The sequence below is a fragment of the Heteronotia binoei genome, chromosome 2, assembly GCF_032191835.1.
Source record: "Heteronotia binoei isolate CCM8104 ecotype False Entrance Well chromosome 2, APGP_CSIRO_Hbin_v1, whole genome shotgun sequence".
Taxonomy (NCBI): domain Eukaryota; kingdom Metazoa; phylum Chordata; class Lepidosauria; order Squamata; family Gekkonidae; genus Heteronotia; species Heteronotia binoei.
In genome coordinates, this window is record NC_083224.1 from 42561973 (window position 1) to 42678321 (window position 116349).

At 44.5% G+C, this 116349-nt stretch overlaps 1 protein-coding gene across 2 annotated transcripts; it reads left to right on the forward strand.

Annotated features, from left to right (window-relative positions):
- Positions 1–3365: 3365 nt before the first annotated feature.
- HNF4A (hepatocyte nuclear factor 4 alpha) lies at positions 3366–93421 on the forward strand. Of its 2 annotated transcripts, none has more exons than XM_060230874.1 (10): positions 3366–3762; positions 71481–71655; positions 77025–77119; positions 82843–82949; positions 86731–86886; positions 89410–89497; positions 90138–90293; positions 91222–91458; positions 91975–92100; positions 92899–93421. In XM_060230874.1, exons 1-10 carry the CDS (start codon positions 3714–3716, stop codon positions 93039–93041), a joined length of 1332 nt encoding a protein of 443 aa, XP_060086857.1. In that variant the 5' UTR covers positions 3366–3713; the 3' UTR covers positions 93042–93421. The 2 variants fall into 2 exon arrangements, with proteins under 2 accessions (XP_060086857.1, XP_060086856.1); XM_060230873.1 differs by lacking the exon at positions 3366–3762 and adding an exon at positions 61014–61261 and having other exon boundaries at positions 92899–93420.
- Positions 93422–116349: the final 22928 nt, after the last annotated feature.

Consider the following 116349-nt stretch of genomic DNA (forward strand, 5'->3'; position numbering starts at 1 on the left):
GATGTTCACTATGGACCTGTCAGGCCTGTCAAACAGACATTACCCTTGCTAGGTACAAAAGGTTCTCACAAAAACTTATTGGGAAGAAACCAGTTCACACTCTTGGGAATCCATTCAAGAAGTACATAGTGTCTGCCCAGCAATACTGGAAGAACTGGCTTCTGAGTTCCGACGTGTATCACTGAGGCATTAGGAACATACAAATATCCACCAGGGACATTTCAAATGGATGCTATCATAACACCTATTTGTTTGAAAGCCGGGAATGTTCCTTTTGCCCTGAGGCCCAAGATCGATGAAGAACTTGATTGGCTCATTGCACAAGGAGTTATAGAGCCAGCAACTCACACAGTCTGGGCCACCCCTATTGTTCCTGCCTTGAATAAAACCAATAAATGATTAGCAATAAAACCCAAATGGCAACATACATATTTGTGGGGATTACAAATGCACTGAAAATAAGGCACTCAAGCAAGATCCATTTTGTTTTGGTTATCCAATGCCTGCCGTAAACTAGTTGTTGTCTGTCCTAGCAGGAGGAAAGGTTTTTGCTAAACTGGACCTTGCTCGAGCCTATCAGCAACTGATAATGGATGACAAGGCTGCAGATACCCCAACCATTATTGCATGCAGAGAGGCTTTTTGTGTGAAATGCCTTCAATTTGGAATCTCAGTGGCAGCAGGGATCTTTCAGTGCTTCATGGACACTTCATTAGCAGGCATTCCTGGGGTTGTGCCTTACTTTGATGGTATGTTAACTGTGGCTTCCTCTAAGGAGCAACTCATGAATTGACTCAAAAAGGTTCTGCAGGTTCTCTCAGGCATCACAGTTAAGAAAGAGAAATGCCAGCTGGGAGTTTCCTGTAAGACATTCTGTAAGACAATTCCAGATTGATGCAGCTGATACCCCCCCCCTCCCCCACACACACACAAAGATAAAATAAAGGCAATACACAATGCCCCTAGACCAAAATGTGTGGAAGATCTGGAGCTCCTAAATATTTATAATGTTTTCTTAAAAAACAAAGCCACTATCGCAGAACTTCTTCATTGCCTGTTGGATAAAGGTGCTCAATGGAAGTGGACTCACAAATAATGAAGAATCTTTTCTGGCCATAAAGCAGTTGTTGATCTCTAGCTCTGCACTACGATGAACAGAGACCTTTGTCTGTTACACGTGATGCCTCACCATTTGTAGTTGGGGCAGTCTTCAGTCACATACTACCAGATGGTACAGAAGGACCAGTTGCTTTTTATTTTAGAAAAGTGACAAAGGGGTGCCAGGTTCCCTCATTGATCTGTTGAGGGGATTTGGGGAGCATTCTGGGGATGAACAGGGATGTCATGTGACATGCTTATGTCACCCAGAAGTGACATCATCACATTGGTGATGCTGGGGTGATGCTCTGGTTTGGGGGCAAAACTCTACAATAAATTTGCCCTCAAACCATAGAATTTGCCCCAAACCCAGAGTGTCTTTGTGTGACATCCCTGTTTAGGGGTGGGGTTTCCCCTGCTGACCAGCTGGTCCATGGTAGGGAGAAGGCCTCAAAATCAGGGGATTCCCTGCTCAGACCTGAAGACTGGCAACTCTACCAGTGACCTGAAGAGCAAGGTATTATGCTATAAGAAGGCATTGGCAGGAGTTTAATAATGTAATAATTATGTACGGTATATGATCATCCTTTTGAAATCTGAACAAACCACAAGCCACTTCTTGGAATTTTTACCAAAGACAACTAACACTTCCCATTTTATCTCACTGTATGCAATGTTGGAGTGATGTTGAATGTTTATGATTATAATCTCAGGCCGGGGAGATTATAGGGAAAGAAATTGCAAACAAAGATGCTGTAAACCATCTACTTCTGCAGATACCCGACTGTGCCATTCCTCCACCAGTGTAATTCCTTATTCTGCCATAACTCCCTCTCCTGTCTGCACAGACTGCTAGAATGACATCAGAAGGTCCCATCTTGGCACATGTTCTTAACTAGGCATGGAGCAGCCTGCAGGAAAACAGGGCCTACTAAGAATCTGCAGAATCAGGCCAGGACAACCCTGGCCTAGAGCTCTAGAGACAGCTTAAGCTAAGTATTATTATTCGTTATTCCATTTGTCAAGTTACCTGCCCTACAGTTGCTGTAAATAAAGAGGCCTTCAGCCAAATGGAACTGGATGCTTGTTTGCTGTACAACAGAAAGTGCCATCAAATTGCAGCCAATTTATGGAAGCCCCATAGGGCTTTCAAGGCAAGAGACCTTTAGAGGTGGTTTGCCATTGCCTGCCTCTGCATAGCAGCTCTGGACTTCTTTGCTAGCCTCCCATCCAAGTACTAACCAGGGCTGACCCGGCTTAGCTTCTGAGATCTGATATCAGGCTAACAGGTCAGGGTACGTATTAGATGCCAAAGAAGGCTTTTGAGGGCAACTGAATGACGTGTAGGAAGTTGAATATATGCAACAGAGAAGTCAGGGCTTCTTTTTCCTGTCTTTTTAACATTTGACATTAAATGGTGGTGGAAAGTGCCATAAAGTTGCAGATGACTTATGGCAACCCCGTAGGGTCTTCAAAGCAAGAGACATTCAGAAGTGGTTTACCGTTGCCTGCCTCTGCATCGTGACCCTGGAGTTTCTTGGTGGTCTCCCATGGTTGATCCTGCTTAACTTCCAAGATCTGACAAGATCGAGCTAGCCTGAGCTATCCAGGTAATAGCATATTATGTTTTATATGTGTATTTTTAGCTCTGACTGCAAATTGTTTCCATGGCACGTTTTTATTGTGCTGTTTTCATTGTCAGAAGTGTGGTGGCTCTGATCAAACGGAAAGACAGGATAGAAATGTTGTAAACAAATGTGCACACACCATACGGCTCCAGTGCCTGCATGGCTAAATGGAACCATAGAGAGTTACTGCTCCATTCCTTCCACCAGCAATCTGGGTAGGAAGACGCCCCATAGGTCCCTGCAACAGAGCAGTAGTTTGATCTGTCTATAAACATGGACAAAGACACACACACACTGGCATTAATGCTCAGAAATGCCCATTCACAAACACACACCCTTGTAGATTTATTTACACTGCCTCCGGTACTGATTCACACACAACTGTGTGCATTTTTTTAAAAAAATAAATAATCATCTCTTCCTGTAGGTATATATGCACACCGCATCAACAAGCAGGGTTCACAGGGCCTCCTGCGTGCATGCACAGACACAAAGCCTTTGTTCTCTGTGTTTGTTTGGTGAGAGCAATAAAATGTCCTCTGTCTCAGCAGCTGTGAAACTGACCTAGTTCACACCTCTCCTTTGGGAGTCCTCCATCTGCTGGGCTCTGGGGCAAATTCCCTTCAGCTTCTGCATCAAGGCGAAATAGGAAGGAAGGCAATCTCCTGGCTCTGGGGTCACCCTGGGCTTGAAACCAGGTGTCAATGGAAGCCCCCTTCAGAAAGTCTTCCATAAAAGTCCTGTTTGGATTTCAAGCTTGGGAGCAGTTGCTATAGCTACTGTGGCAGACGGCACCTTGCAGGTTGGTTTCCATACAAGCTTGGTTACTATTTAACATCTCCACCCACATTAGGTCTGATTAAGTGAATCAATAAGATAACAGGCAAGGCAGGGCTCCTCACCCGAACTCCCTCCCTCCTCCGCCCAGCTTCTTTTCTTGTCATTTCACACTTTCTCAGTTTTCCTCTAGATTTATGCCGATGAGAAATGGTCAATGTCACCCCACAGCTAAGTGCTAAAATGGAGGCTCCTTATGGTGAGTACGCAGGTTAATCCTTCTCCCTTCTCTTCATGTGGCTGATAAGGAACTGTGTACAAGAGGCTTAGGAACTATGGGCTGGACTATTGCGGCATGGTAGCTTATGCCCACATCTAGAAAATCTTACACCTGGATCCAAAACGCATTATTAAAGTGTCCATTTTTCATGGATTTCTGTGTAACTTTTTTCCACCCATTGTGCTGAAGAGGCAAGCGCTATTGATGTGGGCTTTGTTCAAAGATTTGCCTTCCTAAAAACTGAGTCTGCCCATTAAGAATGCCATGTGAGCAAAGTCTGGGGGAATTAAATGTCAGGATTCAGGAAGCCAGCCTGGGTATGTTTAGGACCATCAAATATGCCGCAGGGGATTTTTTGAAAGTTCTTTGTGCACTAGCATGATTGGAAAAGTGAGCATTTTGAGACAGATGTTTTAAACAGTAGTGAATTTAAGGATCTTGTGGAGATGCATCCCTCCCAGTTATTTAAGAAACCAAACATAGTAATGCTAACAGAAATCTCAGTGGACATGAATTTATTTCATTCTGGGTTCGGTGAACAGGAAGCAAAGCTATATTTTTGCAGAAATCTTGTGTGGATTGTGATGTCACATTAGGGACACTTATTGTTTATGTAGTTGAAGTGGTATAAGTTTTTCTCAAGGGCCCAGCCCATTTTTACATTTTCAGTACTATTTCGTGGACATGAGTAGGTTATTCCTGTTCTTTTGTGGACGGAATGAGTTTGTTCAGAATGAATTTTAAACACCCACCGAATTCAGGCATGTATCAATAAACTTAAACATCATCTTTCAAAGTAGGGCTGCCAGCCTCCAGGAGAGACCTGGGGATCCCCTCAAATGACAGCTCATCTCCAGACTACACGGATCAGTTCAATGGATGCTTTGGAGGGTGGACCCTCTGGCACTTGAGCCCACTGAGGTTCCTGTCCTCTCCAGGCTCCACCCCCAAATCTTCACAGGTTTCTTGAAGCTGGCAACCATATACCCCCTGCTGGATTTTTTTCTTTAGCAGGAACTCCTTTGCATATTAGGTCACACACGCCTGATGTAGCCAATCCTCCAAGAGCTTACAGGGTTCTTAGTACAGGACTTATTGTAAGCTCCAGGAGGATTTGCTACATTAGGGTTGTGTGGCCTAATATGCAAAGGAGGCACAAAAAAAGCCCTGCCCCCAACTTGGCAATTCTACTTTGAATTTGGGTGCTCCCAGGCTTGCTCTGAACTCAAGATGCGCATAATACATTTTTGCAATTTGTACAGATACTATCCTATACAGCACGCAGGAAATGATAACTTATGATTCATTTTATCAGCTGAATAGAAATAATTTGGATTGCAAACAGTGATGTAGGTTTTGTTTGCAAATGTGTCCTATATTTCACAATAATGGTTGCCTATAAGGCATGAGTGGCCCCGTGGCGCAGAGTGGTAACGCAGCAGTACTGTGGTCTGAACTCTCTGCTCATGACCTGGGTCCGATTCCGGCAGAAGCTGGATTCAGGTAGCTGGCCCAAGGCTCATTCAGCCTTCCATCCTTCCGAGGTCGGTAAAATGAGTACCCAGCTTGCTGGGGGGAAAGCGTAGATGACTGGGGAAGGCAATGACAAACCACCCCGTAAAAAAGTCTGCCGTGAAAATGTTGTGAAAGCAACGTCACCCCAGAGTCGGAAACAACTGGTGCTTGCACAGGGGACCTTTCCTTTCCTTTCCTTTCCTTTCCTTTCCTTTCCTTTCCTTTCCTTTCTAGAGTCATAGATTTAGAAGACCTTCAGCAAGGGAGAACCTACCAACCCCCCCAAAGTAATAACTTTCATTGTTGAACTGCTGTTACCTTTAAGACACAGCCCTTCAGGTATTTTAATAACAGACGCATTACTATACCGGTAGTTATTTTTATATACAGACAATCAAGTGGTGTCCTGTATATCATGAGATATTTTCAATGTAAGGCAAGGGGCAGAAAATCATGAACTTCATCTTTCTATTCTGACTTGTCGTGATACTGCATTTCTACAAACACAGCAGGAACAGTAGGACTGATGCTGCTTTCATATGGTGACAATCCTCCATGCAGTTCTTGTTGCTGCTGAAAATGGTGAAGCATTCATAGTGGCAACGGAACATCCACAGAGATGTCCCTGCAGTTTCCTTGACTCTGTGCCACTCCCCCAGCAGCCATCTCCCACCACCGGTGGAGGACTCTGGGGGCTCTTTAAAAAAACCCTGGAAATGGTAGGTATTTCTAGTGTAGTAACTTTATCATTATCTATTGCACTGAATTCCCAGCATTTGTTTTAAAAAAGATAGGCCACTAAGCCTTTTCATAGCTTTCGTAGGAGTTGTCCTTGAAAGGGCAGCTTCTGTGAAAGTTCTCTCAGCCCCACCCACCTCGCGGTGTCTGTTGTGGGGGAAGAAGATAAAGGAGATTGTAAGCCACTCTTGAGTCTCTGATTCAGAGAGAAGGGCAGGCTATAAATCTGCAATTCTTCTTCATTGTAGAGATACAGGTGCAGCTTTCTTGCAATGTTTTCACAACAAAAAATCTAGAGACTTTTTGAAAAATGAAATCTTAGAATCCAGCGGAACCAACAAATTGTGACAATAGATCGTTATAATGCTATTGTACTCTAATGATTTAGCATTTGCCATTTTGTTTTAAAAGCCTGAAAAAAACCTTCGGGTTGCATGGGAAAATTGGCAGTCACAGTGGGGTGAGACAGGGGAAATTTCATCAGAATATGGGAAGCCCACAAAAACACAAAGCTTCCCATCCTCATGATGTTCTAACTTCCATCTGTTCTAAAAGACTGCATCAAATCAGGTCAGGGGAAAGATCACATCAAAAGAGGGGAAAACATGGAAAGTGGATAGTTAGAGGACAATGTCATGTGGAAGCTTTAAAAAACCCTTTCAGTTTAGATGCTAAACTGGAACAAAACATTTGTGCAGAAGCAACCCAACATACTTTCATATTTTATCTCATTTCAGTGCTGTTTCTATTACAGATTTTTGTGTTTCCAGTGCAGTCCCTTTAGGAATTTCTGGCTGGAATGCATTAATGTTTCTGTGTGACCAGTAGATTCTGGGGATTTTGCTATGTTTTGCTCTTGCATTGCTGGATGGCTTTCTGGAGTTTTGGATTTTTCAGGAAGAAAGGAAGTCACACTTTAAGTAGCAAAATGACAAGTGCTTAAATTTCACAGCAGTCCCTAGTTATTTTTGCAATATCGAATGATACACAGAAAAAGCTTACCAGTGTCTACAAAGTGCATCATTGCTTTCTTATTTGGATATCAGTACAAAGTAGTTTTGGTTTCTGTGCTGTCTTTAGTTGCCAGTGGTAGCATGTTGGACTGGGATTTGGGAGCCCCATGTTCAAATCAAAGTTGGTGACCTTGGGACAGTGACATACACTCAGCCTCACACTCACACCCCCTCATAAAGTTGTTAGGAGGATAAAGTGGGAGAGGGGAAAATGATGTAAGCTGTTTGGGTGCCCACTGGGGAGTAAGGTGAGGTATAAGTGAAGTAGCTAAATAATGAAATAATTACCAGAGTGGATGATTTACTGATGCCAAAGAAAATTATAAGCAACATCTGAAATGAACTTTATGCTGCCTTTTACTGAACTTGCTGAAAAGGTATAGTAGGAAGACCAACTTTCAAACTTGGCAAACTTCCTTCTTGGTCTTTTGAATTCTGACTCAATGTGGTAGGCACAACAACAAAATGTTGGGAGGCGGAGCCAATCACGATATGTCAGGGAGCATAGTAATTATTCAATATATAAGGCAGAAACTCTGTTTAACTAATTGCTACTGATATTAAAAGTCTTCTGTGTGTGTTTAAGTGCCATCAAGTCTCTTTCAACTTATGGAAACCCTATGAATCAATGTTCTTTGGAGCATCCTATTGTTAACAGCCTTACTCAAATCTTGCAAACTGAGGGCCACAGTGACTTCCTTGACTGAGTCAATCCATCTCATATTGGGGCTTCCTCATTTCTTGCTGCCTTCAACTTTTCCAGTGACTCTTGAATTCTCATAACATAATCAAAATATGACAGCTTCAGTCTAGATGTTTGAGCATCTAGGGAGAATTCAGGCTTGATTTGATCTAGTATCCACTAACTTGTCTTTTTGGCAGCCCACAGTATCCATAAAACTCTCCTCCAGCACCAAATTTCAAATGAATCAACTTTCTTCACATCAGTTTTCATCATTGTCCTGCTTTCACACCCATATATAGTAAATGGGAATACCATGGCATGAAATAACTCTATCTTGAGTGCCAGCAACACATCCTAAGAATCTTTTCTAGCTCCTTCATGGCTGCTGTTCCCAGTCTCAGTCTGATTTCTTGGTTACAGCCTCCTTTGGGCTGATGATGGAGTCAAGGAATACAAAATCTTGAACAATTTCCATTTCTTCATTTGCAACCTTGAAATTGTGTAATTCCCCAGTAGCCATTACTTGTGTCATTTTGATGTTCAACTGTAATCTTGCTTTGGCACTTCCTGCTTTAACTGTCAGCAGTGTCATTTTACATCTTCTAGCTTTAGTTATATGAAGAGCTGCCTGTTAAAATGCAGTCCTATGCCCTGAAATTCATGTCCCATAGGACTGCACTGTAAAAAGTAGACTGGGATGGTGATTTTGCACCAGGAAAATGGCACAAGAGCAAAGTAACCCTTCTCTTACAGCATTGTCTCCCCCTTTAAATCCCACCCCCAGAAACTGCATTTGCTTAAAAATAATTGTCAAGTAAAATAACCACAGCACTATATGCAATGTACGGTTCTGCCCTTTAAAAAGGTAGTTACCTGTGCAAGGATCAGTCATTTCCAACTCTGGGGTGACGTTGCATCACAATGTTTTCACAGCAGACTTTTTACGGGATGGTTTGTCATTGCCTTCCCCACTTACCATCAGTAAAATTCCCCCTGAAAAAGAGCACTCCTGCCTTCCTTCCAGGAACTAAGAAGCAAAGTTGGCTTTTGCATCCATTCCGGTAGGCCATTCCATACTAACACACACACACACCCTACACAAAATGCCCTCTGTGATTACCTCAATTGCCAAGTGACAAAGGTTGTGCATTATGTCCCTGTATCCTGTCCCATCACTGAGTAATGGGAGGAGGAAGTGAGAGGGAGATGCTTTAAGGAAATACTGTAAGAATGTTAAGCATGTTTGTATTTTGAGTAAAAACATAATACTATTAATTGGGCTTGCCTGTTTCCTTTATAAAGTTTATATCTCCTGTAGCTGGCATTACATTTTATGGCTCACATGACCCAGCCCAACAAAGTGACATTTATGTCAGATCTGGCCCTTGTAACAAATGAGTTCAACACCTCTGATTTAAAGTATTCAAATGCCACATTTTTCCTCACACCCAAGGCAGCTTACACAGGCAACATGTTGCATTAGAATAAAAATAATGTACAAAGGTTATCGCCTGAAATGTACACCAGTTTGGTGTAGTGGTTAAGTGTGTGGACTCTTATCTGGGAGAACCGGGTTTGATTCCCCACTCCTCCACTTACAGCTGCTGGAACGGCCTTGGGTTAGCCATAGCTATCGCAGGAGTTGTCCTTAAAAGGGCAGCTGCTGTGAGAGCCCTCTCAGCCCCACCCACCTCACAGGGTGTCTGTTGTGGGCGGAGAAGATATAGGAGATTGTAAGCTGCTCTGAGTCTCTGATTCAGAGAGAAGGATGAGGTATAAATCGGTGGTCGTCGTCTTCTCCTACATTGAAACAGAACCTTCTCCAAATAATGAGCTGCATCCTACTAGCATTTCCACTTGATATTGCTTCAGTTCCCCTACTTACTACAACCTCCATCCTGTATTGCTTTTGTCCACATGGCTCCCATGATCCCATAAGGATTTCAATCATCAAAAAGGGTTTATCCTCCATTCACCAGCAGTAGAGCTTGTAGGGTGAAACCCACTGACTAGGGTTGCCAGCTTTGGGTTGGGAAATGGCTGGGGAGTATGGAGTTGGACAGAGTACAAGAAGCTCAGCCCATATGTAATGCCATGAAGTCCACACTCTGAAGCTGCTATTTCTTTCCAGAGGGACTGATCTCTGTAGTCTGGAGGCAAGTTGAAATGCTAGGAGAATTCTAAACCCCACCTAGACTTAGAACAGATAAAAGGAATTACTTTTTCATCCAAAGAGTAATTAACATGTAGAATTCACTGCCACAGGAACTGGTGGCAGCTACAAGAGGCGATAAGCATATGGAGCAGAGGTCCATCAGTCACAGCCACAAGGTATAGAGGGAATATGTCTAGGGCAGGGATACTCTGTATTCTTGGTGCTTGAGGGCAACAGTGTTCTGGAGTTCTAGCCCCACTGATGGACCTCCTGATGACACCTGGGTTTTGGTCACTGTGTGACACAGAGCGTTGGACCAGATGGCCTGATCCAACATGTGTTCTCTTATGTTCTTAACTATGTTCCACCAAATATGATGTTGAAGATGCGACAACAACCTCATTAACTGCTGGTAGGATGAGTTCTTCATCAATTGTTACATGGCTTTCCAGATTTAGAAATCATCAATGAAATGGTGTATGATACATGCAAACCATTAGTGTTTTGTTGTGAAGCATCATAATACATATTTGACAGTGTTGGCCACTTTGGAAATTTGTCATGAAGTGACCGAAAATGTTCTTATCTGCATTGTTAGGATATGCCTTCTTCAAATGTTCAGTCTGGAAGGCTTCACTGCCTCATTAGCATCCCCCCCATATTTACATTTATTTTTACCTCGTTATATTTTCAAATCTTCCTCTTATTATCCGAATTTTTATTATCCACACCCCCAATTTCTCCTCAATTAACCACATTTTCCTTCTGTCCCCTAAGTTTTTTCTTTACAAACTTTTCATATTTCAGCAGAATGACCATATCCACCAGGGGACCAGGCAGTGAAACTTTGCTTTATAGGTTCTGTCCCTCCTGTTCTCTTAGGTAAGGAAGGAATTAACTAGGTATATATAAACAGGCAGGCTGCTGAGGTACTTTGCGACCTTTGCGTCATCAAGACAAGGAGGAAGTTGAAGTGGTTGAATAAGGTTTCCTGGTCACTACTGGCCGCCAGCAGGGGTGGAAGGTAGGGTTGCCAATTTCAGGTTAGGAAACTCCTGGAAATTTGAGGGTGGAGCCTAGGGAGGACAGGGACCTCAAGGGGGTACAATACCACAGGGTCCACCCTCCACAGCAGCCATTTTCTCCAGGGGGACACTAATCTCTGTAGTCTGGAGGTCAGCTGTAATTCTGAGGGATACTCAGGTCCCACCTGAAGGAAAGTTAACTTAGGGTTAAAGATCCAGAAGCACATGACCTCTGTAGATCACATTAACTGTGTCGAATCCCTGTGTAGACAGTCATCAGACTCGGTTTTAGACCCATTTGGCAGCTGCTACTGTGCAGCTGTGAAAGGATTTATCATAAGATCATGATGGCCAGTTTGATCTGGCTTTAAAGGAAGCAGCTTTCACTAGCCTTTGATACAGAGATGATTTACTGGAACTGAGGTACATTTTATGACTAGCTTTAGAACTGGATCACAGCTGAAGATGAGCTGGCCAGTGGAGCAGAGAAATCGGCTACCATGAGCTGATTTACATCGTTTTCAGACAGTACTGCACACTGGGACCCTGCCAACTGCATGCACATTTTCACAATATCTGTGGTTGGCCTGTGGCCTGAACAGGGAAAACGAGCACATTTTCAGCTTCGGTAACGTTGGACTATGCAACGTCTGGTGTGCAAGAGGAGAAAAAGTTCTAGCAGGAGACTGCTAGTCAGACAGGAATGTGTGTCTGTGTCTCTGCCCTCTATTTAGTGGCATTTCCTTACATGTCCACAGAATGCTAGGCTAGAACGGGGTTTGATTCCCCACTCCTCCGCATGCACCTGTTGGTATGACCTTGGGTCAGTCCTAACACTGTCAGAGCTGTTCCCTCAAGAGCAGTTTCTGTCACAGCTCTCTCAGCCCTGTGTCTGTTGTGGGAAAGAGGAAAAAGATTGTAAATCATTCTGAGACTTTGAGTGAAGGGCAGCGTATAAATCCAATCTCTTCTTCTTCTTAAAATTTCCTCCTGTCCTGGAAAAAAAAAACACCTGAGTTCCATGTAGCAAATACAGAGGCTTCACACACATGCAGTGTATGTGTGTTGCCTCTACTTACACAGCATTCCAGCCAGCCCCAGCAGGAGGACTGAGAGTAGCGTGTAGTGTGTGTTCCCACTGAGAGTAGCGTGTAGCGTGTGCTCCCAAAATGTGCAGTTGGCTGGCTCCTGTTATGCACAAACATATCTCAAATGGTGTGGTATGCCTTTAGTTCAGTTTGCTTTATTACGGTCCATGACCAATGGTGTGGTATGCCTTTAAAAGGTGTTGGATGGAAAAAGGGTTGGCAGGTGCAACTTTTTCTCTTGTACCTGGCCAGGGTAAGGGAAACTGAAATTATCCCTTTGGCACACCTCTTAAAGGCATGTCCACTGAATCTGGTGATCCACAATGGGGACATGTTCTGTCCAAGAGACTGCTGGTATAACTGCTGCTGTAGTGCGTTTAGAGACAATGCTTTCCTTTTGTGGGTCACATCTTCCCATCTGTTTTAAGCAGTTAAAAAAAATGAGAGCTCTCCCCAGACTCTTGTTGTTTAAGTGTCTGTCTTGAGAAAAGCTTGCCAAGTTTAGCTGAGTCTGAAGACTTGGAGTGAGGGAAAAACAGAGGGGGTGCTCCCAGACCAAAGGCAGAAGAGCAGCTGAATATTGGCTGGAAGAGGGCAGTCCTTCTAAATAGTTAGGTTAGAAAGTTATCTAAACATTGGAAGAAGGAAAGTTGGGTTAAAACAGAGCATGGATTCAAGGCATCCATAAGGTCTAATGCCAAGTGGAATTTGGAAAAGGATTAAGGAGTCTCTGTTCTGCACAAATTAATGTCAGGCTGAACTCTTTCGAATAGTATTTATTTGAAAGAAGAGAGAAGCAGACAGATTGCTGAACAGTTTTACCGTAAGCGGCAATAATGAATTCAGAATGTGAGAAAGCAGCGACAAAGAGCCAGAGGTTTCAAATGACCGCCACCCCAACTTAATACTCAAATCTGAGATGTTGCCTGCACAAAGACTGCTCTTCGCACATTCCTACCCACCTCCATTCTCTCATAGCTAATTCACACAACCAGACTGCCATCTTAGGGACATCTGCATGACATCACATTGGGGACGCTGTGCAGGAATGTAGAATTGATCTTCCCTACTACACAGATGCAATAGCCCACTCAAGACAAGGAAATGAAATGTAGTTACTGCATAATTGCAAAGCTGCTTGATAGACATACAGGGTGGTCAACTGACAAGCAAATAGATCAGTCATTCATGGGATTGCCAGGCATCCCACTATAGTGGGCGGCTTCCCACCAGCGTACTAGTTTGCCCACTGCCTTTCCAAGTGGCAGAAAGATAATTTAGAAAAACCCTCCAATATTGACTACGTCGCACTATCACTTTGGGGGGAAACTCTGAAGTGACTTGAGGTAGCTCTAGAAACGATTGGAAACTCTATGGCAAAAACTTTAGAGTGTCTGATTATTGTCTATTTGACTGTGATCTGCTTAATGTGGAAAGAGATAGTTGGATAAAATCTTATAGGTCGTTTTCGCACTTAGCGTTTGCTACCCATATTCCGCGGAGCAATTATGTCCGGATCATTTTCCTCGTTTTCGCACATTGCCTCTTTTGTGGAGTCGCTTTCCATGAAGCCCCGGCTCAAATCATTTTCGCACTAGCATCGACTTCAGTTCGATGCCCTGTCAATCATTTTTTTTTTTAAGCGCATGTCTGGTTGCGTTACTACGTAACAACGTAACAATGAGCGGTCACAGCTGTTCCTTCCCCTTCTTTTCGTGGGCAAACCACATCACGTGTGCTGCTTCTGCTTATGGATTGGCTGCAGCTGTAGCATCCTCCACAGCCCTTTATGTATTGACAGAAGCATTCACAGTGGAGAATCTGGATAACGAGACTATGGCATGTCTTTATTCCAGAGTGGAGGTTTTGCTTTTGTGTCTGTACGCCGGACGCCAACTGATTAATGCATATGCAAGGAGTCTCACTTCCATGAGAAGCCTCCCAGCACTAGATTTCCCCCCCCCCCAACACTTATGTCCGCAGGGATCGACCCTGATTCCGTAGTTCCGTATGACCAAATTCCGAAGTTGCGAAATATCGCAATAACGCTGACAGCCTGAAGAGAGAGAAAGAGAGGGGGGGTGTTTGTGTGTGTGTGTGTTGCAGCTTCTTCCCTTCCCAGCCTCGCTCCCTCCCGGCCTTTCCACAGTGCTGGATGCGAAGGTTGGGCTTGGAGAACCCTCTTTGGCTCCCCCTTTCCCCATCCCGGTCTCAGAGACGTCATGGGAGGGATGTATAAAATTTCAAGGCAGAGGAGTAGAGAGAGGCAGTGTGTGCTGTGAGCCAGCGATTAGGAGCTGGGCAGCAGGAGTGGCAGCGGAGCCCAGGCAAGCGAGCAGGGGGCCAGGGTCCGCCTCGAGCTGCGCGACCGCGGAGCACGGGGCTCTCTCGTCTTGTCCCGTCCCGTCTCTCCATGAAGCCGAGGCGTAGCTCTTGAGGGGCGAGTCCACTCGGGCGCTGCTGCCGCCGCCTCAGCGAAATAACGCAACTAAAATGATTAATAATAAAAAAAAAATCTAAGAAATAACGAAACCGCCTTAAAAATGGATTTGGATTACTCAGCATAAAACTACAGGAGCAGCGTAAAACTACAGGAACAGTGAAGTGGCAATTGAGGCTATTCCAGGGGTTTTTTTTAAATTATTATTTGTTTATTTCGAAATATCGCTATTACGCAAGAAAAAATGAAGTTTAAAAAAAAAATGGTCGTGCGGGCACTTTTGGGAAGCGCCGCGAACGGCTGATGATTGGCCAAGGGGGTGGATGGAGTGGGAGGATGGAAAGGCAGAGGGTGCCGCCCACAAAGCAGTCGATGCGGGGTGGATCCGCAAGTGGATGGATTTCCCACAGCAAACTCCGCGGAGTGGATCCACAGGTTTTCGGAAACTCCGGAAGCATGTGCATCAAGATACTCCGGCGTGAAACCCCTGAAGCCCCGGAGCAAACCGCAGCCCCGGAGCAACATGTGGAAAATCCAGGAAAAGATCCGGAGGTAAACGGGATGCCACACCGGAGTAAACGCTAGTGCGAAAACGACCATAGTGAAGACTCGAGGTGTGAATTGGATAATTTGAGACTTCTTTTAGTGGGGTTGGATTTTTAGTTCTTTTCTCAGTCAATTAAGATTAAAAGCTATTACGTAAATCTCTATATTAATAGCTTTTAATCTTAATTGACTGAGAAAAGAACTAAAAATCCAACCCCACTAAGAGAAGTCTCAAATTTATGTATTAATACATTTTCTTTTTAATTTCCATCTTAGTGTGACACTGTTCAGAGCCCTGGCTGTACAAGCGGTATCATTCAAGTAAAGTATCTCCAGTTTCTTCCACAGTCTTTCTAAATTGCTATAAGCAGGACTATACTGGAAGGATAGCTGTTTGCTGGACCAGGAACAACACAGTGGCCTTTATGGAGTTCCTATAAAACTGCACAATCTTGTAAGCCCTTGTTTCCTCTTGGGTTCAAGGCTATGTCAGCCAAGTCACTATACATTTGAAAGCCGTTCTCAATCACTCATGATAGCACGTTATGTGTTTGCCAGCTGGCCAAGGAATGTGAAATAAAATTCACTAATTTTTTCACACTGTACTTCTGAGAAGTTGGGATGATGCTAGAAGCACGAAAGAAACGCTATCCAACAATTCATGGTGGACAGGTCATTGAGCGAAGGTGTTGCACTTCCACCGCCTCAGAGATAAGGCCACCACAGGGCATAATAAGTTCACTTTCCATCCCTGCAAAGGCCTCAGACTCTGACAGGAAGCGGTTGAATCTTCGCCCTAGTCTACTCCATCCTTTCAGGACACTCCCTTCATACTCCTGCCATTCTCTCTGAGGCAGCTCTGTGGAGAAAGGAGCAGCCACGACTATGCCCTCCATGGCTCTATGCTGGAGGAGCCTGAATAGATGCTCACAATCCCTGGGAATCTCTTCCCCTTCTTCCAGGTATTGCCTCCAATCTCTTGAACACATGAAGCTGCTGTATACTGAATCAGTACTGTCTACTGAGACTTGGTAGGCAGAAGGTCTCAGGATCAGTCCCTGCCTGGCATCCCCAGGTAAAGGACCTGGCAGCAGGTGATATGAAAGACCTCTGCTCAAGATCCTGGAGAGCAACTGGCATTTTGAAAAGTTGAAAATAAAGCTCTAAAATGGTGCCATGACTCCATGGCGGGCTTGGGGGCATGGCCTCATCTAAATTGGCCCTAAGGCAGAGCAGCATATATGACTGCTATAATGGTTGCAGGTTCTCTTTTGTTTTGGCGATTTTTAAGCATGGTGCATTGATGGTGTGTACACAGTGTAAGCATTTCAAAGAAATTACAAGGACTGCTGCAATTTGAAGCCACTGCCATTAAGAAGACTGATGTTCTGCCATGTGTTAATTCTTGTTGGGGCTCTAGACAAGTCAGTTGATATCTACTGGAGCTGGTTTGAGCGCTCCGGTGTTTTTTTTAACAATTTGATCATGTTTTACTTTATAAAATGACTTCAGCAGGACTCTGGAGGTGATGGTGGCATATATATTTGCTAAAGAAATAAAGGCACAAGTGGTACAGTCCTTTCATTGATCCATACGACGTCGTAATCCATAAACAGGATTGCTTGTTTCAATGAGCACTTACGTCCAATGGTATAATCCTCATCAGAGTTATACCAATGATATTAACAGATTTACAAGGGTATGTCTCTGCTTAGAATTGCAATGCAAATTTTAGACATGGGGTTACGTTCAAACAAGTGTGCTGTCAAGTGTTATACATTCCCAGGAGATGACTGTACCATGTACACAGTTGTTTGAGCACTGGAAGTGTTTAGAAATTCCAACTACATACAGCTACCAACTCCAGGCTGGAAAGCTCCTGGAGTCTTGGAAGGGCAGGGTTGGGAAGGGGAGGTCATTCGGCAGAGTTTAGCCCTAGATCCCACCCTCTGCAACAGCCATTTTCTCCAGGGGGACTGATTTCTGTAGTCTGGAGATCAGTTCTAATTCCGGGAGATCTGCAACCTGGATCTCCTTCCTGGAGGCTGGGATGCCTACAACTGCCTTCACAGGTTGTATGAAAAGCTCTACCCCTTTTGGATCTGCCACAATCCCTACTTTATTGTGTTTTACTTCAGGATCCACTTTAACCTCACCGACCTGTGTCTTACTACACTGAAAGGACTGTGCTCATCTGACTTAGGCGAACTTTTCATTTTATGAGTCATCAATTCATTAAGCAGATCAATAATCGCTTTCCTCTCTGAGGAATAGAGTACCTGAGGCTAGGAGTGGGGAAAATGCCATTAGGAGTATGGAGAAGCAGAGAGCTGTCCTGGAGGCCGCCTCACGTTCTGCTTCCTGAAGTGCCATTGACACACACCACTTAGCACAGCCAATGTCAACAGCAAACCTGAGGGAATAAGACAAAACCAAACACATTGGCACTCCTCAGAACAAGAGTCATAAAACCTGCACAAACCTGAATAAGTGGCACAACAGCCTCTTTATGCTGTCCAGATCAGTAGCTGGCCTTGCTGAGGATGTTTGCTGACAAAGAAATAACACACACCACAGATTTGTTCACCCAGTTTATGACTCAAAGCCTGGAGGTTCTAATGAGGAGATCTGCTGGGGCCTAGTAAGTTACCTCTCAAGCATTGCTCACTAACCAGCCATTAATATCTGTTTACATTCTTTAAGAAACATTACTTCCACATAGGGTTGCCAGGTCTGACTCAGGAAATGTCTGGGGACTTTGGGGATGGAGCCAGGAGCCAGGTGTGACAAGCACGATTGTGAACTCCAAAGAGAGTACTGACCATCACATTTAAGACAACCACACTCTTTTTAAATGCCTTCCTTCCACTGGAAATAATGGAGGATAGGGACACCTTCTTTGGGGGCTCATAGATTTGGAACCCCTGGTCCAATCTTTTTGAAACCAGGTGAATTTTTTGAGAAGAGAAACCAGATTATGCTAAAAATTGGGTACCTATACCTAAAAAAGCCCCAGTTCCTCCAGAGCCCCAGATACCCACAGATTGATTCTCCATTATACTTTATGGAGACCAGTCTCCATAGGGAATAATGGAGTGCCCAGTGGACATTTCCTCCCCCCCGCTTTCTGATAATCCTGAAAGGGGGAGAGGGCCTCCAACCTGGGGGATCCCCTGCCCCCAGCTGGGGATTGGCAACCCTGCTTCCACAACAGTGGATTTGTAAGCTCCAATCGCCTCGTATCCACAGCAAGTATGATATCCCTGGCCTAGCCTGTTGGTGAGGGGCAGGATTTGAAAATGCAGGACTGGTTAAGCAGAAGAATAATCAGAGGTTCTCTACAAACTTTCCTTATCCATTCACTAAAAATTGCTTTCCTAGTTCAGGTCACAGAAGAACAAAATGGTGGATGCATCATATTCAGCAGGGAGGTTTGTTCCTTACTGTATTTCATGTTACCGTAATGAAAATGAAGAGAACAATATTACAGACCTTCCCTTCACCCCCTTCGTTCTCTCTATCTTCCTTCACCTACCACCATTAAACTGCAAGCCTAAATGCAGTTATAGCCTTCAAAATCCACTGATGTCCATGGTCTTGTAACACTGTTTAGGATTAGGGATGCCAGCTCTGGAGAGTTTGGGAGTGGAGCCTGAAGAGGGTAGGGTTTTGGGAAGGAAGGGATCCATGGGGTATAATGCCATAGAGTCCACCTTCCAAAGCCATTTTCTCCAGGTGAACTAATCTGTCACCTGGAGATCAGATGTAATAGCAAGAGATTGTCAGCGACCACCTGGAGATTGTTTTGTGTATATTCTGGCAGCGACTCCCACTGCTTCCTCCAGTGCTGCTAGTGACCTGGCAAGTAGGCGCTTCGTCACCAGGGCAGAGGAGAAGAAACAGGACACTCCTAAACAGAGTTATAGTCTTCTAAGCTCATTGGTGTACAAACAAACAAAAGCCTGGGCAGACACACTGAACAGAGTGCTCCCTTCAAATGGCCAATAATTTTCAGTTTCTGAAACAAATCTATAGACTTCAGCAAGGAGAAAAACAAACAACCCACTCCAGTAATCAGTGTAGATGACAGCAACACAAACTGCTGAGATTCACAATAAAACTGCATAAAAGTGAATAAAACATGCCAGGAAACAAAGGTGCCTCCAGGTGGAAGGAGAAATAGGCTGAACCAGAGAATGCACTACCTTTCTGATACAAATGTTGAATTCAGGGATAAACAGACTGCAGGGTGTCTTGCAGCAGCAGGACCAGTGCCAATCTTTGTGCAGTATTACTCAGAAACACTTGGTCTTTATGATGTGTTGGGGAGTCACCATCCTCTCTGAAATAACGTGTGTTGATACTTTCATATTATTGCTTTGAGTATATTAGAGTGCATCCCAGCATCCAAGGACTTCACTGAGCAAGACTTTCCCACTTCCTCCTCCAACTGCAGGGTCCCATTGAGCCTCTTAAATATTGTTCCTGGGGGCCAGCAGACCTCCCCCCCACGGACAGCACAGGGGGCAAGGGGGGAGTATGTATTGGGAGAGGTGAAGCATTCTAAAATGTGATTGTCCACATGCAGGCTCAAGTGGTACCATCTACTCAATCACTGCAGCAGTCCACCACCTCATCCTCCCATGTGTGAGAATGATTCTACCTGCAAAATGCCTGTTCCCCAGCTCCATTTCACCTCCCCTCTATGCTCCAAAGACTGCCTTGTCTCCCCCCACCTGCCAGCTGTAGCTTGAAGGTCTCATCTTGCCCCCCCACCTGCCAAATACTCTGGCACACCTCTTCCAGCTTGCTTCATCCTATCCGTGCATCATTGGTTGCCAGCTCCAGCTCCTATTCCACCACTTCATTGCATTTACAAACAGCATCTGAGATTGCGATAGAAAGCCAAAATAACAGCTGACTGAATATTGTCCATGGGGAGGGGCCACGGCTCAGTGGTAGAGCACTCGGCATACAGAAGATTGCAAGTTCAGTTCCCAGCATCTCCAGTTAAAAGGATCAGGTAGTAGGTGATGTGAAAGACCTTTGCCTGAGTCCATGGAGACCACTGCCAGTCTGAGTAGACAATACTGATTTTGATAGACCAGTGGTCTGATTCAGTTCCTGCGCTCATTTGTGACCAGTCTGTGCAATCATAACAGCTGAGCGAACTGCTCTCGCAAGAGCAGTACAAAATGGATTCTCTAACGTTTTTATTATTACAATAAGTGGGACTTGAAGCCACTTTATAATAATTTTTGGTACTCACCCATAGATTTCCAAGTTCAATACTTCATTTGTAAAGGATACAAATGTGGAAGTAACAGCCTAAGAGTCCAACCTAATCTGATTTTGCTAGTTTGGAAGCTAAGCAGGATCTGTACTTGCATAGGAGTCCACTGAGGAAGATTGTGGCTGCTTTGCGGAGGAAGGCAATGAGAAACAACTTTTATAAATGTCTTGCCTTGAAAACTCCATGAGGTGGAACTTCATGGCATTGCCTTGAATCAGTTGCCCTGACCTGGATATATCAGGCTAATCAAAACTAAGAAGTGAAGCAGGGTCAGCTCCAGTTAGTCCTTGGATGGGAGACCACTAAGGAAGTCTATGATTGTTATGTAGAGGCAAGCAATAGCAAACCATCTCTGAATGTCTCTTGCCTTGAAAACCCTATGGGGTGCCATAAGTTGGTTGTGACTTGATGGCAAAACAAAACAAAACAATTGCATATAAAAACTTGATGCAGTTCCCATGAAGATGATGAACAGCAAGCAAGAGAGCACAAGGGACCTGTTTGCCTGTAGTTTTCTAAGAAACGCAGTAACTCCTGTATGTTTGCAACCTCAGTGCCAGATTAAACCTTGTGGAGGCCCCTAGGCAGTCAAAATCTTGAGGGCTCCCTCATAAATTATCTTAGAGTCTGAGTGCCTGCCCCACTGCCCACGGCCCCCACTGCAGCCTGCAGGCACCTTTTTAAAAGCCTCTTTTACTAAGCTGTGGGTAGAGGCAGAGAGAGGCAAACTTGGTGACAACACCAGCAGCTGCTCCAGGCAAGTCAGGCAAAGAGCAGCTCAGTTGCTGGCTGCACATGCAGGCTGGGAGAGCTGTGAGCAGGGGAAAATCAGGGGGGAAGCTGGCCTGGGGCCCTTAAAGGTGTGGGGGCCCATAGGCCAGTGCCTACTTGGCCTAATTGTTATTTCGGCTCTGTGCAACCTGCATAAATTACATGCCAAATATGTACAAAACATATAAGAGCACCCCCCCCCCCCGACACACACACACACTACATCCTGAAATCATCTTCATGCAAGGAGAGGGGTTGTGTGGATTTAGTGACTTCCCACTAGGTGGCAATGAGCAGTCTTCAAGAAAGAGAGGAAGCCCAGTGACAACTGTGTTTCATTTTAACTTAAATGAGTAACTGAAAACAGGCACATGGAATATATATTACCCTGGGTGTATCTGGAAGGTGTCATGCCTATTAATAGCCTCGAACTTTGTCACTGTAGCTCAGGCTGAAATCAGTGTGTGTGTAAATTTAAAATTCCTGTTTCACTGCCTTCTGATTCATGGATTCCTCTCTATAATAGAACACACACCCTAGCCACTTCAAAATCACCATATTCCAGTAGAGGTCGCTCACTCCTTTCTGCACTTTTAAGGGGAAACTAAGGAATTGCACAAAAATGGGTTTACTTTCAGGGACTGACTTTTGAGAGGTTAAAATGGCCCAGGAAAAAATTAAGCTGAACAGCTCCTGTTAATTTGCCAACCTCCAGGGTGGTGCCTTGAGATCTGGATTGACCACTGTTCTCCAGCCCACACAATTCAGTTCTTCTGCAGAAAATGGCTGGTTTGGAAGATGAGCTCTATGGCACTATATATGGTTCCTTCGCTCCCCAAACCCTCCTGTCCCCAATCACCACCCACAAATCTCCAGGAATTTGCCAATCCAGAACTGACAACCCCTTGCCCCAGTGGTTCTGGGTACCATTGCAGGGGATGATTGGCTCAGACATGGCTCCTGGCAATGCTGACAGCAAATGAAGATTTGCCCATCAGGGTGAGCTGATAGCCATCATCAGCACCACTGGCAGGTCCAAGGCTAGAGATGCCAAGTCTGTGTTGAAAATACCTGGAGAATTTAGGGGGTGGATCAGAAGGAGGGTGGGGTTTGGGCAGGCCTTGAATTCAGCAGGAGCTCACAGGAGCACAGCTCCTGAACCTTTTTGAGGGTTCCCCCTTTTCCTCCCCATCTATCTTGTCCATTGAATAGTAGGTACAGCTGCATAACAATCCCTGGATTAGGAGAGCGAGCAGCCAGCCACCACCAGGAGCCCTCATTAACCCCTGGAGAAGCCCATGCCAGCCTTTCTCCACTTCTTATGTGATTTTGGGCAGCGAGTGGCTTGCTGGCCTTTTGGCTGGGGGAGGGGTGGCCAAGAAGAGCTCCAGGTGAGCAAGGCCTGCTTAGAGTTGCCAAGTCTAATTAAAGAAAAATCTGGGGACTTTGGGGGCAGAGCCAGGAGACTTTGGGGTGGAGCCAGGAGACTTTGGGGGTGGAGCCAGGAACAAGGGTGTGACAAGCATAATTGAACTCCAAGGGAGTTCTGGCCATCACATTTAAAGGGACAGCACACCTTTTTAAATGCCTTTCTTCCATAGGAAATAATTAAGGATGGGGCACCATCTTTTGGGGCCCATAGAATTGGACCCTCTGGTCCAATCGTTTTGAAACTTGGGGGGTATTTTGGGGAGAGGCACTAGATGCTATACTAAAAGTTTGGTGCCGCTACCTCAAAAAATAGCCTCCCAGAGCCCCCAATACCTACGGATCAATTCCCAAGCAGGCCTTGCTTACCCAGGGCTCTCCTTTCTTGTGTTGGGCTGCTTTTGACTGCTGGGGGGGGCAGCATATGCTAATGAGTTATGCTAATGAGCTCCACCACCTATTTTTCTATAAAATGACCCCTGGGTTTGGGGAGGGGAGGAGCCTCAGCATGGTACAATGTCATAGAGTCCACCCTCCAGAGTGGCCATTTTCTCCAAGAGAGCTGATCTCTGCCTGCTAGAGATCAGTTGTAAAAGTGGGAGATCCCCAGGCCCCACCTGGAGGTTGGCAACCCCACTGGGGTCAGCTTGCCTGCTCCTGGCTGCCAGCAGCCCTCCAGGGAATCAGACTACTGGGAATTTCCCCAGCAAATTAAAGGGCCAGAGGTGGAGTGCATAAAGGTACGTCTGCAAACAAGTGTCTGGTTTGGGTAGCATGTTATCAAGCCAGCAACAAGCTTTCTCTAAGAGATAACTGAATTTTCCTTTCTGCTGTTAGCATTACTGTATATCATCAAAAATTGGGACATGTCCATGCCTGTGCCACAAGTCAAACTTTTCCCATTCTCACCAATAATATACAGCAGGGTTCTAATAGGCATCTCTGAGCAAGTGGCAATTTCTACCTTCCCTTAATGAAAACTTAGTCTCTGTTTTTCTGGTTTTAAGTCAGTTGAACGTTTTGGTTTAAAATCAGCTGAACTATTTTTACAAATTATGCTTCGTTTCTTTTCCTATCAGCATTTCCTGCATCTGTAATTTGTATTTAACACATATAAAGGCTAGATAGCTTTAAAGTGGCTCTTTCTGTTTTCTTAAAAGTGCATTCTGTTTTCACATTTTAAGAGCATTTTTATAGTGAAGGCTGTAAGGATCCTGTAAGGATCCTGTTCATATAGAAAAGAAAGTTGTGGGTAGGCATTTGTAATGCAACTGAGCATTCCAGCTCTGTTGATTTTTACTTTCACACCACAGTTCCTGACTGAAGCAAAAACAGGTTTAAGCTTTTTATGGACAATGTCTTTCCAGACAGAAAGGTATCTTTAGGGAGTAATGGCAAATTTTAAATGAATTGCAAAAATTGTGGCTATTTTCAACATGAGGCTCAAATCTTGATAAGGGTGGCCACTCCTGGTTTTGGAAATACCTGGAGATTTTAAGGTTGAGACTGGGAATGTGATGTATAAGGAAGGGAGGAATCTTGATAGGGTATCTTGTAGGGTTGCCATCCTCCCCACAGTGCCAGGGAAACCCCTGATTCTTGGGACTTCTGCCTGCTGTCTGCCACCCCCAAACAGGGATGTCACCACGCAGTTCCCCAATGTGATGACATCACCTGGAAGTGAAGTCCTCATGTGGGGATGTTCTGGTATCTGGGCCAACTCTATGGTTTTGAGGCTGAATAAAACCATAGAGTTTGCCCAAATACCAGAGTGTCCCTGTGTGACATCCCTGATATGATGATGAAACTTCTGGATGGCATCATTATGCTCGGGATGTTGCACAACATCTCTGCCCACCCTCAGAACGCCACCAAAGTCCCTCGCTCCAGCTAAGGCAAGACCTGGCAACCCTAATATAGTCATTCACTCCACCCTCCAAAGTAGCCATTTTCTCCAGGAGAAGTGGAAGAAATGTTTTATATAAATAAAAAACACATGATTGGTTGTAATTCCACGAGAGCCCAGCCACCACCTGGAGGTTGGCAGCCCTAGCTGCATGGCATATCATCGCCTCTTGCCCCCTGAAGTTGCCATTTCCTTCAAGGGAACTGATCTCTGTAGGCTGGAGATCACTTGTGATTTGAGGAGAAATCCAGGTCCAACCTGGAGGCTGCTAACTCTGATCCTGACTGAGCATTTGTCATGCTGTTTATTTTTATGTAGATTGTGGTTTATGCATGAAAGGCATTTGTAATATGAATAAGTATTTCAGACAACGTAAGCGTTGCACATTACAAACCTGGCAGCAAATAGAACTGCTTTTAAAGCTTCGTTTGTAAAAACACACTGAAAGCAGCTCGCAAGATGAGCAGGAGTAAAAATACTCCCACAAGTCCTTTGGCTTTATTTGATAACGTCTCCTGTTAAACACTGGTAATATTTGGCCAGCATATATTTACTGACTCCAATTATCACACTGTTAGCAAAGCAGCAATGTAGTAGTTGTCATCGTCAGATATAGTGGAATAAGCAGTACTTACTAGGCCAAAGCTTTCAAGATTGAGACTTTACTACAAGCTCAGTAGAAGTAGAAGAAGAAGAAGAAGATATTGGATTTATATCCCGCCCTCCACTCCGAAGAGTCTCAGAGCGGCTCACAATCTCCTTTACCTTCCTCCCCCACAACAGACACCCTGTGAGGTGGGTGGGGCTGGAGAGGGCTCTCACAGCAGCTGCCCTTTCAAGGACAACCTCTGCCAGAGCTATGGCTGACCCAAGGCCATTTCAGCAGGTGCAAGTGGAGGAGTGGGGAATCAAACCCGGTTCTCCCAGATAAGAGTCCGCACACTTAACCACTACACCAAACTGGCTCTAGTACCACCTGCCCTCCAAAGTACCTTCTGGCCACCCCTATATGGACCTTCTTGGGCCATTAAATTTCCTTTGAATTAAAGGTAAGCCTGGGATCAGCTTTAACTTTTTCATTTGCCCAGAAGTGGCCTGTGGCATTCAAAACCTGAACCTTGGAACCCTGTGCCCAACAAAAGCTGATTCAGCTCAGTCCTGTCTTGCCCAGACCACCTCTCATTCCCTGGAAGGAACTTTGCAAAAAACAGCTCCACACTGTACTGTCTCTTCTTTGGCACACATAATTTTGTCCTTGTCCAGAAAGATATGTCACACTCCCTTCTCCACCCATCCACACGCATCCTGTGCCGGGAAGAGTTGCACAGCTTGCCCTTTTCTCTCTCTCCATCTGGGTTCAGGCCAGTCCAGGGAGAAGCTGCCAGGTTGGAAACAGCAATGACGTTTTGGCTCTAGAAAGGCACAGAAAGATCAGCAGAGGACATGAGCCCCTAGCTGCCCAAAGGAAGTCTGGCAATGGCTCTTTCAAGCTTCCTTCAGCTTTGCTGTTTACTGCTCTAGATAGCCACCTAGTGGCAAAATTCTTCTCTTTAACCTGAATGGTTAAAGCCAGTAAATTAGGCAGATCATGAGAGCGAGGTCAGGAAGAGATGCATCAGTGCTTAGTTCTCATGTCCCTTTCTTACACACCCAGGAAAATGTTGATTGCCACTTTGAGGGCCAGGAAGCAATTTCCTCCAGGCCAGTTCTGGGCATAGAGCAGGTGTCACTAGGGGTGGGGAGTTTGTTGTGAGTTTCCAGCATTGTGCAGGGGGTTGGACTAGATGACCCCAGAGGTCCCTTCCAACTCTATGGGCGTTTTCGCACTGACCTTCAAGTGGCGCGACCACCCTCTTCACACCGGAGGATCTGCCCGGATTTCGCACAAGAAGCGCCGGCGCACCCAAAAGAGCCGGCTACTTCCGTCGCGAAACCCGCTCAAACGTTTTCCTGCTTCTTGGCGGTTTCCGTTTGAGCGGGTTTCGCGACGGAAGTAGCCGGCTCTTTTGGGTGTGCCGGCGCTTCTTGTGCGAAATCCGGGCAGATCCTCCAGTGTGAAGAGGGTGGTCGTGCTACTTGAAGGTCAGTGCGAAAACGCCCTATGATTCTATGTTTCAATGACATGATGACATGCATCCTACTTTAGGCTGGAGAAAGTTTCTCCACCTTAAGGAGCCTTCCTCCTCCAACTTAAGTGGCTCTTCTGCTATAACCTTGGGATAGAAACTAGCTTCAAGCTTTGATCAATGAAATGGTAGGGTAGATACTGGTAGCACCTAAGTGCCACTGTGTGGCTACCTTACAAAACCTGCTCCAGCACTCTGCAAAACTCCTTAAAGCCTGTAACTCCAGTGTACAAATGTCCGCTTCCCATCAAATCTCATTGTGACTGGCATTAAGGGGATTAGCTTATGCCTGCAGCCCACACTTCAGCTGGCCTCTCTTTTGCTTAGTCAGACAGAACATGGCTCCTTGCTTACAATCCCTGGGCTGTTTGCTGGGCAGAAGTCCCTATCTGGGTATGAAGCTCCTCTAGCTCCTTTTTGGAGAAGCGGCAGGTCCTTCTGGAACATGAATGGCTGTGATTTGCTTCAGGAAACACCAGGTACTGAGTAACAAGACTTTAATGTGGACCATTTGGGGAGGAAAAGGTATTTTGAATCAAGCGTCACTGAAGATTAATCAGGTGAACTGAACAAACTGCTGTCCTACAACTATAGAGAGGCGGAGGGCATTTTCACACATAAAATGGAAATCTTTGGCATTTTTTTTAAACTCTGGAAAGTAGCCATTGTAGGTTGAGATTCAGTTTTGAAATGTCTCCCTTTCTACCTCACTTTAACAACATTTCCCACAAGCACAGTTATACCATGTCAGAGAACTCCAAAAAGTATGTGTGAAAATGTCCTTGTGGTTCTCCTGAATGCTGTCCCCCACACAATGAAAGAATAGGGCAGCACCAAGTGTTAAGTGGATTTGGAAACACATTAACATTAAGAGCCAAACTCGGTGCTGTTTTGTGAGGATAAGCACTTTGCATTTTCTGTCTGATTAGCAGGAAGTTTTCTGTGCTAGTTTATTGTCCGGTAATTTCTGGGCAAACATTCCCTGAAGACAACATATCACAATAGTCCCATGTGTGGCCTTCAGGTTTTTTCCAGATGTGTAAGGTTCCTGGAATTGTGGAGAAGAAACTCCATTTTGTATTTGTCTCCTCGAAACCCCCCAGGAATAGGTCCATATAACAAGCACCCCTATCATTGTTCCTCCAAAGTTAATGATGCTATTGCTGCCTGACATGGGAACTGCTCAACTGTTTAAAAGATTCTGTTAAGGGTTATAAGAATCACATGTGAGCAGAACCATTATTATTGCTTTTGTTAGGCAGCTACCCATACCCTAGTTCAGGGCTTAAGCAAGTATTTCTGGCAGGTATTAGGTGGGACCTATCTGCAGGGTTGGGCACAAACCAGCTCACAAACTAACTTGTAATGAATTATGGGCAGTTCATGGTTCATGAGCTGAAGTTTGTGGCAGGCCAACCAGCACAAACTTTCCACAAACTTTCAAGCAGTTCCTGTAGGTTTGTGTTCTTTGGTGAATGGTTACATTTCTAGACAGACTGCCTCTCAAACAAAATGTTTACCAAACTTCAAAGGGGGGACAGAATTCTTGAGCCTTGGAAACACTCTTGTTTTTTTTCATGCCTTTGCCCTGGTTCCTTTATGCTCACTTCCTACTTTCTTGCACAGAGCTTGCAAAATTCCACCCCCCTTGCTTGGATCTGTGACTCTCTTCTTTGAGATCAGGTCTTTTAAGCCTGCAACGCAAGTGGCACTGGATTCTGCTGGGCACTCTGTACAATATACTGGTTCTGCAGGGCTTGCAAAAATACTACCACCACCCCATTTGGATTGTGATTCTATGATTAACATCAGTCCTGTTAAGCTGGCATTGCCACATTGGCACTCAGTTCTGTTGGGCATTCTGTGATTGCACTGGTACTGCTGGGCACTCTGTACACTGTACTGGTTCTGTTGAGTTTGCAAAATTCTCCCCCCCACACTTGAATTGTGGTTGAGCTGGCACTGCCATATTGGCACTGAGTTCTGCTGGGCACTAGTACATTGCACTGGTTCTGCTGGGCATGCACACACACACACCTTCTTGGAGTGTGATTTTGTGATGGTTATCAGTCCATTGAGCTGGCATTACCATAATGGCACTGAATTCTGCTGGGGACTAGTACATTGCACTGGTTCTGCTGGACTTGCAAAAATGCCCCCCACCTTCAGTTTCTACTGCAGAGATTCTTTGGTTTGACCTTAGTATTATTGGGTTTGCACTGCCACAATGGCACTGATTCTGCTGGGCACATTGCACTGGTTCTGCTGGGCTTGCAGCACATTGTGCTGCTTCTGCTGGGCTTGGTGAGGGGTCTGAAGACCAAGTCCTATGAGGAAAGGTTGAAGGAGTTGGGCATGTTTAACCTGGAGAGGAGGTGGCTGAGAGGTGATATGATCACCATCTTCAAGTACTTGAAGGGCTGTCATATAGAGGATGGTGTGGAATTGTTTTCTGTGGCCCCAGATGGTAGGACCAGAACCAATGGGTTGAAATTAAATCAAAAGAGTTTCTGGCTCAACATTAGGAAGAACTTCCTGACAGTTAGGGCATTTCCTCAGTGGAACAGGCTTCCTCGGGAGGTGGTGGCCTTCCCTTCTTTGGAGGTTTTTAAACAGAGGCTGGATGGCCGTGTAACAGCAGTGCAGATCCTGTGAATTTAGGGGGAGGTATTTGTGAGTTTCCTGCACTGTGCAGGGGGTTGGACTAGATGACCCTGGAAGTCCCTTCCAACTCTATGATTCTGTGATCACAAACTGCATTTTACAAGTTTATGCCCATCCTTACCCACTTGCACACCCTTTATGTTGAAAGAATGATGTAAAAACTTAAAAATAAAAGTTGATATCTGATTACACTAGAAGCATCCCTTTGCCTGTAGTCCCCAGCCCCTCATCTAAACGGGCCATCCTAAAACGAGATAATCCTGAGAACCTTCTAAGTCTGTTGAAGTCAATAGGGTTCAATGGTGTAACTGAGCCTGCTTTCTCAGGGAGGGCAGGATATAAATTGAACAAACAAATAAATAAATAACTGTCTGTTTTGCGACTGCACAGATAATCTCTCCACCTTTAGTGGCTCTGCTATAATGTTCAGTTCAATGTGAAGGGAACATCCCTGAAGAAAGTAGGTAATATTTTTCTCAAAGGACAGTCCCCCATCCCTCAAAATTACATCATTAAACTGGCTATGAGAACTGCATAGCCCTTGCTGTTATCATCCTTTGTACTTGACACTATGAATGCATGATGTTCTCTTACACTGAATCAGGCCATTGGTCCATCAAGGTCTATAACGTCTACTCAGATTCTGAAAAGAATTCCACCCACCCATCCCTGCTTTGAGGTTTGGCAGCAGCTCTCTGGGGTCTTAGGTAGAGGTCTTTCATATCACCTACCACCTGATTCTTTTACCTGGTGGTACTGGAGATTGTACCTGGGAACTTCTAGATACTATGCAGATCCTCTACCAGTGAGCCACAGCTCCATGCCTCCACCCCATTTGATACACTCTGTGAGCACATTAAAATAAACTAAAATAAACTGAAAATCTTCTGACATGCTCTAAAATCTCATCTACACATTTAGAGACATTGTGTGATATAGCCCTGATCTTACTGTGCCATTCTGTATCGCATGGCAATTTTCCTGACCAGACATTTCTGAGAACAGTAGATTGGTAAGGTTTGAGATTCCTAGTCCTTCCTCACCCATGTAAATTTTCTGCAGTTTCCTAAATAAATGATATTAAGCAGCTTTAGGGCAACTGAGGACAATCAGCTCTCAGCCTCTGGCCAGCCAGCCGTGCTCACCCTCCACCATCTGCAAGCCACTGCAGTCATTCTTTTCCAAACATTTCTGAACATGGGATGAAGCACAGTCACACACATGGTGCAATGTTAAAGGATCATCCATCGGCATGTGCAGGATTCTCAAGTGTGTTTTCCAATTTTTTCTCACTACCAGCAGTTTTGTGGCTTTTGCTTTGTTCCACTGCCTACAGTTGCTGGATCCAGCATAGGATGGTGGTGAAAAGTGCCATCAAGTTGTAGCTAATTTATGGTGACCCATCATGGAGTTTTCGATGCAAAAGAGGTGGTTTGCCATTGACTTCCTCTGCATAGCAACCCTGGACTTCTGTGGTGGTCTCCCATCCATTGCTAACCAGAGCCAACCCTGCTTAGTTTTGAGATCTGATGAGATTGGGCTAGCTTGGGCCATCCAGCTCAGGGATTAGTATAGGATAAAGGTAAAGGTAGTCCCCTGTGCAAGCCTCAGTCGTTTTCGACTCTGGAGTGATGTTGCTTTCACAATGTTTTCACGGCAGACTTTTTACAGGGTGGTTTGCCATTGACTTCTCCAGTCATCTATACTTTCCCCCGAGTAAGCTGGGTACTCATTTTACCAACCTTGGAAGGATGGAAGGCGGAGTCAACCTGGAGCTGCCTACCTGAATACGGCCCCTTTAATAGGACAGAAATATTTCAGTATGTGCAGTTTTTCATTGGACCTTTCTCCTGAATTTGCCTCCATATGGTTTTTCACCAACTTACTTCTAATGTCATGTTCTGACACTACCAGAGTGGTGAGGGAGCCTGGTGCAGGATGGCTCCTTCACACACCACTTAAGTAACATCAGCAGTGCTTGACCCCATGAAGGCAGTACACAGTTCACAGGTTCTCCACGCTGGTGGTGCCCTACTTTTTGAAGGAGTGGAGGTGGAAGAAGGGACTGTGCCACTACTTCCTCCTCTATGACTTGGAACTTCTTAAGCCCCTTCAGTTGTGCAGGAGGAAGCTATCCTACAGTTCTCACAGGTAATGCCCAAATGGGCACTCAAAGTCATACAAAAGTCCATTTACAAAAGATTTGTTGGAAATCTCAGGACAATGTCTGACGCTTCCACTTCCATCTTTCAAAATAAGCTCTTCTTTCAGGTTTCTTTAAATACCAGCTAGGGTCATGCCCCATCAGCCATTCCCCCTCCCACATGCAATTAACTTACCCAATATCATCCATCTTCAGCATGATTCCAATGAAACCAGCTTTCGGGACACTGGCTCTGGGAGTTAATCATTGCATTGTTTATCTTGTTGACTGATTTATAAAAGTTCATGACTTCAGTGTCCATCATGTTCCAATTTGTTGAAATGCTTGATAGGCTTAAATTGTACATTTTTATGGTTATAATATAATTTAATTATTTTATGGCAGTTCAGGGCGTTAACTAATGGGGTTTGCTGGGAGAATCAAGTAGTGAAAATAATATTATTATACTAGTAACATGAAGCTCCGTAAAGAGAATCTTGGAAGTTGTTGATTACATGAAGGTTTTACTGCACAGATTGTTCAGACAGCACATTCTCATCTGAGTGATTATGAAGGATGTAACGATTTGGTGAGATAATCCATAACAAATTTAAAATTCCTGCAAGACCAGCAAAATTTACAGGAGGTGCAGATTTACATTGGAAGCTAGCAGGGGTCATTTTGTAGAAAAATAGGTTGTGAAGCTCATCCAGGGATTGTTATACAGTTGCACATACTATTCCGTGGAACTCTCAGAAGGAGGAGGCGGAACTCTCAGAAAAGTTCAGAAGCTGCACTCCTGTGAGCTCCCTCTGAATCCGAGGCCTGGAAGCTAGAGTGTTGACAATCAGGACCAAAGAGAGTCTGGGTTCAAATCCCCACACTGCCATGGAAGCTTGCTGCAGGAGACCTTGAGCCAACCACTCTCTCTTAGCTTAACTGACCTCACAGGGTTGTTGTGAGGATAAAATGGCAGAAAAAAGAACCACATATACTACTCTAAGCACCTTGGAGGAAGGGTGGAATAAAAATGTACGAGACAGAAGTGAGCAAACGTCTCCACATTTCCCTTATGGTAAATTGTCCATCTGTCCAAAAAAAAAAAAAAGCTATTGCAACTATCTCCAGGCAACAGAGATCAATTCCTCTGGAGAAAATGGCCACTTTGGAAGCTGGACCCTACAGCATTCTACTCCATTGAAGTCCCTCCTGTACCAAAATCCAGCCTTCTTCAGGCTCTGCACCCTAATTTTCTAGTTAGGACCCAAAATATGGTAAACTATGCCTGGGCAGGGTGAAGCCAGAGGAAACTCTGGTGGTCCTGCCATGCAAATTGGTCATCTGACCTGGGTATAAGGGAGAAAGACTAATCAAACCATCTCGCAGCTGGTTCCCTCTGATGTTTCCTTCAAGATAGTTGGAGCTCATTGGAACAGTATGTCTGGGACAGTGATGCTCTGTATTCTTGGTGCCTGAGGGTGACAGTGGGAGGGCTTTGGAGTTCTGACTCTGCTGGTGGACCTTCTGAAGGCACCTGATTTAGGTCACTGTGTGACACAGAGTGTTGGGACTATTTGGGCCTCTGGCCTAATCCAACATGGCTTCTTTTAGGTTCTTTTAGATACTCTCCTGATGTTGGTCCACATCCTAGACATTCACATTAAACTCCTTGTTTGGGGTCTTGTTTAGGGGAGCGATGGTGGCTCAGTGATAGAGCAGCTGCTTGGTAAGCAGACGGTCCCAGGTTCAACCCCTGACATCTCCAACTAAAAAGGGTCCAGGCAAGTTGGTATGAAAAACCTCAGCTTGAGACTCTGGAGATCTGCTGCCAGTCTGAGTAGACAATACTGACTTTGATGGACCCAGGGTCTGATTCAGTATAAGGCAGCTTCATATGTTCTTCTTCTTCATTCCTAGGGCTTCTTAATAGCTCTCAGACAGTAGGTGGGAAAAACTCTTCCGCTTGAATTGCTAGAGAATCATTGGCATGCAGAGAAGACACTGTCGAGCTTGATGGACCAGTGCTCTTATTCAGTATGAGGCAATTTCATATGTTCATGCCTGTGGAAATAGACAACCTCCTATTATGTAGTCAGAAACTGAAATGGTAGATCTTCATATTATCTCATGATGGTGGTACCAGCTAGGCACCTCTATGCCATTCAAAAAGTCTATGCCACATTTGTATAATGGCTTAGCAGTCTTTACTCCCCAATTTCAATCTCTCTCCCAGGAACATTGAAGATTTACTTCTGTGAGGAAGCTAAATATCTCTAACAGAATGGTCAGCACCATTAAAGATAACAATTTTCTATGTTCTGGAGCAAGGGTCAGGGGAGTCTAGAGCTGTCAAAGAACAATTATTTAAAAGTATGTTCCATGACAGAGAGGAGCCCCATGGTGCAGAGTGGTAAAGTTGAAGTACTGCAATCCGAGCTCTCTGCTCACGATCTAAGTTTGATCCCAGAGGAAGCTGGATTCAGGTAGCCAGCTCAAGGTTGACTCAGCCTTCCACCTTCCAAGTTCAGTAAAATGAGTATCCAGCTTGCTGGGAGGAAAGTGTAGATGACTGGGGAAGGCAATGGCAAACCACCTCATAAAACGTCTGCTGTGAAAATGTTGTGATGCGACGTCACCCCAGAGTTGGAAATGACTGGTGCTTGCCCAGGGGACTGCCTTTACCTTTTTCTGTGACAGAACCAGTATGCAGGTGGGAATGAAAGGAACTAGCATGAGGGTGGTGTTAAAAAGTGATATATTTTACCCATGTTTTCCCCATAACCTGCCAGATTTCATGCTTGCTCCTCCCTGAAGTGTCGTATGGTACCCTGGCTCGGCCGTGGTCCTAAAAATTCTACTTTTTCTCTCTCTGTTTTTACCAGAATTCACTCTGCCATGGCTTCACCTGTTGTGATTTCACCATATGATCTTGTCCAGGAATTAGCCGGACAGTGTTTTTGAAGACAAAACTTGAGAATACTAGGTGGAAGTCATGACACTTAAAATGGATTTAAAACTAGCTCAGGTCTGCAAAATAATTGACAGGAAAGATTGCTGAGACTGATGTGGTTACAGGGAAATAAACACCATACTCCCTGAGGTAAACAGGAACCTCCTGGAAAGAATTGGTCTAGACAGCCAAGGCTAGTTCAACAGATAATTCACAGGACCTTAACACTGAAACAAACAACTATGTCATGCTATAGTGACTAGTCATATGACACAGAGAACAAAAATAGTACATAAGGAGCCTGTACTCTTTTTTCCTATCACTTGCCTAGCCATTTCAGAAATAATTTCATTTTCTAGGCCTGATCCTTCCTGAAAATACCATAAGCTCTTTTTCATGTATATGGAGGAACTTGGTGACCAACACGGCCAAGTCACTGAGCTCACTTATGTCACTGTAAGATTTTTAATTCATGTAGTCTGAAATGGTTGAAAATGTACAATATCTTCAACGATTCCACATATCTCTCGCCCACAAGAAATCCCGGCAAACTGCTAGGTTAACAGAGCAATCCTAAGCAGGTCTACTCTGAATTCTTCTAAGGTCTATTCAATGGGGCTTACTCCCCAGGAAAGTGCTCTTAGGATTGAACTGTTAGTCTCTTTTGACTGGGATGCAAGGGGCCAAAGTGTGAAGACAGTGGGAGCAGCCCTGCTAACTCCCCAACCCCCAGTAAACAATATGAAGGTCATTTTAACTTCTGACTACATAATAGCGGGTTGTGTGGTGAACAGAAATATGTTGTGAGGAAAGGGCTACAGATGGTGCTACTAAGGTTCACTAATGAAATCCAGGGATAGATGGTAGGGATGAGACCAAATTGTGAAAGCTGTCAGGTTCAAGTTGAATATTCTAGTTTCTCTTTCATCATGCCAAAAATTTCCTCTCAAAATTAATGTTCTTTTCATTCTGTTTTCATCAGTTGTTTACAAAATCGGGTATATACAAGCCATGTAAAATGGCACTAAAATCAATCATCAATAAAAATCAGGCAACCAAAGCCAGTGTCAACATATAAAGCCAGTAATGCTTGAATTAGATTTGGCTTATGTTCTACTCACTGGTCATGAGAAAGGAGCTAATATTTTGGTGGGCTGTTCACAAGCAGCTTGAGCCTGTTTATTAATTTATATTTTGCTTATTCACCCAGGACAGGAGAGTACAATGCAACTGGCCATATTTAGGGTTACCAACAAACCTTCCAAAAATTCTGCTCCTTCAATAGAAGTTTAATGTGTGGAAATGGGGCAGAAGCTTATCAGGGCATGGAGGTAAAGAGCATTCTGTTAAGCTTCTATTAAAGGGACAGGACATTTTTTCCCTCCAAGCAACTTGGAGAAAGTTAAATTGCCATCTGTGGGTTGGAAAACTCATGAACATTTGGAGGTGGAACCTAAAGAAGGTGGGGTTTAGGGAGACAAGGGATATCAGGGGTGTGTGATACAATCTACCCTCCAGAACAGCTATTTTCTCCAGGTGAACTGATCTCTGTAGAATCTGGAGATCAGTTTTAATTCCAAGAGATCTCCAGGCCCCACCTTGAGGTTATCAAACCCATTGGCAGTCCTAGCAGTATTTCATGCATACATATCTTTACACAGCCGAATGGTTTCCTCCCATGCCCATAGCCTTGGTTTTGTTTTTTCTGCTTGCCACTTAGCTAGTTATATAAATGAAGCAAGCTACTTAATCAAACCATAGTGCCATCATAAGCATAAACCCGTCTACTAAGAATCCAGCTCAGGTCTATTTAATTGGGACTTGCTCCAGGACAGTGTTTTTGGGGTTGCACCATGACTATCAATCAAAACTGTATTTTTGAAGGGGAAAACGGCTTACTTTTGGGTTTCATTTGCATCTGGGTTATTGCTGAAGTCATTCTACGCATGTGTTTTTTTGTACAGGCATTTATGGCAGCTGTAGTACATTTCCTGCATCATTTAAATACTTGAGCTGACCATCCATAATCCGCGGGGGGGGGGGGGGAGAGATCTTTTCCATCTATTGCACAGATGCAAAAGCAGTTGTCAAAGCTGAAGGAAATGAAACTGAAACTATAGGAAACTGCGCAGCCGCAAAGTTGTATGGCAGGAGTTTGAGCCAGATGCTGGTGACACAAGGACATTATTGAGGCTCAGCTCATAAGTGAACATGGTTGTCCATCACAGTATGTTTGCCTGCCAAACCTATTAACTGCAAAGTCCATGGCATCTGGGGACATCCAGTCCACCCTGGGCCCTGGTGGGGCGGGGCTGAGGGGGAGTTCAGCATCCTTATTTCATATTGCCATATTATCTCACCCCTGATGGGAGGATTCAACATAAACTACCCACTTGCTAGTCTCTCATGATTCTGGGCCAGTTAACCATGACCCTAAACACTTCACTCTTTGTGGAAAGCAAAGTGGGATCAGCAAAGTGAGAGTTTCTGTTTGTGTCATCTTGCGTGTGTTCCTCCTGATCTGTGATGAACCTTCTTCGGTGTGTTCTAACCTGAGGAGTCTCCTCGTGTCTTCAGAAACCAATTACTGTTCCCTTCATCAGAAGTACCTTTGAACTTATCAGAAAGATACCTTGATAGTAGATACCTGATTATATATGCCAACTGGAGATCAAACCTGATAGTTAATCATTAGCATTCAAAAACAGCCTGCTTCTCTCCACCCCCCCAACCCCCACCAATAGCTTCTGAACCTTTAGCAAGGGCATGACAAGCATGACATTTACCAGGTGAAGTGACTCCTTATATGCAGATACAGAGAAGTTTCCCATGCAGAATTTCTGCTTGTCATGCAGTTGTTACAGATTCAGGAACCTTGCTAGATTAAATTCTGGTAACTTGGTAGAAGAGTCTCAAAATTATGCTTGTCAAGGGAATGCATTAATTTTTGGCCTCCTTAACTTTGTGCATATCTGGGTAATAGCTTCCAGAGTTCTTGGTCTGACTTTTTAGCCTTAGTCCAGCAGTGTATGAAAAATCCTGGGGAAAGGCAGGCCTGTCTTTGATAATTACATCCTGTACTGACTCCTGGGAGCCAGTCATGGAGAAAAGCACAGCCCATGCCAAGCTCACCGTGGCTTCTGTTGGCCATACACAGAGGCACAGACCAATACCAGCTGAAGCTACCACATGACTGGATTGTCTGAGCTTGTAAGTACATCAGTTGCACACACAGAGCAGTGTGGTTTAGTAGGACAGAGAGACCTGAGTTCAAATTCCCTTCTCTACCACAAAGCTCACTGGACCATCTTTCAATCTGAATTATCTTAGACGGTTGTTATGAGGATAACACAAAGGGTGGCAGGGGGAGAGGAGACAGTTGCATGCCCCTCTGATGAAGTATGGGATAGAAAAATATAAATAAAACATATTCAATACATACTTTCTTTTGAGCTGCAGTATAGATGTACCCAATATACATGCCTGCCAATTTTTCCATGAGTGAGTGAACCATAGATCCTCAGCCCCTTTCAGTCTGATTCAGCTGAATTCCTCAGGAGTGCTTATTAACATAGGAGGGGGTCTGCTCTGTAATTGTTTAAGAAATGAATCCAGGCAAAAGGCAACTGGGATTTGATAGTGTGGAAAGAAGATTCCTGTTTACTAAAGTCTGACAAAATAGAAGCCTTTGGTGGCTTTATCTCTTCTCACTTGGAAACAGCCAAAGAGTAAATATATACTCAGGTCACAGAAAGGGGGCAGGAACTAAATATTGACGGGGAGGGGGAGAATCATTCTTCATTTAATTTTTTTTTTTAACCTCAGTGCCCTAGATGTAGGATCTTGCACAAGGACTGAAAATCTTCCCTGGACAGTTTTCTTGTGTCATTTCTTGCGGTGATGAGCAGGTCAGGCAGTAAACTATCCTCTGTTAATTTTTTAATGCCAGATAAACAGGCCAAGAAATGATTAGCACAAAAGTAAGTCTGGCCTGATCTGGAGAGAATTGGAAAGGATGAGAGGGAGAAAAATTCTGCTGGAGTTATCTGTTAACCTCATCAAGAGTCTCCAGCTGGAGTTCTTTCATCCTATCTCTTCAACTTTTGGTCCCCTACCTTTTTACATTGTCTTCCTTTAAAAAACCAAAAAACATCTTAAGTCATGGCCTAAAATGATGGGTTCAAACACAATAGAAGATTCTATCCCTCTCCTTTGTAATACATGTTAGCAGGACACGCAGGTGACAAGAATCTTCCTACCTGGTCTGTTAGAGATGATCAATAGATATCTTCTTCCCCGTTTCTGACTCTGAAGTCATGCACACAAGTACAAAATAGTAAAAATCCATTATTTCAAGGTGTGTGGGTATTCTGGCAAGTAAAACTGGTTTGTGATCTTCTCAGCTTCAGGCGTTGAATGTCAGCGCCTGGGGAAAAGCATTACTAGATAGTTGCTTGAAATGGAGTTTGGTCAGTGGTCGGAGATCTATATTCTGAGATAGTTAGGACTTTGTCCACAAACTGGAATTTGAAATTTCAAAGGGGGGGAAGCAGAAGGGACGGTTTGAGAGATGATTGTGCTGGCATGATTCCCCTAGGACTTTAGTTCTTGGTCTTGTAACTCAGGGCAGTGCCTGAGCGAGGTTTACCTCATGGCCTGCTTTGATGAGGAAAACACCTATAAGACTTCAGATGGCATTTTCATGTATGGGCACTGCATTCCTGTGTACTTAATATCAGAGCTGCAACATTGCTTCTTTTCATCTCCACAAATTTGAAAAATCCAGGGCAGTGGGCCTTCAAGTGAGATGGCCTCTTTTGCTGGGGAGATCTTAGCTTTTCCCTCAGCTCCTCCCAAGTAGGATCTAAACACCAGGGAAAGAGGTCAGCAGGGGATCATTATTGACTTTGCTGTCTGCATGACAGACCCTCTATTATTAAAGTTAGAGACATTCCCCCCCCCCCCCTGTTCTGTACTCCCTCTTTGTAAGAGGCTAATCCTGTCTCAATGGAAGCAGGCCTTGTGTGAGAATGGGAGGAAAAACAGTTTCACTTAACCTGTATGAGTGGTAAAAGGTAAAGGTGCAAGCACCAGTCATTGTGCAAGCACCAGTCATTTTCAACTCTGGGGTGACGTTGCTTTCACAACGTTTTCACGGCAGACTTTTACGGGGTGGTTTGCCATCGCCTTCCCCAGTCATCTACACTTTTTCCCCAGCAAGGCTGGGTACTCACTTTACCAACCTCAGAAGGATGAAAGGCTGAGTCAACCTGGAGCCAGCTACCTGAACCAGCTTCCACTGGGATCAAACTCAGGACATGAGCAGAGGGCTCTGACTGCAGTACTGCAGCTTTACCACTCTGTGCCACGGTGCTCAAAGGCCCACATAACCTATCCATTTCAGGCCAGAGGCCAAGGCAGTTCTAGGCTTAGATGGACAGTAAGTAGGAAAAGTCTTAGTTAAGTATTTGTTAGGTAAGTATTTCAACAAGTGTTAGTAAAGTACAAGGCTTTTTTGTGTAGAAAAAGTCCAGCAGGAACATATTTGCATATTAGGCCACACCCCTCCAACATCACCATTGTTTCAAACAGGGCTTTTTGTAGAAAAAGCCCATCAGGAACTTATTTGTATATTAGGCCATACCCCCTGATGCCAAGCCAGCTGCAACTGTGTTCTTGTGTGTTCCTGCTCAAAAACAGCCCTGGTTAGGCTTTCCAACCCTCCCGCCCTGGCTGGGGACTCCCAAATTTTCAGCCTCCTCCCCTGCTCTTAAAAAGTCTGGGGGCGGGGGAGAGAGAACATACCTGCAAGCATCATGTTTTACAGCTTGGGATCTGTTTTTAAGGCTGCACAGGAAACAGGAAGGGCCCTTTAAGGCTGCACAGGAAACAGGAACGGCCCCTCCCTTTCTTTTCCTGTGCAGCCTTACGTTCGTTTTCACAGCCAGCAAATTCTGCTGGAAGAAGACCAAGTACGGTAAGTGTTTGTGTGTGTGTGTGAGAGAGAGAGGGAGGGGGCAGGGAGGGGGGGAATTCCCTGGTATGGAGGCCCACCCCCCCTTTAGAAAGCGTGTGGGGGGGAAGGAAATGTCTACTAGGCACTCTATTATTCCCTATGGAGAACGATTCCCATAGAGAATAATAGGGAATTGATCCATGGGTATTGGGGGCTCTGGGGGGGGCTATTTTTTGAGGTAGAGGCACCAGATTTTTAGTATAGCAGCTAGAGCCTCTCCCCAAAATACCCCCCAAGTTTCAAAAAGATTGGACCAGGGGGTCCAATTCTATGAGCCCCAAAAGATGGTGCCCCTATCCTTAATTATTTCCTATGGAAGAAAGGCATTTAAAAAGGCGTGCTGTCCCTTTAAATGTGATGGCCAGAGCTCCCTTGTTCAATTATGCTTTTCACATCCTTGTTCCTGGTTCCACCCCCAATGTCTCCTGGCTCCACCCCCAAAATCTCCTGGCTCCACCCCCAAAGTCCCCAGATTTTTCTTTAATTGGACTTGGCAACCCTAGCCCTGGTTGAGTATTTCAACAACACTAGGAAATCCACCCTGGATTTCCCAGCATTGTTAAAAGTACACCACTGTGAAAAAAGAAGTTAGGGGATGGGATCTGCCTGCTGCTAAAACAATCTGTAGTTTTGCGAATAATCTTGAGACCATAGTAGTTCTTTCCCTTACTTACTGCTGCTTGGATTTAACTCCATGTTGGGAAATTCTTGGAGATTTGGAGGTGGAGCCTGTGAAGGGAAGAGTTTGGGAAGGGGAAGGACCTCAGCAGCGTATAATGTCATAGACTCCAACTTCCAAAGCTGCCATTTTCTTTGGGGAAATTGATCTCTGTAGTTTTTAGTTCTGGGAGATCACCAGACCCCACCTGGAGGTTGTGCAATCCACGAAGCGCATCATTTCAATTATAGGCAGAGAAATCCAAAGCACAAGGCTTTCCGTGAAAACCAGCCTCCGTACAACCCACAAACTCGCCAAACAATTCAACAGATACAAAAGCATATATTAGTTCATGGTAGACCATGCAATTGGTCCTTAGCAAAATAGGGAACGTGTTCATCAGGAATCAATCCAGTCTTTATAGCAATCATTGCTCAGTTCATTCCAAGGAGCCCTGGTGAGATAGTTGTGCAATTGATCAATGTCTCTCAATATATGCAGCCAGCAATCTAAAAGGTTGAAAAGAACAAGGTTGTACTGGAACCCTTGTTTCACACAGGCTTCTTAGTGCTGCAGAAATCCTTTTTACAACATTTTCAGACTCTGGGCAAAAAACGCCATTCCATTACAACATTGAAAGACACTTGAATGGTGCTGCCTTTCAATGTTGCTCAGATCCTGGACTGCTTTGAGACATGCTGGTTTCATTGCTTTCCCTTGGTCTCTACACCCAAGCAGCGCATGAGGACAGAGCTGGACAACATCCCAGGATTAAGCCAGGATATCTGCATTCATACACTGTGCAAAACCACAGTTGAGACTAAATGCAATTAATAATATACCAACTTCAAACAATGGTTTCCAATCCAGGTTTTATATTATTATGTCTGAACTAAGCTTATTCATCTTTGCAAAACACGGGACAAGGATTGCACTGCTGTGTTGTGTGCAGCTGTAGAGAGTCAATACAATAACTTTTATCGGCATGATGCTGTAGAGAGTAGGAAAAAGTAGAAGCTATGTATCGTGCAGTCCTAAATAGACATAAATCCTTCTAAGCCTATCGACTTCGATGTATTTATAATGGTGTATCTCTGCTTAGGATAGCACTGCTATTGACTAGTGCCATTGACCACTGCAAACTGCAGCAGTGGTACATCTGAGTCATCACTACTAGAGATGAAAGGCTTGTTATGATCTCTTGACAATTTCCAGGTATTTAATCCTTCTGTTCCTCTTAAGAAACCTCCCATCCTACGACCCCTTGTGCATACACCTCTTTCGTTTGCTGTTTCTGGCAGCCTTAATCCTTCCGGAGCTAGGCCCTTCAAACCATGCAGCGGGGAAAGACAACTCTCCTGGCCTTATTTAGTTAGGGCTCTTTTGCTGAACTGTGCAAAATGTCCTGGATGTTTACTATATTGCACTAGACACTACGGCAAATCCTGCTCATATTTAACTTGGTGTCTGTATGCATTTATCTAATCACAGGGATCACTTTGTCCAAGCCTGAATTGGGGCTGAAAACCCTTCAATTGGGTTATTAAGGCTCTTTCTCCGCCTCTCTGACTCTCTTGCACTCCATTGTTTCTTTCTATCAACCAAATGAATTATTGGCTCAGCAGGCTCCAGGCTGAAGGGAAGAGCCACGGAAGAATCATTCTGTCCTTAGTGGTCACATGAAGGGTTGCCAGCCGCTGAATTCTCCTAGAATTACAACTGATTGCCTTACTACATAGATTAGTTCACCTGGAGAAAATGACAGCTTCAGAAGGCAAACACTATGGTATACCATAGAGTTTGTGAAATCCCACCCCAAATTTGCCCTTCCACAGGCATGCCCCCAAATTTCCAAGGCCAGAAGCCTGCTCCATCTAAACAGAGGAGCAGTGGAAAGGAACAAGCCACGATTATTCCAATGGTGGCAATCCTTTTTCAAGCCAGCTGTGATTTTTGAACAGGACTGGCCATGTGAAGAGAGCCCAGGGTAGGGTTGCCAGCTCCAGGATAGGAAATGCAATGGCTGCTACTGTAATAGATGTGTGTTATTTCTTTTGTAAAGGTTGTGTGTCTTTTGTGTGTGATTGTCATGCGCAGGGTTGTTTGTTTGTTTTTTGAGCAGGAACACACAGGAATGCAGTTGCATCTGGCTTGGTGTCAGAGGTGTGGCCTAATATGCAAAGGAGTTCCTGTTGAAACAATGATGATGTTAGGGGTATTGCCTAATATGCAAATGAATTCCTGCTGGGCTTTTTCTATAAAACAAACCCTGGTCATGCCCATTTGGGAACTTATTTCTTATTTTTTATCTAACACAATACATCAAAACAAAACACAAACAAAGGAGAAACCATTTCTATATGCAAACATTAAAACATAGCCTTCAGCAAATTTTAATGCCAATGTATTTCTATTCAATAGAACAAACAAGAAGAGCCCTGCTTATTAATGGGGTAAGATTCCCTCCTCAGAGAGATATTCTACAATGGGGGACCAAATGGCCGCAAAAAATATGTTAAACCTGCATCACATGGTTGCTGTGAGAATAAAAGGAAGACAGGTGACTGATGTGAGCCACGCTGAGTCCTTATCAGGGGAAAAGGGAGTGAATTAATTGATTAATTACTGTATAGATTGATAAGTGGCTTTACCACATGAACAATTATGCACACCTTTAGAAAAATACATTATTTGTATTTTTGATCCTGCCTGTCCTCTGTAAGCCAAAATGCCCTCAAAACGAGGTTGGGGAATTGTCAGGTGGGCACCTGGCTTAATCAGGATCTTTTACCTGTGTATACAGGATTCCACATCCAGAAATTAATGCTTAAATTTATCAGGGACTCTAATTAAGTAAAACAATTAAAATTTATTCCAGAAAAATATAGGCTTCCATACAAGATAAAATACTCATAAAATCATACATACAGTCCTAAGAAAAATAGAGAGAGAGATAGAGAAACACATGGGTAGACGAACAGGGTGATATTTACCTATCGTAGTCTTCAAGGAAGGCTCCAATTGCAACGAGCGCGGAAGTGGGAGAGGGGACCCAAAACTTGGCCTTAGAATCGGGGATGGATCTAGACAGCGGAATTGGGATACTGCTAGAAGCGCACCTGTGGGTAGCTAGTCCACAGGTTATAAGGACTATCTTGAGCCCTTAGGGGATGGGAGGTACGAGGGAGGAGGGAGGTGGTCAGCTGATGCATGACCTCCCAAAAAGGGGAGGCTTCACAGTGACCATAAGGGCTAGACTACTGCGATAGCCAATAGAAAGTTCATTGGTGGCACCTAATTGGGTGCCCATTCCTGACCAATGAACAGGCTTGGGTCCTGGGTACCTGAGTGAACTTTCAGGTTGAAATGGACCAGGGTGGGGGTGCTCCAAGGGGACAGTACAGAGAAGAATGGGGGAAATCACTGGGTGGATGTGTGCTTGAATTTATCACACTTATCTAAGAGCGTGACAATAGAGGGCCAAATTGTTATCTAAGGTAACACCCGGTTTACACAAAGGAACTTGGCTCTGGCTGAAGATTGTCTTCCTCTTCTTCAATCTTCTATTGTCACCAGTGTTTTGCCCAAGGTTTCGCTGGACAAAGACAGTGGCGGTTGGATAGTTGGTCATGCCTGGGGTGGGTTGATTGCCTGCAATCACAGGTGACATCTGGCAAGTACGTGAGCCATTCGCTTTGCTGGAATGGAGTCTGGCCTGGTAGGAAGATGGCTGTGTGTGGTGTTAGCCCTCCACAGTGGATTCCATGGTCAGTGCTTCAAAACCATTCGCCTGGATAGCTCCTGGCGGCGCAGTCTCCTTCACTCCACGGCCGGGATGGACTCATACAGAACGGCGGAAAGCCCTCTGTTCTCCTGGTGGGCACTCTTGTACCGATCTTAAGTGCCTTCATCGCATTATGGCTGTTAGTACTGCATGTCCCTTTTGCCCCTGGATAGGTTCACTCACACTCTCTGGCCAGACGTGTGTGGGCTACTTCTCCAGGTGCTCTGGCAACCAAGTTAGTGATTACGATGTTCTGTAAGGGGTTTTTCCTCACACCTCCAAGGAGCTGGGGGAGGTATACAGCGCTCCATTTCATTTTCACATGGACCTTGTGAGGTAGGTTAGGATGGGAGAGGATGATTGGATCATGGTTACTCATAGATGACCAGGGATTTGAACCTGGGGCTCCTAAGGTCTCAGTGAAGCATACTAGCCACCACATGACAGTATCTTTTTTTTTGGGGGGGGGAAGTACTAAACGCCATAAGTGGATCATAAACTGTACAAGTCTGGGCATGCATATGCCCTTCTCCTGCACTGAAGTCCCCACTACTAGTGCCAGTGCCTTGGTTGCTTCAGTTCCAAGCAAAATGCTCTGGTGGATCACTTTGGCATGCATGTTGGGGATTTCCTACCTCTATTCTAATATTATGGGAGAGGAAGAAAAGGATCATTCTCTTTGCTTTCTTCACAACATTAACAGTTCTATAAACCTCTAGCAGTTTTTCCTTTAGTTGTCTTTTCATAAAGGGTAGTGCCACTGTGGACCCCGTTACCTTAATCCTCCTGCAAACGATCATCAGTACAAGCCCTCAGTTTGGTGTAGTGGTCAAGTGTGTGAACTCTTATCTGGGAGAACCAATTTTAATTCCCCATTCCTCCACTTGCAGCTGCTGGAATAGCCTTGGGTCAGCCATAGCTCTCGTAGGAGTTGTCCTCGAAAGGGCAGCTGCTGTAAGAGCTCTTGCACCCCCACCTACCTCACAGGGTGTCTGTTGTGTGTGGGGGAGGTAAAGGAGATTGTGACCGCTCTGAGATTCTGAGTATAGGGTGGGATATAAATCCAATATCATCATCTTCTTCAGTTCCATATAAAACACTACACTGTCTCCTCAGGAGTTGTTGGACCAAGGATTCCTTTGAATGTGGAAGAACTAGTGGTTGTAATCCATAGACTGTGTTTTGTATTATTCTTTATTTGAGTCCTTCCTTTGTATTCACTATGGGTGTTCTGTGCATCAGGGTATGCTTATGAGATGTTTTGACTGAGAGTGCTTTGAATATTATAGAGATCTATCAGGAGGTTGGCTACTCTAGTAGAGGCCATGTGTCGAGTAGTGAGCAGACTATTCTTCTGTGTGGTCTGCTTAGACATCACACACACAACAGAGAAGTGGTTTGTTTTCACTCTGATTAGATTTTTAAACTAGGTTTCTGCTTGCAGAGGATTGGCAACAGGGACAGTAACTGACATCTTACTGGTAGAGTCTCTTGTGGGACTCAAAGCACAAGATGGATTCATTTATTTATATACAGAATCCATATCCTACTTTTCTGCCTTTACAAGGGCTGCCAAGAGTCTTAGGAGCTATAATTTCAGCCATTTTCTTATCAGTTCTCTCTACAGGCTTGTTAGTTTCATCCAGGGCTTTTTTTGTAGCAAGAACTCCTTTGCATATTAGGCCATGCACCTCTGATGTAGCCAATCCTCCAAGAGCTTAAAGGACTCATAGTACAGGGCCTACTGTAAGCTCCAGGAGGATTGGCTACATCAGGGGAGTGTGGCCTAATTTGCAAAGGAGTTCCTGCTACAAAAAAGCTCTGTTTCATCCCTGATGATCAACAGAATCTGGATTTGTCTTGGCAAATGCTAGTTTCATTGCCCAAGCTATGGCTAGGCACAGGACTTTTTTTGTAGAAAAACCCTAGCAGGAACTAATTTGCCTATTATGCCACACCCCCTGATGTCACCATTGTTTCACACAGGAACTCACACCTCTGATGCCAAGTCAGCCATAACTGTGTTCCTGTGTGTTCCTGGTAAAAAAAAAAAAATCAAAATCCTGGCCAGCCAGGCATGTCTGTCACCAGGGGGTTATCAGAGCATTGCCAGGGAACAAGCTAGGATGTCTGCATTTATATCTCACACAAAACCATGATTAGGACTAAGTCTGGTTAATAAACCAGATTCAAAGCTAGTTTCATATCCTGCATGGTTTTGGATTATGGCTGCATTTCTGTCTTTCAGGATAATTGCTATGTAGAGTAGTTGATGCTAGTGGAGGGTTGTTAATTTACTATCTGCAGATTAAATCACATAGGTTGCACAAAAATGAAACTGGGATGTTTTCATTACATAAACACCTAGTCATAATCATTAATTATTACTAGCTTTTCAGTGTAATTCAGCTGATGCTGTTAAATGATAAACTGATTTACATTTATTGAGTTTTGGTAAGTGTACAATAAGCGGATCATAAACTGGACCACTCCCCAGTTTAAGCGGCTCCAACCACTTTTCTACATAAACTGATATCTCCCCAAACTAGAGATTGTCAGAAGAAAAAAATGTAGGTGTCCTGTAGGGTTACCAGCCACCAGGTGGGGCCTGGAAATCTCCTGGTTTTACAAACAGATCTTCAGATGGCAGAGATCAGCTTCCCTGGAGAAAATGGATGCTTTGAAAGGTGGACTCCATGGCATTGTATAATGTTGAGACCCCTCCCCTCCCCAAACCCCACCGTCTCCCAACTCCACCCCCAAAATCTCCAGGTATTTTCCAACATAGACCTGGCTTGCCAATCCCCAGGTCCCAGCGGGGGTTCTTCCACTTTCGCAGACTCCTTCCCACCCCCAGTCAGCTGGCCGGCGGGGGGAAGCCACGCCCCCAAAGGACCATGTGTCTTTGCACCTCTGGAGGCTTCAGTCTCCGATTGAAAGGCTTCCTCTTGGGATGGTGTGTCTGTGTTGCTGTGAAGAAGATGGAAGTAACTCGTGAGTAGAGAGGCCAGTCCCCTGCTTCAGAGTCGCCAGAAACGGGGTGGGGGGGTGGGGAGAGGGAAACATCTGCTGAACACTTCCTTATTTCCTATGTGGAGATCGATTCTCATAGGGTATAATGGGGAATTGATCTGGAGGTTTCTGGGGCTCTGGGGGAGCTGTTTTTTGAAGTAGAGGCACCAAAATTTTTGTATAGTATCTAGTGCCTCTCCCCAAAGTACTTCCCAAGTTTCAAAACGATTGGACCAGGGGATCCAATTCTATGAGCCCAAAAGAAGGTGCTCCTAGCCTTCATTATTTCCTATGGAAGGAAGACATTTAAAAAGGTGTGCTGTCCCTTTAAATGTGATGGCCAGAACTCTTTTGAAGTTCAGTTATGCTTGTCATACCCTTGTTCCTGGCTCCACCCCCAAAGTCTCCTGGCTCCACCCCCAAAGTCCCCAGATATTTCTTGAATTGGACTTGGCAACCCTACTGGCAGCCCTAGCGTCCTGTATGCTTGCTATTCAGGAATGTGATCCCAAAGCTAGTGAATTGTATGAAAAGGCTCCCATTGACTTGTAGCTGCTTGAACTACACAGAATACTTTGAATGCTATGTAGTACCATGCACAAGTTGAAGTGTAATTCCAGCTTCTCCCAACAATCCCAGCTGAGAGAAGAAGTTAAGGGACCTGGACTTGTAAATAGAAGGGAGAGATAACACACACACACACAGAGCAGTGCCTCCAGCCCACTGACCCCCAATTCCTAACAAGAGGGATGGCCAGCAGGCAAAACAACAACAACAACAAACATTCAAACAACTCCCAGGCACTCCAATCACCCATAACCAATCACATGTACAATTTAAAATGGAAGTAGAGATAGGGAATCAAAGCAGGGCACAGTATACAATACTCAAACTTAAGACAGTGCAATTTCCAAAGAGATGATTAAGAGTCTTTTACACTCCCCCTCACTGAGGCCTTCTGCAAGTCTCTTGGAGAAAATGGCCGCTTTGGAAGGTGGACTCTATCAGGGGTGTCAAACTCATTTATTATGAGGACCGGATCTGACATAAATGAGACCTTGTTGGGCCCCATGGCGTAGAGTGGTAAAGCTGCAGTACTGCAGTCCTAAACTCTGCTCACAACCTAAGTTCAATCCTGGCAGAAGCTGGGTTCAGGTAGATGACTCGAGGTTGACTCAGCCTTCCATCCTTCGGAGGTCAGTAAAATGAGTACCCAGATTGAGCAAGCCTTGCAAAACAACCTATTATGCAGAAGGAAGCAAGAGAGAGGGAGAAGGAAGCAGATGACAGCCAGTTGCTCGGGGGCCTGATTCGGCCCCCAAACTGTATATTTGACACCCCTGCTCTATGGCATTATTGCCCATTCAAGTCCCAAACCCTGTCTTCCTCAGGCTCCACCCCCAAAATCTTCAGGTTTTTCCCATTCTAGATCTGGCAATTCTAGTCACACTCTGCTTGCTGTGATTTGGCTGGCTGTGGTGGAGCTGCTCTTCAGGTTTTTTGTGTTGCTGCAGATCTCCAGAGGCTGCAGCTCACCTGAGACTTCTTAAGATCACACTGTTCTCTGCCCTTGGACCCAGATGACTTCTGTCTCGCATTTTTCTCCTCAGAACCCTCCCCCCTCTCAGAACTGTCTTTTCCCTCAGGATTATGTTTTCCCTTAGCTCTCTTCTACAACTCTCCCTCAGAGCCAAAATACCTTTTCCTCTCAAACTCCAACAGTAGCCCAAACCCACAAGCTTACAATAGTAATTGATAATGTGGGGATATATAGAAGAAAATAGGGTTGCCAACTTCCAGATGGGGCTTGCAGATCTCCAGAATCATAACTGATCTCCACAAGAACATAAGAAGAGCCCTCCTGGATTAGACCAGTGATCTATTTAGTCCACTATCCTGTCTCACCTAGTGCCAACCAGTTACTATGGAAGGTCAACAAGAGGGTACACAGGCCAACGCCTTTCACTGATACTGCCTGCCCCCAAGTACTGGTATCCAGAGGTTTACTGCCTTCTGAATGTGAAGGTTGTCTTTAGCCACCATGGCTAGTAGCCACTGATAGATCTATCTTCCATGAAGCTGTCTGATCCCCAATTTGTGGTCACCACTACATTCTTTGGCAGTCAATTTCACATTTTTACTTTCCATCAACAGAATTTGATACCCTCGAGTTCCAGTATTTTGGGAGGAGAAAAAGTTATCTCTGTCCACTTTCTCCATGCATAAATTTATAATAATGATAATGATGATGATGATATTTAATTTGTATCCCTCCCTCCCCGCCGGAGCGGTCTCAGGGCGGCTCACATAGCATAACATAATATACAAACATTACAATAGTTAAAAAACAACTATTTACACAACATAGTACAACTTGCTTATATATATTATTATCATAGATTAAAACCATCTAATTAAACCCATCAAATTTAGTTCCATCAAAGAACTATAATTTGGTACTTGCTTTCAGCTGCTAGGACATTGTAGGCACAGTTGTGTAAGCAAGAAAAAATACCAGAGAAATGGGATTGGATTGTAAAAGTTATGACATGGAGTGAAATGGACAAGTTAACAAGAACTTTAAGAGATTATGATTTAGAAGTTTTTAAGATGGAGTGGAAAAAGTTTAGAAGATATGTAGAAAAAGAGTGGAAAATAAAAGGACATTGGACAATTTTTGATAATGATTAAGTATTAGAAGGAAGAAGGATATTAATTTTTGTTTTTATTAGTTAAGGGTACCTTTAAATGTTAGTATCTTAAGTAAATAACACCGGCGGGGGTCAAGTAACGGGGGGAGGGGTGGTTAGAAAGTAATATATGGGATAGATAAAAGAAGTTATTAATGATGCAAGAAATAGATATTGTTACCATATTACTAAATAAAATTGTTTTAAACATAAAAAATTTAGTGCCATCAAAATAGTTTGGTGCTACAGTCTTGATGTTACCCATCTCACAATTTTTCCGTGACGACGGTACAATAGATTCCACATTAAGAAAAAGCCAGCTGAAAGAGGGTAGTCTTGCAGGCCCTGCGGAACTGGGCAAGGCTCCGCAAGGCCCGCACCTCCTCTGGCAGTTGGTTCCACCAGTGGGGAACTGTAATTGAGAAGGCCCTTTCTCTTGTAGCTTTCAGTTTGACCTCCTTTGGCCCAGGGATTGTCAATAGATTTTGCAAACCAGATCTCAGTACCCTCTGAGGAATATATGGGGAGAGACGGTCCCTAAGGTAGGCAGGTCCTCGGCCATATAGGGCTTTAAAGGTAATTTGGCCCCGCCCTGGCCAGGCCGCGAAAGCGGCTATGCGCAATGGGGCCGGCTTTTGCATTCTTGGAAGGATGCGAGGCTGCGTGGAGCTTCCCGGGCATCCGGGTGTTTCAGGAGGGCGGGGCATTGGAAAGGTTGGAAAGGGCGGGGCGTATTTGTGGGAAAGGTTTAGTTTGGGGTTCAGGATACCATTTCAGGGGCCGAGGGCGCCTTGTAGGGCATCCAACCTTCGTTCTGTTGTGGGGCTGGTTAGGGCAAAGATAGCGAAGGAATGTGCGGAAGGGTGTGTTATTGGTCCTTTCGAAGCCTTCCCAGTTCCATGTTTGAGGGTCTCCCCATTGGGAGTGGTTCCTAAGAAGGCGGCGGGTGAATATAGGTTGATTCATCACCTTTCATATCCCAGCGGTGGGTCTGTGAATGATGGAATTCCCGACCACCTTTGCTCAGTTAGATACACTTCCTTTGACCAAGGCTACACTTCCTTTGCGACATTAAGTCGGCATTTCGACTTCTACCAGTGCACCCGGAGGACTTTGAGCTGTTGGGGTTTAAGTTCGAGGGAAAGTTTTACATGGATAGAGCATTACCGATGGGGTGCTCTGTATCCTGTGCTGCCTTCGAGCAGTTTAGTTCCTTTTTGGAACGGCTGTTGAAGGATAGATTGGGGCGTGGGGAGATGGTTCATTATTTAGATGATTTTCTGTTCGTGGGCACGGCAGGGACTGGGCATTGTGCCAAGCTTTTGGAGCTTTTCATGAGGCTGGTGGACGAGCTCGGCGTGTCGTTGGCACACGAGAAGACGGAGGGCCCTGCTACTCGGCTTACATTTTTGGGTATCGAGTTGGATACCGTCCAGCAAGCTTCTCGGCTGCCAGTTGAAAAGGTTCAGCAGCTGAGGGTAAAGATAGCAGCATTAAAGCGAAAATATAAGGTGTCACTATTGGAGCTTCAGCAACTGGTAGGGCATCTCAATTTTGCCTGTAGAGTGGTGGCGCCGGGCAGGGCATTCCTTCGCCGCCTTTGTGATGCCATGGGGTCTCTGCGTTTACCTCATCATAGAGTGCGCATAATGGCTAGCATGCGCAATGATTTGGAGGTCTGGGAGAACTTCTTGGAGTCATTCAAAGGGGTATCCTTTTGGCATGAGGATTTGAAGCCGACCTCCAGATATCCTCAGACACTGCAGGTTCTTCCGGTTTTGGTGTTTTGTTTAGGAGACACTAGTGCGTGGAGCAGTAGCCTGAGGAGTGGCAAGCCAGCGGCATCTGCAGGAACTTGACATTTTTGGAGCTTTTTCCAATTGTGGTGGCAGTATGTATTTGGGGGGAACAGTTGGCCAACCAAGTTGTGCACTTTTGGTGCAACAACTTGGCGGTTGTGCATGTCATCAATTCCTTGTCCTCCAAGTCCATACCAGTAATGAACCTGGTCAGGGTGTTCACACTTTGCTGCCTTCGTTTAAATATTTTGTTTTTAATTAAGCACGTGCCTGGGGTTAATAACGGGGTGGCGGATTCTCTGTCTCGCCGACAGATGGAGCGCTTTCATCAGCTGGCCCCGGAGGCCAATCCTCAGCCGGTTCAGATGCCTCGGGACCTGTGGCAGCTTGTCAGGCAGAAGCCGGTAGGGCAATTCTTTTAGCATTGGCCCCGAGTACCCGGAAAGCCTATGAGCATGCTGCCTTGCAGTTTAGGGTATTTAGGAATTCGATGGGGCTGGGTGATTGCCGGCCTATCCCAGTATCACACCTGATGCACTTTTGTGTGCACCAAAAAATCAAGGGCTTAGCAGTTAAATCCATCCGGGGCCAGTTGGCGGCTTTAGCTTTTATTAGTAAGGCACAAGGGTACCCGGTGGCCGTAGATGATTTTAGAGTAAAAAAGATTCTAGAAGGCTGGTCTAGGGAGCGTGGGGGGCGAGCGAATGCCCAACAGCCCATCTCCCCGTCTATACTTAAAGGGCTGGGTGGCGTTTGCCTGGAGGTTTGTAGTTCGGATTATGAAGTTGCGCTGTTCCACGCAGCGGCACTTATGGCATTTTTTGGTGCCTTAAGGGTATGTGAACTAGTGCGGCTGTCATGGAGTGACCAGTCTGATGGTGCATTGCAGTGCAGTGATGTAACATTTGCAGACGGACACGCGTTGTTGCGTGTCCGGCGATCCAAAACGGACCAAAAGCAGAAGGGCACCACGGTTAAGCTCGGTCCCTGTGAGGAGGCTGGCTTATGTCCAGTGCAAGCATTACAGCAATATGTGGCTGTCCGAGGGAACGCCCAAAGGCCGTTTTTATGTCATTCGGGGGGGGGGACCCCCTCACGAAGTATCAATTTTGGGCGGTGACGTCACAGGCACCGGATAAGTTAGGATTGGGGAAATTTAAATTCGGGACCCATTCATTCCGAATTGGGGCTGCTGCAGAAGCAATGGGCTATCTTGGACCAGCCATCCAATGGGTGGGCCGTTGGCGCTCGGCTGCTTACCGTGCCTATGTGCGTCCATTGCTGTTTCCCTGAAGGGCCGGAGTCTGCGGGTTTGGTCATGTTAAGCTATTGTTCAGTTGTTGATTGTTTTTTTCATTCCAGGTGCCGTGGCTTGTCAGGGGAGGCTGCGGATCCTCATATGCGGGCACAGTATGATATTCTGGGCCGCCCACTTTGCGAGGAGATTGCCAGTCGGCTCACAGTTGGGCTGAGCGAGTGGGCTATTGTTGAATAGGGGTGTCGGGGGTTAAGATGGCCAGGGCTCCTGCCTTTGCTGTTTTCAGGAAGGGTCGGTTCCCTGCCGCACATACTCGTAATTCACCTTTGGGGGGAATGATCTGGGTTTGATGAAGGGGAAGGCCCTGTCCTTGCAGGCAGTGGCGGATCTCCGGGCCATCATGTAGAGGTGGCCTGGAGTTCGCCTGATTTGGTCTGCCATCCTGCCACGGAGAGTCTGGCGGGCTGCTTTGGACATTGCGGGGATTGAGCGAGCCAGAAGAAAGGCAAATCGGGCCCTGAGGAAGGCCTTAGAGGGGGGTCTGGGTACCTTCCTTCCCCACCCTGGAATTAGGGTGGATAGGGCAGAGTTGTACCGGCCAGAGGGAGTCCATCTGTCCGACGTGGGAAATCGGGCCTTTTTGAGTGAATTGTGGCAAGGTCTTCGGGTGGCTCTGGGCTGCCCAGGGGGCGCAAATGCCTAGCAGAGGCTTGGCATTGGCGATGGCAGAAGGAGCAAGGAGTTTATACCTTGCTGGTGAGCACCCAGGCCTCTGCACCTGTTTAGTGCAGTCGATCTGCAGGAACGGCAGATGGGCTTTACGGCTCACTGTCGTAGAATGCAGATCGTATTCATGCCTCCCCTTATTCACCTCCTTCTGGGGATCGGGGCTGAAGTGGAAGGGGAGGGCATTTGTTGGCCGGGCCGGCCCGGCACTAACCACATTTGTATGGCTCGTGCTGGGGGGAGGGTGGCTCGCCCCTTGTTGGACTTGACAGGGTCGGTGAAAGACCCCAGGGCTTGTCCAATAGCTGTTTTACCTTGTCGTGTTAAAATTGTGTAGTTAATAAAGTGGCCCGTTTCCTAATAATTATGTGTCAGCCACTTTATTCCGACTGGGGGTGCAATAACCAGCACCTTGTAACGAATCCGGTACACTATTGGCAGCCAGTGCAGTTCTCACAGCCTCGGCTGTATGTGCTCCCATATATAATAAACCTCTATCATCATGTCCGCCCTTTGTTGTCTCTTTTCTAAACTGAAGAGTTCGCATAGTTTTCACCCTTTCCTCATAGGAAAGGTGGTCCAACCCCTTAATCATCTTGGTCACCCTCTTCTATTCCCCACCCTGCTCTGGAATGTCCTTTTTGTCTTAAATTACCATCATTTTTCACTGGAGAAAATGGTGCTTTGGAGAGTAGACTCCATGACATTATACCCACTGAGGTCCCTCTCAGGTTCACCCCTAAATCTCCAGGAGTTTTCCAGCCTGGAGGTGGCAATCCTGGATTTGAGGGACCATAATAACAAATATTTGAAGGAGAGGGGAGGGATTCTTTTTAAATGTAAAATGCACCTGAAATCTGTCATTTGATAATAATTAAGCCACATGGCCAAGGATCTTATTTATTTCTTTATCACATTTGTACCATTTAGACTGGTAGTCATGGGATTATTATCCCATTCTATCCTTCTAACAAACCCTCTCTCTCTCTTGGCTTGGCTTCGCGAACGAAGATTTAAGAAGGGTGCAATAGTCCATGTCTGCTGCAGGCTCGCTGGTGGCTGACAAGACCAATGTGGGACAGGCAGGTCCGGCCACAGTGGCTGCAGGGAAAAGTCTGATTTAGGGTTGGTGCTGTAGCAGTGCGATTCTTCCTCAATCTCCTTTTGTCCTCAAGACCAGCTATGCGTGCGTTCTCAAAAGAAGAAACAGCCTGGTGGATGGTGTGCCTCCATGCTTTGCGATCTGAGGCTAGGTCAGACCACTGCTGATGGTTGATGCGACAGGTGCCAAGGGATTTCTTCAAGGAGTCCTTGTACCTCTTCTTTGGTGCCCCTCTATTTCGATGGCCGGTGGAGAGTTCGCCATACAGGGCAATCTTGGGAAGGCGGTGGTTTTCCATCCTAGAAATATGCCCTGCCCAGCGCAGCTGCGTCTTCAACAGCAGTGCCTCGATGCTGGTAACCTCCGCCCGCTTGAGAACTTCAGTGTTGGTCACAAAGTCACTCCAGTGGATGTTGAGGATGGTGCGAAGGCAGCGCTGATGAAAGCGCTCAAGGAGTCGCAGGTGATGACGGTATAAAACCCACGATTCGGAGCCGTAGATGAGGGTTGTCATCACAACCGCTTTGTAAACATTGATCTTTGTGCCTTTTTTCAGATGCTTGTTGCTCCACACTCTTTTGTGCAGTCGGCCAAAGGCACGGTTTGCCTTTGCCAGCCTGTTGTCAATCTCCTTGTCGATCTTAGCATCTGAGGAGATGATGCACCCCAGGTAGCTGAACTGCTGGACTGTCTTCAGAACTGATTCACCCACAGTGATGCAGGGAGGGTGATAATCTTCCTGGGGTGCAGGCTGGTGGAGAACTTCTGTCTTCAGACTAACTTCTAGGCCGAATAGCTTGGCAGCCTCTGCAAAGCAGGACGTCATATGCTGCAGAGCTGATACCGAGTGGGAGACGAGTGCAGCATCATCAGCAAACAGTAGCTCTCAGATGAGTTTTTCCATTGTCTTGGAGTGGGCCTTTAGTCGCCTCAGGTTGAACAGGCTGCCATCGGTGCGATAGCGGATGTAGACACCATCGTCATCATCTAGATCTACTGCGGCTCTTTGAAGCATCATGCTAAAGAAGATCGTAAAGAGAGTTGGCGCGAGAACGCAGCCTTGCTTTACACCTGTGCCTATTGGGAAGGTCTCCGAGAGGTCGTTGCAGTGTCTGACTTGGCCTCGCTGGTCTTCGTGTAGCTGGATGATCATGCTGAGGAACCTTGGGGGACATCCTAAACGTTCCAAGATTTGCCACAGGCCTTTCCTGCTAACGGTATCGAAAGCTTTGGTAAGGTCGACAAAAGTCACATACAGAGCCTTGTTCAGTTCCCTGCATTTCTCTTGGAGCTGCCTGAGAACAAATACCATGTCAGTGGTGCTCCTGTTAGCTCTGAAGCCACACTGGCTCTCTGGGAGGAGTTCTTCTGCAATGGCGGGCACCAGTCTGTTCAGGAGTATTCTGGCAAGGATTTTGCCTGCGATGGAGAGCAGGGTTATCCCCCGGTAGTTGGAGCAGTCTGACTTTTCCCCTTTGTTCTTGTATAGGGTGATGATGATTGCATCACGAAAGTCCTGTGGTAATTTGCCTTGTTCCCAGCAGGTGACAAGTACTTTGTGAAGTGAGCTATGTAGTACTGTGCCCCCATGCTTCCAGATCTCTGGTGGAATTCCATCAACTCCTGCTGCCTTGCCACTTTTCAGTTGCTTGATGGCTTTAACAGTCTCTTCTAGAGTGGGGATCTCATCCAACTCTGTTTTCACTGGTTGAAGTGGGGTGAGGTGAATTGCTGAATCTTGAACTACGCGGTTGGCACTGAAGAGAACCTGAAAATACTCCGACCACCGGTTCAATATGGATGCCTTGTCTGTGAGGAGCACTTGGCCGTCTGCACTACGCAAGGGACTCTGAGTCTGATATGATGGACCATATACTGCCTTCAGGGCTTCGTAGAACCCTCTTAAATCACCAGTGTCTGCACACAGCTGGGTTCTCTCAGCAAGCTTGGTCCACCACTCGTTCTGAATGTCTCGAAGCTTGCACTGGAGGTTGCTACATACAGCGCGAAAGGTTGCTTTTTTCCCAGGACAGGAGGGCTGAGCAAGATGTGCTTGGTAGGCAGATCTCTTTTTCGCCAGTAAATCTTGGATCTCTTGATTGTTCTCATCAAACCAGTCCTTGTTCTTCCTTGTGGAGAACCCGAGGACTTCTTCAGAGATCTGCAGGACGGTAGTTTTTAGGTGTTCCCAGAGTGCTTCTGGAGAAGGGTCTGTGGGGCAACTGGGGTCCTCAATTCTTGACTGGAGTTTTGCCTGGAAGGCAACTTTAACTTCGGCTGACTGGAGACTGCCAACCTGAAACTTCCTCCGAGGGATACCTCCTCTCCTGGGTGTGTAACAAACCCTGTTGGTTAACAAAAGCACCAATCAATATTGAAGTGGGAGCATACATCAGAATGGGTTGCACGCTCTCATTCAAGAGTCAAATTTGTAGCTTAGGGGACCCGTTAGGTCCTCTGTTTCACAAGGACTCCTCTGTAGCCTTTACCAGTTCATAAACTATGTTCCTTATTTGGGAAAAAAGTTAGACACAGTTGTCCATTCTTTGAAAATATCCAGATTAAATTACTATTGCAGTGTGTGCTACTCGGGGTTCCTCCAAAGACTGTTCAGAAATGAGTCCACTTTGGTGCTGAAAGGCTCCTAACAGCTATACCCACTTGGAAACATATTTTTGCTGGTTTAACAGAGCTGTCCTGGCCATTGGTGTGTATCTGAGCACAATTCAAAGCGATCTTGATTACTGTGAAAGCCTTCAACAGCCTAAAACCAGGGGACTTTCTCCCTTATGAACCTGCTTAACCATTAAGATTTGTAGCACAGGCTCTGTTGCTTTGCTTCATTCTTAAATTTGAGGTGATTTGGCACAAAGACAAAGGCTTTCTTGGTGGTGACACCTTACTTGTGTAATTCCCCCCTACGGCTATTCATTTCTTGTGAGTCTGAGGCATTAAGTGAAGCTGTTGCTGTGTGTACAGGCAGTTGGCAATCAGTTCAGTGGTGGTCTCTGTGTTCGGCTAGGCTTTAGGCTGATGAAAGCCTCTTCCAGTATGACAGCAATGGCATACAATTAAGCAAACTTATCTGTCTGGTTGTAAACTAGTCGGAGACAGTGGCCATTTTTCCATTCTTAACTGCAATATATTCCCCTCAACCATGATCATCAGTTGGAATCTTCACAGACCAAATAGCAACAGAACTTCCATACCACTTTATACATCACCTCAATCTCTCACAGTGCTTTCAAGCTAATTCACATGTTCAGAAGTCATCCATAGAATCAGGGCCGGATCTAGGGGGGGTGGGCAACGGGGGGTGCTTGTCCCAGGCACTGATGGAGGGGGGGCACCAAATTGGGTATGGAGTCCATTGTATTCTATGGGACCATAAGATAGAATGGCCCATAAAGGGGTGTCATTTTTGAATTTTGCCCCCCCCCCCAAAAAAAACATATAGATCCGGTCCTGCATAGAATTCAGCTTCCAGGTGGCACCTGGAGATCTTTGGCTATTACAATTGATTTTCAGATGACCAAAATCAGCTTCCCTGGAGAAAACAGCTACTTTGGAGGCTGGACTCTGGCATTATATCCTGCTGAGATCCCTCCCTTCCCCAAACCACACCTTCACCAGTCTCCACTCCCAAAATCTCCAGGTATTTCCCAGCTGAAAGCTGGCAACCCTAGATGCCAATCATGATTTGAGTGATCATATTTTGTACTAACTGATCCTTAGGATAAAACTGAGCAAGACCCTAGATCCATGGAGGAGTCTCAGTGCATTTTTATTTGATACATAGCAGCTATGGGAAGCCCCAACTTAGATTGGGTCTGGCATGCAGAGATGAATTAACTCTCCCTGTCATGTTATTTTCCCAAAATCAAACAGCCCCTTGGAGTGCCTATTTCCCCCCCAGACAGAAACATTCAGGCAATGTCAATATTTCCCAAAATAAGGAGGACTATTTAACAGATTTTAAACAAATACTCTGGTGATACATTCATTTATCCTTTTGCATCTCATCTAGTATGATCTGGAGTCTCAGGATCATCCTTGTTGGTACTTGGATTCCTTAGCCAGCAGATTCCAGAGGTATTCCATTCTATTTGCAAATTTAGAGGAATGGGTTTAATGTTGAACTTCCATTGTTCAAAATGCCTATGGCTGGTACAGTTTGGATGGCTAGAAAATCACAGGATGAGGACTAGATTATAGTCTCATAAATACCATTAACTGGAAGGAATCTTTACATGTTCTTTTCGGATGCTAACTTTCTGCCTTAAACATTTCTCCCCTGCTTTAATCAAGCTGAGTACATTCTGCATGGTACTTCTGCACCCTGGCTCCTTTATTTGCAACACCCCTCCCACATCTAGACTGGGATATGAAGACTCAATGGATGCCAGTCTCCAGGTGGAGCCTGGGGATCCCTGGAATTACAGCTCATCTCCAGACTATAGTGATCAGTTTCCCTGGGAAAACTGGCTGCTTTGGAGGGTGGATTCTAGGGCATTGTACCCCACTGAAGTCCCTGTCTTCCCCAGACTCCACCCCCAAAATCTCCAAGAGTTTCTCTACCTGGATCTGGCATCCCTACACCTCTAGCTCTTGCTGGTGGCAATCCTAGGAATCAGAGATTTCCATTCTGACTTGTGTCTGACAAAGGGAGCTTTGACTCTCAAAAACATATACATTCAAAATTGTGTTGGTTTCTAAGGTGAAACTGGATTCAAATCTAGCTCTTCTCCTGCAGACCACCATGCTCCCACCTCTGAAAATATCTTACACGTTCATGTGTAAGGAACACAGTGTGTTCCCCCTGCTCACATGGCAACCATGCATATAGCAAAAATAGTACAATTTCTCTTAATCTGTGAATGTGACCTGCAAAAATGATAGAAAAGGCTAGGTCTAGACTGGTGTGTCAGGCCTGTCGAATGCTATCTAGTGCCAGTTTAAGGAAAGAAAAGAGGGCAGTTATAAACAATCTAAATCTCTTCCAGTAGCCCACAAAAGAGGTCTGTGAGGGAGTACACCGAATGCACAGTTTGCTCATTTACATTTGCGTGCCTGGCCCTGAAATATCTTTTGTAGGTAAATGCTGTGGAGTGGGAGTTGTTTATAGTGAAGTTAGAGCCTATAAAACACAGTTTTATAGGGAAGTAAAATGAAAGTTCCACATTGTTCCAGTGTATGATGGTGTGTAAATTACAGTTCCAGTTACTCTGACCTTCAACAACTAGGGAGACAACAGGGTGTGGGAGAAGAGAGAGGACCTGACAGAGTGAACTTTATGAAACAGAGACAGAATGAGAACAGGGGAAGGAATATTTGTCTGTGGTCCAGATCCAGTGGTCTGATTCTTTGCAGCGTTAACTTCAAAGAAGGCAATTGTAATATCTGGGCATTTGTTTCAGCAGGTCCCGGAAAGGCCTTGTGCTTGTGGAGAGGTACCGTTTGCTTGGCCCTAATTCATACACCTGTCCCACAGCTGCAGTTGGAAATGTGCTGCCGACTCATCTCATAATAAACAGTCAACAAAATTGCTACTGCTCTACCAAAAGAGGAGGGGGAAGGAAGGAAGAAGAAGCTGAGCTGAGCAGAGCAGCATGTGTTAGTGGGTGAGATGATTAAAGATTAACCCCCTGGCCTCCTGCCTCCACCCCTCTAGGTAGTATAGGCCTTGAAGCTCAGCAGATCTTTTCAGAGGAATATTTGAAATAAAAGCCAACGGATAGGGGGACGCCAGCAAAATCGGTCTGAAGAGGTTGCGGGGCCAATAACCCCTGGCTGCAGAATCGCTGCAAGCCGGCCCCTTGTTTGCTGATGACAATGCGCCTTTCCAAAGCCCTGATAGACATGGAGATGGCAGATTATAGTGCAGCTTTAGACCCAGCTTACACTACTCTGGAGTTTGAGAACATGCAAGTCTTGGCAATAGGCAATGGTAAGTGGCAAAGCGGAGCTTATTCTTCTCTATTGACTTTGGAAGGGCAAAACACCTAGAATTCAGAGGGGGAGCCAGACTGTGCCTGGCCCTGAAAGGTATTTGTTAGGGGGAGTGGGACTGTGTGGCAGATTCATCCTTTCTCTTACTGTTTCCTTCTGACATAAGGAAAACCTGAACGGGCCATGTCAGTGGAGGTTCTCCAGACTAATCCCTTTTGCCCATTTACATCAAGGGTTTGTGTGTGTGTTGTTTGACTAGAGCTCCACTTGGCATGTTCTGGCTAACATTTCCAGGGATGGGTGCGGTGTAGAAATGTTATAGATCTTCTCTCACACTGCGTATCTGGCTGTGAAAGGCAGAGAAACAAACCTGGAGCGTGGAATGGATGGTGAGTTCCAAAGGGAAAAGAAAATATTTAGAGGATGACTACTGTTGAGAGTGTAAGGTTGTTGAATGCGTTTTGGAAGGATCAGATGAGAAGTTTTGCTTTCTCTGGTTAGAGAGACATTTTGCAGATCTAAGGGCTATTAGGGACTGGAGTTGTGTACCGACAGTGTAGTAGAAATCTCTGAAATTCCTGGTGCCACACATCATGTAAGATTGCAATTTAAATGAATTCTGTTCAGGATTGCAAGACTAACATTTTAAGGTGTGCACTGTATCGTGATTTCAGACAGTCATATATACGTGCTTTTTGAAAGCACATTAGGTTAGTGAATCCTACAACAACCCTGCATGGTAGTCCTGTGTTATCCCCATATGGTTGGTAGAGAGCAAAGTGAAGGGACCATGGCTTGCCTAAGCCTGCCTAGTGAATTTTTTGGCTGAGGTGAGATTTGAACGAGGAACTTCTTGCCTCACAGTTCACAGATGGAACATCACGTCCAGTTCTCAGATGATCTTGCCACATTTGTGCACAACACGGTGAGGAATTTCGCATGGTCACTTTTATGGTTTCCCTTCAGTTTGACATGATTCAAAGTAGGAGCAGAGTATTAGCCCAAAAGGAAACTCACTTTTCAGTACCTTAACCTTGTTTTATGGACAGGAGTGGAAAAACACATTAGATAGGCAGTTCTGCCTACCTCTAACATATCACCCGTCTGAAACCTTTTGGGGATTCTGTTTTGCTCACAAAGCCAAAGAACATTCTTTGGCATGTTTATTTCAAATGTGTGTGTGTATACACACACACACATATATATATTGGCCACTGTGTGACACAGAGAGTTGGAATGGATGGGTCATTGGCCTGATCCAACATGGCTTCTCTTATGTTCTTATGTTCTCTAAATAGCAGAAGGAGCCCCATGGCACAGAGTGGTAAAGCTGCAGTATTGCAGTTTGAGCTCTGCTCACTACCTGAGTTTAATCCCTGCAGAAGCTGGGTTCAGGTAGCTGGCTCAAGGTTGACTCAGCCTTCCATCCTTCTGAGATCAATAAAATGAGTACCCAGCTTGCTGGGGGGAAAGTATAGATGACTTGGGAAGGCAATGGCAAACCACCCCGTAAAAAGTCTGCAGTGTAAACGTTGTGATGCAACATCACCCCAGAGTGGGAAACAACTGGTGTTTGCACAGGGGACTGCCTTTACCTTTTTAAATAGCAGATGGATGCTTAATCTTAATTCTTAGCACTGCCCTGTGGTCAAATGCTTACAAATATCTCCTGGTCTTCCCTAAAGGCTTTCAAGCATTGCAAACTCATCACTGAAGATTTCTATACTTCAGCTGTAACTGAATTCTGTATCCATTTTCCAGGGATGAGTACAACATGCTTGTATATTGTACATGAAATTTTGTGCCCCATTATGGTGTCTGCTTCTTTAGTTTGGCATACTACAGTCTGTTTAGCTTTGGGATTACTTATGCTTGTCTGTTTAATTATTTACTTCATTTATATCCTGCATTTCTCTCCAGTGGGGACTCAAAGCGGCTTACTTTGTTCCCATCTCCTCCATTTTATTCTCACAACAACCCTGTGAGGTCTGTTACGCTAAGACTATGTATCTGGCCCAATGGCACCCACCCAGCAAATTTCCACAGCAGAGTGGAGATTCAGACCCGGGTGTCCCAGTTTCTAGTGCAGCCTATAACCACAATACCACAGTGGCTCTTAACTGACCGCCAATTGGTAACTGAAATTGTAAACATTTTACTATTTGGGAAACTGAGTCTTTGGGGACAAGAAAACCTCATGTATTTATGATGAAATGTGTATTGTAGGGAGACATGTTTTGAAACACCTCATGATTGGTCAGGCTACCAGACCTTATGAAAATATTAGTGGCTTTGCCCACTATCTCACTCTGAACATGCCTACATCTGAAATATAAAACAATTTAAAACCTGATGTCACCGTTAAACACAGTATCCTGGGAACTGTAGTTTTATGGGGAAAGAAATCTCAGCACTTGGGAAAAGTGCAATTTATAGAGTTCTTTGGAGAGCAGCTCTTATAGGTTTAGTAGTTTCAAACTAGTCTAAATTTAGAATGCGGATGTATGTTACAAAGCCTTGGATCACTGTATAAACCAGTTCCAATCTCTTATGCCAAGTAATGGAATTTCTGTTGTTTTCTTTGGAGATTATGAGAGTGTACTTCTTCCCGTTTGGGAAGATTTGGATTTGTCAGAGATCAGGAGTAGGTTTTTCCCTATTACAACAGTTTATGAGTTCCATAACTATTTACTTTATTTATATACTTTCTTTCCAAGGGGAACCAAAAGTGGCTTACATCATTCTCCTCTCTTCCATTTTATCCTCACAACATCCCTGTGAGGTAGGTTAGGCTGAAAGTGGGTGACTGGCCCAAGATCACCCAGCAAGTTTCCATGGCAAAGTAGAGATTTGAATCTAGTCTCTCAGATCCTAGTCTGACACTCTAAGCAAGACACCACACTGACTCTCGGGGCTTTGGGCATATTATGTTGTGATTTTTCTTTTAAAATATTATCCTTCAGCAGTAGGCCATTAAATATATATAGAGTTTGGAGATAAAATAATGAGGATAGTGCTTGCCATGTTTAGCTCTCTTGAGTATCCACGGGGCACCCGCTCATAGGTGTATGAATGGTGTCGTAGCACTATACCTGTCTGTTACATGGGATCAACTCTGCCTCAAGTATTGCATGCTGTTCAATTGCTCTGAGCCATTTCAAGCCTATACATTGAGAGAGTCTTCCAGTTTTCATTGGTTGAGCCAATCCAAAACAACTCTCTCAGAAAACCAGCATAATTGAAGGCACTGCATATTGAAGTCTGCAGTTCTGCTAAATACTACCTTGGGCAATTGCGTTCCATCTATTATAACATTACTAACTTTGGATTTAAAGCTTCTGTAAAGATTGCAAAAGGTTTTTAAATATTTGTCCCATTGCAACTGCAAGGCAAAACAGTTTCTGTATTCTCCTTTCTATTCTGCTGTTTTTCTGACATTGGTTCTGATTTAATACTCTGCACCAGTGATAGGTGAATAATGAAATGGATGAGTAAAAGAAAGTGAGAAAGTCATGGGCAGGCAATAGCATTTTAGAGAACTAGAGACAGAATTGTGTATATTCCCTTTGCACTACTGAAAGGCACGTGTAGACACTCAGGTGTGGCTGTTGAGATACCTGCTGGAAAATGCCTGTGATGAGAAACCGGTTCTTCCGTTAACCCTACTCCATGGACTTTTGGAACTATTTAACTGATTATGAGACCAGTCCTGCTAAGATCTAGTCAATGGGGCTTATTCTCAGTAAAGAGTTATTTTGATTGCACTGTAAGACTGCAATCCTAACCATACTTACTAAGGAGTAAGTCCACTGAACTCAGTAGGATTTACTTCTCAGTATACTTGCTTAGGATTGCATTGTAAAACTGACTGCTAAAGGATCAGTAGTGCAATCCTGTGTAGAGTTGTATTAGTCTAAAACAACTGAAAGCAAGGGGTTTAGAATCACATAACTGTGCTGAACTGTTAAATTGGTTTTAACATGAAAGGAAAGCAGGGCTGCCAGTTTCCTGTGGAGGGCAGGGATTCTCCGCCCCAGGTCCTGTTCCCCACCTCCGCTCTTATGGCCAGTGGGAGAACAATAATGGAGGGAAATGCTATCAGTGATGGCAATTCTTTCTAGGAATCACCAGAAACTCTGTGGTTTTACTAGAGTTTTCTGTTATTTCTAGTGACTTGTGATGTGCCACTGGAAGTGGCAACAATGCCTCCATGCGCCCCCTGGACTCCTGACAGCCATAAAGTGTTTCTGCTTCTCTACAAATTATTGATTACGATTTATGAGAGAGAATATTCTAGAGGTCCCCAGCATGGTTCCTGGTATCCACCAAGTGGGGCTTTTGGCTACTGGAGATTTGAATAGCTGTGCAGATTTTTAAAAACATTGTTTTCTTCGCTGTGTGACTAAGGGTAATTTATGGCAGCCATTTTGTGGGTGCATCTGCCCCCTGCAGCTGCCATTTTGTGGCTGGACCCGCCATGCTGAGTCAGAATTCCAAAGATGTCCACAGTGTCAAAAACGTTGAGGATCCCTGGCATTCCCTACCAGGCAACTGGGCCTTGAATTCAGCAGGAGCTCACAGGAGCACAGCCCCTGAACCTTTCTGATGGTTCCCCCTCCTCTTCCCCACCTTGTCCATTGAATAGTAAGTGCAGCTGCATAACAATCCCTGGATGAGCTCCACCACCTATTTTTCTCCAAAACAATCCCTGCAGGCAACTATCACCTCTGAAATAGTTCACACTGAGAAAAGGGTATTAATTGGAGGGTTACTCAACCCTCCAGTGTATGTTTTGGATCAAAGTTTATAAAAGTTTAAAGAGATGGGAATCTAATCACAGATCTTTGACTCATCTAGTAGGACCCTTAAAATGGTTAACTTTGCTTGAAGTGTGCCCATACTGTTTTTCTGTACCGGTACTGCATTTGTTTTGTTAATTTGTTAAATGGCAACGGGAGAATGGGCCTGTCACACTGAAATTACGGCGTTCTCTCCCAAGGGAGAGTCACTTGCCCACTCTGTCGTTGTCTTCTGCCAGTGAGTAATAGGTAAAAGGGCTGTCAACTCCAAGTTGGGAAATTTCTGGAGATTTGGGGGTAGAGCTTGCAGAGGGTGAGGTTTGGAATTAGGGGAGGAACTTCAGCAGGGTATAATGTAGGGTTGCCAGTCCCCAGTTGGAGGTGGGGATCCCCCTGTTTGGAGCCCCTCCCTCACTGCAGAGCTATCAGAAAGCAGGATAAAATGGCTGCAGGGTGCTTCTCTCTATGCTAAGAATTTCAGGCAAAAAGCAGGAAACAAATACAACATGCCTTCATAACCAGGAAGAGGTGTAGGTCTGGAGCTTGGGAAGTGTAAAGGTGCCCCTGGTGGGCATGGGAGGCCAAATGTTGGTTCTCTATAGGAATCACCAGAAATGCTATGGTTTTGCCATAAACGTCTTGGAAACTTCTATAAATATTCACTGCCCGCCCCACATGTCCCACCCTCATTCCTGCTGGTTGCCAGGCTATGCCTGAGAATCCTGAGCCACTTTCGTGGGAAGGGCAGGATATAAATCATAAATAAATAAAATAAAAATAAATAAAATGAATCCTATGTGGTGGGTGAAGACTTTTCTGTTTTGTTTGGTGTTCCCTCAGTGACACTCATTGACCTTCCTTCCTGTGTTTGTGTTTATGTGTTTGTGATTTGTTGAATTGTTTCATTGTTCCACATATATGTAAAATCTGTTTTAATCTTTGTCTGTTGCCTTAGGAGGTTTGACTTCCTATGAGGGTATATACCAGGTGATGCCATGTACCTCCATGCCATAAAAAAGTCAACTGCCCATTTCTATACTTAAAGCCTTTGCTAAAGAGACAGGGCATTTTTCTCCAGGTCTGTTGGCAATCCCTGCTGGAGGAAGGAAGGGGTTGGGAGAGATCTCAGCAGGGTATAATGCCATAGATTCCACCCTCCAAAACAGCCATTTTCTCCAGGGGAATGGATCTCTGTAATTCTGGGAGATCCCCAGGCCCCACCTGGAGGTTGGCAACCCTAAAATGTGACATCACTGTGCTGTCCCTTATGCTGGCTGATATCAATTACTGTGAGGGACTGGGTTGAGACAATACAAAGCATGTAGATTTAATAAATCATTTTGAGGGAGAAGGGAGAGGAACACAATGAGGTGTTCCATAAGTTAGACTCAGCCAGGTTTTCTGTTGGTGAGAAATGGAGGAGAGAGGCCCCTTTGCCCACCAAAAAGTCTGTGCTAGGGATCAAGGGATCCTCATGGACAAATGCCAAGTGAGATGGGGGCTGCATTAAGGAGAGATATTGAGTGAGATTGAGTAAAAAAGCAGACTGGATCCAGCTGCATCTCTCTTGTAATATGTTTAGGATCCTTTCAGTAATATTGCAGCTCATACAGTTATGGAGCTACTGATGCTGGACTGAGGGTGGTGCCATGGCCAAACTGAAAGAAATGTTGTTCCCATGGCACTTTGGAAATTATTTGATTTTAAAAAGTATATGCCACCATTCTTCTGCAACTGGGCCACTCAAGACACCTCATGATACATTAAAATAACAGGGATCAATATCAAAACATATCTGACAATGATCTTTTTGTCAGGGTACAGTCTCATGCACAAGATGTCTGGAAACTGCCAGCGTGTTTTAATGTCTTTTAGGTCAAGAAAGATATCAGATTTTGTGTATCTTCTCACAATACAACATATGACCAATGATTTATATCTGTGTCAAACTCATTTGTTATGAGGACCAAATCTGACATAAAAGTCACTTTGTTGCACCGGGCCATGTGTGCCATAAAATGTAACATGAGGTACAGGAGATATAAACTTTATTATGGTGATTTCAGATGTCAAATGGCAATAGCAGATGAATGACAATAGCAGGCTTGACTGGATTAGGTGTGATATGCAGAGGGGTAGTTAGGCCTGGAGATACCAGCATTTATAATGAGATAGGAAACAAACATCTCAGTTCCATCCAGGAGGATTCAGTCCAGGAGGATGGAAAGAATAGATGGATGTAAGTCTGATCCATGCACAGCAACTGGTTGACCACTGTGTGAAGATACTGGACTAGCTGGACCAGTGTTCTAATCCAGCAGGCTCTTCTTATGTTCTGAACAAGCAAACCTGAAGTCCAACCACAATAAGGCACATTTTGAGCATATATTCTGTGATTGTTCTGTCATTGTAATTTTTTGTTTACAAAGGCAGCCGGTTTGGTTAAGTGTGTGGACTCTTATCTGGGAGAACCGGGTTTGATTCCCACTCCTCTGTATGCAGCTGGAATGGTCTTGGGTTAGTCATAGCTCTCGCAGAGCTGTCCTTGAAAGGGCGGCTTCTGGGAGAGCTCTCGCAGCCCCACCCACCTCACAGGGTGTTTGTTGTGGGGGAGAAAGGTAAATGAGATTGTGAGCCACTCTGAGACTCTTGAGATTCAGAGTGTAAGGCGAGATATAAATCCAATATCTAAAATATCTATATCTAAAATTACCAGGTGCCCCACAGCTATTCATATGCATAGGGAGAGAACAATTAGGCCCCCCATACCTCTTTCAAAGATACTGTTGGAAGGTGAACTGAAGTAGAATCATAGAATCATATGGAAGGGACCTCCTGGGTCATCTAGTCCACCCCCTGCACAGGTGCAAGAACTTCACAAATGCCTTCCCCAGACATGACCCTTGCTCCATACCTAGAAGATGGCAAAAACCTCTCAAGGATCCCTTGTCAAACTGTCCTGGAGAAAAATTGCTGCCTGACCCCAAACTGGTGAACAGCAGTTCCCTAGGCATGTAAGAAGGGACCATGAGAACTAAGCACTGATGCAACCCTTCCTGCCCTTGTTCTCACAATCTGCCTAAATTCACAGAATCAATGTTGTTTGTCAGAGTTAAAAACTTCTATTTAAAAACTTCCAAAGGAGGAGTGCCCACCCCCCCCCCCCCAAGGAAACCTGTTCCACTGAGGAACCGCTCTGTCAGTCTTTGGGACTATCAGAACAAGCAGTCTCATAAAGCCATACTGAAGTGTTGATCTCATCAGGGAGGGGCCTGATATCTCCTGCTGAAAATAATAAAGCACTTGGTTCATGACTTTTTATCTTTCCTCTTGTACCGATATTCCAGGAGCCATTGGAGCAATTAATTGTGCAACTGTCAGATTAGAGATGTACGAGAGAGTCCTCATTTAATAAAGTTGGCAATCAGCATTTTTGGTGTGCTACCACCAAGCCCTTACCTGCTCGCTTCATTCCCTGCCACCTGCATTTCTTTTTCTGCTGGAGAAGTTTGTTGGGAGCCAATGGGGAGGCCTAGGCCCTTTATCATGCTCACCTCCCCATGCTGGGGAAGGTGTATAATGCTTCCTCTGCCCAGTACTGCTTTCCCAATCAAAATTTCAGTCCCTCTCCAAAGTTTTAATTAACCCTTCAAGGGAAAATGCATGCATGGGTTTGAAAGAATATGCTGTGAGCAGGACTACAGATAAAGGATTACAGCAAATCTATTACTGTGAGTGTGACTAGCCCTTCCCCAGGGTAGGAGGAGGATCTCATGCTATTGTCACTGGATCTGCAGGCTGGCAAATGCAGAACTCAGATAAAAAGGGGAGAAGGGGTTTACTCTGGGTTGGGAAATTCCTGGAGATTTTGGGGGTGGAGCTTGGGGAATGCAGGATTTGGGAAGGGATGGAGCATATCAGAGCATCTTGTCATAAAGTCCACTCTACAAAGCAGCTATTTGCTCCAGAGGAACTGATCTCTGTAATCTGGATATCAGTTGTCATTCTGGGAGATATCCAGGCTCTGCCTGGAGGCTGGCAACGTGGAGTTTACTCCTTTGGAAACACGCCAGCACTTTAGATGGGCCAGTGTGGTATAGTGTTGGGCTAGGATCTGGATAATTGGGTTCAAATCCTTACTGTACTCTAGGAAGTCCGCAGGGTAATCTTGGGTCAGTCTCAAAGGGCAGTTGTGAGGATAAAACAAGGAAGAAAGATACAAGTATGGACTGGCAGCAGCATACCCTGAGGTGGGGAAAGGGCCTTGAAGGTCAGCACCAGAAACCTGAACTTGTTTTGGGATTCCACCGGAAGCCAGTGCAGCCCTCTCAGCACAGGCTGGATGTGTGCTCTATGCGAGGCCCCTGTAAGAACCCACACTACTGCATTCTATACCAGTGGGAGTTTCTGGGTCAGCCTCAAGGGTAGGCCCATGTAGAGTGAGTTACAGTAGTCTAATCTGGAGGTGACCATTGCATGGACTGTTGTGGCTACACTGGGGTGAGACAGCTAGGGAGCCAGTTGCCTAACCTGGCACTGTTGGATAAATGGCAGTTTGGTAACATTTGCAACCTGGGTCTCCATTGTTAGAGAGGCATCCAGAGCAATGTTCCCTCTAAGCTGCAGAGTCTTGTGAGCAAAAATTCTACTGGCATTAAAAGTTGTGAGCTACTGGCGTTAAAGTTGAGAGCGCTACTGCATAAATTATTGTGCTCCGGGGCCATTTCTTCTGAGCTAAGACAAAAATGTGTGAGCTGGACACTAAAAATCTGTGAGCTAGTTCACGCTAACTCAGTTTAGAGGGAACCCTGATCCAGAGTCACACCCAAGCTCTTGATGGTTGGTACCAGATTCAAAGGCACACCACCAAGAGCTGGAAGTTGGAACTCCAAACCTGAATCTCCCTGTCCCATCCACAGAACCTCCACCTTGGAAGGATTCAGTTTCAGCTGGCTCAGTTTCTGCCATCCCACCACAACCTCCAACCCTCAGCCAAATTTACTGGGGCAGTATTCAGCCGGCTGCCCATCAACAGATAAAGCTGGATGTCATCAGAATACTGGTGACATCCCAGCGTGGAAGCTGGCATCTCTATTAATATCCCCTGCCTTTCAGCCTAGACTAAGACCCTCAGCACAATTTACAGCATAAAACTATTTAAAAGCCTTCAAAATGCATTAAAATGCTAAAATAACCAATACGAAATCCTCTCTCAAAAGAGCAACATAGAATATAACCTTCATAGGATCTGCTACTCTAGGGTTTTATTAGAGTTTAAACTTGCCAAACTCTTTTAAGAATAATGTGCCAGCCAGTGTGCCTGATTATTGTCTCTCGCACGAGTGTGTGTGGTGCCCCCCTGCTTGAGTCTGTGTCCCTTTTTTCACGGTTTCCCTCCATGTCTCCCTTGCTGAACAGATACCTCCCCCTCAGAAGCATCAAACCTCAACGCCTCCAACAGCATTGGGGCCAGCGTCTTGTGTGCCATTTGTGGGGACCGTGCAACTGGGAAACACTACGGCGCCTCCAGCTGCGATGGCTGCAAAGGGTTTTTCAGGCGAAGCGTCCGAAAGAACCACATGTACTCTTGCAGGTAAAGCAGGTGGGGGACAACCTGGTCGACCTTAAAGTTGAGCAATAGTACTTGGGAAAAAAGGAGGATTTTTCTAACCAACAGATGTTGGCTGCCTAAATAGAATTCTATTAGGAAAAAACACTGGCAGTATTCTTTTTATTATTATTATTATTCCATGGGATCCCTCTGGGAAAAGACAACGGATAGAAGAAATTCAAGAAAAAGGATCTTTTCCATGCTATAGTTTGGAACACTTATACAGCACAGAAAGACCATTAGAGTCAACAGAGCTGTTTTGGAGCAATATTGTTGGTGCCTGCAATGCTCCCTAATGGTCCTGTGTTTGCAAAGGGGCAGAGCTGGCTCTGCCTCTAGGCAAACTAGGTGATTGCCTTGGGTGCCGGCTTCTATGGGTACCAAATTGGGTGCACCTCCATGTCACTCAGTGACATTATCAGTGCGGGGCGGGGGCACCAGAAATCTTGGCCTAAAGAGCGAGACAGTCTAGGGCCAGCCCTGCTAAGGGGCCTTTATAGAAGGACAGCACAAGTCCCACTTTATTTATTTGGAGTCTGCTTTTCTCCCCAACAAGAGCCCCGTGGCACAGAGAGATAAAGCTGCAATACTGCAGTCAGAGCTCTCTGTTCACAACCTGAGTTCGATCCCGGTGGAAGCTGGGTTCAGGTAGCTGGTTCAAGGTTAATTCAGCCTTCCATCCTTCCGAGGTTGGTGAAATGAATACCCAACTTGCTGGGGGAAAGTGTAGATGACTGGGGAAGGCAATGGCAAACCACCCCATAAAAAGTCTGCTGTGAAAACGTTGTGAAAGCAACGTCACCCCAGAGTTGGAAATGACTGGTGCTTGCACAGGGGGACTACCTTTACCGGTTTTTCTCCCCAGCCCAAAGTTGTTTACAAATATTTGTTTCCTCTCCTCTGGTTTTATCCTCAGAAGGCATATGACTTCCTCACACAACTGTGTTTGGGGCTTTTTTCTCCCCCCAAGACACACATCTCTTTTTTCTGCACAGAATGAATTTGTTTGAGTGGCCAGATACAGGAACTATGAACACAAATTGCTGCCGAAGGGTGCCAACTTTTTCTGGCAGGGTTCCTATGTTTTTGACAGCTGAGCTGCAGGCAGACAGTGAAGGGACTCATCTGTCCCCAGTCATAAGAACATAAGAAGAGCTGGATCAGACCAGAGGTCCATCTAGGCCAGCATCCTGTCTCTCACAGTAGCTGATCAGTTCTTCTGGATGGCCAACAACAGAGCTAGTGCAAGGTCACCCAACCAGCTTCCATGGTAGAGTAGAAATTTGAACATGGGTCTCCCAGATCCTTGTCTGACACTTTGCCTGTTGGGAAAAGTTGCACTGTCTGAATGCCTGTCATGCAGCTGTTAAAATATGGGGTGGGAGGAGGTGGCAGCTCTACTGCACGCTGCCAGCTTGGTACAATTATCTCTGCTGCTTATTGAACTCACTGGCAGCCTTTGCATTAGTGGCAGCTGAGCATTCTGTCCAATCTGCAGAGATTGACGAAGAAGCCCCAAAGGCTATTGTTTTGACCTTCCCTTGCTTAGCTCAGCTAATCGGTATCATTCATCAGATATCACTGCTCTTAAGTAATTTGTGGACCATCGCTGATTTCTGTGAGTCTGTCATTTCAGAGATGAAACATTTTCAAAACCTGCTTCTGGTCCTCAAGTCAGTGGATCTTCTCTAGAGCAGTTGATAGACACTGCATGCATCAGCTAGAGCTTCCAGGTTGCAACTGGTCAAGGGTCAGCCAGAGAAAAACACTCTGTCCCTTTAATAGAGGCTAAATGCGTGGAAATGGGTGGCTGAAGTTTTTGTGGCATGGAGGTAAATAACATCAGCAGGTAAATGTCACATGAAGCTTCTATTAAAGGGACAGAACATATTTTCCCCTCTCCAGGCTCGTTGGCAGCCCTAGAGTTCTGCTTGCCAGCACAAGAAATGGTGAGTAGAACCAAAGGGAAAGAAACAAAGGGAAGAAGCATGGCCACAGCATGCCTTCTTTTTCAGCGCTTTGAAGATAAAAATGCACTCTCTAAGCTGTAGCATGCTCCTTCTTTTGTGTTTATTTCCTTTCTTGTTAGCCATTCTTATCCTGTGGAGGTTCTATCCTGTTCTTGGCATATCTGAAATCCACACTGCAAAGAGCTATATAGGAATAACTGCTATCTGCCTCCTTTACAACAAAAAGATAATTCCTGGTCTAATCGATTCACTCCTGAAGGAACACCCACACAGATATCTACTAACTAGAGTTAAGAACATAAGAACATAAGAGAAGCCATGTTGGATCAGGCCAATGGCCCATCCAGTCCAACACTCTGTATCACACAGTGGCCAAAAATTTTATACACACACACACACACTGTGGCTAATAGCCACTGATGGACCTCTGCTCCATATTTTTTTATCTAATCCCCTTTTGAAGCTGGCTATGCTTGTAGCTGCCACCACCTCTTGTGGCAGTGATTTCCACATGTTAATCACCCTTTGGGTGAAGAAGTACCACCTTTTATCCGTTCTAACCCGACTGCTCAGCAATTTCATTGAATGCCCACGAGTTCTTGTATTGTGAGAAAGGGAGAAAAGTACTTCTTTCTTTACCTTCTCCATCCCATGCATAATCTTGTAAACCTTTATCATGTCACCCCGCAGTCGACGTTTCTCCAAGCTAAAGAGCCTCAAGCGTTTTAACCTTTCTTCTTAGGGAAAGTGTTCCAAACCTTTAATCATTCTAGTTGCCCTTTTCTGCACTTTTTTCCAATGCTGTAATATCCTTTTTGAGGTGTGGTGACGAGAATTGCACACAGTATTCCAAATGAGACCGCACCATCGATTTATACAGGGGCATTATGATACTGGCTGATTTGTTTTCAATTCCCTTCCTAATAATTCCCAGCATGGTGTTGGCCTTTTTATTGCAATCGCACATTGTCTTGACATTTTCAGTGAGTTATCTACCACGACCCCAAAATCGCTCTCTTGATCAGTCTCTGCCAGTTCACACCCCATCAACTTGTATTTGTAGCTGGGATTATTGGCCCCAATGTGCATTACTTTGCACTTGGCCACATTGAACCTCATCTGCCACATTGACGCCCACTCACCCAGCCTCAACATATCCCTTTGGAGTTCCTCACAATCCTCTCTGATTATTACCACCCTGAACAATTTAGTGTCATCTGCAAACTTGGCCACTTCACAGTGCCTACTCTCAAGTCCAAATAATTTATGAACAAGTTAAAGAGCATGGGACCCAGTACTGAGCCTTTGGCACTCCACTGCTTACCGTCCTCCACTGCAAAGACTGCCCATTTATACTCACTCTCTGCTTCCTATTAATTAGCCAGTTTTTGATCCACTTGTCCTTTTACTCCATGACTCTCAAGCTTACTAAGGAGCCTTTGATGACGAACTTTATCAAAAGCTTTCTGGAAGTCAAGGTAAACAATATCTATCGGGTCTCCTTTGTCCACATGTTTGTTCACCCCCTCAAAGAAATGTAACAGGTTAGTGAGGCAAGATCTTCCCTTACAGAACCCATGCTGAGACTTCCTCAATAACTCGTGTTCATCAATGTGCCTACTCATTCTGTCCTTGATAATGGTTTCTACCCACTTTCCCGGTATTGAAGTCAGACTGACTGGCCTGTAGTTTCCCGGATCTTTTCTGGAACCCTTTTTAAAGATGGGGGTGACATTTGCTACCTTCCAGTCCTCAGGAACGGAGGCAGATTTCAATGAAAGATTACATATTTTTGTCAAAAGATCCACAAGTTCAACTTTGAGTTCTTTCAGAACTCTTGGATGCATGCCATCCGGACCTGGTGACGTATTAGTTTTTAATTCGTCTATCAGTTGTAGGACCTCCTCTCTTGTCACTTCAATCTGACTCAGGTCTTTCAATACCCCTTCCAATATAAGTGGTTCTGGAGCAGGCAAACACTTCTCATCTTCCACAGTGAAGACGGAGGCAAAAAATGCATTCAGCTTCTCAGCCATTTTCCTATCCTCCTTCAGTAATCCTTTGACCCCTTGGTCATCCAGGGGCCCCACTGCCTCCCTGGCTGGTTTTCTGCTTCTAATATATTTGAAGAAATTTTTATTGTTGGTCTTTATGTTTTTTGCAATATGCTCCTCATAGTCCCTTTTTGCCTGCCTGATCACAGTCTTGCATTTCATTTGCCACTGCCTGTGTTCCCTTTTATTAATTTCACTTGGACTAGCTTTCCACTGCTTAAAGGAGTCCTTCTTACCTTTTACAGCTTCCATTACTTTGTTTGTTAACCATGCAGGCCTTCTCTTATACCTGTTTGTGCCTTTCCTAACTTGTGGTATATATTTTATCTGAGCTTCTAGAATTGTAGTTTTAAATAGCCTCCAAGCTTCCCCAAGGGTTTTCTTTCAGTTTCCTCTTCACATGCCTCCTCATCTCAGAGAATTTACCCCTTTTAAAGTTAAACATGGTTGTGCTGGTCTTTTGGAGCAATTCTCTATTTATACAAATGTGAAATCAATAACGTTATGGTCACTGCTCCCAAGTGGTGTGATCACTTTTACATCTCTCACCAAATCTTGGGCATTACTTAGGACCAAATTCAGGATTGCCCCACCCCTGGTAGGTTCAGAGACCATCTGCTCCATAGCACAGTTATTCCATCAGAATTAAAATTCATTAGACCAGAAGCAGTGGATCAAACCAGCTATTTAAAATGGAAGACTGGAAGTGGGAGGGGGGATGCTTAACTGCACTGGAGTTACTCTCTCTAGAGTGTCATTTAAGCAACAAACTTATGCTGGGGATGCTCACAGTGTTACATTATCCTTCGACCACACATTATATTGTGGGGAGGGGGGATAATATCTTTTGAAAGAGGCAATCACTTTTTTCTTGTAATGGGTCAGAATGTGACTTTGACTACTTCAGGTACTTCAAGCACAATATACTACCTCTTGTCAAAGTGCTGTCAAAACAAAGCAGCCCAGAACATACTGAAAGAATGGCCCTCTCCACAGTGACAACTTAATAGGTTATTAAGTGACAACTTAATAGGTTATATCATGGTAAATATAGCTGGAAACACCCTTAGAGTAATTTTTTTTTGTCCCACCTGAACAGGCTTCTGTTTAAAGTCTTAAAATGTCTGTCATTGTTCAAAGGGTTTTAATTATTCCTTCCTCAGAGTACTGATAGGAATGAGGGTATTACTACAGAACAACCTCTAGTTTGGACTTCTAGGCACCCAACTTAACGATTCCTCTGCTGAGGTTCTGAATTAATTCTTTAAAAAAAAAAAAAAAACCTCATGAGCCTCTCTCTCTCCCCCCCCTCCCCCTTTGTCCCCAGGTTTAACAGGCAGTGTGTTGTGGACAAGGACAAAAGAAACCAATGTCGATATTGCAGGCTAAAGAAATGCTTCCGAGCAGGAATGAAGAAAGAAGGTGAGGTCATTCATTTTCTTGCATCACTTACTGGAGTATCTCCCACTTTGTACAGCTTTCACTCACTCACCGTGCTGGCAAACAGTATTTAAGCCCAGCTCATTGTTCATAAGATTGTATCATGCATGTCTCTTCATTTCTTGACAGCATGCAGCCAGGACTTACAAGATATGGGCAAATCCACATATTATAAAGTCCTTGCATCTTTGTTTGGGCATCTCTTGAAGCCCAAACAAAGATATATTAGTTGGTGAGGCAACTCGGGATGAGGCAATTCAAAACAAACGGACTGGAAGTTCTGTGGTTGGAATTTGAGTCTTAGGGATATTCAGGCCCCATTTGGATCAGGATCCTGGAAAGCACTCAAGGAGGCATTTTTCCCCATTGGAGCAACTTATGTGTAGCTATCAGTAAATGTAAATCTCTCCAGTAGGTAGAATTGCCAAGTCCAATTCAAGAAATATCTGTGGACTTTGGTGGTGGACCCAGGAGACATTGCGGTGGAGCAAGGGTGTGACAAGCATGATTGAACTCCAAAGGGAGTTCTGGCCATCACATTTAAAGGGATTGCATAAAGACTCTAGTAAATATCCAGCCATGCAGTTCCTTTAATGAAACAGCACTTCCATTTGTGGAAGGGATGACAGAGATCTCTGCTGATCCTCCCACTGCAGACCCTACTTTGTCCTGTATGCTTATTCTTTGGGTCCAAGGTCATCCAGGAACAAATAATCAGAGAGCCCAGTGAGTTACAGCAGGGGGGAGAAGTGGGAAAATCCTGCTCCAGTTGGAAACACACAGTTGGAAACACACACTGTTGGAAACACACACTGTGCACACTTTTGTCTATTTCTACTCATGCAGAATACATGCACACTCACAGGGTTTGCTTAACTCATAATCTCTTGAAGCCCAAGCAAAGATATATTAGCTGGTGAGGCTTTTTTCATATACAAATCTGGCAGTCTGATTTTTAAAAAATAAATACTTTTTAACTTTTTTGTTTTAACAGTTGGGTTTATATCAGGGCTTTTTTTGTAGCAGGAACTCCTTTGCATATTAGGCCACACCCTCCTGATGTAGCCAATCCTCCAAGAGTTTACAGGGCTCTTCGTATAGGGCCTACTGTAAGCTCTTGGAAGATTGGCTACATCAGGTGTATGTGCCCTAATATTCAAAGGAATTCCTGCTACAAAAAAGCCCTGGGTTTATTCCATGCTGGGAATGTGGTCTCCTAACCAGATTTCTCATCGTGTCTATACCTGCTTAGCTACAGCATCCAGTGCTTCCTGATCATTTTCTGGTCTCATTTGTTGCTGCATTTTAAGCAGTGCCTGGATTGTTCTAGACTATTGCTTTTTGAAGATAGTAGACTATTGCTTTTTGAAGTTAGCCCTATACTAGCACTATTCAGTGCTAATTATCTAGTTCCTACCCCATGGATAGCCTCCTTCTAGGGGGGATAGTTATTCAGCTGCCCATTGGAACACCTGTTGCTACAGCTGCTGGGATATAAGCACCACTCATCTCCCATTAACTAAAAGTTACATGTTATGATTTCTACTGAGTTAGGTCCGGGTTCAAGCTGAAATGGCTACATGATCCAGTGCTAATATCACCCCCTCCCGCAGACCATTTCAGATAGGGAAAACACTGTGTGGAGAACAAAAGACCATCCTCTTCCCCATGCTGTGATCCTGTGGCATCTTAGGCCCCTGCAAACTTTCAAAATGGCATTCCCTGAAGCTCCTGTGAGGCTGTAGAGAAAACAAGTTAGGTGCTGGGAGCCCAGACCTGACTAGTTCATTATTGTAAGTTCATGATGATCCCAAGTGCACTAGAGTCAAACTAGGTGTTACAGCAGACACAGGGCCAACCCATGGCCACCAACACCATTTTAGAGAAGAATTTGACCATTTCAAAATGCCACTGTGGTGCAACAGGGCAAGGTGATCTTGTTCTTTCCTCTTGCCATGTGCTTTTTCAAGTGCCAAAACAGCTCAGTTCTCCCCTGAACTAGAACTCTTGTCCCCTGAATCTGCTGGGGAAACCTCATCTCCCCTTACCTCACCAAAGTTTTCAGTGTTGCTGCAGTTCCTTTAAAATAGGACTGTGCCACCTGTGCTGCTCCTTTTAAATCCTTCCAGTCTTGCTCTCTGAAGACTCAGACGCTATCTAAAAAAGAGCTAAGCATGTAATACAAAGGTTATGTCTCCTTAGCTCTTCTAAAGGACTTCCTGTTTCAGTGAGGTGGAGGAAAGTCACAACTGGACCATTGTTTTCAGAAAGAAAGAAGTGGGCTCCAGGAAATACAATGGTGGGCACTGCGGTGCTTTATAGGATCCATGTTGGGGATCATTGCCTTAGACTATTAGTCTTTTTCAAGAGGGCTGTTTGTTTGTCCCATCCCAAATACTGATCATTTTCAAAATAAGCATGGGTATTTTTAAAGGTGTAGCTTGAGGGATACAGGAATCCTCTCCTCTTCCTGAGCTCATTTTGTATTTGCCTGTTAATATTCAATAGAAGTTACATTAGGTCCATGACTGACTAAATACTGAGTAAACATTTAGAAAACATCATGCCGTGACTGAGCAGAGGGAGGGGGGAGGGATCCTGATAACAAATTGTATAACCTTGAGCACTCCTATTAACAGCTGCTGACAAGATGGTTTTAATTTCTGCACAGCCTCATTATAGCTCTTTTATCAAGCTGAATGATACGACTGGAAAATAAATCTGGAGAGCTACAGGTATAATAACAACAATCAGATATTGTTTCACACAGATATTCTTGTGATTAGCCGTAGAGAGGGTTGGTAGGCCTCAAGAGATAGGCAGTGAGTGTATGATTTGGCAATGCAGTGTGCCTTTTGGGATCTTAGTGGTGGGTACAAACAGGCATTACATCCTGTCAGGAGAAACTGGAATAGAACTCCTAAACCTTCCAGCTGCTGCTAGTATCACTGTTTATAATGACCTCTTCATAGGGATAAGTCAATAAAGAAAAACATCTCAGGCATACTAAACACAGGCTGATAATATATCAAACTGCTTTCTGTCACCTTTCAATCAACAGTTCTGTCCTATTTCTGATTTCATAATCCTCCAAACCTGATGTATCACTAGATATCCTGTCCTGCCCGCTATGTCCTAATACAGTCCTCATGACAAAATTCTAGATTAACCAGTCAAAGACTGACTTGTATTACCTGAGTCCTTGGCATTCTGTGCAGACATGGGAATCTGAGAAAATCTTTGTTTTTAAAAAGTCAGAAATCTAGTTATTGTGGTTTCAGAAAACTTGTGGGTAGTATCTTTCCAAAAGGTTGTGTGAGACTTTCAAGAAAATAGAACTAAAGCAGCTTATATATTTTGCATGGCTATTTTCTGTTCACAATGAACTAAAAGCTTCACTGAGCAAGAAATAATTATTATCTAAAGAAAAACAGTGGAGCAGGATTATTAGGAAGCAGTTGCTTTATACAATGTGCCTTTACATTGTGTACTTTCTTATCATTAATTTACATGTATATGGCAAGGCCTATGTGTACATTTCTGTGTTTTATCTTATGATTGATTATACTTGCCTTGCTGGCAATGCTTATGATTCTTGCATTGTTAATTTAATAGTTTTCTTGTTTGTTTAGTGAAGTTTTGGATTATTTTGCTCCCCTTTCCCCTTTGTTCTATATCCAACCCCAGTCCCTGTTGACTAGCCTGCTAAAATTATTTTATCTTACACTTAGATTAAATTACACAAAATAAATCCATGCAAATTTGCTTAATTTCCCTAATTTGGATGTGATCTCATTGAAATTAGGCACACAATGGATATTTAAAAGAAATTTCAACTAATATATAACAGTCATACAATGCAACCTCTGAAGAAGTGTGCATGCACACAAAAGCTTATACCCAGAATTAAACTTTGATCTTAAAGGGGCCATTGGACGCAAATTTTGTTCTGTTACTTCAGATCAACATGGCTACCCACCTAAGTAATGTAATACAATATCAGGAAAGGCTGAAGAGACTGCAACTTTTCAGTTTAGAAAAGAGACAACTAAGGGAGGACATGATAGAGGTTTATAAAGTTATGCATGGGGTGGAGACAGTTGACAAACAGAATTCCCCTCCCCCTTTTCCCCAAGTACTAAAACTTGAGAGTGTCTGGTGAAACTGATGGGCAGTAGATTCAAGATGGACAAAAAGGAAAAACTTCTTTGTACAGAGAGTGATTAAAATGTTGCCGTGGGATGCAGTGATGGCCACAGGAATAAACAGCTTTAAAAGAAGTTCAGATAGCTTCATGGGGGATAGATCTATCAGTGTCTTCCAGCCAAGGTTGAGAGGGACCTTCACATTCAAAGGTAGTCAACCCAGTGCCTCTATGCCCTGTTATTGATCCTCCAGAGGAACTGTGAGTGTGTATGCTGGCCTAAATGGGCCATCGGCCTGATCCAGCAGGGCTCTTCTTATGTTGTTATGTTTTTAATACAATGCTAAGAACATTTTGATGAGAGTAAGTCCCATTGAATTGACTGGAGATAGATTTTGAGCAAGCTTCTTTAGGATTTTTCTTGCAAACCTTGTTGCATTTTGGCTGTTATGAGCTTGTCAGGGGCGAAGTTCTTACAAAGCTTCCCGAGTTGAAATTCCACATGCAGTTTAACATACCACAGTTATCACTCAGAAATCCTTAGTTGCTTTAATATATAATGTCACCATTCCAGAGGTTATGCCTTTTTTCCTTTAGATGTCACCAGCCAGCCTTGACCTAGGATGACCCAGGCTGGCCATTGTCATTGCACTCAGAAGCTAATCAGGGTGATCTCTGGTTAGTATTTGGATAGAAGCCCATCAAGGAATGCCAAGATCACTATGCAGAGGCAGGCAACAGCAATCCACCTCTGAACATTTCTTGCCTTGAAAGCCCTGTGGGGTTGCCATAAGTCAGCTAAAACTTAGCACTTTCCACCACAATGCAAGGAAAGACACCTCACCACTTGCTTCTTCTGGATGTTGGCCTTACTGATCTTAGACGGATGCCATTGCAAAGCTACCTGATCCTCATCCACTTCTATTCTCCTTTGCTCTCCAGTGAAATAGACAAGTGCTGGGTAAACCTTGTCAGTTCCACTGATTTCTTGTTTTTAATTAGAATATTACCATCTGTACCAGCAGTGCACACAAGCCTAAAATTCCCCTCTGTCTCCTTAGTACAGCAGCAACAATTACAGGAGGGAAAGAGCATGAATGAGTAAGTTTCCGTCCACATAACTTCAAAAGTGCCAGGACTTTCCCCAAACCAGGGAGGAAGAAACTTGACATTCATGAAACAAGGTTTTCCTCTGGAGAACAGAGAAGGGGGAGAATAAAGAAATCTGCATTGCTGAGACAAGTTTTTTCCCATTCTTCCATACAAAGAAGAGAGGTTAAAATGTTATCAAGATGTGGGAAAAATGGTGTGTGAAAGACTAAAAATGTACTTTGAATAGAACACATTTACAGGTGACAGGTAAAATTCGGCAAAGATGAAATGTAATTTTAGATCCAAGTTTTATGCGTGGTTACAGATCAATTTAAAAACTGATATAAATTTTAAAACTGTGTTTCTTCAAATGCCAAAGACATGTTTGAACCTATGAAGGCTTTTTTATTGAGTTTTTCTTAAACGAGTAGTCTAAAAGGATTTTATGTTTTCATTCTGTTTTTTGTAGCCGTACAGAATGAACGTGATCGAATCAGTACTCGTCGATCCAGCTATGAAGACAGCAGTTTGCCTTCCATTAACGTTTTGCTGCAAGCAGAAGTCCTTTCACAACAGGTACTTTTTCCAACTAGTGAAAGAACCAGCATCACTGAATTTGCATCTTAATGCTTTCTTTCTATCCTGCCCTCTTTTCAGTAGATACTGGTAAACTGAAAGCTAATTTCACAAGTCCTTCTCTATCTATTTCTTAGTATCTAGTAATACAGGGTGTATCCAACTGGGGCAGTGACTCAGTGGAAGAGCCTATGCTTTGTGTACAGAAGGTCCCAGGCTCAATCCTCAGCATCTCTAGTTCAAAGGACCAGGCAGTAGGTGATGGGAAAGACCTCTGCCTGAGACCCTGGAAAGCTGCTGCCAGTCTGAGTTAGACCATACTGACCTTATGGACTAATGGTCTGATTTAATATAAAGTGCTCAATGGACTAGTCCCTATAATACCTGGGCTATCATATTCCACAACACAGTTGTAACAGCAATGGATGTGCTGTCAGCATTTCCCCAGCTATGAAATTTTTATAAAGTTACCTGGGTCTTCTCAAAACTAGAATCCAGGAGTGCTGCTGAGCCATTACTACTCAGGAGAAAATGAAACTATAACTGATTCTGTGCTTTTATAAAATGGTGTGATTTTATAAAGGAATAGGATTATAATCTATTGCAATGTTTATTGTATGCATCATCTTTTATTGCACTGACTTCTGCCTTTGTAATCTAGTTTGTAATTTGTAAATTTATAGGTATGTCTTGACTTAGACCATTTTCTGTTTGCATTGTTTTCTAATTCTGTAATTCTGGTCCTAATGGATTGTTTTCTGGCTATCTTATGCTGCCTGATTTTTAAAAGATATTTTAACATCCACTTTGAGTTTCAGTGAGAAAGACAGGTGGTGGGTGAAATAAAGTGAAATAAAGGCCCTTATCAATGCTCTATTTTATATTTTCACCTAAATAATTGTAGGATGTTATTGGTTGGGCAGCCCATTCCACAGCACTGAAGCGACCACAGAAAAAGCCCTTGTTTAGGATAAGTTTTGAGTTCTCTTATCAATAGCATAGACAATAATCTACTGCAAGGATTAGAGTGCCCTTACAGTCTCATAGTGGAAGAGGTGGTACAATAAGTGTATAGGTCATGGGCCATTAAGGACTTTAAGGGTTTAAATCAACACTTGGAACTGAATCTAGAAACACACCAGCGACCAATGAAGATTTTATGAGTCTCAGGAACATGGTTGTTGTTCTTATTCATCTCAATAAGCAGCCAGGCTGCTGAAGTTTGCATTAATTGAAGTTTCCAAGCTGTCTTCAAGGGCAGCCCTACCTAATGCATGTTATAATAATCCAGGTTTGAAATTATCATGAATCAGTGTGGCAAGATTGGCTATGTCTAAGGAAGGGTGCAATTTCTGAGCTAGACGCAGGCCTCGGATTCAGCGGGAGTTCCACCTCTTCCTTCCCACCTTGTCCATTGAATAGTAGGTGCAGCTTCATAACAATCCCTAGATGAGCTCCACCATCTATTTTTCTACAAAATGACCCCTGGCTAGACGTAAGTGAAAAAGGCATCCCTAGCAGCAGTACCTATCTACTTCTCCATTTGCAGAGCTGGCTTCAGGAATACCCCATGACATTTGAGTGCAAAACCAAAGTTGCCCTGTCCAAAGACAGTAAAGTTAACCATTCAAAACAACTTAATTTAGTTTTAGTTTGCTCTCCTTCAGCCACAGCTTCCAGGCAGCACCAGAGAACTGAAAGAGGCTTCATCAAAGATGTATATATATGATGTCCTAAAGACACCCAACTCCAAAACAATGGATGATTTAATTAAGTAGTCTCATATAAATATTAAACAACATGAGGAAAACAAAATAATCCTGGGGCACACCAGGCGTCAACTCCACATCTCTTTTGACCACCCTCTGTGTTTGTCAACAAACAAGGAGTCTGGAGCCAATGCAAACCTGATCCTCTAATATCCACCTGGTGTTTTAGGTGGTGCAATAGGATGGCATAATCTATGGTGTCAATGCCACCAATAGATACAACAAAACAATTAGCAGAAAAACCTCTGTTGGTGCCTAATTAACCATTTCCTTGAAAGATTTTGCCATGGCAACTGGCATTTGCCTTTTCTGTGATTACTATCTTCACTTGAACTTAAATCATACCATGCCTTCCTTCTTTTAAATTAAATTATATGCAATTTCTGAGCCAAAGAATAATGCTCACTTTGGAGAAATGGGCTTGGTATGTACTAAGTTAATGCTTAGGCTGGAGCAAACGTCCATGGCAGGCCAGGATCTTGATGCTCACATTCTGATTGGCCGTTCTGCTAGAACTGGCCAATCGGGAAGTGAGACATTTTGGAGAGAAATGCTAATGAAGGATCCTAGAGGGCGCAGTGAGATTGGTGAGTGGCTGCTTGAGGGGGCATGGTTTTCTATGTTCGGACTGTATACATTGGTTCACTGCTGGTTTGTTGTTTGTGCGTGTGACTGTTCCTCAATAAATGTGTTCTTGTTGAAAAAGAGCTGACTGAACCCACTTAGAACAGGACTCATGCAGAAGCTTGTAAAGGCTCTTCTAGACCCACATGATTAGGGCAGATCCAGCTAAGGAATTTCTCTGTGATCCAGGGTCAATCACCTAGAGATCAGTATTTATGTGCTAATCCTTCCACATTCCTCCATTAAGATACAATGCTGTAAGGTGTGTGGTATTTTACTATGTTATTTATTCAGTTACGCTTTTAGATTTGGCACGATTTCAGCAAATAAAACATGTTGGTTGAGGGGGGGAATCTATCACAGGTAGTCGCATTTCCTTGCTTAGGAAACAAATAAGTTGGGATCTAGCGATAAAGTGCTGGGAGGACCAGAGCAAGAGCGTTACAATAAAAAGAGGAAGAAAGAAGGAGAACAGTGAACTGACTTAGTAGGTCACACAGAGATGAAGACTAAGTACTGAGGAAGACCTGGATGTCCAACAAGCTGAGTGTATAGAATAGAATTAGAAAGTTGGAAAAGGCCTAAAAACCATCTAGTCCAACCCCCTGCACCAGGGAGGATGCCTAAAACATACCTGGCAACTATTTTATTTAATTAATTAAAATATTTAATTGCCATCTTTATTCCATGTGGAACTTCAAGCCAGCTTACCATATTTTAAAAAGACAAAAACTTTTAAATTAAAAAAAAACCCTTTTAAATAATTGTCCAACGTCCCCTAAAACACTCGCAGTAGTGGCATAATGGCAATTGCAGAACATACATGTCCACACCTCTCATGCAAAAGTAGAACCAAAGACATTCTAATGGAGATGAGGAAGAATGGTTTATGGCAAAAAGCACAATGATGCAATGACTGGAGGTCATTGATGATTTATTTATTTATTTATGTAAACATTTATGCCTTGCTTTGTCTTGTGGTTCAAGGCAGCTTACAGTATGGTCTTGTTATCTCTGCATGCTGATTTCTGGCAAATCTGAGCCCTTTCCTGGGAAAGGGTGGACTATAAATTGCCAAAAATAAAAATAAAATAAAGCAATACCCCTGGTGGCTATTTCCAGAGGTTGTCCAGTCTCTTCCAGCCCCTGAGAGTCCTTTGTCCTTCCTCCAGTCCCTGTTGTTATACTTAGCAGGCCAGATTTTACTTGTATCACCTTTACCCAGGATTGATGCACATCAGGTGGGAATGCAGAGATCAGAACCCAAACTGGGGGACAGGGTAACATCTGTCTCAGATTTTCTGGCTCCTTTAGGTGTCCTCACTTTTCCTTACCTTGCTGAGCAATAGAAGATATTGTCATACAAAGTGCTTCTCTCCCTCTTGCAGATGTCATCGCCGATTTCCATGATCAGTGGAGATATCAGAGGGAAAAAGATTGCCAATATTGCAGATGTCTGTGAGTCCATGAAGCAACAGTTGTTAGTACTGGTGGAGTGGGCCAAGTACATCCCAGCCTTCTGCGAGCTTCCGCTGGATGATCAAGTGAATTTCTTTTCCAATTCTTTGGTTCTCTCGTCAGTTTTCATCTGAAAGTATACTGTGATTTATTTATTTTTTTAGAGAAAATGTGCATTCCTCATTCCAGTTGTAAGACTTTTTCAAGCACTTTGTGATGCCCCAGTTACACATGGTTATCTCATTGCTACTCATTTCCACGTGCCCAATTCTTTGGCAAAACCATAGTAAGTAGGGCATAATTTTAAGCAAATTAGGTCCATATAAACACTGTTGAAGCAAATGGAACTTTCAGCACATGGGCATAGACCAGTAGTTGCCACTGTGGTGCCTGTGAATGCCATGTCATCCACTAAGCGCTTTAGAAAGTAGGTGGAGCCAAGCAGAGCTTTTGCTTAGCAAGGATTCTGATTAGCCACATTCATGGTCTGGATGTGCACAATATTAGCTCTGGTTCCACCCTCCCTAATGGTGCGCTCAGTGGACTTCTGGTTCAATTAATCAGGGGATCTTACATTGTTCCAGTACTTTGCTCATGGGAATGGCTGTGCACCAGATCTAATATTGTGCACATTCAGACCTTGAATGTGATGGATGAAGACAAGCCCTGATGCATACATCATGGACTGTTCTCCCCATGTTAACTTCCCTACCAGGGCCAACCCTGCCACTAGGCAAACTAGGCGATATCCTGGGGTGCCGGCCTTTTGGGGGTGCCAGATTGGGTGGCTCCCATGTGACTCAATGACATTCAGTGCCGGGGGTGGGGGGGTGCCTGAGGTTAGGTTTGCCTAGGGTGCCAGACAGTCTAGGGCCGGCCCTGTTCCCTACTATGGGGAGTGCCTGAATTTTCCATTACAAGCTCCTGTTTATTTGCAGAATGTCTTTATGTGAGCCCTCTTTTAACAAATCTGTCATATTCTCGTCACCATCAGAGCTTTGTTCTGTTAAATTTGTCTCCCCTTCTTCAGCTTGATATAGAGAGCTAAACTTTGAGAAACATTTCTCTTTAGCTCTTCCTTTTGCGAGACATTTCTCCTTCTCTGTTTGTTCAGCACATACAAATTGGCCCATCCCCATAAAGAAATCCTCTCCCCAAATCCTTTGGTTAATGTTTAGTGGTTGTTTGCCACATAGCTCAGTCCCAGTCGGACATTAAGAAGCATCCGTGTCATGCTGAATCTTTGCGTTAACCTTTGTTTCTACAAAGCTTTTTAAAAAGAAGTGGGAAAAGAGATTCAGAACATTCTTGAGAGTCACTGAAGGGTATAAAGTGACAAATGCAATCATTAACAATGAGGCAGGCAGAGAAATAATAATAGAAAAAACCATAAGGTTTTCCACCACAGAATGCCTACCAGATAAATCAGTGGTGTGAGAGAAGGGATGTTAATCTTGGGAACGATGTCTCACTGTTTGACCATTCTAGTTACCTATCAGGTACCTCGCAGAGGCCTAGTGTTGCTGAACTACACTAGCTGAATAGGAAGGCCAATGTAGCCCTGCTTCCTTATTTCCTTGGACTATAATCATTCCCTGTGCATGGCCAGCTGTGCCTGTGGGAGGAAAACACCGTAGTGTAGGAACTGGAGGTCTCCCAGAATTACAGCCGGCCTCCAGAGAACAAAGATAATGGAGAAAATGACTGCTTTGGAACGTGGACTTTGTGGCTTGCTGAGATCCCTCTCCTTCTAAACCTCACCATCCTCAGGCTTCATCCCCCCCAAAAAAAAAAAATCTCCAGGAATTTCCTGCCCAGAGGTGGCAACCCTAGGGAAATTCTCTTTCCTCCTATTTGATGAAGCCTCAGCTGGAAATGCCGGTCATTTTATTATTTATTTTATTATATTTATATCCTGTCCTCCCCTGGAGGGCTCAGGGCTGCTAACAACAATTAAAACAACATAAAATTAAATTGTTACAATAAAATCACCCTATATTATTAAATTTAGATATTTGTACTCCACTTTTCTCTTGTGTGTGTGTGTGTGTTATGTATCATAGAGAAGGAATCACAGAGTAGGAAGGGGCCATACAGACCATCTAGTCCAACCCTCTGCCCAATGCAGGATCAGCCTAGAGCATCCCTGACAAGTGTTCGTTCAACCACTGCTTAAAGACTTCCAGTGAAGGGGAGCTCACCACCTCCCTTGGTAGCTGATTCCACTGTTGAACAACTCTTACTGTAAAAAAGTTTTTCCTCATATCCAGCTGGTACCTTCCTGTCCTTAATTTAAAGCCATTATTGTGAGTCCTTTCCTCTGCTGCCAAAAGGGACAGCTCCCTACCATCATCTAAGTGACAGCCCTTCAAATACTTCAAGAGAGCAATCATGTTCCCCCTCAATGTCCTCTTCTCCAGACTCTCCCAAGTCCCTCAGCCTTTCCTCATAGGGCTTGTACTTGGCATCCTTTCCCCTTCAGGATTACTTCAAATTAACTGGTCTTCCCAGAAGGTAGTAGGAAGAGGTGCTTTGTCTATGTTCTTTTCTGAGGTTTCATCACAACCTTTCCTGTGTCATCCAATTAAAAATATCTTTGTTCCATTCAGGTGGCTTTGCTACGGGCACATGCAGGGGAACACCTCTTACTGGGAGCGGCCAAGCGGTCGATGATCTTCAAAGACATATTACTTCTAGGTAAGATGCATCTTTGCCAATATCTCAAGAGGCTTTTGCTTCTTCTCGCTAATAATTCCTTTACCTGAGACATTATCTTTGTAGGAATTGTGGGCGTCCAGTTTGGTGTAGTGGTTAAGTACGTGGACTCTTATCTGGGAGAACCGGGTTTGATTCCCCACTCCTCCACTTGCACCTGCTAGCATGGCCTTGGGTCAGCCATAGCCCTGGCAGAGGTTGTCCTTGAAAGGGCAGCTGCTGTGAGAGCCCTCTCCAGCCCCACACACCTCACAGGGTGTCTGTTGTGGGGGAGGAAGGTAAAGGAGATTGTGAGCCGCTCTGAGACTCTTCGGAGTGGAGGGCGGGATATAAATCCAATATCTTCTTCTTCTTCTTCTAATTCAAATATTGAATTGGCAAGCAAATGAACAATGAGGCCCGAAACAGATTGTAGATTTTACAAGAGTTGAAAGTAGACTGAGAAAGGATCAGTCCTCATTTTTTTTTAAGAGGAGTTGTGAGTTTTTGAAACAATACTAAAATTAGCAAAGAATTCCAGTTTTCCATTGGGATCAAATATTAACGCAATTTAACCTGTACTGTGTACAGAACAGTGAAGGCGTCTCATTTGGTCCTTAAAGAATACCACTTTTGTCTGCAGGAAATGATCACATAATCCCCAGGAACTGTCCAGAATTGATGGAAGTCAGCCGTGTGGCCGTGCGAATCCTGGATGAACTTGTACTGCCTTTCCAGGAACTGCAGATTGATGATAATGAATATTCATGTTTGAAAGCCATCATCTTCTTTGATCCAGGTAAAATTTGGGTGGAGGGGGAGAGTTGCATTAGCGGGAAAAGGATTAGAACAAAGTTAGAATGCTGTTGTATTGCTTCAGAGTCAGACCAACATGGCTACCCACCTGGAAAAGAATCAAACAGTTGTAAATAGGTTGAATCATTTAATGTAATTTTCTCAGTGGTTAGTTGGTTATACTAAGCTTTGGCAAAGAATTCTCAAAAGACCTGCTGCCTTAGGAGAGAATCGTCATAATGTATACAGCTAATTTGTATAGCTCTTTGTTCAAAGTGACTCAAATACATGATCCCAGTAATCCTTAAAGCATCCCTATAAGGTGGTAGAAAGCACTATCTAAATGTTGTTGCAACTGACTTATGGCGACCCTGTAGGGTTTTCAAGGCAAGAGGCATTAAGAGGTGATTTGCCATTGCCTACCTCTGTGTAGCAACCCTGGACTTCCTTGGTGGTCTCCAATCCAAATACTAACCAGGGCTGACCCCAGTTAGCGCCTGAGATCTGATGAGATCGGGCTAGCCTGGGCCCTGCAGATCATGTCAACGTTGTAGAACCAACCAGAAATCTAAAAATAGAACTGAAGCAAAGCATAAGTATTAACATGGCTCATTAATTGATACAAAATTATGTACTCGGATCCTACTTACAGTAAGCGATGCACAGCTGTATAGAGCGCAACCCCTAACAACTTTGGGTTGAGTCTAGGTGAATCTTTGAACAGTTTGTCGGGCATGAGCTGAATGTTCAAAGAATTGTGGCCACAAAATATTCCAGATTAAAGGAAGGGAGAAGAGTGTATTCCTAGGCAGAAGTAAACAGGCTGGGTAGAAGTTAGAATAAATTCAGTCCTGAATTCACGAGCCGCACTTGGCAGACCCACCCACCCTTTAGAGATGGCATTGACTTGAATATCTTGTGGTTTTCCCCAGATGCAAAAGGCCTCAGCGACCCCACCAAGATCAAAAGGATGCGGTATCAAGTTCAAGTCAGCCTAGAGGACTACATCAACGATCGGCAGTATGACTCCCGGGGACGCTTCGGAGAGCTGCTGCTTCTGCTGCCGACCCTCCAGAGCATCACCTGGCAGATGATAGAGCAGATCCAGTTTGTCAAGCTCTTCGGCATGGCCAAGATCGACAACTTGCTGCAGGAGATGCTGCTGGGGGGTGAGTCCTGGAGCTGAGAATTGGCCTTCAAGGCTTTATGTGTTATGCTAAGAAGAAGGCATTAGTGAGAGCATCAGCCCCACTTCAAATGGGAGGAGGAATCAGCTGGAGCTATAGAGGCACCTCTGGCTCAGAATTCCCTGCTTAAGAAAAAATTTAGTTAGTCCTCCCAATGTGATTGGCATATAGTTAAGAAATTGCTCATCGAAACAATGCCATTGACTTTCTTTCACCACCAACCTGTGGAAGGAGGCAATACACAACCTGAGACATTCTGTTTTCTCCTTTAAAATGCTACTAGAAGATTGAAGCAGCCAGTTTCCAATATCAAAATGAAGTGGAGGTCAAGGGGTTAAATCTTCTCTCCAATTCCTACATGGCCCTGAGGAAAACAGTCCCCTTAAGTGTGTGTGTGTATGTTCTGTGACTGCTGATACTGAAGGCCATTGCAAGTGAAATAAAAATTGCAAATCCCCAAATCCAGCAATGTTTTTTTAATAATACAAATAATTGCAGGGTCATCGAGCGATACGCCTCATGCTCACCATCATGCTCTGCACCCACACCTTATCCAGGAGAATCTTGGGACAAACGTCATTGTGGCCAACACAATGCCTGCTCAGATCCACAATGGGCAGCTGTGTGAGTATCTCTGCACAACAGATTTGTCTTTCCAGGAATGCCCGTCTGTGCACTGGATCATGGTACTTGGAGTGAGTTAGGCTTTGTACAGACAATATTCTTTTGCTAATGTTACAGACAGACAGGAAGTGTTCTCTGCACTGGAGGCTGTCTAGCTGCAATGCATGAATAGCTGAAATCCCCCCTCCCCTGCAATTATTTACTTGACCAAGCTGCTGTTTGCTGCATTTGAGGAAGCATATAATAATATGCAAGGAACTTGTTTGTTTCTGCTACATAAGGAAATAGGAGCTCTGGAAGCACAAAGGAAAAGGATGATGTGGCCACTGAATGCCATATTAGCAGTCTGAATCTATTGGTATTTAACAATAGTTCTTTTCAGTTATGTCTTTGGCATTCCTACCTGCCAGGAAAGAGAACTATGTGCTACTCTTGAGAGACACGTGCAATTGCCATTGTGTATGAATAAGTATGCAGAATTTTCAAGCTTTGATATACGTAATCAGGAATTCAGATTTGTTGTGGTGTGAAGCCTGAAAATATTTATATTGCCCTGTTCATACAAAATGGCCAGCATGCATATCACCTGGATCTCTCCCAGTATGCAAAATAGGAGCAGGAAAAACATAATGACTGGACAAGGGTAATTTTAGAAAGTGCTGAAGATCTGTCTTCCAACATCTTATCTGCTTTGGCCATGTCTTAAGCCTTGGGCATTAAAATGCCTTTGCTTCACTTGTGTGCTTTGACTGCACAGCTGCTTATTTCGTAACATAGTTTTTTCCCCCTCCTCTGCAGCCACTCCTGAAACTCCTCAACCTTCCCCACCATCTGGCTCAGGAGCTGAACAATACAAGCTACTTCCTGGGGCCATCACAGCTGTAGCCAAGCAGCCCAGCTCGATCCCTCAACCCACCATCACAAAGCAAGAGGTCATCTAGCATCCAACCGAATGAATCCACCCATTGTCACAAAGACCCTGCAAAGGGACTGGGGGACAGACCCCCTGATTCTCACCTTGATCACTCTGGATGTGGAATATTCACTGAGAAATCCCAGGGAACGGAGACACTGATTCATTCATCAGGTACAGCATGTAAATGGAATCTCTGCATGCAACCGTTAGAACATCGATGCCTGAGCATTGCAGAATTGGTGCATTGGTCATGATGGATGCCTTATTCGTAGAGCTGGATTCCATTCTTCACACTGCATGGTGGACTGTTGAAACAATTGCACTGACCTGCCTATTTCTTCACTGCCACTGAGTTGTTCACTTTTTTATTTTTCCACCAATCTGACTATTTGGAAGGGAGGGGAATGGCATCATACCGGGGTGGGGACGACATGTCAGCATTGGGGAGTCTCTAAATAGCTGCAGACTCCTCCAAGGACATAATGGAATTACACTTTTCCTGACAAGTGTGGTCCCCAAGGAAGAAAATGCTGAGTTTGAACTGGCTGCTGCTGACCCAGAAGCCTTCGTGCTGCTTCTTCCATGGCTTCACAGTCAGCCTTGGGACAATATGAATTCAGCGCCTTACTTTGATGCTTGCTGTGATCTTAGAATCATAGAGTTGGAAGGCACCATACAGGCCATCTAGTTGAACCCCCTGCTCAGTGCAGGATCAGCCGAGAGCATCCCTGCTCTTCAGTGACAAACAAAATTCAGAGGCCTGAGCATGTTCCCCTGAACTGCAGATCGCATAGTGACACTTGGTCCAGCTAGTGGTTGGTGACTGAAGTGAGGGATCCTGGCAGGATATTAGAACAAACAACCACCTTGCTGTTTCAGAGCCAGGGTCATCTGTCCTTCTAACTGTAGTATGTCACTTAAATGAGATGGCCTCCTTCACTTGGTCTAACCCTGAAATCTGGCTCTCAAATATACTAATTGTGGGCATGGAGGTTCCATGTAGCTAACAAGATTGATGGGCTCTCATTCACCTCTATTCTTGGTGAATCTGTCTAATCTTACTTTGCTTTTCTGAAGCAGGTCAGTTTATTTTGGGGTGGAGAGGGATTCATCTGTGGAGGTTCAGTTGGTTTTGATGCCCTTGTTCCCTTTTCTGCATCCAAAATAGAATTGTTTGGCTATATGGAATGGAAATATGATGGAAATCTGTGTTTCAGTGAACATCCTAATCCAGTTAGACGTCCAGCTCCATGTAGCTTCCTTATACTGAATCAGACCATTAGTCTATTAAGGTCAGTACTGTCTACTCTGACTGGCAGCAGTTCTCTGATGCTCAGTGGTACAACACCTGCTTTGCCTTCAGGAGTTCCCAGGTTCAATCCCTGGCATTCCAAGTTAAAAGGACCAGCCAGTAGAGGATATGAAAGATCTCTGCCTGAAATCATGCAGAGCTGTTGCCACTCTGAGTAGACAATACTGACTTTGATGGACTAGTGGTCTGATTCAGTACAAGGCAGTTTCATGTGTATGTCTTTCAACACACCTATTACATGATGCTTTTAACTGGTGACTGCAGGGGTTGAACCTGGGGCTTTGTGCCTGCCAAGCAGATGCCCTTCCATTGAACCATGGCCCATCCACTTTCCATCCACTTCTAGACGTGAATAAGATACAGAATAATGATATGTTATATGTTTTCCCAAATGCTACTCTGTTGAATAGTATGGAGTACAAATGAGTGAAAAGTAGTGGAGTTGGGGAAGACAAAGGCACAAGGCTGACCTGACCTCTTGAGCACTTGCCTCAGGTCTCACCACCATCCAAGGTGTTCATAGACCATGGAAGTCGGTGTGTCTATGTGTGTGCTGTCAAGCCACTGCTGACTTTTGGCAATCCCATAGGGTTTTGAAGGCAAGAGACATGCAGAGGCAGTTTCCCATTGCGTGCCTTTCTGTAGCAACCCTAGATTTTCTTGGCGGTTTCCTATCCAAGAACTAACCAGGGTTGACCCTGCTTAGTTCATAAGATTTGACAAGACTGGATTAGCCTGAGCTATCTAAGTCATGAGGAAGTCCATAGATAACTGTATATCTGGACCAACTGCATATTTTGTCAAGATTCACATTGATTGCAAGAGCAAGCTTGCACTACAATGCAAAGTTGACTTCCTGATTTTGAACTCTCGATGCCATGGCATTTGCTTGGGGGTTCTAGTGTGAATCCTGCCATTGCTTCCCATACATGGATAGCAATTACGGTACATCCTTAGAACCTGTGAGATTTAGAAATCATAGCAAAGGAGAGTTGGAAGGAGTGATATTGAATTTAGCCATGTTCATGAGTTACAGTGAATTCATGTACATCCTGCATGCACACATGTACATCTACTTGTAAGAAATAGCTAGGATGGATGAGTATCTGGATAAAAGGAGAGTCTGTATCACACTTTCAGCATACTCAGCTTTACATGCATTGAGTATAACCTGAGAATTACCCAACTCACATTTTTTAAAAAATCAAGTGATCACTGTACCTTTTGAATTGGGTTCTTATTTCCCTGTTTTGAGGTCTTTAGCACAAAATGCTATCATATTTTCAAAGCTATCTCCCCAACCATGAGGACTAGGAACCTGGAAAGAAATCAGTAGCTCAAAATTCTAAGGCTGCATGGAAGTGGCACTCCTTGTGATGCAATGATATGTGTTGTTCAGGGCTTTTTTGTAGCAGGAACTCCTTTGCATATTAGGCCACATACCCCTGATGTAGCCAATCCTCCAAGAGCTTACAGAACTCTTAGTACAGGACCCACTGTAAGCTCCAGGAAGATTGGCTACATCAGGGATGTGTGACCTAATATGCAAAGGAGTTCCTGCTACAAAAAAAGTCCTAATGCTGATCATTGCAGAATTTTAAAGAAATTATAAGATAGCATATCTGAAGGATGCCTTAATGGTCACTAAACACACACCTCTTGGGCCATGTTTATTTATTTGTTATCCTTTTTTAATAAGCCGATCTCACTTCAAGCTCTGATTTATTTAATATAGTGAAGGAGTACATCAAAAGGAACTCAAATGCCATTTGTAAGGTCAAGGATCTTGAAGTGCCTTTCTTTTATTCCAAGATGCCACAAAAAAAGTAAATGAATGAAGTTTCTATTTCTTTTCTCTTCTCACCACCAAGTCACAACTGATTTATGGCAATCCTGTAGGGTTTTCAAGATAAGAGACATTCAGAGGTAGTTGGCCATTGCTTGTCTCTGCATAGTGACTCTGGTGCTCCTTGGTGTCCTCCCACCCAGGTACTGACCAGGGCTGATCCTGCTTAGCTTCCAAGATCTGATGAGATCAGGCTACCATGGAATACAAATCCAGTTCATGAGGAAATGTAGTCACCACAAGATGACTTTTGGCCCTCAGCATTTATGTGGTAAAATTGTACTGTGAGGAGACTCTATGTGAAGTGAGATTACAAGTGACCACATGTTAAAAGAAATTCACATTTTAAAAGAAGCTAATTTCTAACATTTTCTAGGATGCAGCAACTGATGAGATCATCTGTACAAGGAAACTATGGAGGGGGAAAGTACACTTTGGGGTGATGCTTCCTCATCAGAAATGGTTGTGAGGATTGGCCTTTCAAAGAAGAGGTCTATGAATGAACCATGATGGTCAGCAAAGGAGTGTGGCTAAAATACTGAATTCTTTATTTACATAAATGGTGTCTGTTGTCACAGGTCCATCTAGTTCCAAACTCTCTAGTCTGACTGGCAACAGCTCTCCAGAGTCTCAGTGTAGAAAGGTCTTTCCCAGGGGTGGAATTCTAGCAGGAGCTCCTTTGAATATTAGGCCACACAACCCTGATGTAGCCGATCATACAAGAGCTTACAGGGCTCTTTTTTGTAAGCTCTTAGAGGATTGGCTACATCAGGGGTGTGTGGCCTAATATGCAGAGGAGTTCCTGCTAGAATTCCACCCCTGGTCTTTCCCAACAATTGTTGCCTGAGATACAATGAGATGTCAGGGATCTGAGCCATAGCTATTCCTCACGGAAGGAACCTTGCATACTCATAAAGAATATGGGGAAGACATTTTAATCTTCTCTGCCAAAAAGACAAATCAGTGGGTTCTAGGTCAAATCAAGCCTGATCTCTCCTTAGAAGCTAAAATGACTAAACTGAGGCAATTGTACTTTGGTCACATTATAAGAAGACAAGAATTACTGGAAAAGCCAATAATGCTAGGAAAAGTTGAAGGCATCAGAAAAAGAGGAAGAACCAACACAAAATGGATTGACTCTATCAGGGAAGTTACAGTCCTCAGTTTGCAAGACCTGGGCAAGGCTGATAAGGAAAAGATGTTTTGGAGACCAACTAATTCATTGGACCGCCATAAGTCAGAAGTTACTTGATGGCACTTACATACACACACACACAGAGCACATATTTAACATCCCTCCAACCACAACTCCCCCTCCTCCACCGCCACAAACATGCATTGCAATGGAAGTTCAGCACTGATGGCCAAGTGTCTTCCAGGGAATATATGGTGCTGTCTGTGGGAAAGACCTGAGTCTTTGAAGTTTAAGCCAGGAATGAAATCTGGGAATTTATGCATCAAGGTACAATGCTCTGCTTCTGAACACTGTCCTCTCTTGCTATTTCTGGCCTTTCCAGAAACCCATACAGTTGTGAAAGTTTGGAGGGTGTGTGACATCTCCTTGCATTTGAAAACTGGAATTATACATTGGGGAAAGGCTAGCTCATGGTGACCACATGCAAGGGCTCTGTGGTGTCATCTCTAGACTGTAAAGGACAGCTGAAGTTGTAACTGCCAAAAGAACTCAAGTCAGACTCTTAATTGGAGGAAGACTGACCTGCTGATATTAATGGAGCTCATCGCATTGACGCTTTCCTGGGGTCTTTGCCCTTCACTTCAGATGCAGAAATATGAAATGCACGCACCTTGCCAACAGATGGGAGGGTGTCAGAGTATGGTAACATTTGCCAGCCAGGACTGTGTTATGCTGTGTAATTTATTGCCACAATGGACCTAATCACGTTCCCCTGTAAATTATTTTGTAAATCATATTGATTATTTATAATTGCAAAATTGAATGTGAATAACAAATTACAATAACGGCTGCCTTGGCTGCACCAGCCTTTTCCGTATGTAGAGATAGTCTGAGGGGGGTGTGGGGGCTGCAGCATTCCCTCATGCCAAAAAGTCTAGTGTGGTACATTAATTTTTGTTGACTACTGCCTTCCAACGGAACCAGAGCTGTATTTCTTTATTAGTATTTTTAAAAATACAAAAATGTTTTCTAGTCTTTCTCTGGTGGGTGTTTTATTTTTCTAAAGAAAAAGCAGGTTCTATTAAAGTTAGGAATGTACATAGAAAGGGTTGCTGACTTTGAGTGGGAAAATACCTGGACATTTTAGGGGTGGAGCCTAGAGAGGGTGGGGTTTGGGGATCGGAGGGAAGAAGAGTTGGATTTGTACTGCGCCCTTCAGTTGGAGCCTCAGAGTATTTTACAATCTCCTTCCCTTCCTCTCCCTACAACAGACACCCTTTGAGGTAGTTGGGACTGAGAGAGCTCTGAGAGAACTGCTCCTGAGATAACAGTTCTGAGAGAACTGTGTGACTGACCCAAAGTCACCCAACTGGCTGCATGCAGAGGAGTGAGGAATCAAACCTAGTTCTCCAGATTAGAGTTCGCTGCTCTTGATAGGGTTGCCAGGTCCATGTTGGAAAACACCTGGAGACTTTGGGGGTGGAATCGGGAGGGTGGAGTTTGGGAGGGGCCTTCAAAGAAGCCATTTTCTCAAGAAGAGCGTCTCCATGCCAGCTAGAGATCAGTTGTAAAAACAGGAGATCTCCAGACCCCATCTGGAAGTCAACAATCCTAGCTCTTAACAACTACACCAAACTGGATCTCAGCAAGGTACAATGCTATAAAAGTACAATGCTGCATTTTCTCCAGGGGAACTGACCTCTGTCATCTGGAGATCACCTGTATTAATGGGAGATCTCCAGGCCCTATCTGGAGGTCAGCAGATCTAACATTGGACCCCATGGTTTGATTCCACCAATAGAAGTTTTCCACCACTGCAGAGAGCCTTGTGCCAGTGGAGCAGTAGCAGAAGTCTCCATGCCCCAATATGCAACATCATTTCCATAATGAAACCTAAAGTGATGTTATCACATCAGGACAACACTTTTAAGATTCCTCCCAAACTCTAAAGACTTCACTGTAACATATGAACTGGGCTTCTGGTTCATAGCTTTTAGCTACTGTCCTACAGCAGCCCTGGTGTGCTACAGCATACTGATTTTTCCACACAATGTTTTTTTCTTACATGAAAGTTGGTATCCTGAAAAATATTTAAGGGTTCTCCTCATGCTTACCTTGCATAAACCCCAGTGCATAACTGGAAAGTGTGTAATGCAACATTCTTGTATGGGTAAGCAAATTTGTGTCTCATCCGGGCCTGGATGAACGTGGTCTAGAACTATCACATGCACTGCACTGAGCATCCTGGAAGGTAGGATCTAAACGCCATCAGTAATATTCTTCTCCAGATAGACAGCAGAGCCAAAATCTGTTCCTTGGCAATACTGACACAAATCAACAAGGTGCCGCAGGAAGTAGTGATGGCTACAAGCATAGACAGCTTCAAGAGGGGGAACTGGATAAACATATGGAGCAGAAGTCCATTAGTGGCTATTAGACACAAGGTACAGATGGAACATTATGTCTGGGATTGTGATGCTGTATATCCTTGGGGGGCCATAGTGGGAGGGCTTCTGGAGTTCCGGCCCCGCTGGTAGATCTCCTGTTGACACCTGGGTTTTGGCCACTCTGTGGCACAGAGTGCTGGACTGGATGGGCCATTGGTCTGATCCAACATGGATTCTTTTATGTTCTCATGGTCACTAGAGTTGGGCCACTGGGTTTGTTGCCCACCCAGCACACCAGTTTGCCCACCCTGCAAATTGAGCAGCCCCATATAGTGAGGAAGGCTGGCCCCAGGCTTGCAAACTATGGTTTCCAGGCCTGGAGACTTTGGGGGTGGATCCAAGAGAGGGTGGGGTTTGGGGACGGGAGGGGCCTCAGCAGGGTACAACGCCATAGAGTCCACCTTTCAAAGCAGCCATTTTCTCCAGGGGAGCTGATCTCTGCCAGCTGATGATCAGTTGTAAAAAAAAGCAGATCTTCAGACCCTACCTGGGGGCTGGCAACTCCAGGACTTTTTTTGAGCAAGAATGTACAGGAACGCAGTTCCAGCTGGCTTGGTGTCAAGGGGTCTGGCCTAATATGCAAATGAGTTCTTGCTGGACTTTGTCTCCAAAAAAAGCCCTGCTCAAAACAATGGTGATGTCAGGGGGTGTGGCCTAATATGCAAATGAGTTCTGGCTGGGCTTTTTCTACAAAAAAAGCCCTAGGCAACTCTAATTACTGAGGGCATTTTCTTTCTGTTGTAATCTGATCAGCAAAGTGGGTGAAGCCAAAGGCGGGACAGGGCTACCAATACACAAAAGAAAGATAAAGTGAAAGTTAATTTGTTACTGGCTGTAAAAGTGTAGAAATACACTGAAGATTAGGAAAGACTGTAAACTGTTCCACCCACCCACCACCACACGTACTGATCACAAGACCCTTGTGGCAGCCCAGCATGACAAAGCCTGTGTGGTACTGAATCAGAAGGGTGCAGATGTAGGACAGGATTCAGGGGGCATTTGCACCAGCCAACCCTCACTCTGCTGCTGGCCATGAAACTCCTGCCAAAGACATAGCACAGGAGTGACTAGCAATCATTTGGTCCTACATTTCTGCTGAAAGAGCCTGTCACACTCTTCCTCTCAAGACCTCAGGGCAGTTTACAAGGTTGGCTCCTCCCCACAACCCTATGAGAAAGGTTAGCCAGAATTCAAGTGGCTGGCCCCAACAAGGATCTGAACCCAGGTCTTCCCAGTCCACCACTCTAACCACAACATCACCCTGAGTATGATTAACTGCTGTTTCCTTGGGGATGCTTGTAAGGGATAGTGGGATAGGATTTTGGAGCTGTGTGTTCTCCTGGGCATAACTTAAGAACATAAGAGAAGCCATGTTGGATCAGATCAATGGTCCATCCAGTCCAACACTCTGTGTCACACAGTGGCCAGAAATCCAGGTGCCATCTTCTTGTTCCTTCTTCAGTAAAGATACTGTTATTCTCAGCAGGAAGCACAGAATAAAAGAGGAAGTTAATCCACAATGAAAGCACATTTGAACATAGGAACCAACCCAGTAATAGATCAAGAAGTAAATAGATCTGAAGTGAGCAGTGACTCATGCAAGCTCATACACTGCCACAGATTTTGTTAGACCTTAAGGTGCTTCTGGACTTTTACTCCTTTCTACTACAAATATTAAACAATATTAAACAATATAAAAAAAACCCTCTCCGTTTCTTTGGAAGACAGAATCTTAAAAACACTTTAGAGTCTTAAAAACACTTCATTTTGTGTGTTTTAGTGTTTCATTTTTACTATGTTTCATTTTTACTATGTAAACCTTCGTGAGTTAGCCAAAAGGTTTTCAGAACTCCCCCCACCCCCAATGCTGATATCTTCTGTGGAAAATGGTACCATTGAGTGAGTTTAATAGCCCTGTATATTACACTTGACAAAAGCAGCTATTACTGCTATAAAAACACACACCTCTTCCAAGGCCTGATAGCCATAAAAGAGAGAAACCGTGGAGATCAGCTGGGGACGTGGCAGTGCTGAGACAGGCATTCCTGTGTGCCAACCCCATCAGTTCCTTCAGGGTTGAATGCATTGCCTTTTGGGAGAGTTCGCCTTACATGTGCCTGTCTTATGTAAAAAGGAGACCCCATTTCCACTAAACAGCAACAAAAGTCAGAAGTCAGGTACTGCGCGTAACTTTTCAAGTTCCTCTTTTAATGGAAAGGTGCGACACCTTCAATGGTAAACATGCCTACAGGAAATGCAAATGGTAACTCAGGCCAATAAAATCACAACCCAAGACTCCCAGTTTTGATCAAGGTGTGGTAACCTACAAGTAATATAAACTGCACAATGCTGGCACATTTGCACAGGTCAGTTAACCAGTTGAGTGTAGTGGTTAAGAGCGCTGACTCAAAAAAGAAGAAGAAATGCGCAGACTCTACTCTGGGAGAACCAGGTTTGATTTCCCATTCATCCACATGCAGCTGCTCAATGACCTTGTGCAAGACACAGTTCGCGAAGAGCTGTTCTCTCAACAGCAGTTCTCAAAAGAGCTCTCTCAACCCCACCTACCTCACAGGGTGTCTGTTGTGACGAGGGGAAAGGAAGGAGATTGTAAACTACTCTGAGACTTCAAGTGAAGGGCAGGATATAAATCCTATCTCCTCCTCCTCCTCTTCTTCTTCTTCCTCCTCCTCCTCTTCTTCTTCTTCCTCCTCCTCTTCTTCTTTTTCCTCTTCTTCTTCGTCTTCTCTTTCTTTCTCCAAAAGATATGTGTATTTCTGTCATTAAATTGTGGAATTTAGGGGTGGGATGGGGGGCTAGAATGTGACTGAATACCCCAATGGAAGAAATGAGATGTGGTAGAGGAAAGACAGCCATAAGAAACAATTTGCCATGCATAAAAATTCCCCTAATGAACATTTATTATACATATATACCACTTTTCTACACAGTTGGAAGAGTTGTGGCCTGACATCTGTCAAATTCTAGTATTAATGGACACCTTTCCCCCCTCTGAAATCTTCTACTGATTGATCTTGTATTTATTGTGTTCATTTTGAGAGCTTGCTAGATTTTGAGGCTGGCACAAACAAGCCCTCACAATGATCAGGTTCAGATCAAAAGTCGTGAAATCCATAGCTGTGTGTAGAGAGCAAGGCTGTTCATTATGACTATATTGGATTGAAGCCTCTGTAGGTGGTTTCAGAAAGACAGCTGAGGGATACAGGAAGAAGCAGCACAAAACTTGGAAATGATGGTTTGACCAACCTCATTATTCTGCTGCCTTTAAGCTACTGGAGCAGCTGACCACAGGGCAGGATGTCAAGCCCAGTCACAGCAATTAGCACTGGCCCTCCTGAGCATATATTTCCAGAGTGCCTATTTATAACAGGCACAGGGTTGATTCCTAGCCCAAATAGTTCATTTCCCCCCTATCTTTTTTATCCTTTCCACATTTTCCTTCCTTATGAACAACATACCAAACCAACACCAAAATCTATTACAAGAACAGCTAGATTCAAGACTAGTAGCATCTTAGAGATCAACGAAGTTTTCAGGGCATAAGCATCTGAGAGGCAAAGCTCCCTTTGTCAGATACCTGAGCTTCAAAAGCTCATACCCCAAATATCTTGTTGGTCCCTAAGGTGCTACTGGAACTGGACTCAAATCCGATTCTTCTGCTGCAGATCAACACAGCTACCCTCTGAAACGACAAGAACAAAATCCCTTGTCTCCTTGAAAAGGTACTCTGTCCCTCTTTTGGGACAGCTCCCTCCAGTGGCTAAAGAACCTTCCCAGTTTGCTGTCATCACCGCACAACAAAACAAGAGGCCATTGGCACTTTACAGAATAAATTTATTCCAACACAGGTTTTTGTGAGTCCATAATGGATGTGTGCATCCATTAGGTTAAACCTGTGAGAGCAGTGACTTTTAGACCAGCAATAGAATGCCTTGGAAGGTTAACTTTCACATACTGGTGCCTGAATATTGTGATTTTCAAGTCAGATATGTGTTCATTTATTCTTTTTGCAGGGATTGACATTTGCGTAGTATAAAAAAATAGAAGGGCATTTTTGACACAGGACGGCATATTGGAGAATGAACTGGCCCATATGAAGTCCTGTGATAGCACCCATCCATCCATCCATCCACCCACATCCTGCCCTTTCTACCCAGTGGAAATCCAAACTGGCTTAATTCATTCTGCTCTCCTCCATTTTATCCTCACAACAACCCTATTAGGTAGGTCAGGCTGAGAATGTGTGACTTTTCCAAGGTTACCCAGCAAGCTTCCATGGCAAAGTATGTCTTGGAAACAGGGTGTCCCCCAGCTCCTAGTTAGACTCTCAAATAACTGTCCAAAGCAAAGCACACTCATTAGTGGAACACGATTGGATCATCAAGTCAATATTCTGCTTCCCAGCACTGGCCATCAAAAGTGCCTCTGAAAAGCTCATAGGCAGGGCAAGTGTATATGAGGTCAAAGATGGCACCTGGGTTTGTTGCCAGGTCTGGATCCTGAGCATGTGTTTATGTAAGTTAATTAATTATTGGAAGTGAGAAATTGTTTTAGGTCAGGGGCCATGTCTACAAGCAAAGAAGTACCTGCAACTCAAGGACTGTGAGGGAAAAATTTCGGGTTGCCAAGCCCAGATGTAAGCCAAAATGCCCTCAAAAGAGGTTGGGGAATTGACAGGTGGGCAACTTTGGCTAAAAAGGACCTAGAATCTATGTATACAGGATTCCACTTCCAGAAATTATTGCTAAATTTACCAAGGACACTAATTAAGTAAAACAATTATGATTTTATTACAGAAAAATATAGAACACACACATATAAGATAATAGACTCATATAACATACATACAGACCTAATAAAAATAGAGAGAAATGCGTAGAGGTAACATAAGGATGGACAAACAGAGTGATAATTACTGATCGTAGTCTTCAAGGAAGGCTCCAATGGCGACAAACGAGGACGATGGGGAAGGGGACCCTCAACTGGCCAAGAATTGGGGATGTGTCTAAACAGCAGGAATGGGGTACTGCTAGATGCACACCTGTGGGGAGTTGGGACTGTGGTTATAAGGACTATCTTGAGCCCTCAGGGGGTAAGAGGTACAGGGACGGATGACAGGTGGTCAGCTGGTACATGACCTCAGAAAAAGGGGATGCTCCACAATGACCATAAGGGCTGGACTTGTGCGGTAGCCAATAGTCAGTTTATTGGGGGCACCTGATTGGATGCCCATACCTGGCAAATGAGCAGACCTGGCCCTGGTTACCTGATTGGACTTCCAGGTAACGGGCCAAAATGGGGAGGCTCCAGGATGACCATTAAGGGAAAGAATGGGTGAAATTATTGGAGTGGAAGTGATTAAAAGGCTATCAAAACTTATCTCTCAGGGAACGAGTCCTCAGGGAACGAGTTCGTACCCTTGAGGCCAAGGTGACTGCCCTGGAGAAGCAGAGACGGTCAGTTAGGCAATTGGGGAAGACTCTCCAGGGCGTATTAGATGAGCCCCACTCTGAATGTGGCAGCCCCGTTGCTGCCAGAGAGCGTGAGGGTCGAGAGGGAACAGGGCACCTCGCTGAGGATAAGGGGAATGCGCCCTCAGAAGGGACGTCTTCTTCGGTTGGTGAGCAGGTATCCTTTCGCGCCAAGGAACCATCCCTGGGCAGGGGGAGAGGGGGGGTCTTGGTAGTTGGTGATTCGATCCTTAGGCAAGTAGACAGCTGGGTGGCAAAACCGCGTATTGACCGTATGGTGACTTGCCTGCCTGATGCAAAGGTAGCGGACATTACGCGTGTAGTAGATAGGCTGATAGACAGTGCTGGGGAGGAGCCTGTGGTCATGGTGCATGTTGGCACCAACGATGTGGGGAAATGTAGTTGTGAGGTCCTGGAGGAGAAATTTAGGCTGCTAGGTGGGAGACTTAAGGCCAGGACCTCCAAGGTGGCCTTCTCGGAAGTGCTACCTGTTCCACGTGCAGGGCAGGAGAGACAGGTACAAATTAGAAGTCTCAATGTGTGGATGAGACGATGGTGTAAGGAGGAAGGGTTTAAGTTTGTTAGGCACTGGGATGCTTTCTGGAACAAGCCGGAGCTGTACAAAAGAGACGGTCTCCACTTGTCTCCGGATGGAACCAGGCTGCTGGCGCTTAAAATCAAAAAGGTGGCAGAGCAGTTTTTAAACTAAATCTTGGGGGAAAGCCGACAGGAGATGGAATGTCTCTGGTTCGGGAGGACTCGTCTCAAAGAGATGAAGGGTTGGCTTCTATTTTTCTACCGAGTAACGGATCAGAGTTGTCCACTGTGATGGTGACAAACAGTATGGACTGTCTGCTAGAGTCTCGAGGCGGCAGGAGAGAGGTGGCGGGCCTAGCTTGCTTGGGAAATTATAAATGTTTGTATGCAAATGCTAGAAGTGTCCGAAGTAAAATTGGTGAATTGGAATGTTTAGTGTTGGGAGAAAACATAGACATTGTGGGAATTTCAGAAACTTGGTGGAATGAGGAGAATCAGTGGGACATGGTGATTCCTGGATATAAGTTATATCGGAAGGATAGGGAGGGAAGGGTTGGAGGTGGGGTGGCTCTGTATGTCAGAGAGGATATACGGTCCAGTAAGACTGAGGTCAGAGAATTAGATTCCCTTTTAGAAATGCTTTGGGTTGAAATAGAGAGCCCAAAAGGAAATTTAACTATGGGAGTTTGTTATCGCCCACCAAATCAAAAGAGAGAGGACGATTATAATATGATGGAGGGATTAAAGATAGCGGCTAAACGTAAAAACTGTGTCGTAATAGGTGATTTTAACTACCCGCAGATTGATTGGGTCAATATGTGTTCTGGTCGAGAGAAAGAGATTGAGTTTCTTGATGCTCTCAATGACTGTGCTATGGAGCAGATGGTCTCAGAACCTACCAGGGGTGGGGCGATCCTGGATCTGGTCCTAAGTAATGCCCAAGACTTGGTGAGAGACGTAAAAGTGATTGCGCTGCTTGGGAACAGTGACCATAATGTTATTGATTTCACCATTTGTATAAATAGGGAGTTGCCCCAAAAGACCGCCACAACCACATTTAACTTTAAAAGGGGTAAATTCTCTGAGATGAGGAGGCATGTGAGGAGGAAACTGAAAGGAAAGGTAAATACGGTCAAAACCCTTGGGGAAGCTTGGAGACTATTTAAAACTATAATCCTAGAAGCTCAGATAAAATACATACCACAAGTTAGGAAAGGCACAAACAGGTATAAGAAGAGGCCAGCATGGTTAACAAACAAAGTAATGGAAGCTGTAAAAGGTAAGAAGGACTCCTTTAAGCGGTGGAAAACCAGTCCAAGTGAGATTAATAAAAGGGAACACAGGCAGTGGCAAATCAAATGCAAGACTGTGATCAGGCAGGCAAAAAGGGACTATGAGGAGCATATTGCAAAAAACATAAAGACCAACAATAAAAATTTCTTCAAATATATTAGAAGTAGGAAACCAGCCAGGGAAGCAGTGGGGCCCTTGGATGACCATGGGGTAAAAGGATTACTGAAGGAGGATGGGGAAATGGCTGAGAAGCTGAATGCATTTTTTGCCTCCGTCTTCACCGTGGAAGATGAGAAGTGTTTGCCCGCCCCAGAACCACTAATATTGGAAGGGGTGTTGAAAGACCTGAGTCAGATTGAGGTGACAAAAGAGGAGGTCCTACAACTAATAGACAAATTAAAAACTAATAAGTCACCGGGTCCGGATGGCATACATCCGAGAGTTCTGAAAGAACTCAAAGTTGAACTTGTGGATCTTCTAACAAAAATCTGTAATCTTTCATTGAAATCTGCCTCCGTTCCTGAGGACTGGAAGGTAGCAAATGTCACCCCCATCTTTAAAAAGGGTTCCAGAGGAGATCTGGGAAATTACAGTCCAGTCAGTCTGACTTCAATACCGGGAAAGTTGGTAGAAACCATTATCAAGGACAGAATGAGTAGGCACATTGATGAACACGGGTTATTGAGGAAGACTCAGCATGGGTTCTGCAAGGGAAGATCTTGCCTCACTAACCTGTTACATTTCTTTGAGGGGGTGAACAAACATGTGGACAAAGGAGACCCGATAGATGTTGTTTACCTTGACTTCCAGAAAGCTTTTGATAAAGTTCCTCATCAAAGGCTCCTTAGAAAGCTTGAGAGTCATGGAGTAAAAGGACAGGTCCTCTTGTGGATCAAAAACTGGCTGAGTAATAGGAAGCAGAGAGTGAGTATAAATGGGCAGTCTTCGCAGTGGAGGACGGTAAGCAGTGGGGTGCCGCAGGGCTCGGTACTGGGTCCCATCCTCTTTAACTTGTTCATAAATGATTTAGAGTTGGGAGTGAGCAGTGAAGTGGCCAAATTTGTGGATGACACTAAATTGTTCAGGGTGGTGAGAACCAGAGAGGATTGTGAGGAACTCCAAAGGGATCTGTTGAGGCTGGGTGAGTGGGCGTCAACGTGGCAGATGCGGTTCAATGTGGCCAAGTGCAAAGTAATGCACATTGGGGCCAAGAATCCCAGCTACAAATACAAGTTGATGGGGTGTGAACTGGCAGAGACAGACCAAGAGAGAGATCTTGGGGTCATGGTAGATAATTCACTGAAAATGTCAAGACAGTGTGCGTTTGCAATAAAAAAGGCCAACGCCATGCTGGGAATTATTAGGAAGGGAATTGAAAACAAATCAGCCAGTATCATAATGCCTCTGTATAAATCGATGGTGCGGTCTCATTTGGAGTACTGTGTGCAGTTCTGGTCGCCGCACCTCAAAAAGGATATTATAGCATTGGAGAAAGTTCAGAAAAGGGCAACTAAAATGATTAAAGGGCTGGAACACCTTCCCTATGAAGAAAGGTTGAAACGCTTAGGGCTCTTTAGCTTGGAGAAACGTCGACTGAGGGGTGACATGATAGAAGTTTACAAGATAATGCATGGGATGGAGAAAGTAGAGAAAGAAGTACTTTTCTCCCTTTCTCACAATACAAGAACTCGTGGGCATTCGATGAAATTGCTGAGCAGACAGGTTAAAACGGAAAAAAGGAAGTACTTCTTCACCCAAAGGGTGATTAACATGTGGAATTCACTGCCACAGGAGGTGGTGGCGTCCACAAGCATAGCCACCTTCAAGAAGGGGTTAGATAAAAATATGGAGCAGAGGTCCATCAGTGGCTATTAGCCACAGTGTGTGTGTGTGTGTGTGTGTGTGTGTGTGTGTATATATATATATATATATATATATATATATATATATATATATATATATATATATTTGGCCGCTGTGTGACACAGAATGTTGGACTGGATGGGCCATTGGCCTGATCTAACATGGCTTCTCTTATGTTCTTATGTTCTTATCTAAAAGGTGACAATAGATGGCCAAATTGCTACCTAAGGTAACACCCGATCTATACAAAGAAGCTTGGCTCTGGATGAAGATGTTCCTCCTCTTCTTCATTCATCTACTGGCACCATCCTTTGTCTTGGGTTCCGTTGGACAAAGGCTTATACAGTCTGGAGGATCCATGCCTAAGATAAGCTTGCTTGCCTTATGCATAGGTGACATCTGTTGAGTACGTGAGCCTCCCACTTCACTGTCATGGAGTTTGGCACTGCAGGAAGATAGCTGCTGGTGATGTTAGCCTACCAGTATGGATTCCATGGTCAAGGCTGGAATCTGGTTGCCCGGACAGTTTCTGGTGGCGTAACTTCTTCCGCTGCAACGGCCAAGATGGTGCACGCAAGGAGTGGCTGGAAACCCATCTGTCCTCCTGGTTAGCACTCTTGCAGGGATACAAAGTGCTGCTGCAACGTTGTGGCTGTTAGTACTCACATAAGTCCCTTACATTCTGGTAGACAAAACCCACATTTTCCTGGCAGATGTGTGTGAGTTGAGTCTCCAGGCACCCTGGCAACCAAACGGGTGACTACGATGTTCTGAAATTAGGGGTCTTTTTCTCACACAGACTGGAAAACTCATGGAGATTTGGCACTGGAGCCTGGGGAGTGCAAGGTTTGGGGAAGGGAGGGACTTCAATGGGATATAATAACATAGAGTCCACTCTCTAAAGAAACCATTTTCTCCAGAGGAACTCTGCAATCTGGAGATCAGTTGTAATTCCAGGAGATCTCCAAGTTCAGCCTAGAGGTTGGCAACAGTGTTCCCTCTAAGCTGAGTTAATGTGAGCTAGTTCACAGATTTTTAGCCTCCAACTCACACATTTTTGCTTTAGCTCAGGAAAGATGGCCCCAGAGCACACTAATTTATGCACTAGCTCACAACTTTAATGCCGGTAGCTTACAAAGTAGAATTTTTGCTCACAAGACTTTGGAGCTTAGAGGGAACATTGGTTGGCAGCTATGCTTATCTAGGATGCTTGCCAGTCATTAATGATGAAATGGGCTGCTTTTTGCTATGATCTGTGTGGGGCAACCAGTGGTGTTCTTATTTTATTTCCTTTGGGCCAGTCTTGTAGCCAGTTATTTCTCGGTACCATTCTGGCTTTGTCAGTCTGCTCCTTTCCCCCATTAGATGGATACTGTAATCCCAAGACTACTTGTCGTAACTCCTTCATGTAAGACTCCCTGTCTAGAGGAATAGAACAAATAAAGTTGGAATGTATGATTAGGTATGGATTGTTTGATGTATTTTGATTAGTAGCTGAAAGCATGCAGCTGAAAGCGTGTGGCTCAGAAGGTTTCTGGTAGGTGATAGCGTTTATGTGTGTAGTGAACTGCGATGTCCAGAAAATGTATCTGTTGTGTGGACTGATTCATGGTCAGATTGATGATGGAAGGAAAGTTATGGATAAGGTTGCCAGACACCACCCCCCAGTGGAAGCAGGGGTCTTCTGTCACCAGGTCCCCCCCCCCCCCCCCCAGCCACCACCAGCAGGGGACTCACCTCATTGCTGGTTCTGCATAGGAAGTAACGTCATCATGCTGTGACATCCAGGGATGCTCTGGCATTTGGGCAAAAACTCTGTGGTAGAAGCTGGTTTTATCATATAGGGGTTTTGGCCAATGATGAGGTTTGGGTGTTCCCTTGGGTAAGTTTGGTGTAGTGGGTAAGCGCGCAGACTCTTATCCAGGAGAAATGAGTATGATTCCTCACCCCTCCACGTGCAGCTGCTGCAAGCCATGGCCCTTTGTAGTTTCCTTAGGAAATCCATAATATCATGCAAGTAACTAGAGATGTTAATGACGCAGGGCTTGAAAACGACTAGTGTAAACAGACTACTCTCCCTTGATTATACCAGTTCCTGAGACCAGAGCGTCCCAGGTGGACAGGCTTATGTATTTTGGACATTAGATAGGAAATGCCTGACTGGGGCTCCTGGACTGTGTCCAATGTCCATATAGATTTGTTCCTGTATATCTATGGGTAGTTCTTCAACAATCCTTTTTTTAAAAAGTTCCTTAATAATCCTGTAATAATCCTTGCAAACAGTTTCTGAACAATAATAAACATGTCTTTGGAAATGGAGGTAATTTTTGGATAGCTGAAACTAGATCCAGGAACGCTAAGCCTAACAGGAAAGTTCTAAACAGAGTTACACCCTTATAAATCCCCTGAAGTCGATGGGTTTCGAAAGGGAGAACTTTCTTTACAATGACAGTGCTAGATGGGGTGGCGAGGGGGGCGGAAAAACATCAAGCACAACTAGGTCAAGAAAGAATCTTGTTGGGCCCTAACTGAGGGCTCTGAATCTTTCTTGGGTCCCTTCGCTATATACAAGACATGCCAACAGTGCTTTTTTTTTTTGTAGAAAAAGTCCAGCCGGAGCTGCTTTGCATATCTGCCTGGCCTGGGAGTATGTGGCTGCCACATGGCGGGTCGGGCCAGCCAGAGCCTTGACCAGCCCAGGCAGAGCTCCACTCCTGTGGGCTCCAGCAGAAAAAAACCCCCTGCATGCCAGCTATCTTTATGGCTAGACTGTTCTGTTTGCTCAACTTAATGATCAAATATCTGCTCCAAGCTTCTGCCACTCCTTGGGCTGTGAAGTTGTGCACTATTCAAATCAAATACATTTCTTGGGACTGTAAAAAGTTTTATTGCTAATGAGAGACTTGAATAATTTTAAAAACACATGCATACACATATTCCCAGGCTGAGAACCTAACAGAAGTAGAAGACCATTAAATGGATGCTATTAAGTATTAACTGGCTCCAACTGCCTTTCATTGATAACACAATTTGTAAGTCCAGAATCAAAAGCTGTGAGCAATTTTTTATACTTGCCCAGCAGAAGAACAGGAATGGGGAAGCTATGTACATCCTTCAGAGTCAGATCTATCATAGTCTTGACGATTCTTTAAATTAAAGAAAATGACCTTTGCCACATTGAGAATCTGGCTTTGAAGTAATGTTAACTGCCGTCTTTGGCCACTGCCTTGCATGGCAAATAGAGACACCCTGTAACAGCAGCTATACAGAGGCCTAGCCTACACATGAAGATGAATATGATGGTAGAGTCCTGAACTGTCAGAGCAGACTGTACCACTTCAGACTATAGATGGGGGAGACCCTTATGGTTTAAATGGTTTGCTTCATAAAGAAAGCTGAGAACTGCAAGCAGAAATGAGCACAGCTGACACCTTTCACTGTGAAGTCTTATTTAAAAAAAACCTTGCAGGTAGCTTTTTTTTAAGAGGGCATTTAAATTAGCTCTGTGGTGTGAAGTGGTGCAATCCATTCCACTGCCTCAAGACTATACCATCTTATTCAGCTGCATGCGTTGATCAGGTAACAGTTAAGTATGGTGCCATGAATTGAAGCTGGAATCACGGATGCAATGGTGGCCCCTCCCTTGGAGACTGATATTTTTGGCCTGCAACCTTAAACAAATGCCATCCACAAGTCATTTGGCAAGGAAGTCCTGGTTTATATATCAGATATTTTATGGGCTGCTGCTGTAGCATCACAGAAGCAAAGCAATCCACAATCACAGACGGGGCTCAATCATTCTGTAGCCTGAATAGCTGTAAAGACAAACATCTTAAATGCTTCTTGTTGTTCTGCCAGCCTCCTTTTTACAATGAAATATTTGCATTACAGTTTGCTTTCTTCTCTCGTTCTCTGAGAGGTCACGATTTGTTTGTTTGTTTTCTGCAAAACTTGGGGCCAGGCCTATGGAAAGACATCTGGGGGGAGCTTTTAACTATGGTATTTGATGGTTACGTTGATTTTTACCAGCGGTTTCTTGACGTTTGTAAACCATGAGCACTGGAAAGGCAGCAGAGAGGGTTTCTTTTTAACAAAATACTGAAATAAAGCAGTATTGAAGAAATGGATATTTTCACAGTACTCCATAGCGAGTGGTAGTTTATAACAGTGTAACATATTGTGAGGTAGAGGGTTTTAAACTGTAATAAGACACAAAATGGATGCACTTTGGGTGCTTTGTGTTAACAATAATGTGTGTGTGTGTGTGTGTGTGTGTGTGATGATGTCATTTTCCAGAAACAGCGCACTGAAACTTAGAAGTTCATTTTGGCAAATACTGCCTGGCCTCAAATATTTGGTGTCAAATAAATAACATTTTGGAGGACACATAAATCTTTCTTCACAAAGTATGTCATTTTTAAATCATGCATCAGACTCAGCACCTCCATCATAAAGATTAACAAATCTTTCAGATGGAACTGACAACTATCCAAAGACCCCAGTTGCCTAGGAACAAGGCTCTTACTTTTCACAGATGGGATGTTAATATAGCAGAAGAAGAAGAAGACGACTGCAGATTTTTCCCCACCCTTCTCTCTGAATCAGAGTCTCAGAGCGGCTTACAATCTCCTTTATATTCTTCTTCCCCCACAACAGACATCCTGTGAGGTAGGTGGGGCTGAGAGAGCTCTCACATAAGCTGCTCTTTCAAGGGCAACTCTTGCAAGAGCTATGGCTGACCCAAGGCCATTCCAGCAGCTGCAAGTGGAGGAGTGGGGAATCAAACCTGGGTCTCCCAGATAAGAGTCTGCACACTTAACCACGACACTAAATAGCAGTATTTATTAGGTTGGATCCAGCCAGCTTTTATGATCTGCCTCATCCAATTCCCCTCCTTACTACAGCTGCTATCCCATATGGCTTTAGTTTATGCAAATGCCACGGCCCCCAGCATAACCCTTTTGGTAGTCAAAGGGGACCCCCACCTTCCTTTTTCACCAATGGGAAACCTTGATAGGGTTGATTCCTGCAAATCTGTTGTGCTGGTGGAAGTGCTTTCCTCCAGTGCTTTTGCGGACTCAAGAGGCTTTTCCGCTGGGGACACCTACTTACCCCTGGGGATGCCATTAGAGATGCTGTCACGAGTAGAACAGGTCTGCAGGATCCAGCCCAGCATCCAAAAGTATCAGAGGCAATCTCCATTGCTTGTTTTTACAAAAACAAAACTCTTGAGGACACCAAGGCATTTCCTCAAATCACATTTTGACTTTTATTTGAATATCCTGCTCTGTGTTCTCAAGAGAAATCCATCTTATTCCTTTGTTGCTGGAGTTTAGAAACCAGGCAAAGGTGGAGCTCTTCAAAAGAACCTTTGGTGCTCCCAGTTGGAGTCATGGATTGCTGGGAAGTTAGTTTGCATTGGTTTCTGCCTCATTACTTTTATTCATTCTGTGGGGGTGGGGGAGGGGACATGCTGTAGTAGCTAGACTCAGGCATGAATCCCCACTTTGCTATAGAAGCTCACTTGGCAATCTTAAATTAGTTATTCTCTCTTAGCCTAGAGTCCACCTTCCAAAGTGGCCATTTTCTCCAGCTGAGCTGATCTCTTTGGCCTGGAGAAGTTGCAAATCCAGGAGATCTCCAGCCACCACATGGAGATTGGTAGCCCTGCTAATAATACAGGCACAGTAATTCCCAGGATGGTGCTCGCAGGTGCTATGGTGCCAGCCAGGTGTGTCTTGACACCTACTTGCTTCTTGTGGGGGGTGGGGAGGGGAGTCCAAAAGGGTCTTGAATGGAATGGGAGGAAACCCAAATATGGGGGCTTCCAGGTGGTCTGTTCCAGCTCATTGTCTAGCGAAGTGTCAAGCTCATCCCTGGCAGGCCTATCATTTTCATAACCATCTGCCCCCAGCTTGCCCACAGACACACACTGTCTTATATCTCTGTACTTGGAAACTTCTCTCTGTGACTGACCACACAGGAAACAAACCCTACCCTTCCTTTAGAAACTTGAATCAATCCAAAGCAAAGAACCAATCCCACTAGGGCTGCCAGCTCCAGGATGGGAAATTCCCAGATATTTGGGGATGAAGCCTTGGGAACAGCGGCGTCACTAGGGCGGGGCCAAGGGGGCCATCGGCCCTCCCCTAGAGCATTCTCATTGGCCCCAGGCACTGACCCATGCCCCCCCCAACAGGAAGGGGCTGGCCCTGGGACTAGAACGCTGCTGCTGTGTGGGCTGGCCGGGATTCTGAAACCGGGGCCGTGCTGCCATCTCTACCACAAGGGGATCAGCATTCTGTTCAGCGGGGGTGAGTGGGCGGGCTGGCTGAGCTTCCCAGCTCATGCTGCCGCCGAGTTGCTTGCTTTCTGTGCAGGGGGTGGGGCTGGGCTTCCAAAACTCCAACGGTGCCTCTACTGAGTGAGTCCTGCCTGTTTTCTGTGTGCCTGGGGGGTGGGGGGGCGGAGGGGCTTCCCAAACCGGTGCCGTGTTGCTGAGTTGCTTGCTTTCTGTGCATGGGGGGGGTGGGCTTCCAAAACTCCAACGGGGTTGGATTACGGGGGCTGGTCACGTGACCAGAGGGGGCTGATCATGTGACCAGAGGGTGGATGAGGGAGGGGCCATGTGAAGTGGGTGGGGTTGTGTGCGGAGGGGGTGACACAGCCCTCCAAAAGGGGTGATGCCCAATGGGGGGGGGGTGACTTGAATCAGTTACACCCCAGGGTGCAACCCACCCTAGTGATGCCTCTGCTTGGGAAGGTGTGATTTGGGGAGGGCAGGGACCTCAGCAGCGTATAATGACTCCACCCTCCAAAGTAGCCATTTGTCAGGAAATCAGTTGTAATTCCAGGAGATCTCCAGATCCTACCACGAAGATATCTCTAAATCCCACACCCTGTAACAAGCATTTTGTGGTGGCATCTACTACTGTTTTCCAAAAATCCTAAAAGTGCCCACAGGCTAGAACAACACACGTCCTATAGGCCAGGGGTCCCCAACCCCTGGTCCATGGACCAGCACCGGTCGGTAGCCTGTTAGCAACTGGGCCGTGAGTTGTATAATTATTGTATTATATATTACAATGTAGTAATAATAATAATAATAATAATAATAATGACATTGGATTTATATCCTGCCCTCCACTCCGAATTCCAGTCTCAGAGCAGCTCACAATCTCCTTTATTTTCTTCCCCCGCAACAGACACCTGAGGTAGGTGGGGCTCTTAGAGAGCTCTTAGAGCAACTGCCCTTTCAAGGACAACTCCTGTGAGAGCTATGGCTGACCCAAGGCCATTCCAGCAGCTGCAACTGGAGGAGTGGGAAATTAAACCTGGTTCTCCCAGATAAGAGTCTGCACACTTAACCACCACACCAAAACAAATGAAATAAAGTGCATGATTGTAT

Bases quoted from the DNA above. Each gene is read 5' to 3' on its own strand.
- HNF4A (XM_060230873.1), top strand. From the start codon at position 61,141: ATGACAATGCGCCTTTCCAAAGCCCTGATAGACATGGAGATGGCAGAT. The intron at 71,656-77,024 runs GTAAAGCAGGTG...CTTTGTCCCCAG, and splicing joins AACCACATGTACTCTTGCAG to GTTTAACAGGCAGTGTGTTG. The intron at 86,887-89,409 runs GTGAATTTCTTT...TGTTCCATTCAG, and splicing joins AGCTTCCGCTGGATGATCAA to GTGGCTTTGCTACGGGCACA.